The 142121-nt window shown below is 41.3% G+C and overlaps 1 protein-coding gene across 5 annotated transcripts; it reads right to left on the bottom strand.

The window, feature by feature from the left end:
- Positions 1-33445: 33445 nt before the first annotated feature.
- Positions 33446-100779, bottom strand: MFHAS1 (multifunctional ROCO family signaling regulator 1). 5 transcript variants are annotated; one of them, XR_004422861.1, is made up of 5 exons: positions 97617-100775; positions 46680-46806; positions 40558-40669; positions 36029-36133; positions 33446-35083 (listed from the first exon to the last, which is right to left on the bottom strand). XR_004422861.1 is itself a non-coding variant. In XM_033104539.1 (3 exons), exons 1-3 carry the CDS (start codon positions 100609-100611, stop codon positions 36100-36102), a joined length of 3156 nt encoding a protein of 1051 aa, XP_032960430.1. In that variant the 5' UTR covers positions 100612-100773; the 3' UTR covers positions 35827-36099. The 5 variants fall into 5 exon arrangements, 2 of the variants coding, with proteins under 2 accessions (XP_032960430.1, XP_032960429.1); XR_004422859.1 differs by lacking the exon at positions 40558-40669 and having other exon boundaries at positions 97617-100773; XR_004422860.1 differs by lacking the exon at positions 33446-35083 and having other exon boundaries at positions 35827-36133.
- Positions 100780-142121: the final 41342 nt, after the last annotated feature.

The following is a 142121-nucleotide window of genomic DNA, read 5'->3' as shown; positions in this document are numbered from 1 at the left end:
CACCATTTGCCTTTGAGTCTGAATCACTGCCAGGACTGGAGTGCTTTAATCAACAGTTGGACATGGAATGGATTGAATTTGATGGGTCCAAACCAGAGTCAAACATAATCCTGGCCAGGTGTGGATTTATAGGACTGGAAGAATTTAGAGGTCATTTTATCCAAATTTTGCTGTTTAGGGAGGAAATGATGAATAAAAATGAGAGTTTGTGCCACATTCCCACAAGCACAGACCACCCTCCCACCCCCTTACTTAGCTAAGCTGTGAGATTCCTTCCTTCCCATATTCAAGGAGAAATAAGTGTCAGATTCTTGGAGAGAACACGATGGAGTTATAATTTAGCATGTAAAACAACTGGCAAAGAACATTTATAGTGTTTGGGAATGAAAGGCAGCAATAAAACACCAGGAAAAAATAGAAACGGAGAAGTGAATTGCAAAGTGCCTTCTTAGATTTTATTTGCAACACAATATTCCATCAGCTTTCTTTAAATCATACCTCCTCTTCATGTTCACTGCTGGTCCCATCAAATCGCACTTGGAAGGCGGCAGAATGCCATATGCTCTGAAGTTTTCTTTAAATTTGTTGTATGCTCTGATTGCATAAGCCTTCTACTTTTAACAAAAAGCTCCTGAGATGTCGTATTGATTTCTGCTGAAATAATGCTGCTTTGGAACCACATCTCTTCAGATGCTTAATGGTATTCAGTGACACAAATAGAGCAGCTCAGGGTTATAAGAATATAGACAAGTTTTCCACACAGGAAGTCATTGAAGCTAGTGGTAAGTACCGTGTTTCCCCGAAAATAAGACCTAGCCGGACAATCAGCTCTAATGCATCTTTTGGAGCAAAAATTAATGTAAGACCTGGTCTTATTTTACTATAATATAAGGCTGGGTATAATATAATATAATATAATATAATATAATATAATATAATATAATATAATATAATACAGGGTCTTATATTCATTTTTGCTTCAAAAGACGCATTAGAGCTGATTGTCCGGCTAGGACTTATTTTCGGGGAAACACTGGATACTCAGTTTCGGGTAGCTGGAACTGAGTATGATAGACCGGGGTTTAAATCACAGCTAAATGAGATTATATATATACATAGAGATGGGAGCTGTATTATTGTTATAAACATTTAGCATCAGTTCTTAAAACCCATACTACCTGGGGAAGCCACAGACAGAAGTGATATAAATAATAACTAACTTAAATAACATTTGTATTTGACCTGGCCCATCTTGCCTCCTCCATGGAGACCTCCTCATCAGGGATTGCCTGCACTACACATCTCAGCACCTAATTAGACTTTGCCTCGAGAATCTTGGCTTAACAAAAATGAATCTGTTGATTTCTTACCTGAAATTTCTTGAATGTAGGAACGGTATCGTATATCCCTTTTGTATTTCTTATATTCTCTTAGTCAGATGTCTTAATGCAGGTCCTCTGGTGACAAACATAAATATTCGCACCTTCCTTGAATTCACTCAACAAATCATCAGACACCCGCTGTGTTCTAAGCACTGTTTCAGGCACTGAGGATACATCCGTGAACAAAACAGATAAAACTTCGTACCTTAACAGAGCTTACATTCTAGTAATGGTTGTTGAAGAGGGAGTGGGGGAACACGAGCAATACATGAAATAAACTAGTACATTTGATAGTTTGTAATAAAGTGATTAACTCTTATGAATAAGGAACTCTTACAGAGAAAAATAAAACAGAGAACGGGAATATGGAGTGCTGGTGAGGGTGTGGGGAGGGGTTTCGGTTTCTGATGGTTGGCATGCGACACCTCACTGAGGAGCTATCATTTGAGAAAAAGTTTAAAGAAGACAAGAGAAAACCTTTGACTCTGATCATGAGGGAGTAACTGGATTTGGAAATACCCACCCACGATAAACTACAAAAAAAAAATTGAACAAAATGTAAAAAACAATTATTTTCAGACATTGGAAACCAGGCCTGACACTGAGAAAAGGGAACCAAATGAGGCGAGCCCTAGCATTGCCCAGACTTTCTGCCTGGAGGCAACTTCCAGACTTGGGCTCACAGGGAGAAAGAAAAAATGGATCTGGGGTTCTGCCTTTATTGGGACCAAGGGTAGGGTTCCTAGGGTTCACTCTTTATCAGTGAATTTAAAACATAAGAACAGGAATTAGCACAGGAAGGAAAAAGCAAGCAGTCAGTTGTCTGGTCAGTTGTCTTGGTCAACCAGAGCTTTCTAAAATGGGGAATTTCATGGATGGGGCAGCCCAGCTATTTATCTAGCTGTGTAGCTAGCAATGTGGTTATTCAAAATGGATGTCTTTGAAGTGGATACCTCAGCAATCAAAAGCTTAATGTCAGGCACTTACAAGCAAAAAAGCTAATTGTCAGGAGTTTACAGCCAACCTTACATTCCTAGGATAAATCCATCCCACTTGGCCATAAACATAAATTTATACTAAAGAAAAATAGCATGGTTAATAGAATACACACAAAAATGGACTCATGAGAACATAAGCATATAGTTGGCACATTACATATGTGTCCATCTAAACAATAATCTAATGAACACTGGTCATTGTGAAATGACCAAAAATTCAGAAGTGCACAATTAAGAATAAATTAATAGCAAATGATAAGGTAACTTGCTATAAAGTTTTATACCAATGATAGCTACTAAAATTATTTATTTGCTGTTATATGTATTTTACTTTCTAACTCTGAAATTTTCTAATTTATGTGTGTTTAAGCATAGTTGAGTCTCCGTCAGTGAGTTGATTCACCAACACCTTATACTCTGTCAGGCTGGAGAGCTGAGAACTGTGTGGGTGTCCATGTGTATATGGAAGAGCTGAAGGAAATAAATGTTGAATGATGACATGCCAAGAGATATTAGTCTGGAAAGATTTCATGGAAGAGATGAAATTTAAGCAGCAATTTGAAAGAAAAAAGAAAAATACCACAGAGGATCATTTTACATAGCAAGTCAAATCTATGTTAATTTCCTAGCTGCTAATTTGGGAGTGCGGCAACCTGAATCACTGTGGAAGAACCCATCTGTTGGAGTATCAGTACCAGAGAATCACCTTTTCCAAGCCTCCCTTGCAAGTGTCCATCTGGGCCATCTGATAAACAGATTGCTCATATAATCTGGTGTGACAGAAGACATTTTGAAGACCGCTGCGCTTGTCCCATTGTAAGTGACACCCTGCTTATTCACCAATGATTGCAGCCATGTGTCTTGGGGAATCTCCATTGCATGGATCCATTTGATTTCACTCCTTGCCCAAATTTGTGTCATTTATGATTTCAATTTTAAAATGTTGCACTCTCCATTTTGAAAGAGCTATTCAAATGTTATTGTCACTGGTAAAAATGACTCATCTTAGCTCCTTTTGCTGTGTTTCTCCAGAGTGTATCCCGGTGACTCAACCTGAGAGTCAAAGATCTTGAAATTATAGCGCAGGAAAAAATAATGAGAACCTTATTGGTAGTTCATTTATAGCATTGTTGATCTTTATCTTAAAAAGAGTCGTGGCAAGTGTCAGCATGGACTCATCGCAGGCAGGGACCGTAAATAGTACAGATATAGAAAGACTTCAGAGCCGCAGCCAAGTGATTGGGGACAGCGTCTGTGTCAGTGTGTTCTGTTTACATATTAAGTTGCTTACAAGAAAAACAGCCTTTAGTGAATGTCTTGTGTACTGTACTAACCGTTGCATTGTTTGTTCTGTCACGTGTTCACCCGGCCCTGTAATCCCACCTTTTCTACCAGCTCTCTCTCTCCCTCCCATTGCTCCCTCCTCCGTAGGCCCACTGGCCCCACCCCAGCTCCTCCCCTCAGAGCTTCTCACATGCCCTTCTCAGCAGTTGGCACCAAAGTGTTGTGAGGCGTTTATTTCTCCTCAGCGGGCTGCTTTCTGCCTGATATGGCCACAAGTAGTCTTATATTCCCTGTCACCTAATTAAAGATAGATCTTGGTCTACTCAGCAATTTTCCTTCTCTGCTTCTTTTTAGCAAGTACTGCAAGATTGTGACTAAGAAAAGATAGAGGTATCTGGTATTACCAGATTTTTTAAAATAAGGCTGGATTTACCAGATTTCTTTCTGCCCCTCCTCACACCCCTTTCTTTTCATTTTCCTCTGTTCTATTTATTTTGGGGGGTGCTCGTTTTTGTTATTTTGATTTGGTTCTGATTTCGGTTTGTCCTGGTAATATTTGAAGATCAGTCCTTATTTGTTTATATAACAATAACAAAAATGACTTCCCACTGAGACCTGAGCAGTGAAGAGGAGAAAGAAAGCAGGGATCTAGAAATGAGGAGACCTGAGTTCTTTTTCTTGCCCTGCTGCTTATTAGTTCCATGACATTTATGAAGCTTTTTAGCCTCTCTGGACTTTATATATAAAATCAGATGGAGAAAATTGTTCTTCTTTCAGATCTTTTCAAACTTCAGCATTCTATGCGTATAAATCTGAAAACATAGAGTACAAACATCTAAAACCACTCTTGAAAGCCTATATTAAAGGGATTCTGAGAAAATATCAGGTTAAGCCTACATTTCTGGGCCTTCCACCTTCCCCATCTGTGTTAGGACCACACAACAATCAAGATATAACACGACATATTTGGAAACTAAACAGCACACTTCTAAATAACCCATGGGTTAAAGATGAAATTAAAAGGGAAATTTAAAAATATTTTGAACTGATTGAAAATGAAAAAAATGACATGTCAAAATGTATGTGATGCGTCAGAAACAGTACTCAGATGGAAAATAATAGCACTAAGAAAAAAAATAATAGTACTAACTGCCTATTTTAGAAAAGAAGAAAGGTGTCAAGTTAATGACCTCACCTTCTATATCAAACCAGAGAAAGGAAAGCAAACTAAACCCAAAACAAGCATAAGGAAGAAAATAATAAAGAGAAGATCATAAATCAATTAAAGAGGAAATAGGAAAAATAATAGAGAAAAATCAATGAAACTAAAAGCTGGTTCTTTGAAAAGCTCAGCAACATCAAAATAATAAAATTCTAGCCAGACTCGTCAAGAAAAAAAAAAGAGGACACAAATTATCAACATCAGGAATGAAGGAGGGAGTCCCTATAGACCTCACATACATTAAAAAGATGTTTTAGATGAAATGGACAAATTCCTTAAAAGACACAAACTATAGAACTCACTCAAAAAGAAACAGATTATTGGAATCATCCTATGTCTATTAAAGAGATGGGCTTCGTAGTTAAAAACTTCCCAACAAAAAAAGCTCCAGGCTCAGATGTATTCACTGGTGAAGTCTACCAAATATTTAAGAGTTTGTTATCGATTCTACATAATCTCTCCCAGAAGAATGGGGAGAAAGAAAACCAAGAACAACAATAACAACAACAAAACCCCACCAGAAACTGAAAGCTAACTGAAACTAAAACACCTAACTGTATTTCAAATTAAGGAGGGAGACAGGAAAGAAAGGAAGGGAAAGGAAGGGAGGAGAGAATGAGAGAGATGGATAAAAGGAAGGAGGGAGAAATTAATCCAAGTAATGTCTGAACACAGTATTTGCCTATGTAGCCTCATTTTGGGAGAAAAGTAAGGGTCATTGAGGTGGGGAAAGAATTGAAAACAAACCCTGAACTCTTTTTAGTGGTTTGCTTATAGTAGTAGCTGCATAGACAAAATAATTATGAAACTATTTTAGATGTATTAAAGGATTGAGCAGATGACTAAACATGTTGATATTGTTGGGAGCTAAATTTTTACTGTGGAAGAAGAGACATACAAATGTGACTTCCATTGTCAAATCTGGGACAATTTGAGCACCAAAATAGTTGAGTACTGAATTACAAACCTTTGAAAATCTAGGGATTAAGGAGCCATGCCTGTAAATTAGATAGATAGACAGATAACAAGGGAGGGCTCTTGTTTACAGTAGAATACCGACAGCTAATTGGCGAATATGCAGGGAGTGATAGAGCTGGTAAATCACTATTTAGCAAACATTTTAAGTAATGATTGGATCAGGCAAGAATCATCAACAGATGATAAATCTGGGGGGAGTTTTGAGGAGATAGTTGCAAGGCAGTAAGGTATATCATTACACATTGCTTATTAGTCTCAAGGGAGAAAAACAAAACCCTAATTATAGAGTGGAGAACAAGAGAACTGCCTGCATAGGATCAAAATGAGCATTACGATGGAGTGCTAGGAGATAGTGTGTGAGGGCAGATTGAGACATCCTGAGGAAAACACAGCCTCACTGACAAAAATGAGCTGAGGATGCATAAGCTGAATCTAATTATGGCGGACTAATCTGGAAAACACAAAATAAACATTTTATTTTTAGAATACCAGGGGATCTGTATTATTAAAAGACGTTAAATGTCATAAAATACTGAGAAAGGCTGACGAGAGTTCCGGACTAAAGGAGGCTAACACAACTAAATGTGATACCTAACCCTAGACTGGATCCTGCACCAGAGAGGGGTGAGAAACGCTGTAAAAGGTATTGTTAAGTCAACTGACAAAACATGAGTGTGGACTATACATTAGATTAAACTATCATAGCAATATAAACTTATTAAATTGATAACTATGCTATAGACATGTAAGAGAATATCATTCTTCTTAAAACATTAAACAAAGGATCAGAGTAACATTAAGGGTATATGTGTAACTTACTCACAAGTGGTTTAGAAAATGTGTGTGTGTGTGTGTGTGTGTGTGTGTGTGTGTGTGTGTACAGAGAGAGAAAGCAAATGATAGAGTGAATACTAATGACAGGTAAATCTGAGTTAAGGACACTACAAATGTTCCTGTATTATTTTTCTAATTATAAACTCGTTTTCAAAAAATTTTAAATCCATAACTACAAATTCTAATTTTTATAAACAAAATATGGGTATTAGAAAGGGGAGCACAAATAAGTGAGAAAGCCAAAGCATTCCTAAGTCTCAGTTTGGTGGAGGGAGTAGGATTGATGGTGTTAAATCGTTAGGGAGTCAAAGCGACTGTGATTTTAGTATATTGATAGAGACTTCTAACTTTAAACACGAGTTACAATACAACAGAGGTATAGTAGAATGTGTATTGCTTGAGAAGAAGGAAGGCAGGGGGAAGAATTTAAGAAAGTAATGTCCTGATTAATCTAGAAGAAATTGGAAAAGAGGAAAAACATGAACAATAACAGCTACAATAAATAGTAAATATTAAAGGAAGAAGGAAGGTAGGAAATCAAACCTATCAGAAGATATGTGAACAGGTTACACTCCAGTATCAGATAACAAGGACTCTCAGAATGGATTAAGGAACAATATCAAGCTATACGCTCTCTACAGAAAGCATATTCACAGACAGTTTGAAAATTAAGGAATAGGTAAAAGTAAATCAGGCCTATGCAAACCAAATCATATGCAATGAAATGAAATTCAAAAGCAGTAATTTTGAAATCATCTATAGGTGAACCATGTGGGTTCACAAGTGATGAAGAATCATTTTGTATTGCCCTATCTTCTGTTTAGGATCTGCACTGTTTCCTTAGCAACCCAGTCAAAAGGGATGAATTTATTCCAGCATAAATAACATTAATGATTACTGCTGTCTATCAGAGGCCATAATTTCAAAGATATCTCTCATTAAATTTGAATAATAATGCCCTAATTAGCTGAGAATGATATTCTAATTATATATATGTAAAATTATTTTCAAAATTTTTACATGTTCCTTTATGTAAACATCATGTATATGTATATACATATATACATATATATGATCCTTTATGTAAAAATGTTCCTTTATGTAAAAATCATACATATATATGCATATATATGAACCCGAATATATATCCTTTAGAGTTTATACTAGTGACCTCAGATATCTTCATTCACGCTGAAGAACAGATAGGATGGCTTCAAGTAGTGTGTTGAATCCACTAAAATTATAACTGTTAAAATTTCCCAGGTTTTTTTTGTAAGTCACTAAAACTAAGTAGACGACCCATGGCAATACAGTTTCTGCTTTGCTGACTGGCTCCATTTTCCATGCCTGAGTTTTTGCTGCCACCTACAGTCTCAATCTGGGCACAGCATCTTTCCCGTAAGGCTATTTTCACACTTGCCAAATGTCCCTTCAATATTGTACACGTTGCATCTTGCACAATGAATACAAATATGAAACCTCTACAAATACAGTGAGTATCCGATCCAGGACCTACAGACATATAGCTTGTACATGTCAGGGAGGAAAATGACGTGATTAATTCATACCAGGAACGGTTTCCTTTGCCAGGCCCTGCGATGACCACTGAGTGTGGAATCCCAGGGTCACACAATTTTCCCAGTCTAGAAATTCAACTTAGTCAATAGTCAACCGTGCTTCTTCCTCCTGAGTTGATGAGAGACTGAGATGAGCCCTCACCCAGACCACACTGTCCCTCCACACAGAAATAATAATGATAATCAGAGTAAACACCAGCACTTATTTCATGCTTCCTCTGTACCGGGCACCTTATCTCATTCATTCTTCACAACAATACTATGAGATACTCTCCCCCTTCGTATAGACAAGGAAACTAACCCAGGTTCAGAGAAACCAAGTAACTTGTCCAAAAATATAATACTAGTAAATGATAGGTCCTAGGTATAAATCCAAATCTTGTGGTTCAAAGGCAACAGCTCTTTACGGTATGACACACTTGAGTTACTCAAGTACACAGAAAGATCAACCTCATGGCTGAGCAACTGGGACAACCTCTCCCTAAAAAAGACACAATGTTACTTCACTATGATGCCTTTCTGTGTTTTATTGTCCTGATGGTATCCATGCAAAAATGTCATTCCCTTCAAATCTAGAGCAACTGAGGACATGAAGCTGCTAAGTTTTTGAGAATACAAACTAGTAAAATGGTCACATTACATGACTACACTAGCCTCAGTGAGCTTTTCATCTGGTAGAGGAGATAGCCTTTCCTACCTCCCTCCCTCCCTACTTCCATCCTTCCCTCTCTCCCTCCCTTCCCTCACTCATTCATGCCAACATGTCCCTGGAGCTATGCTAGCCACATAAACCAGACCACGATACAGTGTAGCGGTTGCATCAACAGTGGGGTAAGGGGCCGGTAAAGGCAGTGTGATACACTGTCATCTAACACCACTGACCTGAAGTCAGTTACTGCTTTTCCCTAGTCAGATTCCTTCTTCGTGAAAACTGATGTCTTCCTCAGACTGCAAAGAATACATCCAATGACAGTGCAAACCTTTTTTTTATTGCTATTTGTTTCAAAGTTTGTTTTCTTATTGTTTTTTTCCATTTAAATTATATAACTCTAAATGTGTTAATGTGATCATGTCACATATCACTAAGGGACTTTTCAATGCCGTTTTTCATCTTTTTCTTTGTTTGACTTCACCCTGTCTTCTCCCTCCGCACGTCCCTGACAAAAGTTCCCACTTATCAAGGTAACACACATTACAGATATTCCATTTTGTACTCAGTGTTTATATATTCACATAGACATATAAATACATACACATTTGGGGGGAAGAATGTCAAGAAAAAACTTCATGTGTGTACTATATAACATTTTCAAGGCTATTGTTTAATTATTGTGTCTCAGCTACTCAGCATCCAAAGACTCTTTAGGCTGAAAGGGTCCAGAACTCCCCACCTGCCTCAACGCCTGCCTCATGGCAAATGATTTATAAAGCCTCTATGCCAGATTACTTTCTTCTTCAAAATATTTTTTGTCAGAGTCAGTGATGACCCCAGGCAGGCTATAAAACATCTCTGTGTTACGTCTGCTAGAGCAGAGACGTAGATGTTTTCTTATATCTAAATATCTCTCTAGCTTCTATTTCAACCCATTTTACAGAGTGAATCTTTATTGGATCCTCTGTTCTTAAAATCCTTAAAATGTATTTGAGAAAAGAAAAACGTGCCCTGAAGGAATAAGCAATGTTGATTCCAGGGTGATTCAAGTCTCACTAAGAACTTTTAAATAAATCCCAGCTCCATACCTGCAGGCTGTGTGGCATTGGGCAAGCCACTTAACCTCTCTGAGCCTCTGTGTCTATGTTATGGACTTTTGTTGCAAGAATTGAGCTAATATACGCACAGTCCTTAGCAAAAGCCAAGACTCTGGCATAAATGATAGATTTTAGAAAAATACTGCTGACCCAGGTTTCTACACCAGAAGATACGATTCCATTGGCTTGACAGAGAGAAATAGAAAGGTAGCAAACACTACAATGCTACAGAGTGAGCCAGAGCATGGAGCTCTAAGTCCACATTCCACGTCCCCACGTTGAATGTGGGGCATGGGATAATGAAACCTCCAGATGAGCCTGAGGATCTGAAAAGTAGCCTGGGTCTCACTTCCTGGGTGGCTCCAGGGAAACCGCAGGACCCAGAGAACCCTCCCCCCAAACTGGTGAGACTTTGCAGCGGAGGAGCAGAAATGGCAGCATGGAGTCACCACGAGGGCACCTGAAACAGCCCCGCGGATTCTCCAGATCCAGAGTGGCAGGAGTGGGAATCAAGACAGACACAGACGTAGCAGAGGCCAGCTGGCCCAGAGAGGCCTCCAGGTGTAGGAAGGCAGAAGTAGGGTTACCTGCAGACCTGTCAGTGCGAAGCCAGATGAAGTTTGGACATTTTCCAGGTGTTGGTGGGCAGAGAAGTTCAGAGGCCAGTGGACATGGGGATTCAGCAGAAGATGCCACGTGGACACACAAACATGAGGGACCAGACACCCCCACCCTGTGTTTTAACTCTAACCCCCCTTGGAAGTCAGATGCAATGCTGAGGCGAAAGGAGGGAAGTGAGAACCCCTGAATTCACAGGAAAAACCCTAAGTTGGCTAAGATTAATTCCTACTATCAGAGGAACGTGGGCCCAAAATATAAATTCAGGTGTAAAAAAAAATTGATAAAGCAGCTAATGACATATGTTTGTGTTTGAGACCTGAGCAATTCGTTTCACAAATAAAGTACTCAGCACAGGACTTGGCTGTTATAAATCCTTCATAAACCTTAATGATGATCATTAATAATAATAGAGGCTTAAATACCAATTCAGTGAGGCAAGATGAGGAAGTAAATGACAAAAGGTTCAGAAGCCTGGCAGCCATGGAAATGCACAGCCCAGACGCCCTGCTGCAGGCAGCACGGTGAGCAGAAGCCCCTGTGTCTCCATTCTAGGTCTGCTCCTGGCCAACGAATAATGCCAGCGGGACCACGAGCCCTCTCACAGCCCTTGGCTCGGGAACCCCGCTCCATCCTGGCAAAGGGCCCTTGGAGCGGCGCTGTGTCTGAAGCCCCTCCTCCCCAGCCCTCCCTCCTTCCTGCTCGGCCCTCTGGAGTCAGGGCTGCATCTGGTCTGCAGGCGCCCTTGCCCACTCCTCGTCATCTTTCACAGCGTCTGGCCCCCCAATAACTCTTGTCCATCAAATCCTATCTACTTCTCAGAGGACCTCAGCTATTATAAGAGGCCCGATCCTACAGTCGCCGTGCGTCCGAAAGGACATAGATGGCTTCGGTGAAGAAGTCAGATTGGGTTCCAAAAGGTATTAGATGTGTCCGGGCTGAGTCAGAGAGTGATCTCCAGAGCAGGCGTGGGCCTGGGCTCTGCACCATTGGCTCAAGTGGGGGTCAAATTGCAGACCCTGTCAGAGGGGCTGGGCTTATCTGGAGCAGTTGGTGGGGTGCTGGTTGGAGGGCTTTTTTCAGGGGGAGGACAAGGGTGAAGGAATTGAAGGCAACTCAGCCATTTTGCTCTGCAAGCTTTATTGTTCACTGCAGAACGCAAAACCCTGCTTTCTGCCAAATGAATTCTAAGCTTCAGCAAGTATTTGAGGAAAGCTATCTCATTGCACCATATAATGTATGGCTGGTCCTAGACACACAAAAGTGTAAGTGCTGCAGAGAGGCCCAATTTAGAAAAAAAAGATCTATATTGTACAAAGTACGTAAGGTTTAATTGGGGAGAAGAGTCATATTATTTTACTACATTGAGCCTTAGGTTAAGGAAATGAAACTAAATAATGGAAAAGAGACCAGGTGGACTCTGAGATCCATTGTAGCTCTACTCACCTACGCTTTTCAGTTATTGAACTATGAGCGGTGGCATCATTTCAAACTTTCATTTCAATACTAGGAGACGCCAGGCTAACTTTATTGGCCACTTCTGGACATCACATCCCCGAAAAAGATTTATAAACATATTTGTGACATGAGACTCTCCATTTCATCAGTTATAAATAATAGCTGTTGACAGTTTATACTGACAAGTGTTTGAGCAGCTGTCAGTGAGATGACCGTTTTATTGATTTTTTGCCTTGTATATCATGACTGAAATTTAAGTAGCTCAGAGTATAAATATAATTGAACCATAACTCTTAGCTCCTTGATGAAAGGTCACAGAATCAGCAGTTTTCCCTCTGATGCTTCCACGAAGTAAGAGGATTAGGAGGGAATAAAGGGCAGTGACGCAGACAGGTTTAGATTGGTATCCCAATAAGTCATCAAAAAACCCTCAAAATAGCCACAAGCTTCTTTAGAGATGATTAGCAAGATCCCCCCAGTGGGTAGCATGAGACACCAAATCAAAAAATAAAAATGAACGTCTACATATTAAACCCTGAAACTCACCCTACCCAGCCCCTTCCTCGGCCCAGCTCCGTACGTCTGCAGCCCGACGTATACCGTCTGACAGGAAATGGGAGGTGTGCACCCTTCTCAGGAAGGTGTTCATGTTTAGAGGTTGCCCACTAAAGCAGTGGGGGCCCTTCCCAATCATGCTACAGTAACCCCCACCAGACACCAGCCTCGTAAGACACAGTACGCCCCATTCTAAACGGTCAGGCACAGCTTGCCAGATATTTGAGGAGAAGAGGTAAAATAAAAGGAAAAGCAAAAGAGACCAAAACAAACACATGGGAACCAAACATTTAAAAGAAACAGAGATTATGCAGGGAGCAGAAGAAAAAACGATGAATATGTTCAGAGAAAGAAGCAAATATGGCATCTATAAAACAAGAATAGTGTAAGTCTTTTAAAAGAACAAAGAGCAAGAAAAGCTTTGGAAATTAAAAATCTGCTAGCCAATATATTTTAAAAATCAGTAAGTAAAACTGGGTATCTACCCAAAAAATCTGAAAACATTTATCCATAAAGGCACATGTGGGGAGACAGCCCCAGAGAGCAGTTTCCAGGCTCTCAGCCTCACGTGGAAATGTGCTGTCTCGGGTAGGAGATGGCCGTCGCTATGGCTAGTTGACCGTCAGCTGTAGCCGGTTAGCCACTGGACACTGATATAACTGCTGTGGCTGTGGTGGAGAGAGAGAGTTGGTCGGTTGGCAGCAAAGCGGACAGCAGGTCACACATCGTGTGAATCCAGCCTCCAGTGAGACTATAGTGGTATGACTCCCCTACCTACGGCTCCGTGGGTGTTCCTTTTGGCCTCACCATATCCTGCGTTCTTATGTGGGGAGCGGGAGCAGAGACCCCGCATGACACCCCACGTGACAGCACGTGTGCTCTAATGTTCATTGCAGCTTTGTTTACGGTGGCCAAGACATGGAAACAACTAGTGCCCTTCGATAGATGAATGGATAAAGAAGTTGTGGTATATATACACAATGGAATACTATTCGGCGGTAAGAAAAGATGAAATAGGACCATTTGGGACAACATGGATGGACCTTGAGAGTATAATGCTAAGTGAAATAAGTCAGACAGAAAAAGCAGAGAACCATATGATTTCACTGATATGTGGTATATAAACCAAAAACAACAAAAGAACAAGACAAACAAATGAGAAACAAAAACTCATAGACACAGACAATAGTTTAGTGGTTACCAGAGGGTAAGGGGGGAGAGGGGGGTGGGAGATGAGGGTAAGGGAAATCAAATATATGGTGATGGAAGGAGAACTGACTGTGGGTGGTGAACACAATGTGATAGATAGATGATGCATTACAGAATTGTGCACCTAAAATCTATGTAACCCCAATAAACTTCAATTAAAAAAATCAGTAAGTAAAAGTGTTGAAAATAAAGTTGAAAACATCAATCATATAAGTATATTTTTAAGACAATAGGAGGCGAAAGATAAATAAACTAGAAGATCATTGCAGGAGTTGCAACAGCAAAATAATCATAATTCCAAAAGGAGAGAATGGAGAAGTTACTGCAAAGAAAGTGATGAATAACAGACAGAAGAAATTCCACCAAACTGAAGACATAGTTCTCCAGGTCCGGGACCCACTGAGAGCCTATGACAATAAAGACTCACAACACGACACATCCCCATAAACTTCAGAACTGGAGATAAAAAAAAAAAAATTAAACTTTTCCAGAACCAGGACACACAAAATAAAAACAGGAATCAAATGGCATCGAACTTCTTAACAGCAACCCTGGAAGCAACAAAACACTGGAACAATGCCTTTAAAATTCTTAATGAAAGTGATTTTTCAGCAGAAATCAAGACCCAGCCAAATTGTCAATCATGAAACTATTAGGTGGTGCAAAAGTAATTGCGGTTTTTGCAATTATTTTCACCCTTTTAAACCACAATTACTTTTGTACCAAACTAATAGACTAAAGACATATTCTGTGTGGCCTCAGGCAAGCGTCATAACCTCTCTGAACCTCGTGTTCCCGCTATAAAAGCAATAGAGAAGTAACACCCACCTTGACCATCTCACAGGGTCCTCCTGAAGGTGAAATGAAGCATAATTTCCATCCAGAGAATACTAAATCTAAAACTTGGGGGCAGTGTCTAATCATGATTCATTTTTGGACAATAACTAAGATTTATAGAAAGACTTTTGAGATGTGGGTCACTTTATATATAATGAAAATTTAGAAGCTTAATATACCTATTATTATATTAGAGAAACATTAAGGATGGCATAGCCAAGAAATAGACTATTGCGTATTCATTAGACTGAGTGGCTATTTATTAGGACATTGGATATTCTGATTCACATTTAGAAGCCAAACCTGGAGATCTCCCCACTACTCGAGTTGGGGTGGTGAGCTCAGAGGAGGACAATAATCCTGCTAATTTATTAGTCAAGGGCTCTTTGGCCCAATGCCTGGGACTTTATCTAAAGGCCTTAGTATAAGAGACTGTAAACTAACAAGAGTTAAATTATCCATTGGAAGTCCTATTAGTAGAGGAAAATGCCAGTTGGTACAGTAAAGAATGTGCCGCATCCGAGAAGAGCCCTGAAGCACGAGTGTAAGACAGCAGCAGGAAATGTAGCGATTGCTAATTGCAACCACCAGGTGGCGCAACAGAACGCAAAACTCTCAGCAGCAGAGGGCAAACCCATTCCTTGGCTGTTTTGAAAGAGTTTGGTAACCCCAGAAATTTGTTTGGAGGACGGTTCAGAATCAGACCCCGTAGAGAAAGTAGTTCAATACCTTAATTTCACCCTTTTCTCAGTTTTACACTAAAAAGTACTTCCAGGAAATGTATTCTCTGATAGAACTGGCTCTTGAGAGCCAATTGCTACATTTTCAAGAACTAAAAAAATATTTTCAGATTATATAAATTTACAATTAACTAGATTATATTTTAAACAAAAATAATACTCAAATGTCACTGTTATCTAATTATTTTTATTACGTTTTACTATTTTCTGTGCTCTTGAGGTCATTTATACATCTATTGTATCTATATGCTATAAATCCTATATAACGGGCTGCTACTAAATATCTCTTCCCAACTCCACGTTCAGTGGCACTAAATTGATCATCTGAAATTGGCCACTTGGCGATTGACCATGGAAATTGGCAAATGCTACAAATAAGCTCTTCAGGGGCTGCTGGTTAAATATTTACTAACTACCAGTAGGTGAGGAAAAGGGGAGACCGCCCACAAATTATGCTGGGAGGAAGAGGGAAAGCAGTTTTGCATAACAACTTGCCTCTGATAATGATTCAGACACAGCAAAATGCAGTGGCTAAAAACTTGTACTCTGTAGTCAGGATGGAGACTTTGAATCTGTGCTCTGCCATTTACTAATTGTGTACCTTGGGTAATTGACTCTTGGTGCTTGTCTATTTATCTGTAAAAAGGAAGTAAAAGTACCTACTTTATAAGGGTATTTTAAGGACTAAATGAATTGAATACATATAAGTCACCTTAAATAGCTGTGTTGGTTAATATTGCTAAAAGGCAATGGAATTATTAATACACATGACAGAAGTAATGATGATGCAAACAGAGCAGACACATTCGAATTCTAAGATCTTAAAGCCATGTACCAATCTTGTTATATTTTACATTTAATTTCACATCATGATTTAAATTTATTTTCTGGAAAGAGGCGAAACATAATACCAGATCTCAATACAGAATAATAAATGTTTACTATCAGACATTCCCTTTTTAATATTTGGGAAGTAACTTTAAAATTCCCAGGGTTTAGTTCTAAAATCTTTTATCTTGCGTTCTTAAATATTTTGTAAATATCAGAAAATAGGTTGGGTATTCCCAAAGAGCATGATGCCATTTAATGGATAAGTATATCTTGCGTTGTCTGAGTCAAACTGAGAGGTTTCTCAGAAACTGAGTTCATAGAAACTTCATGTCTCATTCCCCTAATGAGGTTAAGAATTTTTCTCCGTATTTGAATGATGGCAGCCTTTGAGAATAAATACAGAGCATGGTCTCTCATAGTGACAGAAGGGAATGAGAAAAATCTAGAATAAATAGATGTCATTCTCTTCAAAATCACAAATTAAATACCCAGCTTTGTGAAATGGAGAGCTTGATCAGTTAGGTCTGGGTTATGAGTGATACAAAATTTAGGATGTCTGCTGGCATAACATTGTGAAAGCCCTTTCTGGAAGTTTTGAAGAATGTTGGAGTACAGCCTACAATCTGAGATCCTCACTGCTAACACTTCCTGCCTGAAGCCAGAGAAAACTTCAGTGACCCACTGAAGTCATTTCCAACTGGCAGAAACTGAAAAATTGTGAAATAAATTGTCCAAACAGACTGTCAAACCCATTGCACAATCCAAACTTCCAAACCCGGACTGCAGAGTTTTCTACTCACTCCAGTCACTCACATATTTTTTATTAATTTTTCGATTAGCTAATCAGACGAGTATTTATTGGCTCTATTATGTATGCCCAACACTGTGAGCAGTGCTATTTCAAAATGTATTTTAAGAACTATACCTAAAAGGAAAAGAATACTTTTCCAAGGTACCCAAGATGTTATATAAATCTGTAATAAATAATAATTTGCTTTAAAAAAAAAATCAGTGACACTTCAACATGCAGACACACTCCAAGTTCATCACTCTGGAACTCTGACGCCACCAGACAATGACAGGGTGTTTCCTCAGCAGACTATGCACATTGCCATTTTTAGAATTCCTTCTGTTATGCGATATACTCATCGCCTCAGGGGAAAAGCATGTGAAACTGTAAGTCATTCGAGACTACAGCTGTCTTACTGTCATGATCCCATTCAGAACTATTTTGGTTCTGGTACAGCTGCTGGGAGAGCCCAGATGGGTGTAACCACGCATGAGGAGAGTAGTGATGTGGAGAAGACAACTGACGCTGACAAGGAGCCATCACGACAGATCAAGAGCCATGGACCTTGTTAGTGCCTTAAAAAATGTTAAATATATGTGTGTCATAAAAATAAATACATGCTTATTGTTGAAAATGTGTAAAATATAAAAGCAAAACAATTAACTTTATTTTTTATTTCCCCGCCAGCTTTAGTGAGATATAATTGACATTACATTGTGTAAGTTTAAGGTGTGCAACACGATTGGATTCAATATAGATGGTCACTGAATTAGGATAGTTAACACATCCTTCACCTCACGTAATTATTACCTTTTCTTGTTGGTGTTATAATGAAAACATTTAAGATCTACTCTCTTAGCAATTATCAAGTATACAATACAGTATTGTTAATTATAGTCTCCATGCTGTACATTAGATCCTAAGAACTTATTCACCTTATAACTGAAAGTTTGTACCCTTTGACAAACCTCTCCCCATTTCCCCCATCCCCCAGCCCCTGACAACCACTATTATACTCTCTGTTTCTATGAGTTCCTTTTTTTCAGGTTCCATATAGAAGTGAGAACATACAGTATTTGTCTTTCGCTGTCTGACTTACTTCACTTAGCATAATACCCTCAAGGTCCACCCATGTTGTCACAAATGGCAGGATTTCCTTCTTGTTTAAGGCTAAATATACTCCATTATAGATAGATACATACATATATATAGATATAGATATATAGATATAGGTATACATATAGATTTAGATATATAGATATAGATATATAGCTCTCTCTCTCTCTCTGACGTATATTATTTCTGAACCATCTGATAGTAAATTGCAAACTGATACCCCCTTGCCTCTAAACACTGCATGTACTCCCTAAAAACAAGACCAGTCTTACTAGACAACAACATCAGGAAATGAATTAATGATGCTATTGTATTATTTAACCTACAGAAATTTATTTAATTTCACTAATTGTCTCCTTATTGCTCTTTTAGCAAAAGAAAACCAATTCTGGTCCAGGATCCCATCCAGCGTCATTTATGGCATTTAGCCTCTTTGGTATCCTTTAATCTGGGTAGCTCTTCCGTCTTTCTTGTCTGGCCTGGACATTTTTGAACAGTATGGACCGATTATCTTGTAAGAGAATTTTCAGTTTGTTGATGTTTCTTCATGAGAGATTCATGTTGCATCTTTGGCAGGAAGTTCTCCTCAGGGCTTTGGATCAAGCGCGCATGCCATGGTTTTGACGCATGACTGGGGATAACTTTCATCAGTTAGTTAAAGTGGTGTCTGCCAACATGCTCTACTGTAAACAATACTAGTTTATCCTTTGTAATTAAAAAACTAGCTTGTGGGGAGATAACGTTAATACTGTGTACCTTCTAATTTTTACCTATTATTTTTACCATCCTTGATGATTTTTGCCTGAATCCATTATTATTATGATGGTTACTGAGTGGGGATTTTCTAATGCCATCACTCCTCATGTATGGGTTTGCATTCTACTCTAAGGAAGTCCTTTTCCTCCTCATGTTTTTATTCACTTATTTATAGCAGTGTTGATACCCATGGATTCTCCTGTTTAGTGTGAGTTAAATCTATTGCTCTCTTTCCCTATTTTGATGCTCAAACTGTCCCAGACTTGGTGAGCAGGAATCCCACCAATCTGGCTCCTATGTCTTTGGCTATGTCTGCATCACCCTTTGAGCGCACCCTTACTTATTTACACAGCAAGATGCTCCAGCCCCAGAATCAGCCAATCCTCCAAGGAACTCTAGTTCTTTTTAGTGGAGCATGGTATTTAAAAAACCATATCGTTCCTTTTCGGCACTCTCAATAAACAGAGTCAGGAATATGTTTGTGTCCTGAGATGTATATTGACTTCTCTATCTAAATATTTAAAAATCATGTGTTTATACTGATACTCCAATTCCAGTACAACACCACAGGGTGCATTTTCGCCTTCTCCCTTCGTGTATTTGTAAGTCTCTTCTATGATAATGAAAAACCTAGATCCCTCTTTTTGCTCAGTCTGAGAATATCCATAAAGCAGTTTCAGAATTGCTAACATATACTACTATGAAAAAGAAACTTACTAACTACAATAATTGCCTACAGTTTTTATCTTTAGCCTGAGGGTATAAAATCAAATGATTGTATTTAAAAAGTACTTGACTGGTTCCCTATACTCCCTTTGTTTATGGTTGTTATTTAAGTATTATTAGGATTCTTTGTTTCTGTTCATGTTCTATTTGCAGTTTTCATCCCACTTCCTCATTGATTCTATTTGTTAATTAATGTGCTTTTAAATTTATTCTTTGAGTATGTGAAACATAAAAATGGTTGTAAAAGTCAAAACTACACAAAAAGCTTATTGAAGGGAATGTCACTCCTCTCGACTGTCTTACCTTGTTCCCATCCACCTACCTGGAAGGTGACCGATCTCATTTATTTCTAGTCTATTTTTCCCATGATTCTTTTTGCAAAGGTAAGAAGATATTGAGTATTTTATTTCTCCACTTCTTTGTTACACAAAAGATGGTATAAAATAGATACTCCTTTGCATACTGCTTTTTCATTTAACAATATATCCTGAAAAATCATTCCATATTAGTTTATACTAAGACCTTCTTCATTCTTTTTCATAGCTGCATAGTATACCATTACGTGGCTATACCATAATTTATTCAACTTCTCTTATGTATAGGTACTTAGATTATTTTCCAATATTTTGAAATTACAAATGATGATGCAATGAAAAACCTTGTGTGTATATATTTTTGTTTTGCTAGAGTTATATTTTCAGAGTAAATTCTCTGAAGTGGAATTGCTGGGTCCAAAGGTAGCTTTAAATAGATATGTAGCTATTATTTATTGCCAAAATCACCTCCAAATTTTCTGTACCAATTTCCATTCCCAGCAATGTATGAAAATGCCTATTTCCCACAATTTCTGTAAGAGAATGTGCTGTCATACTTTTAAATTTTCACCAATCTGATAGGTGAGAAATGACATCTCAGTGAAGTTGTAATTTGCATTTCCCTAATTATGAGTGGGATTGAACATTTTTCACATGTTCAGGCTATTTTCAGATTTTTTAAAATGAATTGCTTCTTAGTATCTTTTACACCTAGTTTTTTTCTACCTAGTTTTTGGTCTTCCTTTAATTTTAAAAAGCATATATATATATATATATATATATATATATATATATATATATATAGAGAGAGAGAGAGAGAGAGAGAGAGAGAGAGAGAGAGAGAGAACGAGAGAGACATTATCCCTTTGTCGGATAAATGTTGCAAATATTTTCTCCCATTTTATCAGTTCTATTTTCATTTTGTTCATTTTTTTTTTTTTTTGGCAAATTTTTTTTTGCATCTGGATTTTGAGTTTTAGAAAACCTTTCTTCATAAACATGTTAATAGAATTCACCCTTGCTTTCTTCTAGTACTTCTATGATTTTTGTTTTTACAAAATTCATTATCTGAATTTTGTATCCCCCTTTTTTAAAGGTAACATATATGAAGGCTTTCCTGTGTTGATAAAAATTCTTTTAAAATATGGTTTTGAAATGTTGCATTTTCTTTGGTGGATTGAATATAATTGCTTGATTTATCTCTTATTGTTGGACATATAGATACCATCTAATTTTTTGATAATGTAAATAATGCTGTAATATACATCTTTATACACAAATATCTGATTATTTCCTTAGAATAAATGTCTAGAAAAAGATAGTGGGCAATTTTATGCCAATTGACAGATGAATGGATAAGTAGATGATGGTACACCCATACCATGGGCTACTACTCAGCAATAAACAGAAATTCATTAGATACATGTAACGACATGGATAAATCTCACAATAATTATGTTGAGTGAAGAAATAGAGACCAAAAATAAGGGGATATACTATATTATTTAATTTATATAAAATGCCAAAAATATAAATTAATCTATAGTGAAAGAAAGCGCAGCAGTGGTTACTTGGGGATGGAAGTAGAAAGACGATTTATAAAGGGACACAGACATATTTGGGGGTCATTTTTTATATTGTGATGGTAGTTTCATGGGTGTATATGTATGTTAAACTTATCAAATTGTGCACTTCAAATATGTGCTGTTTATTTTATGCCAATTGTCCCTCAATAAAATTGTAAAACCAAAAAGCTATATGGCCAAGTGGACCAGGAGGAAAAAGACTACAGGCACATTTAGTCCATTCGTACTGCCAATTGCCCAGCAGGTCAGCTGTACCATTGTATACTTTCCATAGTACAGGTGTACAACCACTTCTCCACAGTCATTAACAGGAATTTTTCACCTTTAAAAATCTTTGCTAGTTTGGTATACACAATCATAAGATTGTTCTAACATGCCTTTTATTAATAATGCAGTCCAACATTTTTATATGTGTACTTGCTACTTTCATTTCTTATGTGAATTGTCTGGGTTCATTGATCATTTTGCTAAATTTAACTTTTAAGGTTTCTTTTTACAGTATGCTATCTCTTTGTTTGTGTATGTTGCAAATATTTAAATTTGTCTTTTACTTTCTTATTTCGTCTATGGTATTTTTTGATAGAACTTTTAAAAGATACATAAAATGAAATGCAGTGATTTCCTTCATGGCTCTTGTTAGAAAATCCAACCTATTCCGAAATCAAGTAAATGTTCACTCTATTTTTCTTCGTGTTTGTTTCATTTCAGTGTTCACATTGAATCTCATAATTCCCCTCTGGAATTTAGGTGTATGCTAAGAAAAAATATCTAACCTTTCCACCCTACAAGTACTAAAACATGTTTCCCAGAACCATTTTGGTGATATTTCTAATGAATAGACGGCCATTAAAAGATAAGAATTTCTATATTGTCCTACTTTTCCTATCTGTAAAGTAGGTATAATGATTTCCACCTCATTATTCCATCACACATAGAAAACATTAGCCGATGTCCTACCATGCTAGTTAGTTCCCCCATGCAAGATAAGCTTTTTGAAAAGAGGATATGTAACCCTGATGCCCTGAATTAATGCACCTAGGAGGGCTTAAATTCATTATATCGGTAACCCATCTGTAGCCCAAAGAAGCACTTTGGGGGAATATTCGCACTGATGGCATTCTCAATGTTATTCCTGAGCATCTTGTTTTTCTCTTTGTACCCCGTCCTTAAATGGACCACTCATCAGATACAGAAGAAGATAACTCTGGTCAGCTGCAAGGCAAGGAGAGGGAAAGAAGGAAGGAAGTAGGTAGTAAAATTCACCAGGTTAAAAGAGAGATTTACAAATAATTTCATCCGCATGAATTTGACTCCAGATTTTTCCCTCTATATGCTATTCTCCTATTTATTCCTTAACCACATTTAAGACCCCCCCCAAAATGATGTAGTGATATACTGACTCTCACCTTTACAGACTTATGATAGTCAATATTGCAGATCTAACCTTTAACATCTAATATGCAAAATACCAAGTTTATGCAAAATATAAATTAGAAAGTAAGTATGTTGCTGCAAAATTATCTCTTCTATGGATGTTTTTAAAGAGTTAGATTCCTTGGTGCACGCAAACTCTGGCCCAGATGACGAAGTGCAGTGTGCATGGGTGCAGAAAATGAAGCTCATGCCACTCTGTTTGGCTTTTAGTCTCTACACAGCTGAATTTCCTCCCAGGGAGCACGGTGATCATTTTTTGGACCTTCATTCACAAAGCATTTGGTAAGTGGCCTTACTATTTTAATAACATAGGAACCTTTTATAACACTTTATGATCACAGGCTTGGGCAAGCCACTGCTTACATTATGCACATATAAAACAGTCATTAAACCGGGTCACTGCACCGTAGCAAAGGCTCTACTCGACATCATTAGCTTTATTAGCATTTCCCGCCTTGTGAATATTGATCCTTTTCTTCCTCCCATGCCCACACTTGGAAGAGTCTCTGCAGGGGCTAATTGTGCTGATGTTATTAGTGACATTTGTAATTACCACCAGCAGAAGTGAATTCTGTGGCTTTGATTTTCTCATTTGTAGTGTGTCTTCAGGGACAAGGGAATGGCAGTAAAGGCCAGGGAGACAAGGCCACCTTTCATGCGGGGCAACCTGCGGGGTCTCTGCTCCCGCTCCCCACATAAGAGTGCAGGATGTGGCTAGGCCAAAAAGGAACACCCACGGAGCCATAGGTAGGGGAGTCATACCACTATAGTCTTACTGGAGGCGGGATTCACACGACGTGCGACCTGCTGTCCGCTTTGCTGCCAACCGACCGACTCCTCTCGACTCACCAACCAGCACAGCCACGGCAGTTATATCAGTGGCCAATTGGCTAACCGGCTACAGCTGATGGCCATGCAATCACAGTTGATGGCCATTTACTACCTGAGCCAGCACCTTTCCACGTGAGGCCGAGAGCCTGGAACCTGCACTCCTGGCTCTGTCCCCACACCACCTCAAGGAAGGGAGGTGGTGATCGTCTAAGGGACATGCATCAGTTTTGGGTAAGGACATTTTATTTTCAAGGTAAAGCTTATTTTGGGCAATTTGGAAAGCAGAGTGAAGAATAACGAAGGAGGGGAAATAACAATCACTCGTTCTCCCAAATCTAAAGTAATCTCTGTCAGCATTTTGGCTTTCTTGTATTATTAAGAACCATACAGTGAAAACACTTCTAAACTGAGATGAAATATCTTCTTACCGCAAATCTTGAAAAGCTGCAGCCACGGGTCTTGGAGCAGATCTCGCATCTGGGTATTTCAGCAAACATGACTTACACAGCAAAGTACTCATGCAAGAAACTGTCATTTTTCCTTCCTAGTTAACCACATAGAATTTTTTTTCCCATGTTTAAGCTTTTCACAGGGAGGGTGGGAAGTTTGCATTTGAGAATGACCACCTGTCATCTCCTCTTGAGAAACCTGCTATCAGGCTGCATTGGAGAGAGCTGTGCGTGATAGCTCAGCCTCCATCCATGAAGCGTCGGCTTTCCTGCCTCTGGCCTCCTCTCTGCAGAGCGGTGTGTGTAGGGCGGGGGAGGGCGGTGGTGGTGGCTCAGGGACAGTCTCATTCTGTGCGTCTGTTTTCACATATGTTGAAAATATATATAAAACTTGCAACCTCCCTTTTCCACTTAAAATTGTAGCAAAAGCTTGTGTGTATTATCCAACATTCTGCAGAAGCATCACTAATGACATTTCCCATCATATACTTAACACTTGAAGTGAATCACGTTCTCTTTGCTGCTTTAAATTTTTGCCAGAAACATCCTTATACATATATCGTTGACCATATATATCTCTATGATGTTGAGATATGTTCCTGAGAGTGGGATTGCATTTGGACACATTGACAGCTATTCCTAACTGCTTCCTGGAGTGGTCCCCCCTCCACTGAAAGGCACATTGTTTGGGAACAGTCGGAGCACTAGATGGCACAAGACATCAAAAACAAGGTGGCTTCCTGACATCTCTCTCTTGGCAACTTTATTTTACAATCCTAATAATGAAATACAATTCCATTTTGGATTCCATCTGGGCAGTTTGGCTTTAGCAATGCCTTAATTATAGTTTGGTCAGTCCATGTTTTAAAAACATGGTTCCAATAAACAAACAAAAATAAAACTTATATAAATAAAGGAACACATGGTTTCAAGGACAGTGTTCCACAGGCGACCCAGGGTATAAAGATCTCTGGTGAAACCGGATTTACTCTTTTCCTTTAGCTCTGTTGAATGTCCTCCTCATTTTTACAAGGCTTCACCTTTGCACAGAAATTGTATCACTCATCCAACCTATCCACTTCAGAACTTGAACATTTAGTTCTTTTCACTTGAGTTTAAAAATAACACTGTGATAAAATTGTTGAAGGTTAGTGTGCACATAAGTCGGTCTGTTTGTCTCTGCACAAAAGACAAGCAGTCCTAGAGGCTGGTGCCCTAATACCATGTACGAGTAAAAGTGTCACAGCCCCAGCCAAATCCCATTACCTGAGGCCACTGTGTGACAGACGCAGAGTAAGTCACCAGGAGAACCAGGTCAGAACATGTCTGCAGATCAGCGCAATTAGAAAAATGAGCCTAATGTCGATGGGTCAGCTCCAGTAATTCTGTAGATGTGGGACAATAGCCTTATGAACCGGCACAGATTCGATTCAAACTGTGGCAGGGACCTTCAGCAATCACTGTGTATAAAGATGAGCAATCGGAGGCCTAAAGAAGTCAGTCCAGTCACATGCACAAGATCCCTTGGCCAGTTAGTGGCGATCTGGCTCGTTACCCAGGTCTTCTGATTGCAAGGTCAGTATGGAATTAACTGCATCGCTGGCCCATGTCCGTGGAGTCTCGGCAAGGCCAGGGGGGCTTGGCAGAACTGGCGGAGAGAGCAGCCTGGACATATATTCTTTATGTTGCGGCAACCTGCCCCTAAGTAGTGGAATTTTCTGGTGTAGCCCAGCCACTGACAGTCATCTACTTATCTTTGTCTGTATCTCTCAGGAGGAGGAAATAAAATTCATTTAAGAATTAATTTCCTCAGCCCCTTATTTATAGCAAACGCCTTATGCATGAAGGAATAGCTCCAAATCAAGATTCTTTTCCAATGAGAGGGAAACCAGTTTGCAGTGAGATGTGCAACCAGGGAACTGTAATTCCCTGACCCAGCATCGTTAAACCTCGGCAATGCCGTCAAGTTAGCTGGTTTGCACGTAACTGTATACACACAGTTTTGCCAGTTCAAAGCCCTTGGAAGCATTTCATTATGCCTTCTTCCTAGCTGGATAATACTGACCACGTGCCAAGGCTGAAAAAAATAACTCGCTTGTCCATCAGCTAGTGATGATCTGGATCTGTAAGAAGGCAGCTGGACTAAAGTTTTTAGATACATATCACCATTTCAATGTTACTCTGGAAGACAGGGTGAAAATGAAGGACTTGCAACCATGTGCTTGGATGTGGGAGTCAGGAATAAGGGAAAAGGGGGAATATCCTCATTTCTCCCTCCCTAGCTCCTCACAGGTTGAATTTAATTCAGCTGAACCAATATCATTAAAAGGAGGCCCTGTGGAAGGTTCCAGTAACAGGCCCTAGGCAGAGGAGGAGTCAGGCCCATTTTCTGTTCCCAAGCAATTCAAGCTCCTGAAGGTGAGCTGGGTGCATAAAGAACTTACATTCCGAGCCAAAATGGCAGACGTGCTAACTGGCACAAGAAAGAGGGAAATGAATTTTGTCTGAGAGGTTCTGAGAGGCTGCACGGAAGAAACAGTATTTGAACTGTGTCTGGAAGGAGGATAGTATTTACCCTGTTTCCCCGAAAATAAGACCTAGCCGACCATCAGCTCTAATGTGTCTTTTGGAGCAAAAATTAATATAACACCCAGTTTTAGATTTATATTATATTATATTAATTATATTATATATTATATTATACCTGGTCTTATATTATATAAAAATTATATTAAATTAAAATAAGACCAGGTCTTATATTAATTTTTGCTCCAAAAGACACATTAGAGCTGATGGTTGAGCTAGGTCTTATTTTCGGGGAAACACAGTAACAGGCAAAGAGAATTCTATGAAGAGGAACCATTCTGAACAGTGTGAGTCAAAGGCACATGGCTAGGGGTGTGCAAGTGCAGGGCATGGGGCTGGGGGTGAATAATCCAGTGAGGAAGGAACATTGTGGTCTGTGACCACAGGAAAAGCAGCTCTCAGCAGAGGTCTAGTCTGCCTTATCTAGTGCTGAATCTCCAGTGCCCAAACAGCACTCAGCATATAATGAGTTCCCAGTAATTGAATGCAGGACTTCCTAGGAAAGGGGTCTGCTTCAATGAATATTTTTGGTGCAAATACAGGGATCCATTCCATGGGTGGAGCTCAGGGGAGCTGGGTTATTTTAAGAATATATTTGGACTGGAACAATGGAGGCAGCGCTAGCTAGGGACCCTGATTGTCTCCAGACCCACTCCCAGGGGTGTGGTCTCTGGCTTGCTTTTCTGCATTGTGACATTCTACTCTGTTTCTGCCAGCTTCCTCGGCTTCATCCAGGTCTCTGATCCATTTTAACTTCGGTCCGGAAGTGGCCACGATGGCCACTCTGACCCCTCTCTCCCTATCACAGCGTCACCCTTGCTTCTGCTGTTGCTTGGCTCGGTCTTTCCTATTTCTAGTCCCAGGAGCAGGACACTTTTTGGCCTGGATGATTTTTGCATACCAGGCTACCCAGATGTGCTTGCCTACTTCAACCAGCAATGCTGGACTGGCGGAGGGGCAGTGGGAGCTGTGGGCAAGGGTGGTACCCTTAGAACCTTATGTGGCTGCACTGATAGTCTCAAGTACACCTGTTGAGGGGATAGAGTTAAGTTCGATTTAGCCCAAGCGACCAAGGAATTTGACCGGTATGCAGTAGGCACACGTTGTGGAAGGCTTTTACCAGGCACAGGCTGTGGCTCTATGTCCTGCCATGTCCTCAGACCCCACCATACCAGTGCTGGGCTGCAGCCTAACAACTCATTGTCCCCAAATATTTCCTATCAATTTTGTGTCTTCACTTGACTCATCACTCCATTCTCAATTTGGCTCCATCTCTCTCTCTCTGTCATTGTTCTCTGGGGCTTTCTCATAGACGCCTGTGCCCTCAGCTTTTGTAATGGCAGCTTGCCCTCCATAATATGGGTGGGCCTCATCCAATCAGTTACAAGCCTGAACAGAACAAAAGACTGACCCTTCCCCCCAGTAAAAGAAAATTCTCCTGCCCAATAGCCTGCAAACTGGGACATCAGCTTTGCAGATTTTGGACTTGTCAGCCAAAATCATTGAGCCAATTTCTTATAAGTCTCTTTCTGATGTATGCTGTTGGTTCTGTTTCTCTGGAGAACCGTAATACACTCCCTAAAAGCAGCCTTGTACCCCTCAGCAGTCATTCCCTCTCTCTTCTCCCGCCAGCCCTAAAAACACACTATATCTTTGCCTATACTGGATATTTCATATAAACGGAAGCACACAGTATGTGGTCTCCTGTGACTGGCTTCTTTTACCTAGCATGTTTTTTACGGTTTCTCCAGTGATAGGATACCTCAGTACGTCATTTCTTTTTATTGCCAGACAATATTCCATTGTATGAATATACCACATTTTAGTATCCATTCATCAGTAGATGCATATTTGAGTTGTTTCCACTTTTTGATTACTAGGAATTGTGCTGCCATAAACATTTGTTGACAAGTTTTTGGATGGACGTGTGTTTTTACTTTTCTTGGGTACAATCTTGAATTGGAGGAATGGAATTGCTCAGCCATGGGTAACATTTTCTTTAACATTTGGAAGAACTGCCAAACTGTCAAAGTGTCTTTACCATTTTATTGGCAGCATAGGAGAGTTCCAATTTCTCCTTGTCAATGCTTGTTATTCTCTATGATAGCCATTATAGGTGCAAAGTGGTACCTCACTGAGGTTTTGATTTGCATTTCCCTCCTATTTTCTAATTACTCTTGTGTTTTCTTCTTTGACTCATGGGTGATTCAGTCTCATGTCATTGAATCTCGTATTTTTGTGCAGTCCCAAATTTCCTTCCCTTCCTGATGGGTTGACCCTTTTTCATAATGAAGTGTCCTTCTTTATCTCCAGCCACATTTTTGGTTTTAATGTTTATTTTGTCTGACAGAAGTACAGCCACTGCAGATCTGTTATGGTTGTATTTTGCCTGGCATACCTTTGTCCATCCTATTACTTTCCACCTATTTGTATCTTTACATTAAAACGTGCTTCCTATAGAGAGCATAATTTTTAAATCCAATCACATAATCTCTCTTTTGATTGAGTTGTTTAACCCATTCACATTTAATGAGCTGGTTAGATTTACATTAGCCATATTGCTTGTTGTTCTCTATATGGCTCATACGTTTTGTTCCTCTGTTTCTCCCTTACTGCTTACTTTTACATTAAGTGGACAGGAGGAGCTTACTGTTCAGTGTTTGCTCACAGGTTGTGTTTGAGCCCCTGTGGCTGTGAGGCTTCTGCCCTGGGATGAGGGGTCTGTGTGTGTTGTGTGGGTGCTTTTAAGGATTCCCTGTGTTCTGCTCTGAATACTCGAGTGGGTGCAGACTAGAGCACCCCCAGAATTGACTGTGATCCCAGGAGGGTTCTTCTTGGCTCTTTCCCTGGTTCTGTTCACTGCTGGCTACTCTGCTGTTTGACTTGCCTCACAAGGCGACCAGCCTCCTCTATTGCTCTCCACCGAGATCTCCATTATTTTGACCACACCCTTAGGCATGCAGTTCTCCAGGCTGTTCCAAATCAAGTCTGTTCTCCTCAGGCAGAGCTGGGGAGCTCTTCATCCTTATGGTCTGCCTTTCTTCTGGACAAGCCACTGTGCCCCTGCACTGAAACTATGGGTGGGGACCCCTTTTTTCTGAGAATGACACCCTTGCTCTACAAGTGGGCACCGAGGGAGGAAGAAGTGGTGCCCCTGGTCTTTCTGACTTGCTTTTCCTGGGGTGGAATGTCCACCCTATTTGAGAGTTGGGGCATGGGTGATCGAGCCCCGTCTTCTTGGTCAACCCTGCCTGTGGTGGAGCTTTGGCCCTGGAAGTGGAAGGAGGCTCTAGTCCTCTAAGCCACTCTTGCCTGAAGAGAGCTTCTGCCATAAAGGGCTGGGGGGCATATCGGTACTAGCCGCCTGTCTCTCCCAACGTGAAACAGGGAGCTGAGGGGAGAGAAAATCTTCATCGTCTTGGCTGCCTCTGCCCAGAGGAGAGGGCCCATGGCAGCACTTCCGGAACATGAAGCTGTGGGGGAGGAGGGGGTGGAGATCAAGTGGAGGGCGTGGGGGAGAAGGACATGGATCCAATGTCAGACTGGGCTGATCTTATACTCACTAGATTTTGTCCATTTGCTATATCCTTAGAACAATTTCCAGAGATTTTAAATGAGTGTGTTTTTGTTTTTTTCAAAAATAATTTTCCCTATTTTGTTCCGTTGGGGTGACTTTCACTGAGCTCTTTACTCCATTACTCTGGAAGTCCTCTCATCTGCCATCTCGGCATACTTTTTGGATAGGAGAGAAAAGAGTAAGTGTATCGCTAGTTTGCTGGGCATGACATCAACCCCTTGGAACACCCCAGGCATGTGGCCTGTACCCAACTTCATTTCATGCCATGATTCCTCAAGTACTGAGTGACTGTAAAATAAATCCAAACCATTTGTTCTGTTCTATGTGTACCAAAGCAGTTAGTGAGATTTTGATTTTATTTCTGATGAATGAAACATGAGTTCACTTTTTAAGTCTGGCTTCACTAAAAGATTCAGAGAAAAAGTGTTATAAGGGTCTTCCAAAAAATTAAAATCTTCACAAATCAAATCAGCTTTCCCACTCCAATTTCAGAATTGCATTTATATGAAAAGTCTAAGATTGCACTAAGAAAACATTTAAGAATGCAAAACTTATTTTAAATTTTGAATGTAAGAGAAAAATCATTTCCTAATAATACAGTAATTCTTTTGTAATCTTCCAATAAATTTTTCTGGCAGAAATTGTAGAACCGGGGGAAGCAACTTTAAAAGCTTTGGGGTCTTTTAGGCTTATAGGGAAACCGCCTGGTCTCTCCATAGGTTGCCTTAGAGTATGTACGTCCATTATATTACCCGTTCACATACCATTTTCATAATTTTTGCCATACAGTCACCATTTTTTTCTCTGTGTACCACCTGCATTTATTCACTTAATATTTTTCTTTGGAATACATTTTAAGGATTTCATTCTAAATGCATTCATTTTTTAAAGCAAACATTTTATCGCCAGTGCAAATCACCAGTTAAGCCTACGTGACGAAAACAAAAATCGTTAAAAATTGTAGCTAGATATTGTTCAAGACTCAGAGCCTGAGGTTTGCTTTCTAGGTTAAAAAGAGAAGTACGCAAATAAAGAGAATAAGATTAGCTGCATTTGACCAGTGCTTCCCGGTGCTAGGCCGTCATGAGCACTTTACACAGAGTTTGCCATTTAATATTCAAACAACTGTATAAGATGGATTTTCTCCATTTTATACTGTGGAAACTGAGTCACAGGGCAACTAGGTGACAGAGCCAGGATTCAAACAAAGGCAGTCTGGAGTGAGTGTTCTTAACCACCCTGCCATCCTGCCTCCTGGTAACATAAAAGCCTTGCAGAGAGAAGTAAGTGATTCTCTATCATCTGATGCTATGCCTGCCTCTCGGGTTGCACTGCGGGGCATGTCCTGTACTTCCGGAACACTGGTCTCAGAGGACGTCCACGGACGACTCTTGGGAAGTTTCCTTCCACACTCTGATCCACATGAAAACGCTGCACATTCAATCCCCTTTTGGATACTCACAATTTATATCAACATCTAATAGGTTCCGAGTTCTGCAGCAAAAACTTTCCTAAGCTTTAATGCAGCATTTCTCAAACTTACTTGATCTCAGAAGCCTTTTACAGGGGAACAAGTATTAGTATCTTAGGAGCCATGAGTGTTTCATGGAGCAGTTGGGGAAACACTTAGTCTCAGCGTCTAGAATGAAATTCATTTCACTCAATAATTCTTGTATATAAAGATGAAGAAGATATTTCTTACTAGTGCTTATATATTCAAATAGGGTTTCTGTCACCAGGTGAATTTTCTCATGCTGTCAAACTCAGATTAACTTCAAAGGCGCATCTGCTTTATAAAAGCTCTTCCAGTAACTCCATGTCCCCTCCCTACGCGCTGCCAACAGTAGCACATTCTACCAGGTGATGTCCCTCCTGGTTCCAAGCACCAATGGGTGACATAAGTGGGCACGGGCAAAGGAAGCCCCGGGCTTTGGAATTCAGCACCTGAGTGAGCAACTGCCTGGGTATTCAAAGCAAACCTGGAATCTACTTCAAAAGCTCACAATTAAGGAGAAGAAATAGGGTTGGGAGAGAGTGATATACATGATAAATCAGGCATTTGCAGTTGTCACCATGGATACCTGCTCACCAAGATTAAAGAACTCTGAGGTTCGTGGTAAAGCAACAGCAGACCCCAGCGATGCCTTCTGCTCCTCTGCTCTGTTCACCAGGGCGGGCAGCAGGACTGGGCACGCGGCCTTACCTGGATTCAGCTGTACCAGCAAGTCCGTCCGATTTCTTCTTTCGAAAATTCTGACCATTACAGGGTTTCGGCTTTTCCGCTGGCAGGGTACGTTTGAATTCTGGGCAAACTACCTTCCCAGTGAGGCCCTCTGGCTAAGGGGGTCCTTTCTTTCTTCCCTGTGCCCCCCAGTGCCCCAGCATTGCAGGGCAGGGCTTTTCTGCTCTTGGTCCTTCCCTAGAGGCTATGGCTTCTGCATGAAGCAACTACATTCTTTTCCTTTCCTTTCCTTATCTTCTCAACTGTCCTTTAAACACACACACACACACACACACACACACACACACACACACACAGAAAAATAGGGAGAATAGAGCCTCTGACCCAGGTCCTTGAGGGTCAGTCTTTCAGCCTGAGGATACAGACACCCCCTGGACAATAGTTACAAAGCGGTGGCACGGACTTCTGCCAAGAGCCCTTAAAAGAGAGATCAGGGAAAGGAAACTTGCAGACCTATCATAAACTCGCAAGCTTTGATTTAGGAGGGTAGCAGATCATTGAAAAAATGATTTGATTTAAGAGACCAGAGCTGATAGTCAAGAGTTGAATCTCCAGCCTGAAAACAGGCAGAGTTTTAATAGACCGCTTCAGTTTTCTTCTTGGAGACTAAATCCCCAACAGAGCTGCCACCACCCACCTCCCATCGCTCAAAAGTGACTTAGCTAAAAAGATGCAATAGTTATTTATTAACTGATACACTTGAAACTGAAAAAAAAAAATTCAAACAGAAATAACTAAACTCTGGTAATATTAACTGTTTCACCATTTGCATTTTTATTGAACTTTTTTGAATTTTTTTTTTTTAATTTTCTGCCCAGTTATGACAATTAAATGGGAAACCGCAATTACAATTTACAAACAGTGGCATGATAGAGAACACACACTCCACCAGGAGTGACACCAAACCCTTTCCATTTTATTCATTCAAAAGAGTTCACAGCACAACTGTCAAATCTGAGCACTGTCATTTTTTTTCTTGGAAGGGGAAAAACATTTATTCTGGTAGCACTTTTACAATTCCAGGAAGTGGTTTTGATACCACAAGTTGCAGGAATAGAAACCATAACAAACTTGGAGGACGTTTTTTTGCGACGCCAGGGACTACTTGGCTGGAAGGCTCCCCTTGTGCTTAGTGAATTGCCTGTCAGCCTCGGCTGGCTGAGTCTTCCCAGATGGCGAAAGAAGAAATGGACTTTCCTGCACAGACAGCGAAAATTCCTGTAGAGCAGAGTGTTTTCTGTATCTCTAACCCTCCCCTCACCCTGAAGCAAGTTCTCAAGCTTTTCTGGAGCTGCTTTCGGTCACATGACCCTCTATCACCATGACCTTTTTACTTAAACATATGTGACACCAAGATTTCTTCTTACACTGCTTCTCTAGGGTTCAGATGACAGCACAAAACATCACTTGTCAAAAAATAGCAGATATTAAGAATGTGGGCATTTATGTTGATAATAACAGCACACACTTTTGCAGGGTATGTCACCCCAAGGAGTATTTTTTTTTTCCATTTAATATGGTCCCCTGGAGAGTAAGCTAGAGTTTTTTCAAAATCAAAATCAGTTAATCTGACAGTTTAGGAACTGTCTCATGGCAATTGAAAAACTCTTATGCCCAATGATTCAATGATCCGTAAAGCAATTCAATGTTAGCATTCAGCTTATACTTACACACACACGCCCCCACACACATGCGTACACACGAGAACTGTGACAAAAGGATTAACCAGATTAACTTTGTGACTGTATTCTAAAAGAAAATGAAATCTCAAATTTGAGGTATCATATTCGACTATTTAAAAATGCAGAAATGGTCTGATCCCACTTGATTTTATGATCATAAGAAATCATACTTGTTTAATTGGAGGTTCTGCAGTTAGTGAAGTTAACTTCTGGGGCACAAAATATTCTACAAAAATGGATTTTTTGCAATGCAGCCACTTGCTTGTTTGTTATTTCTTTTAAAACATGTGTCGAGACTTTCTATACTGTGGCATTCCAAGAGTCAGTACTTTATAAAAGAAGGAAAAGAATAATACCAGCTGACTCACTTTTCCTGTCTTACACTGGTGAGAAACAGTCTTACACATTTCCACTCAACAGGCAGAGGCAGCAGATGTAGACAGAGTCCTTTCCATTCTTCAAAGACTAGAATGTGTTACTATTGCAGCAGATGCTGTGTGGCCCCAATTAGGAGAAGAGAAAGCAATTTGTTTGGTTTGCTTTTCAAATTTTGCTTCTTGGAGACTTTAAAACAAGAGTTTTGCTAGTTCTTGGCAATCAGAGGCTCTGTATTAATAAATAATGTGGGATTATGCTCTCCAATTAGGCCATTTACTATCTTCAGGCCTGACAGCCAGATGTGGGAGGCTTTCAAAATGCTCTGCTAAATTTTACAGACTGTTCTAGAAAAAGAGAAAAAAAAAAAGGACTCATTACCAGAGTTCTTTGCATATTTCCAAACTGACTAGATTATCTCAAGCTATTGGAAGGTTCAGGTTGTCCGGGGACCGGTCGAACCCTCCGTCCTGCTCCGCTGAAGAATCCTAACACCAGATTTCCATCAGTGCTTCACCCACTGACAACCCCCAGTCGGCATGGAAGCCTGCAGCAAGGACACCGTGCCTTGCACTAGTGATATATGGACAAAGAAAGGGAATAGTCCCACCTGCCCCACACTTATAGGCAGGGACCTTTAATTAGAAGGAGAGGGGACATTGCCCAAAGGTTCTTACAGATTACTGGCAACCTTCACGAACCAACACTTAATTCATGGGCAGATAGATATCTTTTTTTTTTTTTTTTTAAATCTGAGAAGGATTAAAGAATACAGAATGAACAAAAAGGTCTTATGCTAAAATAAGAAATCAGCCCCATCTTGGCACAGTTCTCATGCAGAATATTGCACCCAGTGTTAACTAACGCCAGAAGCTTCAAACGGTATAAATTTAAATGTATTTGCATATTACAAAAATAAAGATAAACATATACATATTTTACACTAGTTACGGAACAGCAATGAATGGTCAGTCGATCCCTCTTTCACATTTAATAGAACTGAAATCTGAGTGCTCTAAATACTGCCACCTGTACTGGAACTATGGCTTATATGTGCACAGAAAACAAAATCCCTGAGAAGCCATTCGACTTTTTTTCTTTTCTTCAAGTAGCGCTCTCCTTGGAGGATCACAGTTCTGAGGTTCAGGTTGTAAAACATTTGCTCCATATTCTCTCCCATCCTCCCCACACCCTTCCCACCTCATCTGCAGGCCAGGCGTAGTACTGAAAAGCACCCCAAACACCTATGCACTCAAGTGCATGGACTACACTCGGGAGAATGGAGGGTTTACCAGGTACAAAAGATGGTTCAGGTGAGTTCTGATGCTCTCTTTTCTCCACGGAAATTCCACAGCCGTAAAAGTCACTGGTTTCTGTGCTTTTCGCCAACGTTCTTCCTATATGGACAGATGAGAAGAAAGCACAGAAATGACAAGAGGTAGTGATACTCTCAATTATAAGAACAGGAAGCGATACTATAAATCTATTTTTTGCACAGATTTTCATTTCTATTTCTAAAACGCCTTATAAAAATGTAAATGTCAGACAACTAACATTCCTACAAAGGAAAGAGTCCTTTTACTAGAAAACTAGCCCAACATTTCAGTTTGTGATATTAAGTTCAGACTTAAAGAGGAGACTACACCAATTACATATAACCACCTAGTATTCCACTATAATCTCACAGCTTAACTAGACTTCTATTTAAGAACCTCAAACTCTACAACCAGCACTGCTTCCTTTTATGAAACACACAGACACACACACACTAAACCCTCTTGAAGTAGGAATACATAGTAAAAAGTGAGAACAGCTGTCTATCTGGACTAAAAGGCATGCTTTTACTTAAAGTGTTGTAAGCAAGGCTGTCAAACTAAAATCTGGAGTTGGATGAATATAAAATGAAGAAACCGCTGCATCTTTAGCTAAACAAAGTGGTATTCAAGTCAGAAAAAATGGTAGGAGGAAAAAAATGTCAAATGTCCCCATCCCTTATTTCAGCTTTTCTGTAACATGCAATGTGATGTTTTAAAAAGTTTTAGCAACAATTTAATAAAATGCACAAAGACAGAAGGGCTTATGATCCACTTCCCTCATTCTCTGCCCCCTTATCTCTCCTAATGTTACTTGGTTTTATGGGAACTGCTGAGTATCTACCGAAGACATCTCTCCAGCTTATACAAGAAACAGCTGAGCATACTATTAATAACATCACCAAAAACATGCACCTTCCATTTACTAATGAGCTACTTACTACACACCGGGAATAGCACCGTTCACTGTAGGACATTATTTCACGAATGCTCAATTCATCACAGTCCTATCTCACCCTGCATTTTATTAAGAAGGAAATCAAGGTTCCAAGAAGTTAAGTAACTTCCCCCAGGGTACACACCAGAGAGCTGCAGAGCCAGGCCTTTGACTCCAAAAGGGTTATCTGACTCCAAAGCCTGCTTGACAGGAATATTTGGGGCCCTAAGAGTAGTTTCCTGTTTCTAGGTACTCAACCATGAAGACTCTTTGAAGGCCTATTAATACAGGAAACTTCCCAGTAAAGTTTGGGAGACTGCCTCAAATTCAAGTAGTAATTAATATAATACATCTAACTGTAAAGAGGATGGCAGTGTGAAAACACAGGTCTCAACCAAGCAGTTAACTTTGGTGGTGTGAGACGTGGGTTTGCGTGGGAGAAGTGCTGTGTAAATGTTTTTCTCACTGAATCTAACGAACCTTCGGAAATGCACACAGTTATGTCTGGCTGCCCCCTGGGCCACACCTAAGACTGAGCAACACAAGAATACCTAATCAAGGGTACCTACGGGGAATGTTCCAGTGTTGAAGGAAGTGAAAGGGAAACCGGTACGACCATTTCTCCACATTAATAGCACTCTTCATGTTTGGGCTCTTAGAGAAAAAAAAAATCTATCAGATCACCACCTTCCCTTACCTCTCCCTGCTTCCCCATCTCATAAACTTGTCCTTATCTATCAGTCAAAATCCATGTCAAGTTCCTAGAACTTTTCTCAATTCTGGCTTATAGCGTTCTTTCTTCTCTGTGCCTACCGAGCTTCGTTGACAGCAGGTATCATATTTTTAGTTGTAATTAGACATTCACAAGATTGTCTGGTTGTATCTTTGATTCCCATTCTCCCCAAGGAGGCTATTATAGTCTTAGTTATTTCTGCACCCTCAACACCTGGCACAATGCCTAGTAGAGGGCAAATACGCAACAAAGATTTGCTGAATGAATGATGAATAAGATGTGATGAAAAAGGCACAGGTGAAAAATATCCAAGCTATTATGATCTCATTACTATAATGGAGGTGTGCAAGAAGTATTAAGGAGATGTGAAACAAAGAGTGACTTCAATGTGATATATAGATGATGTATTACAGAATTGTACACTTGAAACCTATACAACTTAACTAACCATTGTCACCCAATAAAATTTAATTTAAAAAAAAAAGTGACTGATTACAGTTAGAAGGGCTGGGATGGCTTCTCAGGAAGGTACGTGACCTTGGCCTTACGGATGATGAGCCTTCATCCGGTAGGAGAGAAGGAGTGGCAGCCAACTAGGGGCTGAGAGCCAGCCAGGGGTACAGTGTGGCTGACCCCTCCCACAGTAAGGGAGTGTCATGTATGTTAGCGGGGTGGCTGGGGTCTGATTGTGAGTCATGCCCCGGATTTTGAACTTGAGACTATTATCACTAGGAAGCCACGCAAGGCTTTTAAGTGGAGAGAAGTGACAGGGTCTGACGTTGAAAGATAAAATTGGTTTGAAGGACAAAAAGACTAGAGAATAAATAGGAGGACAGTTGAGACCCAACCACAGGGGTCTTGGCACAGACTGGTGGGCACAGACGAAAACATGGGCCTAAGAGAAAGTCATTCGGCCAAATGCACTCATGTCAAGACCCACTAAGACAGGCTAACGGGTCTCAGTGCAAGACTGCATATGGAGAAGAGGGACAGTGTTGACACTGACAGATTCCTAGCTTCACAGATGGGTGCAAAGCACAGGCTGATGAAGAGCTTTGTGGGAGGAAAACAATAATTCACACCTACGAAGCCTACAGCTCATCCAAGGGGCCTGCCGTGGAGAGTGCTGGAAGCAAAATTATTCAAGGTATTTATAAGCCTAGGCTGAAACTGAAGTCACACCATGTTGTATTAACCAGATCTTTTATTTTCTATATTCTGATGTTTTGACATCTGGGTCCTTGCTGACCTGGAGGACTGCCCCTCCCAGTGTTAGCTAGCTCCTAGAGATAACTAATAACTCAAATGTGAGTACGTTTCTCAAAAATAAGCCAAATGATCTGAGCCCACACCCCAACCACCCCCTTTATCGGCTCTCACACTTTGGGCCACTAGTCACCTGCCCTAAACAAACACCCCCAGGGACCTGCTACCAGATAATTCGGGGCAGTCCCGATGCCCAAGAGCCCGCTGCAACTATTCAAACCAGCCAGTCCTAAGCCTGCTCACCCTGCCTTTCCCCTCCCCTTCCACAGAAACCACAATCCAGGCTCTGGCCCACAGCTTCTCTTTCTGCCTCAACGACCGGCGTTCCCCAGTGTAGCCCTCCATAGCATGGCATGCCCCCCTCCTCTAAGGAAATGTGATAAACAATCTTTTCAGCAGCAGTCACCTCCTGATCTGTTGGCCTTACTGTACTTCCGACATTGTATTAATACTCCATATTTTAAAACAAACGTGGAAGAACCTGCTATGAAAATAGCACTGAACCCGGGAGGCACGATGTGGATTTCAGGCCCAGCGGTGCATGCAGTCACTGACTGTGGGAACATGGTTGGTCGGGGACTCAGTGCTCCTGGCCCCATGGGACTTCCAGGGTTGTTGGAAGGAGCAAATGAGACAGGGGGCTTCTCTCTGAGGCGTTTATCCAGGCACAGTAGGCATTTGTGATTAATATAAAAGGAATTATGCCACTCATCTCTATCTGTGAAGACGGGGATGGGGAATGCTGTTGACCGAGTAACTGCAGGTGGCCTTATCAACAGATCTCCGCGTGTTGGTGGAAGGGAAGCTGAGCAACATTGTCACCTCCCTACCCAGCTCTCACTTGGGCAGGTCCCTCAATAAGCTGAACATCGCTAACATGTCAGGGGGTAGGTTTTATTCAAGTATCTATATTTGCACTTGGAAATTTTATTTTTTATTATTATCTTTATATGCCATCCCCAGTGTACACCACTAATAACTCCCAGTGAAATAACAGCAACTGAATTTGCTGAGCGCTATTTACTCAGTGAAAGGAATAATGCTACGTGTTTTCCCTGTAATTGTCTCAGGACTCACAACAGCCCCATGAGATGAGTGTTTCTGTAACCTGGATCTGACAGATGTCTACCTCACAGTGCTAACAAATCAGAACGATTCCAATTCAGGGAAGTAAACTCCAGAGCCCGTCAAACTGCCTTGAGAAAATAAACACAAACACTGCTTTTAAAAAGCTATTTGCTGTGCTAATCAACTTGAGCTTTCACTGAATGTTGCATGCTTGCATAGTATTCCTGTAAATATTTTTAGATGATGTCTCTTTTCCAACAAGGATCTGATTACTGATATATGCGATATTAGAGTAAATTAGGTGAAAGAATCACGCAGCTTCCTTATTCTTAATTCCCAAATGCATCTTGATTCTGGATAAGTAAAAGATTTGTAAACTTAAAATATCCTACTCTATAGAGTCCTTCATCCCAAACGCCACCCCACTTTTCCCCCCTAGACTCTCCAAGTCCTTAGGAAGCCCTTAACTATTTAAGAAACCCTCTCTGCTTCCCAGAGACTTACCCTTAAAAATTGGTGCTCCTAAAGTCACAGATTGGGTACAGTAAAAGTGATGGCATAAGGGAAAGAAGCACTATTCCTTTCCACTTAATTTTCCAAGAAAGTATGGAGATACCTAAGCAGAGAGGGAACAAATTCCAGTATCAATGTGGCTGATGGGAGACTACATCATCAAAGAAACACGATTCCTCCTCACCTGTAAACATTGCAAGGCAATGAGCTGCCTCACCCTTTGCAAAGAACAAACCAAATCAACGGTGCTATACACCCCACAGGCAAACTCCACGGGGAGACTTCCCAACCTTCCATGTTTTAAAAATCGGTGGTAAGTGAAAAATTTTCCATTGCGATAAAGCCAAATTCACCTCTCTCCATTGCTTTTTTTAAAAAAAATTTTGTCAAGTCTATATTAACTAATCTGAGTGCAGTTAAACATAATTTGCCTGTTTATTTGGTGAGATAAAGGCAAGAGTCTTCATCCTACTTTTTTTTTTTTAAACTTTTATTTATTTTAAGTGTGTTTTTCCAGGACCCGTCAGCTCCAAGTCAAGTAGGTGTTTCAATCTAGTTGTGGAAGGCGCAGCTCACAGTGGTCCATGTGGGGATCGAACTGGTAACTTTGTTAAGAGTACCGCGCTCTATCCAACTGAACTAACCAGCTGCCCACATCCTACTTTTTATAAAAGGGTATTTCAATTGGTCTTAAATATCCTTATGTTATAACAATGCAACTGCCAAAATCCCTACACAAAGTAACCACTATATTTTTGAGAATACTTGTAACAATACGTAACTGGAGTTTTCCTGGGATCTTGCTCAAATGGGAACACTACAGTATATACCCAATAACTCAAATTTAAAGGTAGTTTTGAAACACAGTGATTCAGCCTTGCCTTTTATTAGTAGTAGTACTTTCTGTTAAAGGAGAAAGCTTAGCCCAACAATTTTCAAGTCAGTTCATTTTTTCTAATGCTCTAACATATGACCTGTCAAAATCAGAATTAAGTTCCTTTTTCAGTCCCAGTGCCCCACATATGATGCAGTGCAGATAGACAGGGAACCCCCACAAGAGAAATGGCAACTGTCAGGAAATAAAAATGATATATTCCCATTTCCTGTGTGTTCAAGGATCAGTCCATTAAGAAACCACATGGAAGAATGTGGGTTGCATTCCAGGATGCCATAAGGTAAAACATTTTCATACACTAACTTGTTGAATTCTCTCTTTTAAATGACAATCAATAGATACATTGGGTTACCAGGAAGTTTATCAGAAGATATGCTTAATTTGTAGAGGTAGGCTTGGTTTAAACCTCTTTGGAAATAAGAAAGAGAAACATTCTATAGGGTAGCTAAAAATGACATGCAAGCCCAGAGAAGTTCTCGCTTCCCTTCTGAATTGGAGTTTTAAGTGTCTCAACCTGCAAAGCAACAGGATGAAGATAGGAATTTTCACAAATTAAAAATTTTAAACAAAAATTAAAAATGATCCTTCTACTTGCTCCCTACTTTTCCCACTGAATGTATATTTTTGCCCCTTATGACTCCTAATGTCCAAAGCTCAGCATCCCTGTAACGTTTAGGGGTCTGTCAGGCTGCCATTCAGTTCTGAAGGATAAATATATGAGGTGACGGCTGTGTTAATTAACTAGGTGGTGGGAACCCGTGCACAATGTGTATGGGTATTAAATCACTAGGATGTACACTTTAAACATCTTACAATTTTATTTGTCCATTATTACCTCAATAAAGCAAAAAAAAAAAAAAAAAAGGCCTGTGGTTGCCAGGCGTTAAGTGGGGAAAGAAGGATAAAGAGGGGAAGTACGGAGGATTTTTATGGCAATGAAAATACAGCGTATGATACTGCAATGTGTGTGACGTATGTCATTATACGTTTTTCCAAACCCACAGAATGTACACCACCAAGAGTGAATCCGAGCGTAACCATGGATTTGGTGATTATGATGTGTCAGCGTAGGTTCCTCAATTGTAAAACATGTACCATCTGGGTTGGGGAAGGGGCCCTGCTGATGACGAGGGATGTCGGTGACGGCAGAGGCTGTGCATGTGTAGAGGCGAAGGGGGTTGGGATCTCTCTACCTTCAGCTCAATTTTGTTGTGAACCTAAACGGCTCTAAGAAAATAAAGCCAATATTTTTAAAAATTGCTACCTATACTAAACGAAACAAAACTGAGCAGGTTGACCTCCCTCCAAGCAGTTCCACTTCCCCTCTATTGTGCAGTAAACGGGGCTAGCAATGGGGAGGGGGAGGCAAGTCAATTCACTGCCTTTCGGCTGAACTGGGCCAGGGATAACGTGCTTATAAGAATTTCTTTAAAACTGTCAAGTCTGTTTATCACACCAGGCAGGCAGCAAAACCATTCCTGAAAGTGACGCTAAAAATATTTATTGACTCTAGGGAACTAGGTGTCGTAGTAAACACAAGTGACTGCAAATGGGCAGGAAGTTTCTATTTGGAATGAGTGATGAAAATGTTCTATAATTAGATTGTGTTGCACAACTCTGTAAACGTATTAATAATTATTAAATGGGCAAGTTCTGTGGTATGAACGTATACTTCAATAAAGCTTTTCAAAATGCATCAGATGGAATCCGTAACCTTAAGGAGGTCAGAATTGTTCAGAGCAACCCAGCAAATTTGCTGCTGGGTGAGTTTTCATCTAATCTCCAATGTAAATATCCTTGAACATCAGCCCAAGATAGCCAAAGTGTGAAATGACTCACATTCTTGATAAAACAGCAATGGGGACCAGAAGCACTCAGCCCCTGGTTTCTCCCTGGAGGGGGGGGTAGGTGCAGGAGGAGAGCCATTTCGTCAGGACATGGAACCTCTTCCCAATGGAATGCTGGCAGAGACCTCAGCCACCAACCACTGAGATAAGTGGTGGCAGTAAATCAAGTTTTTTTAAAAAATCACTACCTACTCTTGATTCTGTCTCTCTCCAAAGGCGAATGAAACACCTAGGAAAAATGTTAAATGAGAACTAGAAAAGCTCAGAATTCATAAGGAATATCCAATCAATGGTTTTTCTTTATAAAGCACGATGAGCACCGTTCTTGTGTACATGGTCCAAGGCAGGCAGTTGATTGACAAGTCTCTAATTTGGCCTATAAAGGAGTAAACTGGGCAAAGAAGAGCTTGGAGAGTCCTTTTAATAACCACCATAAGATCTAGATCAGTGACCTACGAGGAGGGTGATTATTCTGTTATGCCTGAGACAGTTCTGGAGGATGGATGCCTACTGTCCTGGCTTAATAATTATGAATAGCCCTCCTGTCATTCTCAATCCTTTCCTGCCTTGAACAATAAATTATATGTTTAGCTATAAATGTGAATTGAGGGTGGATGGATTGTGCTGATCCATGCAGCATGCACCAGTTTTGCCTCAGTGCTGGCAGCTGGTTATGGACCAGAGAGGCTCCACAGGCAAAGAGAAGGTCCACGGGCCAGGGAGCCCACACTTGGAGCTATGGAAGAGATCTAAAAGGTCAGAAAGTCCAGCATACATACATTAGAATCATCTGGGTGATTTTTTTTTTTCTTATTGGGCAATATTGGGGAACAGCGTGTTTTTCCAGGACCCATCAGCTCCATGTCAAGTTGTCGTTTTCAATCTAGTGGTGGAGGGCGCAGCTCACTGGCCCACGGGGGACTCGAACAGGCAACCTTGGTGTTATGAGCACCGTGCTCTAACCACAGAGCAAACCTGCCACCCGATTTTTGTTTTGTAATGACTCATGCCTGGTCCCTCCACATGGAAATTCTGATACACATGCTTGATTAAGAAAGCCCAATCTTGACCATCCACCTACACTTTACGGGATGACAGAACAGGTAAGTGAAAGACCACTCTACAGTGGCCTGCTTAAGTTAATTTGGCTGGTGTTGCAAAGCTAGTGAAATAGCCCCAGTCTCCCAATTTCCAGTGCCTGCTGGGACACCCCCCCCCCCGCCCCCAGTCTTAGACTCAGACCTAAGCTGTGCTGATGTAACCACCTCCTCCTATGACAACTTTCCTCATCAGCCCCCTACATCTCCTGCTTCCAATACGCTAACATCCATTTGTAAATTAGACCTCCCACTAGGCCTGGCCTGGACATGTTTGTTTTCATGGATATTCATTCCTTCACTCAGACTTGAGACTGACACTCCAAACCTGCCATCCACTGGATGACACTTTTTTAAAACCCATTTCAAAACAAAATTACTCCCATAGCTCAGTCAAAAGTAGTTCAATCCCTAAAGGTATTCCATCTAGCATCTACACATCTGAGGCTATGTAGCTCTGATTACCTGAGACTTTACAGACTTATTCATTTTGGGACAATAAACTGTGTGAGAGAGAGGGGCCGATAACATTTTGTTCAGGTTGGAGTTAAATATCTTTCCGTGGCAGTACAACAAGAAGCCCATGGGAAAACACTGATAAAGCTGGCTCCACGCCACTGTGGTTTCTTGTGCAAATGGATATTATAACCCCATCTCTATCTTGCCTATTAATGCCACGTGGCTATGGCAAAACAACAGGTTAACATCTCTCCTGGCTCAGGAAAATCTACACCAATGCAAAGTGTACTGAACAACTGTTTTTCTCTGTTCCTTCGGTCCCATACCCTGCTGTTTCTATAGTATCCCCTTATACTTACCCTGTGAGTTATCTGAAACAAAGGGACCAATGTACACCAAAGAACAGTAAATTTCTGTTTGATATGTTCAGGTCAGGGGATGTTATGGTTAATATGAAGTTACTGTGTAATCCTACTTTAACATTTAAGAAGTACTTCAAGATTTTACAATGTCTTAGGGTTATATTAGTGAGGAATTCCACTACATTCATGTGAGCTAAAATAGCATTCTGAATATAATAGCATCAGATAAGAGTTTCCTTGGGTGTTTAGTGATATTTCCTAGCAAAGAGGGACGAGGGACGTTCTGTCTAATGAGTCACCCAGCTTGGAGAAGAGGGGCAGCAGTCTTTTCCTGCAGCTGCTAATGAATGAGACTGCCCCTGAGCCGCCAATACCCCCACCCCACCACCACCACCGCCGCCGCCGCCGCCGCCGCTCTGCAGAGAGCAGGCCAGAGGCAGGAAAGCCGATGCTTCATGGATGGAGGCTGAGCTATCACGCACAGCTCTCTCCAATGCAGCCTGATAGCAGGTTTCTCAAGATGAGATGACAGGTGGTCATTCTCAAATGCAAACTTCCCACCCTCCCTATGAAAAGCTTAAACATTAAAAAAAAAAAATTCTATGTGGTTAACTAGGAAGGAAAAATGACAGTTTCTTGCATGAGTACTTTGCTGTGTAAGTCATGTTTGCTGAAGTACCCAGATGCGAGATCTGCTCCAAGACCTGTGGCTGCAACTTTTCAAGATTTGCGGTAAGAAGGTATTTCATCTCAGTTTAGAAGTGTTTTCACTGTTTGGTTCTTAACACTACTACTACTACCAAAAAAAAAAAAAGAAAAGGAAAAATAAAACAAAGAAAAGCACCCAAACAGGGTGGGTTTTAGCTATACTACTAAGCTAACATCATACCCAAAAGTTAGCTCACATACGTACATTCTCTGTCTTTAAGTTCATTTTCGGGAAGATGGGAACAAAGGCATAGCCTCTGATTATCAAGGACTGATAGAGAAAAATGATCTACTACAGATTTTCAGCAGGCATTTCTTATTTAATGAGCCCTCACTGATCTTTGAGGTGAGGGCCTACTTAATTCTGCAATGGCAGAATTAACACCATCCATTAAAAAAAAAAAAAAAAAACATGTTCCTTTTCGTTGCATATATCTGCAAATATACTAAAAATAAATGAATTATACACTTTTAATGAAAGTGAACTGTATGGTATGTGAACGATAACTCAGTAAAGCTGTTAAAAATGTTCTCACTTTTTTCGACAACAGTGTAAAAATAATCACAAACAAGAAAAAAAAAATTCCTAGTTTGCTTCATAAGCCATGGTGTTGATGTCACCCAGATAACGAGGTTTGCCCTGGTGCTTTTCAAGGTCTGCTGAGATGTGCTTTTAGTTAGCTTCTGTGATCACAACGACAGGCGCGACCAGGACCGAGGGCAGGGCTACCCCATCAGCACTCACTTAGAACAGGGGCTGATCACAGTCGGTGTAGGTGGGTAAACCAAGGCAACATTCACTCGTTCGCTGCCGTTCTTGGGGCAAATGATCTCTGCCACTCCTTCTGGTCTGGGCTGACTCAGCAGCTCCCCTGCAGGAGGAGAGAGGAAAATGCATTAATATGATTTGCCTTCAAAGATGGGACCACTTGATGGAGAAATACAGCACTTGCTTGGGAATGCGGAGGCAGGGAGAAGGGCAGGTAAGAAGGATCCACAGAGAATGGATGCCAAAAACAAAAACGCCACCAGAACCATCAGCACTGGCTCTGCTCCCACTTGCACTGCTGAATTCTCATCTGCACCACCGTGGAGAACGTTCTAATGGTTGCGGCAGGAAGGCCACCCTTCCAGACAAAAATTGCATCTGCCACTATTCTCATCACCTTCCTTTTCATACTGACTCGGGAGATCTTTATCTACATGTGGCAGCAAATTGAGCCAGGATCCCCAGAGCCCAGAGGCGCTGGGGCTGCCAAGAAGGTAGGTGTTCATAATTAGAATGCAGGCAGATGCGATGCAGGCAGGCTTAGCAATTTTTCAACAAAGCCCTGCATAAAAGACCTGGAAACGCAGCAGACTAAAGGTGTTATCAAGGTAAAAAGCTCAGCTTCATACTGGCAAGAGGATTTCCTGGGTAGATTTGCATGCAGATTTGAAAAGGCCAACAAAATACAATCTTATGGGTAATGGGGTCCAGTAAAAACAGGTAATTAACTTAATGGATTATCACAATACCCCAAGGATATCTGCATACTCTGCATGCCCTAGATATAATCTATCTCCAACTAGATCATTAAATCCCTAAGTGCAGTGATGACTTCTGTTCCTTCGTTTCCTGCCCCTTGTCCAGTGGCACCCCGCCCTTTCTCTGCTCCCATGGCCAGCACGGTGCTCTCATTCAGAGAGAGTTCAACACATTGCTCCTGGCTGATGATGGTACACGTAGTCATTCTTGCCTAAATCCCCCTCTTTAATAAACCAAACCAAGGGCACGAAACGTATGCCAACTGAGGAAAGATGCTACTGAAATGAAAAAGTCAACTCTATGGTAGCCATCACTTGTATTACTGATTTGACTTTCTAAAGACCTCAAAGTACACGCTGACATGCGCTAAGACTAAAATCCTTTGCCTCCAAATCCCGTCTCTCACGGCCTCACCTTCAGCAGCACTCAGGCTGACAGAGCACGCCCATGTGCCCCCCGAGCTAACAGCATTAAGCGTGCATGGCACTGCAACTTTACAATGTTCCTCTGAGTTTATCTCATTTTACAAATGAGGAAGCTTATGCTCAGGGAGGGTCTGTGGCATATACCCCAAGACAAGAGCTGGCAAGTGGGAGACCTGGGATGTGACCTGGGGACCCCATCTCTGGGGCACCCCCCTTCACCACCACTTTCTAATACCTCCCAAAGCGGGGACTACTTCTTTATGCCAGAACACATCTCTCCTAGAAGAACAATCTAAAAACACTATTTTAAAATAATGATATAAGCACTGGCATATTTCTACTTTTATGAAAGACATTTATTTCCTGGTTTGAACATTTTTTGCCATGGCTTTGCACAATAGGAACGGGATGTACTCTGAGTTCCTTAGCTAAACTACTGGAAACACCAAATTACTGCAAAATTTAATGTAGCATGATTAGGTTATGCTATAGATACTTGGGTATCAGAACTATACTCCGACACCAGATAGGAAAGGAGCCCAAAATGTAAAAATCAAGTTAAAACTGTAAACATTAAATGTTATCAAAGTAATAAAAAGAACCACAGTAATAGCACGTTAAAGCTAGAATGACACTTGGAAGTCATCCAGTCCAAATACCACTTTACAAGTCAGAAGCTCTTTCAGTTCAACAGATTTGCTCCAAGCCCCATAGAGAGCTGTGCATCTTTCAACCAACCAATCCACCATGAACCACGGGGCTAGAACTGCAACAAGAGGGTGCTGTGAACACCCAGGCCTTTAACACCTCTGGCCCTGGACTGCCCTTCCCTGGTCCCTCACCTGGTATTTCAATTTGTACTTTCTCTCCCAAGATTAACCACAAGAGTTGAACACAGACTGACTGGGCCGCTCTGGTTTCCCCTGAGAACTCTCTCCTGGTTAGAATGTCATGTAGGCCTCAGCTTTCAGCTGCCTGTGTGCCCAGATAACAACTGCAGATGTCAAACCCCACCCCAAGCACCCTTCCCTGGCATCAGCCTGGCACAGCTGCCTTCCTTGCTGGGTATGTTGTAGGTTTTGTGAGCAGAAGTTCAGCTTGCCAGATAATTCAAAACAATTTACAGTAGACTACTAAGCATTGATTATCAATATCCATTAAACCAGCAGTTTTACTATCCCTGTCCCCCACACATCAGACTCCCAGTAACATGCAGGACCAGACACCTGGGTTTTGTATCTAGCAGCACTGCCAGCCACTGAAAGAGCACAACAGTTGACGGTACCAAGATGTTTCATGCATACGAAAAATTCACTTGATGCGACAGAAAAGTGAGCAACAAGTAGAAGGGTTCACAATCTCCAGTACATCTGTGCACGCCGACAAGTGCCAGTATGCTTAGGGTTTAAGAAATGGGCCCCAATGCTAGATTAAGAAAATAACAGAAACAGCTTTTTCCTCCCCCAAAACCTATCTTATCACACGTACGAAGAGTGGTTCATAACATGCGTTACCTACTAAAATAGAAGCTCATCGTCTTAAATTTCTTTAACACAAATTTGAGTTTAACGTACAGCCATTCGTTGAGTATTGAAATAGGGAGACCCTTCTATGTGTGAGGAGCTGCAGGGAACGCAGGGGATACAGGAACCTAAGGCAAGGCCTGTAACGGGGAAGATCTCAGCATCTGAGAAAGTCCAGTGTGCAAAAACAGAGCCACAGTCCTGCATAAGGGATGCCCCCAGGAAAGTCATGTGAGATGCTACAGGAGTAATGAGAAGGGCAGACTAATACTAATCTGCAGAATTGGAAAAGACCTTGAAGAGTGTGGAACATTGACTCAAAAGACCCAGTCACGTTCACGATCAGAATGGGAAGTAATACATGAGCTCTACCTTACCATCAGGTTGTCACATATGTCAAGCTAAAAAAGAAACACAAATTGACCTCAGAAGAAAAAATAATCATCGCAGAAGCAGCTAACATTTATTGAACATTTATTATGTGCTTAATAACTATTACCTCCCTTAGTCCTCACGACAATCCGATGAAGTAGGTACAACTATCATCCTCATAATAGAGAAGTGAGGCTCGGAGGTGTTAAGGATTTGTCAATAGTCACAAAGAGGAAGTGGCATTGCCAGAATTTGAACCCGTGACTACCTGACTCCACTTTTAACCTTTGTATAATACTGTCCTCTGGCCAGGATATTGTCAAGATTAAATTAGATAACATATGAAAAGTGCTCAACATCGTATCTGGCATCTAGTAAGTTCCTGACACTATTATTATAGTGATAAGATTTTGTAGAAGCTTACTTTTCCAAATATATAAAAAATTTACAGTACCCAGGTTCTCCACAGTAAAGCAATACACAAGGATTAGAGCATTAATTAACTATGTGCAAAACACCCCCCATCAGAAATTTGAAAACTATCAAATGAAAAAAATTTAGATTTATTACATGTTATCACTAGTAAAAGCAAATAAAAAAGATAAATCCCAAAGTTGGTGGGAGCTACAAAAAAACAGTTACATTTACAGAAAATATATTTTTATAAAATTTATTTATTTTTATTAGTTTCAGGTGTATGAAACAAGATAATGATTATACACTTACATATCTCACAAAATCATAACCCCTACAAGTCTACTACCCATCTGACTCCGTACATAACTATTACAATACCAGTGATTATATTCCCTATGTTGTACTTTACACCCTATGACTATACATACAGAGGGTGCCAAAAAGATGTATACACATTTTAAGAAAGGAAAAAACTGTATTAAAATTGTAATACTCAATATATATCAATAACAAAAGATGACTACAAGTCATGTTTGACTTCTGTAAGTACAAGAGGTGCTCAAAGTGGTTACCATCAGTGTAATTTTAACAGTTTTCTTTCTTTTTTTAAAATGTGTATACATTTTTTTGGCACCCTCTGTATATATTATTTTATAGTTGACATTCAATTTTATTTTATATTAAAGAAAATATCTTATTGGTAGAGTAAGGAGAAATAGACATGGAACCTGGTATATTTCCTTTTCAGGAACTTGCTTCGAGAAGTAGGTCTTGCTTTCTGACAAAAATTATACAATGATTACTCATACAACACTATTTATAAAATGTTGAAAACTTGGTAACTCTCTCAAATGTCCACCAAAGAGGAAATGATTAAAAACTATGACACATTAATAAGAGGAATTCTCTGTAGTCATTAAAAATTATGAGACTGACATTTCAATGTGGAAATGTAGACCTGGAAGTACATTCTACTTAGATACATAAATTGACAAAGAACACAAGTGACTTTAGAGTGAAACAGGTCATTCAAGATTAAAAGGTCCTGAGGTTATCAGTTTATTTATTTTTATGTTTGAGTTAATAAAAAAAAAAGAAAGAAAGAAAGAAAAAGAAAAGAAACAACTAAAGCATGCCTCACACTGAAGGGAGATGCCAGCTCTAAATGCTGACACTTTCTCCTCTGCTGGAGATTTTTCCATTCATTTGCAGTATACAATGTAATCAGTTTTTCTGAAGATGCAGAAAGTTGGTCCGACAAACAGAACACTACATTCACTGAAGCTGTATCAGGCCACAACACTGTCTCCTTGTGCCCATTAAAGTTGTGAAAAACTATCCTTAATTACTCTAGCTCAAGATTTCTGGCATTAAAATGGCAGCAAACTCTTATCAACTGTTTACCCCTCTGTGGAAGAACAGAATACCAAGTTTTATTATGATTTAAAAACAAACAAACAAACAAAAAAACCAACAGAAGTGAAATGAGATCAACTTTTTCTGTTAATCGTTGGAATTTTCAAATATTGGGCACATAATGAAAATACTAAAAATTTATCATACTTGGGGGGCCGGTTTGCTCAGTGGTTATAGATCAGTGCGCATAACACCAAGGTTACCAGTTCGATTCCCACATGGGCCAGTGAGCTGTGCCCCCCACAACTAGATTGAAAACAACGACTTGACATGGAGCTGATGGGTCCTGGAAAATCACACAGTTCCCCAATAAAAATAAAGAAAAAAAAATTATCATACTGACAACCCAAATCACAACATTAGAAGCCCAAAACATTTCCTTTCAGTGCAAATAAAACCCACTTCCTGATCTAGGATAAAGATCTAAATTATGAACATCCCTCAACATCCAGCAAATGTGGTCTAGAAATGAAAACAATTACATAGGTTCTATGAAGGAATTATCCAGATTTCTTCAAGGCCTCTTGCAGCTCTAATATTCTAAAGTTCACACCCCTCCAGCCCCATAGAACACGGCTGTCTTTTAGTTAAGTGTGACTCTGGATGTAGCTGCAATGAGATCCATGAATGCATGTTTCCCACATCTCCTTGGGGCAAAGGCAGCATCCTCTGAAACCAGTGAGCAGGAGGGTTCCCCACTTTGCAAGCCCTCCAACCTATCAGGGAAAGAAAAGATGGGTGAACTGCCTGGTCACTTTCATATGGAAGGGGAAAACTAGGTAGAGATAAAAGGACACCTTGTCTTCAGACAAAATAAAGCCCAGAAAGCATATACACGGGAGAAGTAAACACTGAACACTAAATGTTATATTTAAAAATGTGCTACTGTGCACACTTAAGAGTCTGAGAAAAGGCGGCAGAAATCTCAACACCTGTTGGTTCCAACATCACCAACTGTTTGTAGACTTGGTTGGCCGTCCTATCCAGTTTCAGGGGAGGGTCCCCCATGCCTGCACTCCATCACCACTGTGCCAACCTCAGGACAACGGCTAAATTAAATAAAATAAATAGACTGGGTTATACTTTTTGGTAGCCTTGATTTAAAAAAAAATATTCCATTGTGTGAAATGGCTTTGGTCTTGGCCCTTTGATTATGAATTATAACTTTTTTAGAAGAGAAAGTGACGTGCAGGAAGTAGTGGAACAACTTTGTGTAAAGAGCAGAAACAGGTCTGGGCTTTCTGTCTCCGAGCCCAGGGCTGTGCCCACCTCTGGCAGCCATCATTTTCATAGAACATAAGTAAAAACTATGCACAATTTGGAAATAATTGTAAAACTTTTAAAATAAATAGGTCATAAAATGTCTTTAAGCATATTTTGTGTCATATTTAAATTAAAGGTGAAGTTTAAAAGTAAATTAAAATGAAAACAAATAAAAGGTAATGCAGTTTTGGAGTTGTCTTTGGAAATTCTACCCTAACCTTTAAGTAAATAGGAGATATCAATAACTCGGAGCCAGCAAAAGTCATCCTGGTATAAAGTTGAGAGAAACTAAAGAGGAAAATCCTATGTTCCCAAGTCTGGCTCTGCCACTGAGTTCACGCATTCATTCAACAGATGCAAACCAACCACCAACTAGTGCTGGACAGGCACCCCACAGACTCTGGGCAAACCGCAAGTAGTAAGTACACAAAGATCCCTGATTTCATGGAGCTTATGGACTAGAAGGAAGAGTAAGAAACCAACCGCATAACTAATGAAAACTGTTACCCAGATCATTAAAATAGGCTAACAAGATGGAGAGTGACTGGGGGTCTTCTTACACTGGGATATCCCAAACAGGAGGTGACATTTAAGCTGAAATCTGAACGATAAGGAGTGAGCCATGGGGAAAACATTCCAGACAAAGGGAATCAATCACTAATGCCAAGTTCTGAAAGTAGGAAGATGCTGGGCTGCCCGGCGAAAAGCCTGGCACGGCTGGATCGTGGGTGAAGAGGGAAGGGGACAAGGAGAGGAAGCAAGGCAGCGAGGGCCAGATCGTCGGCACTTGGTAGGCCAGGGAAAACCATCTGGTTTTCATTCTAAGTGGTAGGGAGCCATGCGCTAGTTTTAAACGGAGTAATGACATTTGATCTGTTTTAAGATCACTCTGGCTGCTGGATAGGGAGGCAAGAAGGAGACTGGGAGACCATTAGGTCTCCATGTAGGAGCCCAGGCAAGAGATGGTGGAGACCTCGTCTGAAGAGGTGACGGGAGAGCTGGAGAGTCTGGACTGTTTACCCCCATATCCAGTTCGCAGTCCACAGGACTTGCCAATGAACTGGATATGGGGGTAAGAGGCAGAGAAGAGCTAAGGATAATTCCAAATCTTGGAGAAACTGGAGGATGGTGGTACTACTTGCAAGACTAAGAAGGTGGCTTGTAGGAAGAGGAGAAATCAAGAGTTCTGACCTAGCCAAGTTAGATTTTTGACTGTTAAGATAAACATGGTGATAGATATTAAGTGAATAATTACATATACACCATGTTTCCCCGAAAATAAGACCTAGCCGGACCATCAACTCTAATGCGTCTTTTGGAGCAAAAGTTAATATAAGACCCAACCCGGTTTTATTTTAATATAAGACCCAGGTCTTATATTAAGTTTTGCTCCAAAAGACGCATTAGAGCTGATGGTCCGGCTAGGTCTTATTTTTGGGGAAACACAGAAATTCTGGATTTGCAATAAAAAGTTAAGGCTAGAAATAGAGATTTGAAAGTAATGAGCAAATAGGTGATACTTAAAGGCAGAAAAGTGTGTGACATGACTAAGGAAAGTAAGTAGGTGGAGAAAGGAACCAAAGACAAAGTCCTGGGGTGCTCCAAATTTAGAGGCTGAAAGGAACAAGAGAGACCAGTTAGAAACTCCCAGAAGGCCGAAGGAGAACGAGAAGAACGTGTCCTCACAAAAGAAAACAAACTCCTTCAAGAAAAGGCAGTGATCAGCTATGCCAAATTCTGCCGAGTGGACAAGCAAGAAAACAACAGAGAAGGGACCTCTGGGCTTGGAGGTTCCTAGAGGCTTTGATAGAAGCACCCTCAGCAGAAACATGGGGATGGATGTCTGACTGAAGTGTTTGCCTGAGTAAAGAATGGAAGGTGAAGAAGTGGAGACCACAACCAGAGACAACTTTTCAAGAAGTTGTGAATTATGCTGTACCTGTCATTTGTACTTTCTGAGCTGGTTATACCACAGCTCAAGGAAACAGTTAGGGAACTAGACTTGTTCATCTGAGTTTTCTCCAGCTCCAGGGCTCCGTGTCTGAACTACCAAAATGAAGGGGTGGATAGACAAAGGAGTGAGTGAGTGAAAGGACGGAAGAATGAATGAAAGATCACAGGCTTAAAATGAGCCCTGGAGGGCCGTGCAATGAACTGCTGTTTTGGAAAGATAAACAGGAAATGTCCAAGTCTTTTCTGTGATGGGATCCACGATAAGAAAGTCATTTGTGTGGCAAATATCTCATTAAAAAAATAATAACAGTGAAATAACATCTGTTTGCTCTTTAAAATAGATTTTTATCAAAAATGTAAAAGCAGGTAAAAATGCTGTAACCACACTAATCAACTTAATGTATATGAAACTGCTAGTCCTAGAGAAACAATAAAAAGTAGTTTGCCTCTGGAGTCAGCCAACCGTAGTTCCAATCCTGGCTAAGATTTACTGGTTGCAATGATCACTCAGGGTCTAGTCAAGAAACAGAAACCCAGAGTGAGGTTTCACATAAACAACTGACTTTTTACAGGGAATTTACTATCAAGAGGAAAGAGAACTCTAAGGAACACCGGAAGGCTGAGGGAGATTATCTAAAGAAGAAAAACTTGGATGTGGGAGGAGCCCTCCCCAAGGCTGAGATTCAGACCTGGTTGGATAGCGTATAGCAGAGCCTCCTGGATGGTGGACAGGTCGGCAGGGTTGCTCCAGGCCAGACTAGTCCACAGTCAGCTGACTGAAGCTAGCAGGGAACTGTCCTCTCTGGGTGCCAACAACATTCCCCAGGATGCTGGATAGGGTACCCATAGATTCAGCAGGAATCTTCCTGCTGGGCCACTGGGAAGTCAGCTGGGGTGGCCACTGATATTGTCTAACACTTGGCCATATATACTCTTAGGAAATTCTAAGATTCAGAGAGAGGTCCCCCAAAACTGCAGGGCTGCTGCACTCTCCCTGACAGCAGAATTTGCTTTAGCTCAATTAGTTTCTCTTGGAAATGAGTCAAACTGATACGGCCAATTAATAACTAGATATATTCTAAGGTATGAATTCCAGAGGCAGCTGCAAAAACTGACACCATCAGAAATTGTGAGCCTCTTCTAGAATTGTGTTTTCATTTCCACCATATAGCCCTGCAATTCTTCAAAATGTCAGAATCCACTGAGGTCTAGGCAATTTAACAAGGTAAAGACATTTCCATCTTCAGCCATTTGTTGAATTCTCAAGTCTAGTTTTAATTCTGAATACCGGGACTTCTTTTTAAAAAAACATTCAGAAATGCCTTTCTGTGCCTTGAAGCTCTGGGGACAATTTGTAAAGTCTTACCAGTGAGAGTACAACCAGAAGCATGCCAATAGGGTTCTTAGAGACGCCCTTGAACGAGGGGTGCAACTCAGTACCCATCTTCAGCAAGTTTGCATAGCCAGTCATCAGACTGCACTAAACAAATTAAATTTCAGTACTTTTCAACTTCTTCCCAACATCCCCCAAAGCTGTGGGAGTGGTGACAGGTACAGATAGGAGGGGGGAAAAAATCACACTCTTGAGTAAGTACTTCTGTGGCTTACACCATGGTGCTAACCTGTGAAGTCCTCAGACTCACCTGATGAATAATGCAACTGAAGTCCCAGGCAGGCCCCATACTGGGCACAAGTGACTGAGACCTTTAATTTTTCCTTTTATGGTATCTGGAGCAAACAAACTGAGCTTTTCCTTGTTTAGTCCAATTCCTGACAGAAGATGATTGTCCTAATGGTAATGTTTGCTTATAATTACATAAAGTTTTTTTGTTTGTTTGTTTCAGGGACAGAAGGAGGTGACTGAGTATCTCAGGTATGCTATGCCAAGAGGAGCGGCATTTGGCCCATGGGGTCCCTCCCTGATAGATAACCACTCAGGTGTCTTCTGGATCAAAAGAGTTATGACCTCAGATCACAGCACCTCTTCCAAAGCATTTGGCCAAAGTTCAAGCAAGGAAAAAAAATCTAACAAAATTTCTTTTCAAACTTCTGCCTGAGTTTAGTCACGTCGCTCACATTACAAGTGGACACCTCCCTTTCTTCATGTCTCTTTTTCTTTCTTTTTTTTATTCATACACACAGCCAATCCTCTGCACTATCCTTTCCTACGACTTCCTCATTGAAATTGCCTCCCTTCAGCCCCCATTCCATCACCTGCAGTGGAACAAGAGCTCCAGCCACCTCCTCCAGGCTGCTCTTCTACCTAGACTTTCTCCACCTGCTGAAAAAGCCTCAGGGTCTCCAAATCTTCAGGTCCCTGAGAAGTTTCCTTTCACGAGTGTTCTTCACAGCATTGGGATAAGATGCCAAGTAGAAACTTCGGGAAGATTCCACTTTGAAGTGTGAGGCTCCAACAGACACAAAATGAATATTCCTGGGGGCCAGAATAAACATCCGGGACCACAGGTGAACCTGGCTCATGCGGCATTTATTACTATTAATATTAATATGTAGGAGAAATTATTCCAGGGAAGCCGCAGGAAGCTGAGGTTCCTATCAGGAAGGGCTTTGTTTTGGGTTCTGAGAAAAAGTCAACAGCAGCAAAATAAAAGAGTGTTTTATATCACAGTTCTTTATACTTGCTGTTCTCAGCATCTTCGTCAGTTCCATATTAGCCCAGATAATACACAAATTGCCATAATGCGAGACATCCTGTCTTCAGATTCTGTATGAGATTTCCCTAGAATGTCTAAAAATGAACCACCCTGTTGTATGCTAGAAACAAAGAACTACAAGGCACACCACTTGCAGCTTAAATGAGGTGGTTTCAGGACAAGAAAGCATTCGTACCAATGGCAAGCACACTTGCAAAACTCACTACCCATGCAAAACTCACTACACTTTAGACCAAGGGCTGGTCTAAAAAAGTGTTGACAAATGCAGGCAAGTAAATCCATAGTGGGACATACTGTGAGAAAGTCAAGCTTTGTGTCGGAGGCTGAGTCTGGGCGGGCAGGCGAGGCTTTCTACAACACTATTCTCTTAGTCATGACAAAGACATGAAGTGAATGAATCATTCATATACATACATATATTTCACCGGAGTCATGATCCGGAGTGAATTGATTGGCTGCTGGTTCAGCCCAATCTATTCCATAATGGCTTGATATACAAGGACATCCCAAGGAAAACGCACGTGAGAACTTCTACCATCCTCTCCTCACTGACTCTTAAAAGGTCCGATATAGTATGACCCCAGCCAAAGCTGCGTGGGCGCAGAGAGACAGCTTGCTCTGCCTCTTCCCGTCATTCATTCATCCCACCTCGCCTCGCCTCAGACGCGTGTGCCTGCCATTTGGCTCCATTTTCACTGCTAAGGGTTTATATAAACACAAATCCACCCAAGAAAGGAAAAATATTTCCCTTTTTCCTGCTCTGGATAAAGTTCCAGCAGACTTGGCTGAGGATTAGACATACTCCACAGATCAAAGTGTGTTTGGGGGAGAGAGAAGGAGGGAGGATCCGAGCCCAAACCCAACTGCCTTCCCTCTCTCAAAATGCAAGTCAGGATTATAAAAAGCCCTCACTGCTGGACTGGAGTGCTTTCCAAAGGCTACTCTTTATTTAGATAGTCTGTCACCTATTTCTTACTGGAAATGGTTCCCGGCTCAGAGAAGTTAATGCAGACAGCATAAAAGCATCCAGACTCCAAGTGTCTCCCTCCCACATTCGTTTTTCTTTCAATTGAATATGGGAGGAACTTTTATGACTTGAACTGAAATCTGAAATGCTGGCCCAGAAGCCTTATCAAAATCTACCTGACTCTGAAATACCCCAGGCGCCATGTGAAGTCCTTAGAAATGATCAGAAACCATAGACTCCTCATCTCCTAACAAGGAAGAGAAGAATTTCTGCAAATTCATTTTTCTCTGAGGAAGGGAAGGAGGAGGAGTAAGGTCGGGCTGGGCAGGGGGATCTGAGGTGCCCCTGCAGGGTCTGGGAGACAGAGAAATCCCACAGACTTAGAGTTGGACAGGACTGCAGCGCCTGCAGGCTAGACAGAATCTTGACTTGGTTCAACTTCTTTATTTTGCACATGAATAATATCTCCCACATGCATAAACAAGCTGTACCAACGAATGTGTTCCAGCTGGGTCTTCTCCCAACAGAGCTTTCCTTTATCTACTCCCCCTACCCAAGTTGCATTCCCAGAAGACCCAGCCTGGACTTGAGGACACTTGAAACACACAAAAAGCATCTATGATGACTTGAAAAGCACTAAACCGCACGAACAATCAAAACTCAGTACTCCTTAGCCTCTACAACCTCTTAAAAGTTGTAACTGCAGACAAGAAAGAATTCTTCATATTTCAGTTGCACTCCACCTGCAAGCTGATATAGCTGGCCTCCAAACTGAAGCCTACACACAGACAGACAAAGAGGAAAACATAATCATGACAGCACTAAAGCTAGTTAGAAAGTATGGGATCGCCAAATAGAACCAGCCTCATCACAGGCAAGGGCAGCACCATGGAGAAGCCACTTCTGGAAGCCTCTTCTGGAAGCCCCAGGGAAACAAACCACCCTTGAACTAGGCCACTTGCCTTGCCAAGGCCTCGGTTTACCTCCAGTCCTGAGCTCTGGCCTGACTATTGGACCAAGATTGAACTACCTATTAAACATCACCACTTGGATACCGATGTGTCCAAAATCAAACTCTTGATGCTCAACTGGCCCAGCCCCCAAAGTGACTCCTTTCCCAGGCTCCCCATACCCATTAATGTCCCCTGTTCTTCCAGTTACTTTGGACAAAACAACGTGGAGTCATGTTTCCCACCTTTTTTCTCTCACACGCACACTAAATGCATCAGCACATCTGTCGCTCTACCTTCAAGTCCATCTAGCATCTGACGACTTCCTCAGCTCCCAAGTCTACACCAGCACCAACTGCTTCTAGCTGATCCCTTGCCCCCGTCTCTTCCCCAATGAAGCCAGAGGGGTCCTAGTAGAACACAGATCCGCTCATGTTAGAACCCTCCAACACCCCCTTTGTCATTCAGAACGACAACCCCCAACAGTCCACAGGGCCCTGTGTGATCTCTTCCTGTCTATCTTCTGCCCTCACTTCTTCTTCGTTTTGCTGTAGCCTCACTGGCCTCCTTGCACAGCACACTCCTACCTCAGGACCCGCTCCTAACCTGAGCCCCCACCCCCACCCCCACTCCCCATACACATTTCATTCAGGTCTCTGCTCAAGTATCACCACCTCAAACAACACTTCCCCGATCACCTATAAAATAGCACCCCCATCTCCAGGTCACTCGCTTTAGTTTTCTTCACAGTGCTTCTGTCCGCCTGACAGATTGCTCAACAGTGTGTCTCTTCTCCTGGAATATAAGCTCGAATGTGGGGATTTCTCTTGTTCACTGTTGGATCCCAAGCATCCAGAACAATGCCTGGCACACAGCAGGCCCTAGTACATGGCAAATAACTGAATCCATCACTCGATGAATCCATACCTTGCGCAAGGCGGCCTCTCAGGTTCCCTCAGGTCTGTGGTTCCAAACCTGACACTGGTGTGGGACGCAGTCAGGCCATTAGGGACAAACTCTACAGCCTCTTCTTCTGAAGGGGACACAATGCCCAGCGAGAGTAGGTTCCCAAACACCCCTGCACAGCACTGCCTCCCCCACATACTAGACCAAGAACAAAAACCAGAAGCACTGCAGGAAGTCACCGCGCCATTCTGTCTGACTTGATGCTTCCATCTTTGACAAGCTAAAGAGAAAGTCACATGAAAGTCAAGATCCATTTGGGGAGATTCTCATGCAAACATCTTGAAATGTTTTTTAAGTTTTGAAGATTACATGGCTCAGAGACTCTTTAGGAAAACCTGTAGATGTAGCTAAAAATGCCCTCTTCTGAACTGCAGTTAAAAATGGGTTATTTGGAGAGTGCTGGTGGTGGCAGCGGTGGGGGTAGGGGAAGCAGAGGTACCACAGACTATTTAGTGCTCTGGGTGTGGGGTAGATTACAGCTGAAATATCTTAGCACCCCCTTACCCGCCCCCCGCCCCCCCACTCACACTTCTTTCCTCAGTCTCGGAGTTTTGCTCAGTCAAGCACTGATCAGCAGCCTGCTGGGTTCTCCAGGGGCCCCTGTGAAGATCTCTGGAGGTCTCTCTCCTCTCCAGTCCTGTGTCCTGCAAACTAGTCAGCTTGGTCTCCTTAACCAGGGCTTCTGCTGGGCTCTGCCTCATTTCCCCTTCTCTGCACCACAGCCTGGACACTCGCAAGGCACTAAGTGGGGGCAATGGTGGCGCTCAGATCATTTGCTTTCTGTAGCTCACGAGCATTGTCTTTTGTTGCCTGATGCTCAGTGTCTTGAAAGTCATTGTTTTATATATTTGGCTGTTTTGTTTGTTTTCAGGTGCAAGAGTAAATACAGTCTATCTTAGCTGAAAGTAGGAGAGTGAGTATAGGTTTTGAAGTACTTTTCATACTGTGAATAAAATAGTTTCTTTCTAAATGGTAAGCCCATCAACAAAGTTAAAAAGTTATACTCTTTTAAAGACAATTAATGAAAAGACAAGACACAGACTGGGAGGAACTATTTACAAAGCACATATCGGATAAAGGACGACAGCCAGAATATACAAAGAATTCTCAAAACTCAATGAGAAGGAAAAAAATAACCTAATTAAAAAAAACAGATGGGCAAAAGTTTGAAGAGACATTTCACCAAAGAAGGTATACCGATGGTAAATAAGCACATGAAAAAATGTTCCACATCATCAATCGTTAGGGAAATGCAGACAAAACCACAATGAGTTGCCACTTCACCCCTATTAGGATGTCTAAATGGAAAAGGCTGACCTAACCAAGTGTTCGTGAGGATGTGGAGAAACTAGAACTCTCATACACTGCTGGTAGCATTTCCTGAAAAGTTGAAACATACACCTACCATGTGGTTCAGTTATTTACTCCTAGATACTTACCCAAAAGAAAGCATGAACCCACACAAAGACTTCTACATGAATGTTCACAGCAGCTTCATTTGAAGTGGCCAAAAACTAGAAGCAACCCAAATGTCCATTAAAGGTGAGCAGATAAATTGTGGTATATCCACACAATGAAATACTACTCAGCAATACAAAGGATGAATCATACATATATGCACCATAGATGAATCTGAAAATTATTATGTTGAGTAAATGAAGACAGACCAAAAAAGGGCCCATATTGTATGATTTCATTGTATACAACCTGAGGAAATGCAAAGTAATCTATAGTGATAGAAAGCAGATCAGTGGTTGCCTGGGGTAAGGGTGGGGAGTACGAAGGGACAGGAGTGAACAAGAGGAAACTCCTGAGGGAGACAGATTTGTCCATTATCTTGATTGTGGTGATGGTTTCATGGGTATGTACATATGTCAAAACATCACATTATATAATTTTAAATTGTGCATTTTACTGTATTCCAATTATATCTCACCTACATCTCAATTATATGTCAATTAAAAATAATACCCTATAGTTAACCAAAAACCTAAACTATTACTGAGAAACACCAACTGGTGTTACAGCATGATCACTCTTCCCAAGAAATGAAAGGTTTGACAGATATTCAGGAAAGACAAATTTCATTTACCATATCCCGTGAGCTTCAAGCTAAAAAATCAGTGAATCTCACAGATCAATCCATACAGGGCAGAAATGCTATATAAGCATGTATCTTTTACTAAGATTCTTTTTTTCAGCTTATACTTATGATTATTTCATTTGTGCCCCACTGTGACATTTACAAAAACTATACTGTATTAGATGAAATTCAAGCTGAAGCTATATTTGACCATGTAGAAACTTCCAATATTAATAAACTTCCAATATTAATACTAGATACTGTCTAAAATTAATAATAATTGGTAGGTGACACTACCTACCAATAGCTGCTAAATTAATAGGTCAAAGTAGGTTAAGATAATTGATGGTTATGAACTTTCAAGGACGAGCAATAACATCTAAACACACCAATAACTGATGAAGGGCATGTTAAGGCCGACACATTGGGTAGGTCAAGGTAACACACGTGGTAGGGAAGGTCAAGGTAAACATACTCCCACCCACCTCTAATCAACTAGAGACGTGTAAGCTTGGCTTCTTCCGCCTCCTCTTCCACCTCAGGAAAGTACTCTCTGCCTATTGCAAGGTTCAGAGTATTACAGCTTAGATGTAAGTTTTAGTTCTTCCAACAGTATCCCAACAAACTTCCAGGAGAAGACAAGGCTAAGGATGAGAACAGATAAGGATACTGGTTCCTTGCAGTCTTGAAGCACAAAGTAATCTAGTGGCCCACTCACAAAATAAGCTCAAAATAGCACCATCTTCTCTCCATGTAGACCGGAAACTACCTGACTTTTGATATAAATGAACAAAAAAAAAGAAAAGGAAAACTATCATAATAATCCCTATCCTCTATGAGAAAATCTATCCTGGCTTTTATGGTGGGGAAGGGGGACGCTCCTTATTTCTTGAACTGAGAAATTATACCAAATTATACCCGAGCTCTTTAATTGAAGCCTATTCGTGTCAGAGGTTATTAGTTTCATAAAGCCATCTGAAACAAAAAGTAGAGGCAATTGCCAACCTACTAACATCTAACTTTCAAAAATAATAAAAGGCCCCATTCCTCTTAACAGTGATGTTTTGTGACACCTAAGCAAGCCCACTGTTGCCCTATATCTTTGGTCCTGACTGCAGCCATGCCCTGATGTCTAAATGCAACCAGCTGACCTCACCAAGTGTTGGTGAGGATGTGGAGGAACTGGAACTCTCATACATTGCTGGTGCATTTCTTGAAAACATATACTTACCATGTGATCCAGCTATTTACTTACTCCTAGATATTTACCTAAAGGAACGTGAGAGCTCTTAGGCCTCTCCAGTTTTCCTCCTCACTGTGGCTCCCTTTTCTAACCAGACTTCCTCACCTATGCATTCCACTATGGACTGAGAGTACCAAGGAATTACAGCCACCAGTACTCTTTCAGAATGCTGTAAGTTACAGGGGCTTTGGTGGTTTGGCCTGGAAGCAAACCAGCATTCAAAGCATCACTGATTCAGGGCTGTGTCTTCTCCTTTAGAGTCGACAGACAAAAAAGGAATTCTTGAAATACAGTCCTTTGTAGGTTAAGAATAATCCTTATAAACCCATTGCAAATTTTCTCTCACTACCCTGCAAAATGTATTAAAGGGGACTTTTGAGACACAAGCAATGTCCCACATTATAGGTCAACCATAGATGACATCAGTCTTTTATTCCTAGTTCGTTGCTCAATGCACCCCCAGATTTTCTGCAATGCAAGAGCTACAGAGATTTCTAAGGTTCTGGGGGGGGCAGGAATCACAAAGAACACGAGTACTCTGACAAAGTTTGAAATCTGGTTCTCCATCTATCCACTGCGTGACCTTGCAGAAGTTACCTAGTCAGTCTGAGCCTCATTTTTCTCATCTGTGAACTGCGGACAGTACTGTGTTTCCCCGAAAATAAGACCGGGTCTTATATTAATTTTTGCTCCAAAAGATGCATTAGGGTGTATTTTCAGGGGATGTCTTATTTTTTCATGTACAACAATCTACATTTATTGAAATATAGTCATGTCACCGTCTTCTGGAACATTGTCATAACGTACTACATGCATGCGTCTGGCTGATGATCTTAACTGGAGCTTATTTTTGGAGTAGGTCTTATTTTCAGAGAAACACGGTACATATTTATTTATTCATTCCATAGAAATGCCACAAGAATTAAATGATATTTGTAATTGGCCTACACCTACACTTGGCACATAGTATTAATAGCAGCTCACTAAATGTTTATTTCTTCTTCACATCCTTGTTAATCGGAAAGGTTAGGACAAAAATAACTTCTCGACAGAGAAGTGCCTCAATGAAAAGGCTCTGACATTCCTAATGCGCTCTCTAAAATCCCGCTACTACCATGATATTATATCCCACTGCCAAGGCGGCACCGTTCTCGAAAGAATAACTAACACTTTCATACATTTCTGAAGGAAGTGTAAATTTTACCTCCTCTCTGGAGAGAAATGTGGCAATTCCACTTCAAGATATTTATTCTATGGATATACCACCCATAGATGTCAAAGGATATAGTTGCAAGTATTGACTTCGGTATTGTTTCTAAAGCAAAAGACCACAAACAACTCAAATGCTCATCAATAAAAGGCTGGTTAAATAAAATCAATTTATGCAACAGAATATCATACAACTAAGAAAAAAAGAACCAGACAGCTCTCTATATATCAGGACCAGAATATATTTTCAATTTTAAAAAGATACAAAACAGTGTTTCTATCATGTTATCATTTTTTGGGAGGGGCGGGAGGAAACTCTCTTCTGTTTATACATAAAAATATATATTTATTAACACATAGAGCATCTCTGTGAGGACACCCAAGAATGTGGCAAAACTGACTGCCTCCAGGAAGGGAGACGAATGGCCGTGGACAGAGAGAAGTCTTTCTTTTACCCTTAGAGCCTTTTGTACCATTCATACAGACTACCTCTTAAATATAAAACTTAAAATAATCTACCTCAGTGTAAATTTCAATTTTTTTCCTTTTTTCTCCCTAGAACAGTCTTCTTGTTTTTTTAATTTTATCTTAAATTTATTTTTTTAATTATAAAAGTTAACGTGTGCTCATTTTAACAATTAATATAAAATGTGTAAAGAAGAGGGTATAATCACTTTCCCCCTTTACCTCCTCCCAAGGGTCCACGGTTGAGCTGGTGTGAACCCTTCTTTACCTTCCTCCTGCTCAGACATACTAAGAAAGCACATATGCATACCAGTTTTTTAATTTCTCTTCTACCAGGCAGATTCATACCGCAAGCGTTTAAGTGCAGCCGTCTTTTCTTTCACCTGACAGTATGTTATCTGATAGTCATGTTAGAGTGAGAACTATATTTGTTCCTAATTTCTTTATTCATCTAATCTCAATTACTTCCTCTTCCCTGTCCCAAACACACCCCCACACAATTTTATATAAATGGACTCGCGTCACACATTCATTTTTTAATGGAGGCCCTGCATTTGTTTACTTTTTTGCTACTAGGATCCCCATTTCCTAAACAACCTCACATCCTCTGAGAGGGTGAGTCTAATGCTCACTTCCTGGCCTGACCTGTTGGTCCTCCAGGGGCCCTCCGAGGGCATCTGAGAGCAAGGGATGCCCTGGGGCAAACTGTAGCCAGCTGGCCAGTCAGTGAAACTGGGCTCAGGCCAAGTGCGAATGTGATTCCAGACTCAACACCAGGTACCATTTGCATCATAGAATTAAATGATCTAAAAGGAGAAGCCCCTGGAAGCTTTTCACAAACCCAAATCACACATTTGATTAAGAAAAAAATAGCATAAGTGACAGAGAAAAAAAGCTCGCCAGCCAGTCAAGTCTTCTAGTTTTGACATCCTTCCCTACCCCCTTCCTTTAAAAGCCAGCAAAAAACGAGAGAGCACATCAGTCAGATCAGGACAGTATCTGGGTCTCAGATACACAGACCTTCACACAGGCTGCCCACTGGGGTCTGAGGCCACTCACTGCCTGGCCTTGGCAGTGACGGCGAACAGCTGTGGCTGCAGCCAGAATGAACTGCCGGGGGATTAGCGGCTTCTGTGCAAAGCTTACGGTATGCCTGCGAGGCCCCTGTGGCAGGAGGTCAAAAAATGAGGAGGAGGGAATGCAAAAGGAAGGTCACCGATTACTAAGCCCATTTCCACGCTGAATTTCTTGGTTCTTAGATTTCAGCGCGGCCAATTTCACGGAGTGCAAAAAAGTACTTACACTCTGTGTTCGCAAGGAGGGTCGTGCCGGAATGATCACTTCCCTCCCAAATATGGTTACACTTCTTATGTCCATAGAAAATCATTACTGATACCAAGGGGTTATGAAAATATACGTCAAGCACCACTGATTAATCAAAATTTGATTTCTGCCAGAGCATTACATTTTCTTTACAAGGGGTGGAGGGTTTTGGGTTTTTTTTTTAATCCCTAAAACTAGCTATGATGTTTAAACCTTCCTTTGCTGTTTCTACATGAACTTGACCTAGATCAAAGAAAGCCTCCTCAGAACCCAAGCATGTGAAGCTGTTAGGAGATACCATGCAGGGTTCCAAACAAGGTTTCCATAAAATCCTATTGATACCAAGTCTGTACTGATAGCCCAGGTGCCTTAATAGTAACTTCCACACACCTGTCAAAGACAGGTGGGTCCCCTCAGCAGCAGAGCATTTTGACTTATTAGGAATGACTAACTTCAGGAAAGCTCGACCTCAGGAGGAGGATGGTGTAGTGCTGACGTCCGACACGGGCTCCCAGCTTGAGCACCTCCTGGCAGTGGGACGCGGAGCAAATGGCTTTCCTGGGGCTCGGCCTGAGTCCCCACATCCCTGTGGGGGACGACGCTGCACACCTCAGAGGGTCGTCGTGAGGACTGAATGATATCATTACACCAGCATTCCTCACACGGCCAGCTGCCTTACCCAGCACTCCTGAGACCCCTGGTCCCCAACGAGACCACCAGGGCTAACTGCCTGGCCACCAGCAGCCAATTCTTAAGTGTGGCAGCCACAAAAGCCTGGTGAGAAAAGCTGAAGGAGGCAGATCGGAAGGCTCTGTGGAATTGCAAATGGGGTGAGAGACAGAATTAGTCTGTGGGAGTGACTGAAACAGAAAGAGGCTGGTCTGAGGGGAGAAGGAAAAACTGGGCCAGTGCTTAGGGAGAGACAGAGATGGAACTGAGAGGTGACCACTTCTGAGGAAGAGGGACAGAAGATGGGAGACAGGGGACTGAGGTGGGGACAGGGGACCAAGAGACAGAACGGGGATCAAGTTAGGCCGCTGGAGATGAGAATCAGGGTGACTAACAAATAGAATGACAGACGGGACAGGAGGTATCGAGATTTGGCGGGGGGAATACCCTCAGACCCCCGATCTGGGGCAGGGGTCACAGAGAGAGCCTGGGCCAGAGGGACAGGGAGACACACCAGTCCCGAGTCCCCATTCCTGTGAGGAAACCTGTACTTGGTTTGCTTTCCTTGGATTCTGGAGATTGCTCTCCACATGCTATAACCCTGCTTTTCCCCCCTTAAATTAGTTCTGACTAGAACATAATGATTAAAAATTGGCTTTTATTGAGCATATCCATTTTTTTCATTCACTGTAAATGATGATTTATGTAGTGCTAATACATCATTATAAAAACAACTTAAAACCTTGGCTTTAAAAGTGACAACCTATTTCTCTGTATGCAAAGGCCAGATGAGTATTCCTGCTGGAAGGGAGAGGGCAAAGACCAGGCACTGAGTCCCGGGTTCTAATCCCCAGGCTGCACTAACTCCTGGCAATGTCCTAACACACCCTGACTCCTCTGGGCCTCCATCCTTCAGCGGCAAAAGGAAGAAGCTGAACCGGTTTATCTCCAGGATCTGTTCAGCTCAACATAGTCTGTTCCGCCTTAACATACTGTGAAAATGTATTTTCTACTGAATTTTCTAGGCTTCTCAAGTGAAACGCCTTGCAAATTTCAGCATGATGTAGAATAAGCCCTTAAATAGGCCAAACAAACATGTCCCGGGCTCTCCCCAGCCCCCGTCTCACCACTTGCCTGACTGACCATCCTCAGGCTTCGATACCAGGTCCTGCACCTACATGGCACCAGGAAGTGTGACCTGATCCACTCCTGGTACAAATGTATTTTCCTACTGGATTGGTTTTAAGCAAAGCGTGAAAATGGTAAAATTATACGCAAACTTCAATAATAAAAAAGTGTAATTGTATATTAATAGTTTTTGTATGCAGTCTTTTAAATGTCTTAATTTAACCCTAAATAACGAAGAATAATAACAACAAAATAAAGGGCAATTACAAAGCAAAGCTCCCTAATAAAGATCATCAAACTAAATGTGTAACATCTCCTTAAGGATACTTGATAACAAGTACTGATGACGTCTGCACGCAGATACTTGTTTCGTGGGAATGAACCCACCACATACAAAACACTAACTCACTCCCCTAAAGCGCACACACCTAATGCAAGAGACAGCGTGAGCTAGCAATGACCTTGTCAGGTAGTCAAGTTGAGAACCCTTATTTTAGAAATGGTAATAACACTAAGGCCCAAAGGGTTTTAAGTAGCTCACTCTAGGCTGCAGACTGAACAGGGATAAGAAGTCACTGGTCCTGTTTTTCACTGCTCCCTGAAGTCTCCCTGACCCCAACTACACCAGGTCACCTTGTAGTCTGTATGTGACTACAGCAAGCACAAAAGCCTTGCTCTTACTCCTCTCCCTAGAATATATCATCATTCCTATTGCTCCATAATTTTGGGCAACATGCCATCTTATTTTGGCAACTCTATGTAAGATTTCCTGAATTTAAAGAAAGACGAGCATGTATTCTGTATCAGTACTAGAAATAAAACCCCTCCTCAGTCTCAGCAAGGCGTGCAGTTAAAAATAATCAGGGCTTGATTCTCCAATGAAAGAAGGAAATGAAGAGCAAGGCAATGTGAGAGGCAAGTGTAAACAGGCTTTTCTCTTTTGATAACCTGATCTGAGTAACAGGACTGCCTGACGTAGGTCATAAAGGCTGCCCTGGAAGCAGCACTGCCCACCCTCCACACTTTGGGAGAAACAGTAATCTCAGGTATCAGATTTGAATCCTAGCACTTCCTCAGTACACAATCATTTAACTTCAAAATGACTCGGGAGAGAAGTGCAAATCCTACTAGAAGACCATCTCCTCCAGCCTTGCTGACAAGTGTGGTCTGAACCAGCAGCTTGCGAGGAATGCAGAACCCTCAGCATTGCCCCAGGCCTCCTGCAGAAGCAGCAGCCACTGGAACAAGATACCCAGGTGATTTGTGTGCCCGCTGGAGTCTGAGAAGCACTGAATTATTCTGGTAACAAGGTGCTTTTCTCAAAGAAATTCCAGGATGCTGCCCCGTATTTGTTTATTCTCAACTGGCACTTCAGGACATAGAGATGCTGGTATCATTCTATATCATCCCTCAACTTTCTCTCTCATATTTTGGAAATTTTGATTTATAAATTAAGATGGTTTTAACCAATATGAAAACAAGAAAATAGGTGTCTGGTTTGCAGGTAAGAATGTAAGAGAGAAAGAGAGGGGGATCTGTGTGAGAGAGAGAAAAAGCAAAAGGTGGGTAGGTGCAGGATAGATGGAACAACGCAGGGAAGGGAAAGAGGAGAGAGAAAAAAAGGTAGAGATGTGGTTATTCCATACCCCCTGGATTTCACCCTCCCCATAAACGCTAGCAAATCCATCCATATTGAACAGACTGAAAATGAAAGACTAGCATTCCTCCTGAATTTAGCTTTTTACACGAAGGTCAGTGACAATGAACCAAAAATGGAAAGGTAGAAACTGAAGAATTATCTCTGTTTTATCATTATCTGGGGCAGAATTACCTGCCTAAAGAGGACAAAATATAAATAGCAGGAACCTAGTTTATAAATGATTGTAGGATCAATTTAATAAAAATCTGCTCTTCTCTGGGACTCTCCTGCCTGGATGTCATACTGAAAGACATGGAGGCACAGATTCTAATCATTTGGAAAAGTATGATAGATGCAGAGGAAAAGAACCCTGAAGTCAGAAAGCCTATGTCAGCCCTTCCACTCACTGGCAGGGAAACCCTGGGCCTCGATTGTCAGTCTCAGTTTCGTCATTTAAAGAAATGGGAGAAATCAGACTCAATAATTTCCAAAGGTCCCTCCATTTTAGCCCTAAAAACAGTAAGATTCTAAGTCATATAATCACTGTCCCAATATTACTATACTACCTCTCTTAAAAATGGAAAAAATAACCCACAGACGTTCTCACCAGATGCAAGTTTCCAATGTGTTCTTTGTTCACGTTAGGAAACAGTACAGCCTTCTTCAAAATATGACTATTCACACTTAACCAGGTCTCCTTATGAAAATACAAATAAAATACGCATAGGCACATACATGCTCCTGCCATTGTCTAAAATTAGCATGACTCTTGCACCAGATTTTTATCTGAAAAGATCTAAAACTACACAATTTAGATGCTATAGTTCTGCAGAGACCTCCACCTTCTCTGTCATCATCCAGGAGGCTGGTGCAAGGTCCGATCTCACCTTCAGATGCCTCCTTCTCAGAACGCCCCACGCACGGCCCATCACTCTCGATGCCCTGAGTCTCCACCCCACTAGATTTTCATCGCCTGGGCAGCAGGGGTATTGCCTGTCACTGCTGCATTCCAGCCCCTCAAATAGTGCCTGGCACATAGAAGCACTCCACAAACACTGCTGAATGAGCAAATTTAAGTTCTAATACTGGTCACTTAGGTTGTTGCTTCAGTTTACAAAGAAGGCCCAAATACTATTAATAGAACAAAGCAATGCTTGGGTAAAATCATGAACAACAACCACTGCAAAAGAGGAAGATGAAAAGAGAGAAAAAAAGAAACTCATTTTAGTTGGAATAAGAGGAAGACTATGAGGACATTCAAACTAGACTGATCTATAACCTCCCTCCGTATCTTGAAAACAGGCATGTTCTTTTTCCTTAAAACTAGGGACAGAGGTTTAAACTGATTGCTTTCATCCATAGGCAAAGAAAACAGAGTGGATTTTTTTTTTTTTAACATTATGTTTCAATTGTCATTCTCAGGCTCAATCAACTGAACAAAACATAAAGTTTTCTAGGTTAGTTTGTATGAAAGTCAGAAACATTTCCACACACAAAAAAAAAAAAAAAAAAAGAGAGAGAGAAGAAAAAAGTTTCTTTCACAGTGAATACCAATATTGGCAAGATTACAACTAATCTATCTAGGACGCACCAGAAAATCATATTCCTTTTTAATAGTATTCGTGCCATCACAAAACACATCAGGTAGCCAAGTCCAAACCTGGGTGCATACCCAGTTAGAGGCAGACGCAGGAACAAAAGGTCGCCAGAGACACCTACGAGGCTGTCTGGAAAAAGGTTCTCAGAAAACTACAGTTTAATTAAATTGTCTTGGAAAAGACCCTTCTGCTGGGGCCCAAATCATCCTCCTGGGGACACGTTCCCCTAACTAGCCTTTTCTGGTTTTTATCCTGAATTTTTCTTTCCATCACTTAATGTTTCCATATCTAGAGTTAGTGTTGCCCTGAGATTTATTAATAAAAGCACATTGATCCCTACGGAAAAGCCTTGGGGGGGGGGGGTTGGTGAAGATGAACAGAGACAGTAAAAGCTTTTAATAACTATCATAATAAAAAACTAAACAGGTCCCACACTCAGCATTTGAGTTTTTCCTCAAAATCTCCTCTCCCTGTCTTTCCCAGCTCAGTAAATGGCAACTCCATCATTCTGGTTGCATAGGCCAAATACCTTTATGTCTTCCTTTCCTCCTTTCTCCCATAAACCAGAGCCAATCCTTCAAAAAACCCTATCTTCCAAACAGATCTAGGATATGACTTTTCACCAACTCCACTGCAAGAATGCAGCCAACGGGCCATTGTTTCTTGCCTGGACTACTGCACAAGTCGGACACCTCTCCTCTCCACTTTCCCCTTGCCTGGTCACCACACACCACTCAGGGTCTTTTCAAAATATTTAGCTTAAAATTTTCTTAGCTCAAAAACTCACATTGGCTTTCCAACTCTCACCGAGTTGGTCAGATTACAAGGGATTCTTATTTTCTTCTTTCTACTTTTATGCACTGGCAATAACCATATTTTATCACCCCTGGAAGGGACAGCCACAGGGTTTTTGTTTTTTGTTTCCAATAAACTTGTTAGAAATGTCTTGACATAAAGATTCTCAGAAGTAGACAGAATTCACTTAAATTGTAGAAAGAAAACATGGGCTAGGATAGGAATTCATTATTAATAAGACAGCTAGTAGTTCTACACTAAGAAATAAAAGCAACCTATATTTACAATTGTCATGTATTAACTACCTGAAGGGAGACAACTGATTGCATATGCATAACCAGTTTTGCAGTCAATTCCCTGCACATTCTAGACCTTCAGAAAACATGCATTGACTACAATTCTATCTTCTCATAAACAGTGAAAGGCACATTTCCATTCCCAACCACGTCAAATAGCAGGCGTATAAAGTCAAATCATGCTTTGAGGGCACATCGTGCTTAGTGTACTGAGTATGCTAAGTAGAGCAAAACTCAGGGTAGCCCCCGCGATAGCTGAATAACCTCAATTTCCCACCACATTTGTGCTTAAGAAAAACATCTGCAGACATTAGGAGGGGGAGTATATTTGCTATGGCATATGCAGGTAAGATATAAAGCAGTATATACTTTGATCCCTTCTTATTTGGGACATTTCCCCCATCCCAAAACAAAGGATGAGAAAAGACAAAGCACAACCTAGACACGGATTTAACTGGACTGCTCAAAAATTCACCTGGGGACACGTACTATGGTACTATGTGACACACTGGCTAATCTCACTGCTTCTCAGTCTTCTTTAGCTGGACTCAGAGAGTGTCCCACCGGATACCAAAAGGCTTGAAACGGCCACTTGTGTCCTGCTGTCCTCTTATCTTTAATCATTTCCAGCACATTTATCATAACAGCACTCCTCCTATTCTTCAAAGAAAGGATTATGACCCCAATTTACACACGGCTGAGCACATGAGCCATTTTGAGGGAGTGACTCTACTCGTCATTTTATAAAGAGCCAGTCAGGCTTAAAATGAAAAAAAAAAAAGAGTCATCCAATTACATTTCCTTCTCCATCTCAAGCAAAGAATAAAGTGAAAGCCATTTATATAAACAGACACAAATATAACAGCAAATGGAACTCAGGGGAAACTCAAAATCCCCTCATTGTTAAATCTTAAAATATTTCATGAGATGAAAGAAGCCCTCTGACTAATAACAGAGCTGGATAATCATTTTGAAACAATAGTAAAATATTCAGCAGAGAACTAAGAAAGCTTTTTGTCTTTATATCAGAACTTATTTTTTAAAAAAGCCAACAAATGAAAAATGCAGACTACTGTAGCCAGCTACCAGCCCACAGGCAATGTTAAGTATTAACTTAAAATTAAATGTCCACAGAATTACTTTGATCAAACACAGTGCAATGTTGGCTTCCACACACAAAACTGGTTTGGAATAAACTAGTTAAATCCAACAACCTTTTTTTTTTTTTTTTTTTTTTTTAATTTCTGAAGGTGGGAGGGAGATTTACTTCTGATTTCAAACCACCATTATACTTACTTTCCTCTTAAATTGCTAACTGACTGAATTTACCATTTCCCCCCGAATATCATAGTAAAGGTATATAGCTCAAAGTACAGTACTCTGAAATAATTCTGAAAGTTAACAGTTCACTGACTTTTTTCTTCTCCACCCACATATGTATGTGTATATACATACATACAGATGTGTATATATATTCTGTCAGTAATATTTATTACTATAATGATATAGTAATATAGAAAAGTAATAGTAATATATTATACTTAGCAACACACATTGCTAAATAGTAATATTATACATATATATTCCTGTCAGTAAGAAGAATGTGTGGTTATTATAAAGATATTTATCCAGTCGCACATTTATACCTTCACAGTTCCCTGAGAATTCAGCTCAAATCTGGCACCAAAAGAGCCTCCCATGAGCTGAAAATGCATCTGTGTCTCCTGGACATGAGTGAGCAGCCTCAGTGGCTGCTTTACTGTGGGCAAGGGAACCATGCTTTTGTGTAAATAAACTACCCTTTCTTTAAACCGCAAACAGGTAGGGGTAGATAAGCTTTACTTTCTAGCAAGAGCAAAAGTTATCTCCTTTCCCTATCTCTCAAAGGGAACCAAACCCTGGGAAGTAGTTTATAGCTCAAAGCCTGATTGCCTGGCATGACCCAGGGAAAATTCCATTTTGAGAAAAATGTACTTTCCTTAAATACTCTAAGACAGAAAGCAGCCTGGTCTCTGGAGAAGCCACTGGACTTTCTCAGGATGGCAGAAACTTTTAGAAATGCAAAGGAAATTAAATTACTTAAACCAGCAGAAAATCTGTAATCCTTACCGTGAGCAATCCTGACAGCTATGCCTGTTGTAATGAACATAGTTTTACGTGAGTCATCTATTCTTGACTAGGTTTGAGGCAACAAAACCTAAACATCAGACTGTAAACTTTTAAATCCAGGGGCAACTACCAGCTATTAAACTAGTTAGCACTCACAAACTACTAACTCTCAGCTACACCCCTTGGTAAATGTTCACAAAGTTCTCTTTCATTAACTGAAATTCAAACAGCTTAACATAGATGTAACAATACACACTAATGATTTCCCACTTTTTATAAAATGTTAATAGCAATTGTAACTCTCAGGGATACATAACCTGAAAACACGTCCCATATCAGGGAGGTAGACTGTGGTGCTGATATCTTCCTAAAAGTGTATCTTCGAATTATAGCCGGATTTCTAAACTGAAGAGACTTTGGAGATCACTTAATTCAGCCCCTTACTTTAAAGATTAGAGACAGGACCAGGGAGTTGAAATGTCCAAAGTCACAGTGTCTATTAGTAGAAATACTATCAGAAGACCCTGAATTCCCAGGCCACCATTCTACCTAACCCATCCCCACTCATGTAATCGCCACAGAACCTTCTCTCTCCCTGTCTCCAGATTAGCCACCCCCTCTTCTAGCGGGTTCCATGTATATCCCAGCAGCTCCTTCAATGGTTGTACCACCCTTGGAACTCATCCCCTACAGCCAATCAGCTTTTCCTCAAGTGAACCTTTTCTTCTTCATAATCCAGAAGTCTTACCAAAGTTATATATGCATGTTTCCCTCAAGGGCTGAGGAGAAAATTCCAGGGCTAGATGAATTACAGAAAATTAAAAGTACAAAGTTTGCTCTCCTTTTTTTTAATAAGCTTCGGTTCTTTTCAGGATGCCTCACTCTGCCAAAAAGTGTCTACACTTTTCATTTGTGCTGTGATTTAGACTTGCGTGTCTGATTAATGGGAACTGTAATGCATGGTCTGATCCCTAATATGGATATTTAATACTCATCCAGTGCTTCATATTGGCAAAGTTTCTGTCCTTTACATGAGTAGCACACTGGCGAGTGGGGAGGACATGGAGTCTTACATGGACCCATGACATCAGCAGACAGCTGCCCCATGAACAGTGCAGGAGAAAGGTCTGCAATCCACAGAATGGCCACAGAATGGCCTCTGCAAACTCCACATCTGAAGTTACTATCACAACAAGACGACTACTTTGCTTGGCAGTTTAACCAGATTCGTACTATCATGTAATACCACAAAATGGAGTTTTAATGTCTTGTTAAATGACCAGGGAATGGAAAGTTTACAGTATTAATCACTGTTGCAAAACTGATGGAAACAAATCCTTTAATATTCTACCCCTCCTTCGTGCCTTACTTTTCTCTTTCTATTCACTAAGGAACACTTTAACCAAAGAATGCAGTTAGAGCAAAAACAAATACAGGAAATAGCAGTGATGCTGAACTAAGGTAAATGGGAAATAGGACATTTTGATGCCTCCCCTAAAACAAAGGTTTCCTGGCACGTGAGACTTCAGGACTCATCGTGCTCTTCATTCTCAGTAAGTCCTCGCGGATAGAGAGAAAATATTTTCTCTGGGCACAGTTGAAGCTTCCGTGTAAATTCTAGGTCGCCTAGTGCATCCCTGTGAAGGACTGAAATTTCATCAGATACGCCTCTGCAGAGCCCAGTTTTAGAGGCACAAGAAGTGGCGATGGGACACCAGCTTCTTCTCACGGAGAACCAGCTCCAGCTCCGGGCAAAACACCCCATCCCGGATATCCGCTCCTCCGGGCAGCTGAGGTTTCAGGAGTGCCCAGCACATTCCCCATGTCATGAACGTGCTGCTTAAAACATACCCCACGAGGTTGTATACCCACCTAGCGTCTGCTGGTTGCAATGGCTTCAAAACCAATGGAAACGTTTTCTTTCTTTTACATTCTCTGTTCCTGAGACACCATCTCCCTTCACTAAGGCCGAGATTCCAACTTTTGTAGCCATTTGCCACTGATGCTCTTAATAACCCATTCATCGATTTGGTTCTCAAGTCTAGAGAAAAAGCTTTCTATTTTTAGTTTTCCCTAACAGGGTACAGCCGACAGAGCGCACCCCATCATGCAAAGCTCTAATCTGGTTGACATCAGACCAAGTCTATTAAACGGTTTCTTGGATTAGGCCATAATTGCTGTTAGCCCTAATGAGTCAAATTTACGTTCTGGGAAAAGGGCATGTGTTCTCACTTCCAAATACTTTCTGGATGGGAAGATGACCGACCAGTGTACCCCAAAGGATGGGCGGTCCTGAGTCTATTCTCAGCAGCAGCAACGACGTGTACCTCAGCCTGTGTGTCTGCTCGCAAGCCCCCAATTTCACCCCTACCTGCTCCACTTCCTCCTACTATAAAAACAGGGAAAACCTTGGTTTGTCTTAGTTGTGGTCACATTACAGAATTATACCTATTTGGATTAAAAAAAACAAAACAGTTTCTAAGGAATGGACTTTATTAGCTTCAGCAAATAAAAATGCAGGACAACCACTTAAATCTGAATATTGCATGGGGCATATCTGTACTAAAAAACTATTTGTTGCTTACCTGAAATGTAAAAATATATGTATACAAACTCAGTTGTTGTTTATCTGAAATTCCAGTTTAACTGAGCATCCTGTATTCCATCTGGCAACGCTAACATTGCAATAGGACCTGGGGGAACAAAGACGAGTAAGATGTGGCCTCTGACCCCCAGGAACTCCTTCGGTGCAAACCAGACCTGAACAAGAACAGTACAGGTTACAATGGAGGATTAGAGGTGCGTGCCAGTGTTTTTGGAAACACAGGCAAAGGAGCCATCAAATCCTAATTTAGCACACTGACATCTCCATCCTTCACAATGAAAATCAACACTACGAAACTTCTTATTCTAGAATTCTCTATATTCCAGATTTTAGAATCCTGATTCCTGCACTTCCTAAGTGTTCTAAGTGCTCGTCCCTGACTGGACCTCATCCACCAATCCCCCTTTAGGAGTAAGTTCCACAGCAGAAGCACTTTTCTGAAACTTCCGGGCATTAGGGAGCTCTCTCCTTCACCTAGAGCTATGCTGGTCGCCTCACAAGAACCCACATAAACAGCAGAGAGCAATGTGGTTTGCATGCCGTGGGTGCTCAGTGAGGGTCATCTGGATAAGAAAACTGAACTTTACTAAGGCCACACCATGTTCACGTGTAGCCCCCAAAACTGAACCATCGTGAAGAACATTCATTATGCTTTCTGTCATTATTTGCATCTGAAGCAAGGGACTGTTAGGGTAACCCGAAAGGAGTCAGAGAATACTGGCCATAAAACGATTTGAAAAGACAGGTTAGAAAAGAAACTGAGTTGTGTACACTGCCAAATAAACATCATCACTTGCCTGCTTTGAGAACAAGTAGGTTTGCCTGTTGCCGATACAATTTAGAGGACAGTCCACCGTTTCTGCTGAGAGGAGAGATTCCCCATGTACTGCTCCTGTGCACAGCTCTGAAAGTAAGATTTTTGGGCCCATATTTGGACAACTAACTCTCCTTTTATATCTGGAGCCCTTTTTTGAGCCAGCAGCCAAGGGAGCTGGGCAAGGCATGGAGTAGACTGGTCAGGTGGGGTCACGCCAGGACAGTGCCCGAGAGACCTGCCCTAGGCTCACATTCTTCTCTCCTCATGGCGCTCAGCCAGGCGTGATGCGTACAGCCTGGCACAGAAACGCCTCTAGCCTAAACGTCACCTGCACCTTCTCATAAAGGGCTACTTCATTTCCCCATGATTTCGAGATCACAGGAGAGAAAGCAAAAGGAGGGCAGGGCGAAAAGGAAGCAAAGAGGCTAAGAAATCGGTGGTACATCTCTATTTCCCACTGGGATTGCCTTAGGCCACCGAAAAGAGGGCATGATGATTGCCAAGTTCATTAGGTACGGCTGTGGGACCCACTGGTGGGAAACCTAGAACATATTGCATATCAAAGACAATAATTCAAAGACTTAAAATTGGGTAATTAGCTTAATAGTTTATTTACAAGGTCTCATTTTCCAATATTAAAAATACTACCACTCTAAAAAATAAAATTGTCCCTTCATTCCTAGCCTCTTCACATTTGCAACCCCAGCACTGAGGACGTCATGGCACTTAGCAGACACCCCATGATAGCTGATTAATTGGGGAGATAATGGGTGGTGTCCATGAAGTTTCAATCCTATAAGCCAGATTCCCTACCGTGGGCCTCATTAGTTTATTACTGCACCCAGAAGACTTTGCAGTCACCTGGCTTTGTTTATACACTTGCAAAACAGCCAACATGATTCTCCAGGTGATAAAGTAAAATAAGTACACTCAAATTCTCATCTTTCAAGGCCCAACAATAAAACTTACTCAAAACAGGACACTTTTCACAAGTCAGAAGAGTAAAAGCACTTTCATAATATAGCGAAAAGAAAAAAAGAATAAAAGCCAACGTGTTTATGATTTTATTTTGGAGGCAGTGCAGAAGGAAACATTTTGAAAGCACTGCCAAATCCTAAAAAAAAATTTTTTAAATCGTAAAAAGCCAAAACCAAATTCAGCCCATTTAAACAAAACAGAAACAAACACACAAAAAAACACCCTTGTTTCAATTTAAGGCAATAAAGGTTTAACAGAAAGTTCATGAAAGATTAATGAATAAATTCCAGATATGGCCCCACTGTTTAACTATTAAGCAGTCAATCCAATACAGCACAGGTTTGCTTCTAGTTCAAGATCCTTATCAGATCTCTGACTCCACAGTGAGGTATCTTCAAAGCCAAAATATGCCAACTATTTCTGCTTTGACATAAATATGTGAACTTTCTGGGCTGAGGTACTTTCATCTTCCTTTTATCCAGCAAAAAATGGTCTAGTCATCCCAACCACATTGAATAGTACGTATAAGTAACGTATAAGTAAAAACAGACATGTTTACAGTAGCTCTCCCTGTCCCCCAACCTAGGTTTAGCTTTCCGTAATTTCAGTTACCTGCAGTCAGTCATGGTCCAAAAGTATTAAATGGAAAACTCCAGAAATGAACAACTCATACGTTTCAGTTGCACGCCATTCTGAGAAGTGTGATGAAATTTCAGGGCGGCGTCCTGTTCCACCCCGCGTGGGACATGAATCACCCCTTTGTGTGGAGCATCCATGCTTTACATGCTGCCGCCAACTAGTGACTTAGTAGCACCCTAGTCTCTGAGGTATCACTGTGCTGGCATCCAAGTCACCCTTGTTTTACTTAATAACGACCCCAAAGCACAAGAGTAGGGATGCTGGCTATGCAGTCATGCCAAAGAGGCGTCATAAAGTGCTTCCTTGCAGTGAAAAGGTGAGTACCATACAATAAGCTATTTTGAGAGAGAGAGATACCACATTCACATACCTTTTATTATATGGTTATAGTTGCCCTATTTTATTTAGTTATTGTTGTTAATCTCTTACTGTGCCTCACGGTCATTCAAAAATTATGAATTAGAGCACTTTTTTTTTTAAAGTTAACAAGGTAAAAAGCCCAGGGATTTGATAAAGGCTCTAGAAGAAACAAGACCATTTCTTTCCCACCACTAATAAATACAATTCTAGTTTCTCCAAGACCCACTCAGTGAGAAGGAATGTCTCTCTCTTTTCTGAACTCTCCTGGAATTTCGTCCAGATTCATTTTACAATGTCCTGCAGCTACACACAAGTCTCATCTCCCTTTCTGGACCCAGGCTCGCAGGCCAGGCTCGGAGGGAGAGTCCTGCTGGACCTCCCATGGTGCCATACCTTGCTGAGAGGCCTCAGTAAATTCCTGCTGAATGACGACAGGATTCAGTGAATAAATATCCTAACTAATGTCTTCCTGTGTTAACTCTAAATATCATCCCCTTTCTCCATATTGCATGAACCCTCTGTAGTATCTTTTAGTTAATAATATAGACAAACTAACTTAAACGATTTTTCTGGCAAAGACTCTTTTAATCTAGTATGAGCTAAAACCGTAGTAGACACTGAGAAGGACAGCCACACATTTTTCAACTGGCTGTAAGAACCCTGACTAATTCCTACATGGGAAGCAGTCCTCCACAGACATGCACTTCCAAACAGACGGGGCCATTGGCCTTGGATTCCCCTCGATCTAGAGGCACTCCCGACTGCTGGGATCTTTGCCTCCAATCATTCCCACAAATGATCCTCTTAGGGAACAGGAGATAATTCACCAACCCACAGTGCACTCCATGGTAGGCCCTTGCCAATTAACCCGGATGAGCCGGGCGTGACAACTGTCTGGGAGGCTCCTCTCTCAGAAAGTAGGTAGTCACTGTCATAATAGAAATGAGCAATGTTATGAGTGACTAAAACAAGCAATGTTACAAGTGGCTTCCACGTAAGAGTCACCATTACTTCATGCATGAAATTTAAACAGTACCTTTGGTATCATACTCACTGTGTTTCCCCGAAAATAAGAACGAGCCGGACCATCAGCTCTAATGCATCTTTTGGAGCAAACATTAACATGAGACCCGGTATTATATTATATTATATTATATTATATTATATTATATTATATTGTTATATTATTATATTATACTATACTATATTATACTGGTCTTATGTTATATTAAGACCAGGTCTTATATTAATGTTTGCTCCAAAAGATGCATTAGAGCTGATGGTCCGGCTAGGTCTTATTTTCGGGGAAACACGGAGATCCTAAAGGAATCTTTGCTGAGGAAGGGGGAAAGGGGACCAAAACTACAAACTAATTCTCCGCTGCATTTCATGTTTTTAATCCCAATTACAGCTGGAGTCTAGAGAAAATTAGTGGGAGGAAAGATCATGGACATGTTGTTAGTAATTTATTCCAAATTATTTTATTATATTATTAGATTATAAAATAGTTAAGGCTTACCCTGCGTTTACACAGAGCATAAAGATCTTCGTGGGAACCCACTGCCTTGAAGAATTGAAAGAGGTTGCAGGGTGGAAGAGGAAGGGGGCAAGAAGAGAACTGCTTTTAGACATGCAAGTGAGCCAAGAAGAGGTGTGCCGGCACTAGGCTCAGTCATTAGCCCAACCCACAGCTGGTAACACCACAGGGGCTTCTCCTCCCACTGTCCCCCAATCCCACCCTACTGTGGACCAATTTGATAATAAACAAAGCACAAACAAAAGTAACTAACAGAATAGGACAGCAAAAAACCATCATTCTGCACCAAACAGATTTCTTTCATGTATTTGCTCTGACCTCTTCTTTTACAAGCACCACCACTGAAAATAAGCTAGAACAAAAGATGATTCGATATGCACCGCCATAAAGAACTCCAGGGCACACTGCATACATAATTCATGATGCAAAGCCATCAGCATCGTTTATCCTTTCGATATTTTAAAGTGGTGAAAGGTAACTAACTAGGTATTTACAAAGTCTCTTATTTCTATGCAACCCTTCCAAATTTAAGAACAAATGGGGGACTTTATTCTCCTGCAAATGACATTACTTACAAACGTTAAGACTATAAATCTACCAGAATTCACTTGTCATCCATCAGAGGAGGGTGGCTAAGCAACCCTAATAAACCAATTAAGTCTGCAGGCAATACGTATCAGCCTTGTTGAAACCAGTCTTATCGAATCACTTCTGCTTTGTGTTTTAACAATAAACACCGCAGTTTTCTTCCCCCTGTGGTTAAAATTCATCCCATCCCATACACCCAAATCAAAGAGACATGCTTTCAGTCTCACAGACGAAGACACTGAAGCCCAGAGAGGTTGCCTGGCATGTCTAAGATCTCACAGCCAGGCAGAGAGGCCCAGGTCTCCACCTCATTAACATCCTGGACAGTTTCCTTCATCCCCCAGGACCTGCCTGGGGCCAGTATCATGTACCATCTGTATTACCTCCAAGTGGTCCCCCCCAGACTCCATTCAAGTCCATCTTCCATGCTATCTACCTGAGTGTTCTTACAAAATGTAAACTTGACATTTCCCTTCTCATGTTAGAAAAACAAATTATCAAATCAAATAAAAACATTTCAGCTTTATAGTGAGCTGCCAAATGTTCTATTCTGGTGGAGAAAAAGTTAGCTGATGAGGTAGATAAGCGAATATACTTACATAGAATGCGCACTTATAAGTAAAATAGCTGGCTCCCAGTAATCTGTACAACCCTCTTCCCCCTACACCTAGACTACAGAACTTCAGTGGCCCTGGTGGTTTGCAGAAAGTCCCCTAGTATCACCTCCACTTTGCTGGAGACCTGCTCCTGTCCATTCAACCCCAACCACCTGGCTCCAGAGGGCTTCCCTCCTCAAGCGTCTCCTGGCCCCTGAAGATCTTTTTATCTCAGCATTTATTACCCAGCCCTGCAATTGTATGTTTACCGCTTGTTCCACTTCCGTGGAATGCAGCTTCCTGGGACCAGGGCCTGTTCACCCGACTCTCCAACGCCTGCCTAGTACCTTGTCATTGCAGATTCCTAGTTCATGTTTACACAGACTTACACACACATGTCTTTCACATAGGCTATTCTGTTTTTCATTCAACTAACCACCCATTTTTGACAGGTGGAAAGCTATTATTTTCCTGACAGGCAGTACAAGGTAGTGGCAGAGTGTGTAGGTTCTGAAGGAGGATGGCTGGGCCCTGCCATGTACTGTGTGCCCCGGGCCAAGGTACTCAGCCCTCCCGTACCTCAGCGTTCTCACCTGTAAACAGGGAACACGGTATTCAGAGCTAACATTTGTTGAACACTTACTATATGGTATAAACTACTCTGGACACTTGGCATCCATTCATTCATTCTGTCCTCACAAATCTAAGGAGGCTGTGATAGCAGGAGCAAGTGCTTAGGAACTGTCAGAATTATTTCTTCTCGGTACAGATGAAGAAACTGAGGCTCAGAGTGGCTTCCCAGAGGCCCAAGCTTCTTTACTCCCTAATCCACTGGCTTTGAAAGATAAAAGAGGTAAGGCCTCTTTCTCTGAGGCTGGTTTAGCATAGGCAGAATGGCAGTATTTATCTCTAGCTGTATTTCAAAGGACACTTGTCCTCTGTCCCTTGAAACAATGTAGACTCCTTGGGATGAAGATCTGTCCCATTACAAAAATGAGCTAAGTCAGAGGAGGAGGAGGATGAAGCAGAAAGTAATCCATAGGTTCAAGAGCACACACCCGGATTCCAAGCACTGTACATTTATCTGTGTAATGCCTGTACCTGCATGCTTCCAAGGTGAGAGAGCACGAGTCTGTGCACAGCTGTGAACACAGCCACTGACACACCACCAGATTCTTCAAAAGCGACTGTTTGTCTACAACCGAGGCAGCAGCCTTCTCTTCTAACAAAGAACAACGTACACCGTTCTAATTCCCGATTCTTCCTCCTGGCTTCCAGTGGGCTCTGACTTCAGTGGAAATCCCCCCTGCTGAATCAACGTGTCTTGAATCACAAATGGCACGATAAATCAGGAGATTTATGGACTGTGAGAGGGATGGCGGTGTATTCCCACCTTCCTGTGAACACCTGGTGCCTGCTAGGCAGCACTTTATCGCTTCCTGGAAACAGTACCTGTTTGTTTTGGCTCAGGAAAAGAATTTTAACAGCCCTGGTAATCAGCAAGACGCAATCACCCCTGCTATTTGGGGAAGCTTTGCATGCTGCCCCATGTCACACAGGCAGCGGCAGCTCTCAAGAAGTGGCGAGAGGCTAAGCAGCCCTAAGAAGCTCTGTCTGGCTGCAGTAAAGCCTGGCCAAACAGCCTGGAAGGCAAATTCCTAAAATGACCTTCAGAAAACAAATGAAGTTTCCTTTTCTCTCACCAAGAAAAAAAAAAGGAAATACTGGAACCAGAAAGAACGCATGTTACATTAGAGTAACCAGAAGACTTGCACGTGTGTGTATTTCTTGGGGAGGGGAAAAGGCTTACATAGCTGCAGAGGCTTAACAAAAGAGAAAAAAAAATCAAAAGAACACCTGCCCCAATCTAGAGAGGGGCGCAACCAGGGCCGGGCCATCTGGAGGTGAGCAGTGCGAGCGAATGGGACAGATGCATCCTACAGGGGCTTTGAATCCCCTTTTTTGTGACTATACCCTAGGCACCAAACAGCCCAGCGCTCAGCAGACCAGTGAGCCGTTTTTGGCCTCGTAGTGTTCTGAAAAAGTCACATTTCTCTTTTTAGTTCTTCCCCATGCAATTCACGAGCAACAAGCCCCCTGAACGAAAAGCATTGCAGCTATGCCATTCCGACCTGCGGCTGAGGTGAAGCGAATGCGTATTTTTAATAACATATTCAAAAACGGTGGCTTGTTCTTTTCCTCCTCACTGCCTGCACCGATCTGGACATTCAGAATGAGATGGAAGATTTTAAAGACCAGACACTTCAATGAGCGCTGTGAAAAAAATCGCTTTCTCTAAGAACCTGATTGGTGATTTTGTTAGCTTTAAACAAAACGTACAATTAAGTATCTTTTCATGACAAAAGGCACTCTCACAGGATTTAATTGTTTACTGTTTTTACAGGTCACACACACTTCCGTGTGCTGGGTTAGAATTGTCCTTTATTCATTATACAAATAGAAGAGCAAACGGTGCGGATAATCTCTTAAATTTTGAACCCCTTACTGGTACCGGGATCCATCCAAGGCATACAATCGTGTGGAACTCTGGAGGCTGGTTCCAGGGCAGATTTCCCTTTACATGGCAGTTGGGGTAGAAAAGCAGAAGCAGTGTTTTCAGACAGTGAAGCATAGTTCATTATCAATTATTTTTCATTAATTTCTCATAGAGACACAGCATTATTCTATCTGCCACTGTCTTATTTTAATCAGTGGTCTATTTATTTGCAGACATGTAAGATTTGTAATTATTACTATGTCTAAACATTACATCACATTGTAATGGATGAATTAAGCTGTGAAATGCATAATTATGCTGAAAACAATGGTTCCCCAATATACATCACAAAAGCCAATTAAAAACATTACCCATATTTGAAATCACAAAGTTAAGCTTTTATCATTCCCAAACCCCCTTTTAAGGCCCACCCCCCATTCTGACTCAGAGACTTGTCTTTTTCTAGTTGCATCTCAACAGTGGTCTGAGCACAAAGAGGGAGTATCAACACTGAAGGAAACAAAATTGAGTATTTCTTAAGATGCTGGAACGTGGAGAATTTACTTAGCTTAGATCTGTAAAAGAATCTGCAGAGAATCAAAGGTCTGTCAATATAGAACTAATTAAGCAGTACATCCGCTGGTGGAATATAATGCTATATGTACACATTCACGTGTGTATACACATACACAGAATAGGTTCATAACTGGACATATGGAAGCATCTCCAAAACATGTTTGAAGAGATCAACAGCACCGTGCAGAACAATGACTATGCACGATCTCTTTCCGATTAAAATATATGCAACTATGTTTTCTTTTCCTTTAAAGAAATTCACAAGAAACATTTTACAGAGGAGAAAGAGACTTAGGGAGGGAGGGCGCTATGAGAGAGGAGCTTTGATTTTGACTATACCATCCACATACAGATATTACTTTTCTATTGTCAGTCAAGGTTATATGCGTAGAGTGATTATGGTACACGGTGATTCCTTCTGTTACATCTCTGTATTTGGAAAAATAATAACGGTATTTTGTTTAATCCCAAAGGAAGCTACCGATAAATTATATCGAATGAAATATAAAACGTCAAAACATTTAACGTCTTTTAAACGTCAAAAAGGCAGACAGGCTAGAAAATAAACACCTTAAATATGACAGACAAAAAGGTATCACCATTAACACGTAAAGTGTTCATGTAAACTGAACTCTGTGGTTATAAGAAATCACTGTGATAAAAAAAAAAAAAAACTACCACTAACAGGATCATGTCAAAAGACATGATCAGACAATTCACAAAAGAAGCAACACAATTAGGCAATATTCATAGAGGAAAGCATTCACCTGCCCTAATTAAAATTTGAACCATCAGTGAGATATTGTTTTCCATTCATCGTTAGTGCATTTTTAAGATGATACCCAGTACTGAGGAAGGGCAGTGAAATCCATCCTGCATCCTCGGAAGGTGGGTGTATGAACTGTGTCCTCGTCGTGGATAGCTACACACACGTGTTGGACCTTAGACAGGCTTTGCCTTTGACTCAGTGATTACATTTCAGGGATATTTGCCCAAATAAGAAAGAGCTTTTATAAAGAAATGCAGTCATCACAGAAGCACTCACACCAACAAAAACGTCAAGCAACTCAAGTGTCCAATGGTTAAAAAAACAAAGGTCAAAATCTCCCTGATGTACTCTTTTGTAAGCATTTATAATTACTGTGTAGAGACTAATAACATGAAATCATATTCATGACAGTTTAGATTAAAAAATGTTTATTTATACAATATGATTACAGCTATATATTTTAATAAATCTAAGCTTAAGGGGAAAATTTGAAAATAAATAGAGCAAAATGTGTAATTATGTTAGATACCAGCTATGAGTGGTTTTTTTCTTTATTTTTTCTCTTTCCAAATTCATGTGTTTTAATAAGAGGAAAGGCATTTTTAAAAGAGCATAAGGTGTTTATGAATAGGGATCACACTCTGTTACACTCCTATGAAAAATAAAGTTTTGTCCATAAACTTATCAGATTTCCAAATACAAGTTTAGACTTACGCTTTGTGGAATAAGTGTAGTAACTGCAGCAGCAGCAGCTAACATCTATTGAGCCCTTGCCATTGTTCTAAGCATTTCACATATATTAACACAATCTTCAGGACACCCTATGAGACAGAAACTATTATGATGCCAAAGTCACGTTGCTAACAAGGGATGGAACAGGGATTTAAACCCCAGCAGCCTCCCTCAAGAGCCCTTCCAACAACTATATAGTAATTCTTCCATTTAAAAATGCAACACAAAATTCCAAATGTTTCAAATGAAATACAAAGTAAAATAAAATATAAACTAAAATTTTACAATGTCTTGCACTTCCTAGAATTTCAATGACAATGTAACTAAGTATATTTTGATAAATTGAGAGGCAAGGGAAGACAAACTCAAGTGATAAGATGAAAGATGCAAGAAAACCCTCTGATATTGTAGTAAGTAGCGTCCAAACAAACGAAATGCATAAAACATGGTGCACTGTTAGTGTAAAATGAATTTTAAAAAACAGTATTTTCAGTCAGGCTGTGGTATCACAAAAAAGCACAGGGGAAAGTGAAACTTAGTCCACAATAACATGCTAATTGTGTTATAGCCAAATTCGCCTTTTCTCAGGTTCTGTTATGGGTCAGATTTAGAGGAAGGAAAAGTGATGTTCTCAATCCATTCCCGGGGATTACAGAGGCATGTGGCCACCTGGCTGGTAGAATAACCAACACTCCTTTCCTCTCCATCTCAGACGTGGGGTAAGTGACCAGCGGCACACTTAGACATGGAGCTACAGGACAGGTGTGCTGTCAGCCCAACAATAACTTCATTGGGAGTTTGAGCACATTATTTGAAATGACCCTTCTGTTTTTCCCAGCCGAAAAATCTCTCCCATGGTCTCCACAGAGCCCCTGGCCTGATGGAAAAGGAACGGGGTAGGACAGTGCTTCCAAAACTCTAGTCCATGGGCCAGCAGTGGTCGCTGGCAAACTTTTACCAGTCCACAAATGTAACTTAAATCCTTATTACAATTGCTAAATTCAACATGCTTTTATACACACACACGCCCACCCCCATGCAGCGCGTGTTGAACTACCTGTATCCCCCCTGCCCTTTTAAAAGCTTCTAATTTGAAATACACTTCCTCACTTCTCCATGCAGTTCACTGGAAACACCCCTGAACACTCGGCGACAGGGCGGCCCTTTCCGGAAGCCCTCTCTGAGCCCCCACCTCTCCCCGACACCTGACTGACCTCCACTGACCTCCGCATGTACAGGTCCCATGCTTTACCAGACCCTGGATGCCCCGCAGCGACCACAGTGCCCAGTACTTAGTGCTCTGCAATGGACATCTGGGAAAGACAGGAGAAAGCGGCGCGTTTATTATGTAGGAAAGCAGTGGGCAACCGAACACTGAGGGGCAGGGCAGGACTGTGGGGAGGAGCTAGGGTTTCCAGGCGGGAATTCCTGCCTGTTCTTGGGAATTTTTTTCGCTTTCCCGTTCCCAAATCCCAAGAAAAGTTGGTTGGGAAATCGGGAAAATCAGCTCCTTGAACCCAGGTGGTTGGTAGTATCGGCTGTCACTTTGTAGAAACGATTCATCGTGGAGAACAGAAAACAGTTTATATCTCAGGATTCGGGAAGAGGAAAGCAAAAAAAATTCCTGAGACCGGGCGGGAATTCCCACCTGGAAAGCCTAGTAGGAGCAGAGGGTCTGGGCTGCAGTCCCAGCGCGCTCTAACTCAGGGGGATTCACTTAAGTTTCTAAACCTCAATTTCTCCGCCTGGAAATGAGCACAACGGTCACTGAGGACCTCGCTCCTAGGGTGCTTGGAGGATTAAATGAGATTTCCCATAAGAAGCACTTAGCACTAGTCTCTAGGACATTGTAACTCAACAGTGTTACCGATTCGCGTATGTTTCCCCAACCCTACACTCTTAGAAAGACAGATCTGATGGTTAATACAATAATAACCTTTATGGCACGAAAAATAAGAATCTTATTGAAATAATAAAGTGGATAAGTCAAACAACAGTACCTAGCAGAAATATCATTTTTCTGATTTTCGCTCTTCCTTCTCCATTACTTTTTTTTAAACTTCCTCTTAAAAAAAAAAAAAAGAAAGAAAAGAAAGGAAGGAAGGGAGGCTTGTTCTACTACCACAAAATTCACTAGTATCATAACACTGTATTAATGCAATGTTAATTTATATGTTTCATTTTAGCAGTGGGGAGGATCTAAGAAAATTAACTCTTTAGTTCTCTCAACATCTTACATGCAAAGCATAGGAAACCACCTCAATAACACATCCTTCAACAAAGAACTCTGTAAGTAGCAGCCATATACTTTTTATGATGACAGTATCCAATTTAATTTATACTGTCTTTGGAGTCTGTGTTCACTTAGTCTTTGGTGTTTATAAATCACTGATGACTTCAATCCCTCTCAAAGTGGAAGCAAATCCATAAATGACTCAGAGAAATGTGAAGATTCCTGAAGAGGAGGCATTTTTTCCCCCTCAAAAAGCTGGTTAGTTTTGAAAGTTTTTATAAATCCTCAGATACAATGCATTTTCCTTTTTTTCAGCATCCTCTTTAAGATCTGCCTGGGATTTCTTACAAACAAATGATGCACACCGAAAATCAACTGAAAAGAATGACCTGCGCATTACTTTCCACCTACTTGTCTATGTCAAGCAAATTCAAAGCTGTAGCCAGTTTTGCTCAGTGTGATCCTAATTTTTTTCTGGAAAATCAAAAGCCAATTTTTTTCCAGTCATTACTCACACACGCAAGTGAATTTCTCTGTATGTGGTCAGATTCCATATATACAAGAATCAACAATTACATCAACCAGTCTCTAGTTAGCTCCCCGAGGCCAACGCCATGTATTTTATTTTATTCTCCTAAAACTCCCAGTTCAGTACAGGCTTTTGTACATAGCAGGTATTTAACAGTGAGTGACGCCAGAATCCAGCTAATAAACATCCCGTACACTTGTGGTCTCCTTCGGCAATGACCTAATTTTGTATCATTGTAACCCGATCACCTTAACCCTCACCTCTGCCCATGGCTTTGCCCATCATTAGAGATCTCTACTCAAAATTCATGGGAGGGTTGGGAAAAGCTCTGGACAGAAGGTAGTAATTACACAGCAGTGAAGTGTGCTTCTCTTCTATGTGTTCTTTATGTGTCAGTTCCCCCATTAAATCACATGCCACAGAATAGACCAGAAGGTCCCACGTCCTGCTTCCTGTCCTCTCATCAACCCTAAGAGGATCCCCACTGCAGCCAGGTTAAAAGATGTACATCAATGTGGCATCTCAAGGCCTAGCCTAAAAAGCCCTTCTCTCCTTACGTCATGCCTTAGAAGCAAAGGTGTCACAAAGACTTTGCCAAGGAATTCCCGGTTGCTTCACCCCAAGCAGGAAGCCACCAACCTAAGCTGCTCCGTGCCTCCAGAAGCACTTGACTTCGTGGTGTGGTTGCACAACATCGTGCCCACACTAAATGCCACGGAACTGTTCACTTAGAAATGGTTCGTTCATTTCATGTTGTGTGAATTTCCCTACGAGGAAGAGGAAGAGGAAGAAGCAGGAGACGCAGCAGCCTTGACTCCGTAAGCCACCCCACCCAGCAGCAGAAAGGTACACACACCCAAAGGGCGATCTTGACACGATTCCAGTTTTCCCTTCCTCTTTGCCCTTCTCCCAAGTGCCCTAGTGCACAGATTTGCAAAAGGAAACAGCTGGAACAGCCTGGGTGCCGAAGGCTGCCTGTTTAGAACAGGAAGTTCCTTCTTGAGGCCATTGAACCGGCCTCTGGGCTCACAATGCCCATGGGAACCCCCATCCCCCCCACCAGTACCCGTGTACCCCTATGCTGCTCCAATTCCCCACTGCAACTTTCCTTCTGCCTTTGTAGTCTCTGTCTTCTGTAAATCTGCAGCTAAAGAGAAAAAAATTGCTGATTTTTTTTTTTTTTTACTAATTTACTCTTTGAGAAACAAAGCATCAGTATTTTCAGCTAAGAGATTAAGAGGAAGGAAAACTGAGAAAATGTTTTCAAGCATTCAGTGCCAAAAATAATAACAACTAAAAATGTCCCCCCTCCCCTCTCCACAAGTCAGTCAGCCTGGCAATGGCGTCTGGGAGCGGTTATCCACAGTGTATAGCACACATGGAACCAGCTCTGCCTTCGTTACAGCCAGCCACTCGTGCAGGGTCTCCCATGAACTCAAACCAGCACCCTTCACTCTGTATGGTGCTTCTGGAAAGCAACAGCACATGGAAGAGAGGAAAACAGCTGGTACACACCATGAAAAACATCTTTCCTGCACCGCCACCGTCACACCTTCACTCTCCTCACCATTGATAGTTTCCGTCTCCGAGGGGCCAATGTCAAGGTTGGGTTGGGGTTAGTTAGAAAGAAAGAGCACTGGAACGTCGGGCTTTGGGGAGTGGAGTGTTCACCACCCCAAAGAGAGCGAAGGTGAGATCAGAAGGCTTTCTGTGGTCAGCTCCTTGCTCTTCATGCACTTTGGCCTCCCTATACACTGTCCTTTGCCCACTCTCCCCCCACCCCACCCCATTTCGGGAAGAGTCAGGAGATGGATATAGAGGGCAGGACTATATGTACCAGAAAAATCACGTGGGAAAATTATAAATGCTTACCTTAAAGTACACACTTCAAGACAAAGAACACCATAAACGACCCACAGAAGCACTCTGCCGAGGAATCAATTAAGAAACACTAGAATTTCTTGAGTTCTTTAAAAATAGCCAGTCCACTTTGAACCCTTCTACCTGCTCAGTCCTACACCAGGCACTGTCCAGCCAGCGTCCTGCTGTCCCATGAAGCATCGGAAATCAGAGAAGAGAGGTTATAACCACAGAGCAATACTGCCAGACCTTATATAGGAGAAGGTCTTAATGGCTTGACAAACACATGTCATCATATGTATTCTGTGGCTATCCGAGATGCCTGTCAATCACTCTAGTTTCTACAGGCTGCGCAGACACGAGGAGCCAAAAGGGGCTAGGAGGGTCAGCTTCCTTAATGCGAGAGCAGGGTTGGAGAATGCAGGCCAACATGGGGCCTCCTCATCCCTCCCCGCTGAAGTGAAGGAAACCAGCATCCAAAGGAAGGCAAACCTGACAACCCACTCAGCAGCTGGGTTTTGCAATCACAGCAGCTGAACCAGGGAGAACAGAGACTTGGCTGGGCCTGCCTCAAGCAGACCCCAATTCGTGTGCTTTCCTCAGAGCTTGGAAACACAAAGCAACTCTCCTCTCTATCCCAGGTTACAGGAGTGCCAAGGCTGCAGGAGATAGGAGAGGGAAAGGATGGCACCTGACTCCTGGTTGTTTTTTTTTTAAAAAAGGTACCTTAATGGCCAGGTCCTTAATTATAATAGGCTCCCATGGAGAGAAGCAAGTTAATGGATAGATGGATAGATGGATGGATGGATGGATGGACAGAGACAGCAAACAAAAATGTTCATTCCAATAGCTCCCAACTCCCACTCCCCCAACCCCATATAATGGAGCAAAAATCCCTCACTTCTTTACAGACAGGGGTACTGTTTTTCTCAATACATTCTCTCACCTAATCCCCAAAACAACCCTGTGAAGTACACACTATAAATGTTTTAGGTGTTAAAATGACATAAATGAGCAAGAACAGTCAGGTGAAGTTTACTGGGGAGTAAGACGAGCAGGCGGCAGAGGACGGCATAAAATATCTGTTAACAAATAAAAATATTTTCTCTAGGAAATTCTAAGCTACTTGCACAGGGATGGACTTGAGATTCCACTCTAAAGTTTAAAAAAGAGGCACCTAATATTTAATATAATTTATTTTCCAAAGGCCTTTCTAGGCTTTGAATTCTATCATGCATGGTAATTCTTTCTCCTACTGCATGATTAAGGTTTTGATTTTTATATGAAACAAAGCCAAGGAGAGTTCAAAGAGGACTGTTCAGAAAAATAAAAGCCAAGAGGCATCAACATTAATAAAGCTCAACTAAAAAGATATTCAATAACCTTTGTGAAATTAAAAACAATGACTAATTGAACCCAAACAACTAGGTCATGCTCAAATTCCAGTAACTCTAAAACTGCGCTATAATAGGGCAAGAATTTTGCTTTGCTTCAGTGGTCAAAATGAAGGACCCATTCAAAGGAAAGACCAGTAAATACAGTGACAATGGGAACACTATAGGGACATTTGGGGCACAGGGGAAGGAAGTTGGGACACAGGACAAAGCAAGATGATCACTAGATTACCACCTGGGAATTTGACCGAATATGTGAATGACAAAGAGAAAAAAAGTCATCCCTCACAAAAGACCAAACAATCATTCAGCAAACATCTACCCTATTTCCCCGAAAAAAAGACCTAGCCAGACCATCAAGCTCTAATGCGTCTTTTGGAGCAAAAGTTAATATAAGACCCGGTGTTATGTTATGTTATATTATATTATATTATATTATACCTGGTCATATAGTAAAATAAGACCGAGTCTTATATTAATTTTTGCTCCAAAAGACACATTAGAGCTGATGGTCTGGCTAGGTCTTATTTTCCGGGAAACACGATAGAAATTCAAAGAAGCCGGAAAGCCTCAGGCATGTGTCCTGCTCAGAGGAAGTGAACAACCTAATCAAAGAGATATTATGACATACACAAACACCAGCAGAACAAGGAAAAATGTGCTGAGTTTCTCAGAGAGGTACAAGGTGTGCAAGAAATTGAACACGTGCAAAAGGCACTCGACGGGCGATGTGGAAAGGCATCAAGTTACTTAGCGAATGAAACAAACCAAATAGAAAGACCACGTACCAATTCTCTGTCTACGGCTTTGGACTGCTTTCCAATTATCCTAAAAAATGACCTTTAAGAATTTGGAGTAGGATCTTTGGTGAAAAATTACATTGAACCCAAGTTCTATTACTCACTATGACATACTCTTCCAATTTAAAAACACACAGCATTTGTTCAACCGCTTAAATGGAACAGCAAGCACTAGAATCTTGCTGTAGACCTATGACCTAGCCACCACGTCTTATTCCATAGACCATACATCCAAACTAAGGAGTAGTGAGCTTTTCTGGTTTAGATGTCATAGTGGTAGAAAAGAACAAAAGCATAATAAATATCACACAAGAAGAAACTTACTCTAGAACATCCAAACAAGTAACATGGAGGAAAGCCTGGCTTCAGATATACCTGCAGAGAGGAGGTGAAGACTCACACACCTGCCGTTCAGGCTCCATCACAGGCTTCCTTCGAATGTCAAAAGTATCTGCTGTCACTCAACCCACCCATCTTAAACGAGACAAATCGGTAATCTCTCTGACAACATAATTGATCTTTTTTACAAGAACTTTAAAAACCAAGTGGTTGTTGGCTGAGGATTTTCCAGAACATGGCATTTCTTTCATACATCAAAATCAAAGAAGAGAAATCTAGCACTGTACTTCCCCAAGCCAACTACATTAGTGCAGCTTAGGCTAGAAAATTCCAGTAACTCTTTGGCCCACTGACGACGACAGGGCCAAAACAGACTTTTCACAAAATAAGGTTTAAAAATATTAATGCAACTTTACATTTCTTCTGTATAAAATCAAAGGAGACAGTAATTTGCTATTTACTTTTAATGTCCCAAAACTGAAAAAAATTTAAATTCCAGTTTTTTTCACATTGTACCAAAATCATTAGTTTACTGGGGAACTGGACACTGATAAAACGTAAAACTAAGTACAACGTTTTAAATGTTTGTAAAAAGCAAAATGACTTCCTAAAAACAGATTCAAAGGATTTCTGCCAAGTTAAAACATATTTTAATAATTTAGGGACTCAATGAACATATTTTTAAACGCATGTCCTAACTAATTAAACACCCTACATAATTCTGCTCCTACATCATCTTGATTTTTTTATTTATTTTAGCTCTTCTCTAATCTTTCAGAAATGTGGCAAATACTAACAGATGATGGCCGCCACAGAAAAATATGAGAGGAAAATGCATTTTTTTCTTGTCTTAATGTGATGAATACTATAATCATCTTTCGCCACTCCTTTTGTGCCCCTTGCTACTTTTTAAAAGAAATACAACCCTAAACAAAGCAAAAAAAGATAACTTCTTTCTCTGACCATAGACAGAACTATACACTCTATATTATCAAAACTCCTGATGATTTATTCCTATTCAATACATAAGATAATTTTACAATTTTTAGCCATTTATTTTTTACCAGGCAAGAAACCCTCTCTTCCTTAGAGCCTGGATTGCAAATCAGGTAGCTTCCTTTAACAGGTAAATAGGCCAAACAATAACAAGAGAATGGGCTTGTTTGTGCAATTTATGACTGTTTAAAAAAATAAAGAGCTGAGGTTAGGAAAAAAGAACCCCAGCCTCATTGTTTACTCCTCAAAGTTCTTGGAATTGCTCTACACAGATCTTCAATTGTTCAATAACCTGTGTCTTTCCCTTTGTTGTCAATAACATCAGTTTTATTAATGCTCCATCTGGATTAAGAATTAGCTTTAAGTAGCTCCTTCAATCGGTTACTCTGTAACTCGCAACCACTTTATTCAACTTAGTAACAATAAAAAAAGCATTTGCTTTCATGAAGAAAATACAATGACAAATATAAAATGAACTGAAGAGTCTACCAAGTCTCGGACTATGACAAGACACCAGATAATTATACAGAGTGGGTGGCTCAGTTGACTGGTAACTGAATAGGGTGGCTTTTTTCAAGCTGAAGAATTAAACTCAGCCTAGATCTAGGGCAACGGGAAGATGTTACCTTCGGAAACATTGGTGTCTGATTCCTTCCTGATACTCTGAGGAGCTGCATTCAGAGTATGACAAAGATCAGAGGGGCATGCAGTCTTTCATTTCATCACCCCTCAAGGTGCCCTGGGGGTGGGGGACAGCAGGGAGAAACTGGCAATGAAACTATCATTAGGTTTGTCCTTAGGATACTTGGAATGGCGTTAACCAAACCTGCTCCACCAATATCTGAGTAGTTTAAAGAACGGCTTCAAAGAGTTCATTCACATGTAGGAAACATACTCTACACTGAAGACTCAGGATACTAATTAAGCAGGGTCAAAAAGTCCCAGACAATTAGTCCGAGAATTATTCCACTCACCTACAATGGTTTAAAAAGGGGGGGAAAAAGGGGGAAAAAAAGTCTGTTGGAAAACAATCCCCAAAAGAGGGGGGGAAAAACCTTTTTTGCCAGTGTTTTGTCCCTTCCATCTCTCACAGAGTACTTCCAAAAAGCTCCACTCTCTAACATCACAAAAACAAACCCTGAGACATACATATCTCTAAAGCACAAAATTGCCAGGAAGTACCCGAGGAAAGCACCCGAGAAAACTCCCCTCAGAGATGTCAGTAATTTCTCCTTCATGCCCAAGAGTGTGAACAGTGATCTCAGGATTTAGTCATGCATTACAGACTGAAAGTTTTGTCTTTACTAATCCATCTTTAGTAACAGAACATTGTCTTGACTAATCCAATCCCAATTACACGACATTCTTCTCTGGAATTTCTTAACAAAAGTGAGCAATAAGTTTTACTTTCTGACTACACTTTGAGTTTAAACAGAATGTGACAACAGACATATCAAACTCAGAGCACCTCCAGCCCTTCAAGATGTGACTAATATGCACATCCCTGAAATGTCCTTCCCTGAAAGGTGGGCTAACTTGGGAAGAGGGAAAAGGAGATCCACATGTTTTGACTGGAACCCGTTTTGGAAGTCTGAGTCTTTCTCGTGGGAGAGTGTGACACTGGGGCCCGTATTTCCTATTGCTCATGTACTTGTTGCCTTTTGCTTGTCCTCAAATTCCCCCTGTATTTACCTTGAGACGCTTTCCCGGGGAGCCTGTGAGGTTAAGCCAATTATATTACAAATCAGAAACAAAAATCTTCAAAAAAAAAAAAAAAGAAAAGAAATACAGAAGAGTCACCCCCTCCACCCTTCTCACCACTCACCTGGGAAAGCATGGGGATTGGGCGACCCTCTTTTAAGGCACTTAGAACAGAGAATGTGCACGGTGTAGTGCAGTCCAGGCCATTCTTGAAGTAGGACATTCAGTTCCTCTACCAAGGGCGTTATGGCTTGCCATGCTGTCCATATATTTGGTAATGAAGCATGGCTGGCAATGGACAGAGTGTCTGGCTGCAGGACCCCCTTGGCAGGTCTGTAACTCACCACCACAGGAACTTTCCCTCTGTATGCAAAGATCTGAAGTTTCCCATCCGACCTATGCACCACGTGGCTGTTGATCTGGACACTGTAGCGTGCAAACAACCCCGGTGGAAAGGTAAAGGGAAAACTATATTCAATCTGCAACTGTTCAGCCACAAAAGACTGTCCAGCTAGGTTGGTCCCATTAATCCAGGCCTCTGCATGGGGCACCTCGTTCTGCACATAGCATGGGAACTTGTACCAGGCCGTGGACCCATTCAAAAGCTTGCCCTTGGGTTTATTGAGACAGTAGCAGAGTCCCATCTTCTCCAGCAGCTCCAGCAGCAGTTGCAAGTCTTGCTGGGCCTGGACATGAGGCTTAAGCAGCAACCGAATGACATGGGCCGGCAAGAGCCCATGAAGCAGAAAGCCCTCCACATAATGATGGAGCTGGGTGGCTCGGAGCAGGTCCTGGCTCGGTGTGGGCAGTGCCATCATGAGGGAGGTATCCCCCTCACCCTCGCCCTCTCCACTGGTCCCTAGGAGCAGCTTATGCAGCAACAAGGCAGGATCCCTCTGGAAAAAGACATTGAGGATGTCAATGAGGCGGGTGAGGTTGTGGAAGACATGCTCCTTGAGGGCCGGGCTATCCTCAAAGTAGAGCAGCTTGCCACTCTCATGCAGGTAGGACAGGGCACTCTGTAGCCGGTCCTCAGTCAGACCCGCCTGCAGGCCCAGGCGTGCCGAGTCCCACCAGCTTAGCCAAAGCCGTTGTGCCTGAGGTGGCTGGAAGTGCAGTTCCTCCAGCACCTGCCAGGACCGAGGCAGTACTCTATGTAAGTTGGGGAAGATTTCCCGGTGCTCAGCGACAGAGAGCAGTTTGTCCCGAAGACGCTGTAATTGGCGGGGATCCCTGCAGCTCACAGGCAACACAGGGGACAGGATCTGCAGCCGGTGGTTGAGCAGGTACTGAAAATGGGCCTTGCGTCGCCGCAGGTTCTTGTCCGAAACACCATAGTAGGCTGCATGGGGGCTGGCAGAGCGAAGTTCAAAGTCCTGGGCCAGCGCCTCGTCCACCACCTGAGCCAGGTGGCTCAGCCCCTCGGCGTCATGCTTCTCCTGCAGGGCGATCTGGCGGTGAATATCCAGACATTTCTCCTCCAGCTCCCGCTCCCCACACAGGTCTGCGTGAGTGCCCACAATGCACACCACAGCATGAGGCACCCGGGCCCCAACCCGGTGCAAGAAGGAGCCCACCGTGGAGGGAAAGTGCAGTGGCTCATAGGTGGCCAAGTTCACCACCAGCACATAAAGGGCCCCTGGGGAGAGGAAGAAGGGCTGGATCACCTCATAACTCTCATCCCCAGCTAAGTCATACACAATGAACCGCAGGCCCCGAGAAGCATCAGCTGTCCAGCTGGTCACCTCGATGCCCTTGCTCACGGGAGGAGATGAAGGTGGGTAGTTCTTTTCCTTGTCCCCTCCTTCGTTTCCCTCCACTCTGTCCTCAGTGAGACAGTGACGGAGCAAGGTCTTCCCTGCAGCCTTATGGCCCATCAGGAGCAGCTTGAGGCGGGGCTGCACCGCAGGCTGGGAATGGGCCAGCTCCTTCTGGTAGGCTGCGATGTAGGGGATCCCCTTCATACAGACTTCGTAAGGGGGCTGGATCAGTGGATTGTCCTTGATCTTCCACAGGCCCACCCGGGAGAGCTGACCAAAGTTGTCCGGCAGCACAGCGATCTGGTTCCCTTGCAGCACTAGCTCCTCCAGGCCTGTGAGCTCCACAATGGAATCTGGCAGGTAGCGGATCCGGTTATTATCCAGCCACAGGGTGAGGAGCCGGCCCAGGCCCGAGATCAGAGATGGCACTGAGGTGAGTTGGTTGCGACTAAGGTAGAGCTCCTCCAGACCAGCCAGGGGCAGCAGTGCAGCAGGGAACTCCTCAAAGAGGTTGGAGGAGAGGTTGAGCATTTTGAGCCGCTGCAGACGGCTGAACTGGGCGGGCAGAGCCTGAAGCCCGTTGTTATCTAGCATGAGGCTCTCCAGGCTGGCCAGCTCACAGAAGCCCTCGGGCAAGGTGCCAAGCTCGGCCCCACTCAGCCAGAGGATCTTAAGGGCACGCAGGGCACTGATATCCTCAGGCAGGCCCCGCAGCCGGTTGCTGGACACGTCCAGCTCCTCCAGGGCCGTCAGCTGCAGCAGCTGCTGGGGAAAAGCAGTGAGCTGGTTGTGGTCCACGTCGAGGGTGCGCAGTCGGTAGAGGCAGGAGAGGGAGTCTGGCAGGTGCGCCAGCCGATTGAAGCTAACATCCAGCTCCTCCAGGTGGGCGAGAGCGCCCAGCTGGGCGGGCAGGATGGGCAGCTGGTTGTGGCTGAGGTTTAGCTTGCGCAGCTCGTGCAGGGCGCTCACCACCTCCGTGCCCAGGGCAGTCAGTCGGTTGTGGCTCACGTCCAGCTCGGTGAGGTGGTGGCCCAGGTCAGCCACCGCCGGAGGCAGCCGGGCAAAGCGGTTCCTGCGCAGGACCAGGACGCGCAGGCTGCCCAGCGCCGACCCCAGCCCGTCGGGCACCTCCTCCAGGCTGTTGTTCCCCAGGTTCAGCACCTCAATGTCCCCGATGTTGGCCGGCAGCACGAGCTGGGGGGCGTCGGAGGAGTCGATCTGATCCGCCCCGGCCCCGGGGCAGCCCCCGGCCGCGCTGAGGGTGAGCTGGCGCAGGTTGCTCCGCAGCTTCCTGGCGCGCAAGGCGGCGTCCCGCCACAGCCTCACTGTCTTCAGGTTCCCACTGTCCTTCCCAGCCATGGCGGGGCCGCGGCCCGACACCTTCACGAGGGCGCGGGAGCCCACAGCTACATGCCGTGTGCCGCCCGGGCGAGCGCCAGTCTCCCGGTCCCTCTCGCTCCGCCTTCCCCACTACCCCTAGGCGACCAGCGGCGGTGCGTCCTAGCGCAGCCAGCGGCCAGGCGCCCGCAGCTGGGGGGCGGCGGCGACTCGAGCAGCTCCGGGGACCGCCGAGCCCGCGGCGCGGAGGTAGGCGGCTGCGGCCGGCGGGGAGCACGGCTCGCATTCTCCTTCCTCCGTGGCCATGGGCGCGCCCGAGCAGCAGGGCCGCCGCCCGCCGCTCCGCGGAGGATGCCTGCTGCTCCTCCTCCCGCTCCACCCGCCTCGCGGCACCTCTGGCCCCGCTACCCTCGCAGCGGCGGCTCCGTGGCGGACAGCGGCGTCGCCTCCGCGAGCTCCTGGAGGACGGCGGCGCTCGGCTCGGCGGCGGGCATGTTGCGGGCACAGGGCCCGGGCGCAGCCGGGAGGAGGGGGCGGCGGCGCGGCGGCGCCTCCTTGTCTCCGCTTCCCGGGGCCCGGGCGGGAGCGCGAGTGCCGCGTCCTCGGCACTGCGAGGGCGCGATTGGGAAGCTGCAGCGCCGCCCGGCGGAGCGGCCCCCACGTGACCCGCGGAGGCGCCGCGTGTTCCTGGCACCGCCCCGGGGGCGGGCGCTGGGTGCGGAGCTGGAGGCTCCTCGCCTGGTGCGGGCCGGAGCCCTGGACCCCGCTCGGCGGGAGGCGCGGGAGAAGTGGGTACTGACTTCCGATCTGAGGCTCCCCTGATTGGGTTGTCTGCGTCTGGCTCTTTGTTGGCCTGCGCCTCTAAGGATGTCTTTTTCTTCCCCGGTGTGTTGGATCCGCTGTCTTCTCTTGCTCATTCTTTATCCCCCGTCCTCTTTCGACTCACCCTACATCTATACCGTAACGGAACTGGAAAAATGCAGGGACCTAGGTTTCATTGTGGGAGCTTAGAACCAGAGTGTGATTACACAAAAGGATAAATGCAGACAACCATTCATTCATTTGATAAATATTTATTGAGGCCCTATTTTGTGCCAGACCAGCTGAGACGCGTTCTCAGCGCCTCTGGAGAAGGCTTTTTGAGCAGGCTCACAGCCGGCCTAATTGGGGGGAGGAGGGTGGAGAGTGGGCGGGGGTGGCGGGGGTGGCAGGGATGGGGGACAAGGTGAAGCATACTGTTTTATCTGGGATGTCCCATTTAGCCCCACAACAACACCGTGAAACAAATACCACATCCTAATTGTACAATACTTGTTATGCTGTAGGTTCAATAAAATGGCAGCTGTTTCCTCTGAGGAAGTTTTCCTTGAGATCACATCTATGCTAAGTAAATAATTTCTTCAGAATTTACCAGAACCTTAAAACCCATTAAGTCTCCCCCACCACCGCCTCCAGATTAGTTAACAATGAAGCAAATAGTTTGCAGAGACACAAAACGGAATTGGTTAAATGCATTACTTAACACATTGTGGCTCTCCCCTACGCATGACTATACTGTTATTTGGGGGCCCATATTCCGTGCAGTTATTTCAGTAGGAATAGTTTGTCTCTTCAAAAAGAACAAGTGAACATCTCAGCTGGAAATCTGCCCCAGTGATGGTTATCAAGCCTGGGAATATGTGGGGACAGAGCCCCAGAGAACAGTTTCCAGGCTCTCAGCCTCACATAGAAAAGTGCTGGCTCAGGTAGTAAATGGCCATCAACTGTGATTGGCTGGCCATCAGCTGTGGCTAGTTGGCCGTCAGCTGTAACCAGTGAGCCATTGGCCACTGATATAATTGCTGTGGCTACGCTAGCAGAAAAATGGGGGCTAGCAAGAAGATGGTGGCTGAGCTGGCAAGCGCGGATTGCAGTTAGGATGGTGGGTGGCGGACAGTGTGGATCCAGCCTCCAGTGAGAGTATAGTGCCACCAGTGAGAATATAGCGGTATGACTCCCCCATCTATGGCTCCGTGAGTGTTCCTGTTTGGCCTCACCATGTCCTGCGTTCTTATGTGGGGAGTGGGAGCAGAGACCCTGTAGGTTGCCCTGCGCGACAAATGTTGCGCAGCGAGCAGGGTCCCCCGCATGACAGAGTACATCCTGTCATTGGAGGAGGCTCCCTCCTCCGCAACCCCAGGTGGGTCCTGGGGTGAAATGTGAGTATAACAGGGAAAGCTGAGCTGTGTTCACCTTGAAAGACTTCCTGGGAAATCAAATTGTTGAAGGGTTGGTTCCCTGGCCTCCTATCCCAAGAAAAATTCTAAATCATGTAGGCTGACCCATTTTTTTCATAGAGGAGGAAACGGGCCCAAAATATTAAGCAACTTCCCAGCCAGCCAGGTAAAGGGTAGAGCCAGATGTGCCAACTCCCCATGTGGGGTTATTCCCCTACGGGCATCACCTTCATGGTCGGTCAGACCCCAAATCCTTCCTCCTTCATCTACTTGTAACCCAAATCTGAACCTCAGCCTGGGAAAGGAGACTGGAGAAGCCATCTGCTCCCTATCGTAAATGGCTAACCTGAAGTCCTAAAGTCCTAAAGTGGTTTAGATTAGATCTAAATAACCTGTGCTAAACTGTTCCCCTTTAGGAGCTCAGAAAATTATACTTCCGTTTTAAGTGTCTGAAAATTGTGCTCTTCCTTTGTCAGGAGATAATCTGTAATTTGCTGTATCTGATAGAGCTGGATAAGACCAGACAACACCCTATCTGAGGCCTCTTGGCCCTCAATGAAGCAGCAAAGCCTGGTGTGAATGAGTTTGCTCAGCAGGAACATTTTGAGCCCCTCAGCTTGCTATGTGCTGTTGCAGTCAATATTGAAGAAAGCCTTGGAAAAAGTTTTGTCCAAGAATTCTTTGAAAGGCAGGTCAGGAGAATGTAATGATAAAATAAAGCTCCAGGAAAAGAATTATGTCCAGAGGAGCTCTTAAACCCAGACAAGAAGGATTCTGCCCTGGACAGCCAACCTGGTCCTCCTCTTGCCACACCCCACGCCTCGTAGTAAAGTTTATGAGAGGCCAAGGGACAGAGTGGATGTGCCCCCTCAGTCTTCTAGACCGTGCGTGGTGTGAAGGACCCTGAAATCCCTGTGCCAACAGCCTCAAGCCTGGTTTGGAAAGGTGGGCATCATAGTCATTCAGGAGTTACTGACGTGCACGTTCCAGGCCTCCAGAGTGTGGATGGAGTTTGTCTCTCTGTGCCCACAGGCTCCCCACTGTGCTAGATGGAGCCCAGGTTAGGATAAGGGGGGGCGTGGGTGTACCACATGTGTTAGCCTGATGTAGCACATTTAAATATTTAGGCATATGGTAGCTGGGCCTTCATTCATACTCTTGCCTCAGGCCCTGCAAATTTTAGGGGTGGCCCAGCACATGTCAGGGTATTCCTAAAAGCAAAACACCGATCCTCTCAGTTTGGAGAAGAGGGATTCTGATTATTCCAAGTTTTCTTGCCTTGGATGTTGATCCAATGCCACGGACTTAATCTATAAACTTTCCCAAACCTTTTCATTGATCCTGTTTTTCTCCCCCTGAGACTGTTTTTGTTTTAGCTGCTGCCATACTATTGTAATAACCTTCCATGCACCTTAGACTTTTCCCCGAGTGCAGACCCTCTGCTAGGGCACATGTCACTTAGCAGAATGGGAGAGAACGTGGCTAAGAGGCTGAGTCTTGAGCTAGGCCTTAGAAGATGTGACGAGTAAGAAGGGAGGATCCGGGGCACTCTGGGAAAGAGTTTTCCTCTTAAATGTCTGTCAGTAACAGTGTGAAGGGCCCAGGCAGCAGGGGTACACTGCTCTTACCCCTTGCTAGACTAGCAAGAAACGAGCTCCAAGGAAGCTTTCATCCCTGATTTCTTTTGCTCTGTCTTCAACATACTTGACTTTCCTCATCTCAATAGATTTTTTTTTTTTTCTCCTTGACCTTGCTAACCCTCTAGCTACTATCTCGTGGTTTTAATTCCTTTCTCTGTCAAATATCTCATATAAATGGTGTGGGCCCGGTCTGGTTCCTTTCCACTGGTTCCCTTCTTGGACCCAGTCATCTGCCTTCCATCTCCACCATGCCAGCAGCCTTGCTGTCTAGAAGAAGGTCTACTCACCCTTTCTCCTTCCTTGACCTCCCATTATTGAAAATGTTAACAACTTCCTTTGGAAAACTTCTCCTTTTTTGGCCCATAGGATATTTGGTGTCACATGAAGGTTTGTGTTTTCCAAAAGAGCCCTCAAAGGCTAACTATTTCCTTGTAGGAATCAAGTTTGCAATCAGAATGAGTGCTACCAAATGAACCACACTATAACTACACAGACAAACTGGCCAGAAATTGCCTAGAAACGGACAGCTTCTCATAAAAGTATTTAGTCGTTATGTTTTTCTACTTAGATTTATATTATTGTATTTATGTTAAAGATGCATAATTTGGAATTTACATGAGTAGGCTTTTCCACTGAATTATAATTTTATCAACCACAACTTAATCAAGTCTCTATTTTAGAGTGACCAAATGTGCCAATGTGTATAAAACAGGGGTTTTCCAGGGTAGGAGACATTTTGAGCTTAAAACCAGGGCAATCATCTTAGGAAATGAGTACAGTTAGTTAACCTTGGTCTTTAAAAAGTGCCCTTTATTTTGCTTTCCATTTACCCTCAGGAGTTCAGCAAAGCACAGCTTCCCAGAAATGCAGCAGTCTTTCTTGTTTCAGCTGCTTTAGACTTTCAAAACAGTTTGAATTTTATTTACGTAGTAAGTGCTTACTAACTTACCGGAGACAACATGCATGGGCTTAAGGTTCTAACTTGGAGTATGGAAACCACCTGTCTGGTCTTGAAAGGAAATGTAGCTGTCCCCCACACCTTCAGTGCACATGAGACCAAGAGCTGGTTTACAGCATGTCATGGGAAAATTTACTTAGTTCTCTCCCTGAAGTCTGGAGAGGCCGAGCATGTGCTACCTTTATCATGGAAAGAGGGAAAGGGATTCCCACATTTCCCCTTTCTTGTAATTTTAGATCCAGCTAATATTTTGCTTTAAGTAAATAATAACAAAAATGTTCTCTCCTATCTGACTAAAGGTAAGTAGAGAAAAATGTTACCTCCATGATTTTAATCAGGCCACATCCTTCTCGGCCTGGTTTTGTTGGAGATAGAAATGGAGGGACTCAGGGGAAAGACAAAAAGAGGAAAAGGAAGGGACATCCCTCTAAAAGGTTTTAGGCTTGTTCCAAAGAAGAGGATTAGAAATTCAGCCTTAATATTTGATATAGGACAGTTTAACCACGGGGGATCTTCAAGGTCATGTCATCTAAACGCTTGATACTGGAGATGGCTGAGGTACCTAAGAACAATCACCAATAATAGTAGCTAACATGTATTAAAGGTTTCCTATGCAGGCAGGCACGGTGCTGTATGCTTTTCATTCGGTATTTCATTTACTCTTCCCAATAGCAGGTTCCATTAATATACTCATTTTACAGATGGAGAAGAATGAAGGCAGAACAATTGCGTGGCAGAATCCAGACTCAAAATCAGGCAGAGTCCAAAGCTCATGTTTTAATCACTGTGCAGTTTCTTGGAGGTGGGGCAAGGGGTGGTGGGTCTTAGCTCACCGTAAGCTGATGATGGATTTTAACCTGTAGAGAAGTGGTACCAACTGGAGAGCTGGGCTGACACCATGCCTTCAGTAGAAGGTGAACTTTGCTCTTACAGTACGTACTGAAGAATGTCATACTGGGCGACTAAAAGCTCTAAAGAAACAATATCCCCAAACTACAACAACTGGGTTTAATATCTGTTAGTAAAAGTTGCAGAAGGAAATGGAATTTTTCTGTCATTTGTAGATCAGTTGTGTTTGACTTGTTTCTCGGTTTACTTGTTTTACAGAGAAAGAAATAAATACAGTGTCCATAAAATCTATACTTCAGTTAGAGGCCATTTCAGAGTCTGTCTTATGAGAAGAGCATTAAAAATGAAAAAGGAAAAGATGGAAGACTAAATTATCAAGCTAAATGTCGTTATGCAGGGTCTCTAGTCCCGCTCCCCACATAAGAACACAGGACATGGTGAGGCCAAAAAGGAACACCCACGGAGCCATAGATAGGGGAGTCATACCACTATAGTCTCGCTGGTGGCTGGGTTGGAAACACAGGAAACAGGACCCACACGATCTGCAACCTGCCATCCGCTTATCTGCCAACCAACCAACTCTACTTGCTAGTTCCAATCCACCGTGCTAACTGCAATCTGCTCTGGCTAGCTCAGCCAACCATCTTCTTGCTAGCCCCCATTTTCTGCTAGTGTAGCCACAGCAGTTATATCAGTGGCCAATGGCTCACTGGTTATAGCTGATGGCCAACTAGCCACAGCTGATGGCCATACAATCACAGTTGATGGCCATTTACTACCTGAGCCAGCACCTTTCCATGTGAGGGCGAGAGCCTGGAAACTGCACTCCTGGCTCTGTCCCCACACTAAGATTAGGTACAAATAATATAATTTTGTTTGAGTAAAAAACAAAAAAATTAAGCTTTCCTTACTCTTTGACCCCCAAATTTAATAAATCTGCCTTGGACTCACTATCTGATTTGAATAAGAGCCAGTTCATATTAGCATTGGCTAAGAAGTCTGAGAGTGGTCACTAACTATCAGCAGGGAGCATAAAAAATGTGCTCAAGACACTGACTCCCCCTGAGAGCAAAGGCAAAAATCATACCAATATGTCTGTTTTTTTGTTTTTTGTTTTTGCTTTCCCTTGCTCTACAGAAAACAAATTTATCTTGGAATGGGCAGCATTAAATTTAACATTGGATCTCTTTGTGTTTCCAGGTCAAGTGGGAACACATATGCTCCCTACTGAGGAAAATAAACTGCAATGTATTTTTAGCAGCCATTGAAGTACTTTCAGCTGAAGCTATTCCGCAGGATCCCGGCTATTTCACTTCAGGCCAAAGGATTGGCCTCAATGTCACCTAGAATTCCAGAACTTGCCCAGGGGTATATAAGTAGCAGTGTCTCTCAGCCCCCCACCTCACTCTCGACCATTCTCAGTCCCAATCCTGATGCAAACATCCTTTTTCTGAAAAAAAAAAAGGATAATCATTCCAGTGAAACATAAATGGAAAACATCTGTGCAGTAGTTATAACACATGAAGCTAACTATAGCTCACTTGGCACTTCGAGATGAAGCACGTTCAGGAGGGAGTAGAGAGGGTGAGGAGCAGAGAGGATGCCTCCACCCCTTTGTGCCTAATGCTGGAGATAAGCCACAGCCCGGGATCCACCATATGGTGTGTCTTTGTGAAAGGTGCCCGTGAGTGCCTTTGTGAAAGGCAGAACAAGGCACCACTCCAGCAGACCTAGCTGCTCCACGGCGGGCTGAACGACGCTCAGGTGGTTTTACCCTCCAGGGGTGGTGTGTGCCGTGCCCAAACTGTGCAGCCCTGGCAGCGGAGTTTTAGTCACTAGTCTTGTCACTAGGGTGTCGTGCAGGGTCTCTGGTCCCGCTCCCCGCATAAGAACGCAGGACATGGTGAGGCCAAAAAGGAACACCCATGGAGCCACAGATAGGGGAGTCATACCACTATATTCTCAATGGCAGCTGGGTTGGACAAACAGGAAGTAGGAGCCCCACTTTTCGCAACCCTCACTGCGCCGCTTGCAGGGTCAGCCACCATCTTCTTGCTAGCCCCCATTTTCTGCTAGCGAAGGCATGGCAGTTATATTAGTAGCCAATGGCTCACTGGTTACAGCTGATGGCCATCCAATCACAGTTGATGGCCATTTACTACCTGAGCCAGCACCTTTCCATATGAGGCCGAGAGCCTGGAAACTGCACTCCTGGCTCTGTCCCCACACTCCACCCCTACAGGGTCTCGCCTCACAATCTATGTGACAAGCGTCTTCCACGAGGGGCCCTGTGTGAGGAGCCTGGAGGTGAACGCAATATCCTGGACACAGCCAAGCTCTCCGGGCACAGCCCGGGTTTCTCAGGGCACCACCAGTCCTTCTGGGCACAGCCAGACTTCTTGGACTTCTTAGGGTACCACCAGCCTCTCCGGGCACAGCCAGGGTTTCTCAGGGCACCACCAGTACTTCTGGGCACGGCCAGGCTTCCTGGGCTCAGCCAGGGCTCTCAGGGCACTGCCACTCTCTCTGGGCACAGCCAGACTTCCCGGACTCAGCCAGGGCCTCTCAGGGTACCGTGGTGGAACAACAGCGGCTCACAGTCAAGGTGCTTACATGTTCTCGATGGCAGCCAGTCAAGACACAAAAGCAAACATCCGCCAGTTCCACTACATGGTGGTATGTTCCCAAACAGTCAAGCTGTCCATTAAATTAGGGATGGAAGGCAATTGCCCATAGTCCATAGTCAATTGCCAGGGCTGTCCTGGGGGTGAGGGATGACCTTGACCTCACCCTCAGCTCCCACGGAGGACTCAGCAAGTGTTTCCTCCTGGGACTATAAGTCCTGCATCCGGGCTGCCTCAGCAAGCACTTCCCAGCCCACAGGGCCGCAACAACCTTCGCTTTCTCTGGCCTATGCTGGTTGGGGAACCGTCCACATCCTCCCACCCCTCCACGGGGGTCCAGCTCTCAGGCAGCTGCTCCTCCTGGTCTTCCTGGGACTGAGTGTTCACATGCACAAACTGCTCCACCACCTTTCGGAGAGTTTTGGCCGGCACCATACCCTGCTCGCTGAGCCATGTGCCATGCAGGGTGTCTTGCAGGAGACCCTGCTCGCTGCGCCATTTGTCGCGCGAAGCCATGGCAGTTATATTAGTGGCCAATGGCTCACTGGTTACAGTTGACGGCCAACTAATCACAGCTGATAGCCATTTACTACCTGAGCCAGCACCTTTCCATGTGAGGCCGAGAGCCTGGAAACTGCACTCCTGGCTCTGTCCCCACAAGTCTGAAATGTAATGTTTGTTCATGAGATTTGATGACAGTGAAACAACTGGTTTCAGACCTTCCTTCTATCTGTACCGTTTTGAAAAGTATTTCCCATTCTTAAAAACAAATGTAGGTAACTGTTAGCTTTTAACTAATGACACAGGGATATTGCATCCTCCTGTCTAAAATAAAAACAAAACCTTGAGTAAGTGATTTCTAAAACGAAAACAAAGTCTTCCGTGACATAGTACAACACACATCATAAAGCATGGCATCAAAAACGTGAAGTCCTCCTAAAGAACTATAATTTTGATGATGATTATTATTACAAAGCCATGTATTTATTAAAAGACAGGAAAGCCCAAGTGTGGGGACAGAGCCAGGAGTGCAATTTCCAGGCTCTCGGCCTCATATGGAAAGGTGCTGGCTCAGGTAGTAAATGGCCATCAACTGTGATTGGATGGCCATTAGCTGTGGCTAGTTGGCTGTCAGCTGTTACCAGTGAGCTATTGGCCACTAATATAACTGCTGTGGCTACGCTAGCAGAAAATGGGGGCTAGCAAGAAGATGGTGGCTGAGCTAGCAAGCGCAGATTACAGTTAGCAAGTGAGATTGGATGCCAGAGAGAAGTGAACAGCAGGTTGCAGATCGTGTGGCTCCTGCTTCCTGTGTCTCCAACCCAGCCGCCAGCGAGAGTATAGCTGTATGACTCCCCTATCTATGGCTCCGTGGGTGTTCCTTTTTGGCCTCACCATGTCCTGAGTTCTTATGTGGGGAGCGGAACTAGAGACCCTGCATGACACCCTGCATGACACCAAGTTAACCATTTATGTGCTTCCTGATACTTATTACTCTTGTAGCAAAAAGAGAAACAAAATAGCTTCTGTTTATTGTCCTGTAGAACAGAACAATGAAACTTGATTCCCTACCTACTATACTTCATCCTATGAGATGGTGAGATGTCTTGAAATAATAAGGGAGTATGGTGTGCAGTTATATAAGGATCACAGTTGGTCATAACTTCCTTATTAATCCAACACATATTTATATAAGGCCCTGTGCAGGGTGCTTGAATACAAGATTCCTTGAGAAAGTGTCTGTCTCTGTTCTCTTCTTCAAGGTATAAAAATAAAGCACTTGTCTGATATCAATGAAGACAGTCTTCGAAAGCTGTGGTCCTCTCATAAGTTAAAAAGATACCATTTCAAAATTCTCGGAGCAGATTTAATGGTGGTCCAGATGGTGGTCCAGCGCAGACTCCTCACCTCTGTCCCTTTGTTTCCTAACTAAATAGCTCTTCAGGTGTTAAACAACAATTTGAGGAATCCCTTCCCTTCCTCCGTAACGTAATAGGGTTCCATGGTTGTGGTTGCCCTTGAATACAATTATATTAATATTGAATTTACATTTTCAAAACTAAGAGTTAAGTTTATATATTGGGAGTTTGGGTATTGTTCTAGTACAGAATATTAAATTTATTATTCTTTTTACTTCCTTTGGCTTTTTAAAAATACATTAAAAAAACAACAACAACATTTAATACGATGTACCAATTACGTGAAAATATGCCCCAAAGTAAACTGCAAAGATTATAGAAGACTTATACTAGAAGTTTAGGTTCATAGAGAAGAAAAAATAATTTTCCCTCTACCCTTTTGAATTCTTGGCTGAGACCTCTGTAATAAAAGACAGATTAACAAGAGTAAAACAAAGCTTATTAACATGTACACCTCATATACACATGGGAGATACCCAGGGAAAAATGACTAACCCCCCGAGGTGACTTAGAATTTAGGTTAAATACCACATTAATATGGGGAGGGTAGAGAGGGCGTAGGCTTCAGAGGGGAGAGTAAATGATTTTTAGGGAAGACGAATGGGTCCTTAGAAGAGATGGGGGGTATGATAATTTGTGACAGAGTGTGTCTGGTGTGATGGCAACTTCTAGTCTTCTATAATAAGTCAATCCTCTCTGGTTAATGACACGCTTGGGGAGGGGATTTATCCTTTTGGAGGAACTTACTTTAGGTAAATAGGGGGAACTCAGAGAAAGCTTCTCCCTGCATTTGCTGTTTTTCAGGTGCCTACAACTCAAAGTAACCAATATGCCAAAGTGGCATATTTTGGGGTGGCCTGTTCTGCTACCCTTCAGGTTCCACGCTGCACTTGACTAATCGCATACCCCCTACTGATTTTCGTTATTGGATCAAAGGCTTTCTCTCTGCAAAACAGCTGAATGTAACGAGGACCAAACTCTCAGGTTTTTTCTTACGTTTCAGTATTTACTTTCTTGCAGATGATATTCTTAAAATTGATAGTTTTAGTTTATTTTTAAATTTCCCAGTATACGATATTAAATCTGATAGAAGTTATAGGGCATAATTTTAAAAAATATAATTAATATGAAACATGACATTTTTGCATCTGTGTTAATTCACAACAGTCCCTTTGACTGCCCCCATTCGCCCAAGCAGTGGGTTCCCAACAGCCATTTTTACAGTGTGACCCCCACCCTCCTGCCCTCAATTAATTAGACCCAAGTTAGGCACTTAATTGAAACTGAGACAAAGTCCCTATGTTAGAATTTTGGATTTGGGATTGTAGGGTAAGAAAATAATTTCCCCTCTAACCTTCTGAGTTCTTGTCTGAGACTCCTGTAATAAAAGACAGATTTATAAGAGAAAAACAGAAGTTTATTGACATGCATACCTCAAGTATACATGGGCGATAACCAAGGGAAAACATAAGAAAGGTGTTGGGGAGGCCGGGCTTGGAGGGGGTGAGGGGTTGTTACCCACATTTAGGTTGTTAAGGGTCTAAAGTTCTCTCCAGGGATTAAATTTTGTTCTTCCTGGTAAAGAGGAAGAAGGGACACCTTCACAAATTGGTGTCCTGCTTTTAGGCAAATAAGGGGAAAGCAAGTGCTTTTCTTCTATCTGCTTCTTCTCTATCGCCTTCAGCTCAAAATAATCCTTATGCTAAAGTGGCATATTCTGGGGTGGTGTATTCTGCTACCCTTCAGGAAAGTCTTTCTGTGGGCCCAGATGTTAAATTGGAAACCATAAGTAGCTATCTCTAGATTATCAGAGGGACTTGGCAGCAGAGGAAATCCAGTTCACCTAGAAAGATAAAGGTAGATATGAAATGATAGCAGCTTTGAGGGTGAGAGCGTATTTCCTGGATTTCCAACGTCATTTTGATTTTTTGCCTGGTGTTCTTGAGTCTTAGGTACACCCCCTAAAGACTTATAATAAATCCCCTGCTTTTGCTAGAGCACCCTTGAATTGCTTTGTCTTCTTTGAAACCAAAAAGAAGAGTAGGTTAAAGTGTGTTCAGTTTTCATAGCTTTTAAGGAAGTGAGAGCAAGAAGGAGAGCGGCTTTAGGTTGCCTAGACAGAGAAAAGCAGAGGAAGAATACAATTATGTACCAGAAGCCTTTTGACTGTAGCCAGCCACCTAAGACTGCTCAAAGTCAGTCTAGAAAGCATCGAAAAAGACACAAGTCAACACCACCAGATTCTGTATTGTAACCTTTTTTGAAACTGAAAGTGGTTTTTGTTTTGTTTTGTTGAGAAAATGCTTAATCTCAGCAATCAGATAGAACTATCTGGGAGAAACCCGAGGAGCTGAGGACGTCAACTCCAGAACTTCAGCTTTAACACCCCAAACCCTTCATATGTGTTCCCACCGGGTAAATGTGATGAGGCCTGCCCCAAAGCAGTTCAGTTCAAATCAACTTAGGGGCACAAGTGACATTTCATGATACATTAGAGGAAAAACTGTCATCAGAAGCTAAAGAAAATGACAGAGGAAATATTTTCAATAAATACCACATGGAGTTTATATTTGTTACATAAAGAATTCCTACAAATCAGTTTGCAAATGATAAGTACCACAATTAAAAAAAAAAAACAGGCAAGGAAAATAGTTTCTAGCAGAAGAAATAAACATATAATATTTATAGAAGAATAAGGAAAAGAGTACTCCCAGGTGTTACAACTAGGAGTGTATTGGTACAACTTTGTATGAGGCATATAACAATTAATACATAGCAAAGTCCTAAAGAAATGTTTTACTCCTAGGAATAGTTCTAAAGAAATAGAGATGCACTGAAAGATCCACTTACCAGGATATTTAATGGGGAAAATGGATTTCCACCAGTAGAGTAATGGTTAAGTAAATGTTGCCATGCATATGTGATAGAATCCGTGTAATTATTAGAAATTGTATTCCAAGAAAATTTAATAACTTTAAAAAATACCTATGTTGCAACATGTATTGAAAAATCTCAAGATACAGTTCTTCATATAAAGCATGACCCTCCTTTGATGTAAATAGATACAAACCTAGGTATGTGCATGTGTGTGTGTGTCGGGGGGGCGGGTCTGTGTCTGTGTTGCAAATGTACATTCATAGAAAAAAGCCTGAAAACATATGCTTTAAATTGTCAGTAGTTGTTATCTCTGCTTGCTGGAATTACCACAGTTTTCTTTCCTTTTTTTTTGTTTTCCAAGTTTTCTATACTAGGTATTATCTTTTTCATGAGAATAAATTGTATTTCAAAAGGAAGTTGTGCAAAAAAGTACATATATTTCATTCAAGCAATCACAAAAGGTACTTGCTATATTTAATTTTATATTTTTATATTTCAATTTGTGATTTGTTTGAGAGCAAATATATTCATAAGGAAATCCCCATCTTTCTTAGAGTATCAATCTAAGCTTCCTCCTTGGTCTTGACACAACACTTAGCCAACGCGTGCTCTTTCTCCAAGTTAATTGCATGAGACTCATAAAATTGGGGAGTTTTAAGTACTTTCCAACAATGTTGAGAGTATGGTTGCCTAATACTACAATTCCAAACATTTCCAGAACTCTCATCTCTAGCTGCAAAAAATATTTGAACCAGATGAAGTTCTGAAAATGCTGCCTTTGCTTAACTTTAATCTTGCTAAAGAGAATTTTCTTCCCCACTCCCCTTTTCTTAACACTGGCTTTTTCCATCCCCTCCTCCTTGTTCCACTGAGCTGGTCTTGGAGAAATAGGTCAATAGCAGGTAAGGAGACCGCGAGTTCCAAAGGAGAATTCAGCATGAGAGAAAGCACGGGGCTAATACCCGTATCATATCCTCTAGTTTGCCTTCAGCTGGCATTTAAATGGAGGATGGTGCTTAATATCTTGTTCATGTTAACGCAAATATACTCCGAGAATAGCCCCCATATGGGAATTTAAGGCATTGTGAGAGGTTGGGTGGGGAAATGCATTTAGGCCAATGGGGCTTCTCACCTAAGTTAGGTGAACTCTTACTTAGAAGTTTCATAACCAAATGACAATAAAAATCACTTTGCAACTAGAATGAACTCTCTACCCTGCCTCACTCTGTGGCTAGGGATATGTCACACAGCTACCATGAGTCTCAATTCCATTAACCATAAAAGGAAGAAGTTGAATGATATCTGATGCTTCATTTGGAGTCTGATAATAGGTATCAGAAAATCCATGAACATGTGAAATTATAAGCAAATTTATGTGTGTGTTTTTTTTCTCTAGGGAGAAGATGCACAGGTTTTATCAGGTCCTAATTCATGAATCCAAAGAAATTATGGCCCCTGAATTATATAGTCTTTAAACATCACTCAACTTTAATATTCTATGATTCTCCATTTCTGCATATTTTGGGTAGTGTTTTACATTATTAAAGAACTTTATTTTATACCATATTAGCTTTACTCAGACTTGAATTTGGTGAGGCCAGGCGCCAATGTGACGTAAATGTTATTTCCTCTTTCATCTATAAGGAGTTTTGCTACAGGAGGGGTTTGTATACGTATGCATACACAAGAGCTACAAAATGCAGAAAACTTAGTAAAATACTTAACCATCTAGTATATTTCATATCGATGATGAAAATTTTGCCATTCTGTGAGATTAGACAGGAATTAGAAATTTGCTAGTTTAGTAGATCTCATTAAAATATTTAAAGTTAATGTGTTAAGAAGGATTTTACACTGTGTTATCACTATACAATCATGATGCTGACTTTAATATGTTTTTAAAGAGTAAGTTCAAAAGAAGTTGGGAAAAGTTAGAACTGTAATTTTAAGACCCCATCAACATATAATTAACTGGCATAAATTCCGATTCTGCAGATTTTCATTTCCTACTTGCCATCAATAATCAAATTATCTATTCACATTGGTCTTTCGGACATTAACCTATTCTTTCAAGAGACTGCATTAGAAGTGACTTAATGATGATGCATTGTATCGTGTTCCTCTACACGCTGACTTCAGCTGTATTGGGAAATTCTGTCTGGGAATGAACCCTGGCAGTGTCTTTGCCAGGGGCACCGAATCAACATGCCAGAGCACAGTCCTCTTTCCCAACCTCATGGAGCCAACTTTGCTGGATCTGGGCTCTCTGCGATGATGTCTTACCATATGACAAATCCTATATCTACTAAATAGAAGAACAGGCTGGCCCTGGAACTGTGGAGAGCAGTTTGTTCTTTATTTTAAAAATGGTTAACTTTGGATCATTGGAGCTCCTATATACATCTTACAAAGTGTTTAACTTCTGTCATTGGAGTCTTAGATTCCTCATCTTTTGGGTTTTGGAAATTATCACTACCACATATTTTCTGTGCAGCTGTGCCCTCCAAAAATTTTGTGAATTTGGAAGTAAAGACTGTAATAAATCAGTTAAAAAGAATTATGAGACAACTAGCTAAACAATATGTGGTATATACATACAATGAAATAGTATTCGGTTTTAAAAAGGAATTAAGTTCTGACACATACTACAACATAGCTAAACCTTGAAGCCGTTATATTACATGAAATAAGCTGTCACAAACGGATAGACATTACATAACTCAATTTATATGAGGTACCTAGAGTAATCAAATTCATAGAGACAGAAAGTTGAATGATGGTTGTCATACTTCATTCAGGGAAGAAGGGGAGAAGAATTAGAAGTTAATGTTTACTGAGTATGCAGTTTCAGTTAGGGAAGATGGAAAATTCTGGAGATGAATGATGGTGCTGGTTGCACAACAGTGTGAGTATACTAATGCCACTGAACTGTACACTTGAAATGATTAAAATGGTAAATTTTATGTTATGTATATTTTTACCACAATTTTTGAAAGTCCACTGAATTTAAAAAAATAATGAGACAATAAGGGAAATTTGAACACATAAAGGAAGTATTGTTTTCAAGACTATCTTTTTTTCTGGTTTTTTTTTTTTTTTTTTTTAGTTTCTACATATAAGTGATATCATATGGTATTTGTTTTTTTCTGTCTGACTTGTTTCACTTGGCATAATATCCTCTAGGTCCATGCATGTTGTTGCAAAAGGTAAAATTTTATCCTTTTTTCATGGTCGAGTTATTAATGCTATGTTTATCTTTTTAGAGATACATATGAAATATTTACAGATAAAATGCTATGATATCTCTTATCTCGGTATAGATGAAGCAATTTTAGCCCTGTGTTGATTAAATTTAAAAAGAGAAAGAGAGAAAAAAAGAGCAAATCTATAAGTATGTGTTGCTGTTAACCTGTTAAATGAAACCAAACTGTAGATTGTAGATTTTTCTTTTATCAAAAATCCATTATATTATTGTCTATACTTTTTGGTTTGCCTGAATAGTCAATATGTTTTTTAAATTGTTCTTATTATTTTGATTAGAAGCATCTTAGTAAGTTTTCCTTGTTCAGGCCTATAGTCTATAAGACACAAACTTCTAGAAAGAATTCACTGTGTTCTTTTGAATGATCTTTCAGCTTAATCAATAAACCTAGTGACTTGTGTGAGATTACAGAAAAAATAGAAATTATTCCTTTGGAGTCTCATTCCAGTGTCATTATTTTTCAGGAGTCACTATTTTCTTCCTATGCAACTTCGCTAGATTTTTAAAAATATGGTGTAGCATTGCCGTAGACTCTGCCTAAACACTAACACAGACGTACCACTAATTTAATTTAGTTTCTTCATCCAACCTGAAGGTAAACTTCTGTATATATTCTCTAAACAGTATATTTCTTGAGAACCAAACTTGCTTTTTTTAAAAATCTAGAAAATAATGGATACTAATAAATATCTGACTAAGAAAAGAATATCCAGAACTCCATTTTTGGAATTCTTATGCTGACCTGTAAATCATTGTCACATACTTGGAAAAGAAGTGTAATTATATTACTGTGACTCTTATGATGCATGGATTGGTATTAATTTAAAATAAACATCTTCATCCTAGTTGCGATAGCCTTTGTATTTTTCTTGAAGGTCTGTAGCACATTCCACTTATGGTCCCCTCTGTTTGGAAATCTCTCTCCTAAGATGTTTGCATCTTCCCTAGAGACCTTCTCTAACCACCCCAACTAAATTAGAGTCCTACTTACACCTTGCTTAAGTCTCTACTCCTTTACCCATCTCCTACCCTTTCCCCAAGCGCTTTGCACTACCTGGTATACGAGTATGTCTATTGGTTTGTTTGTACTATGTTGTCTGTTTCCCTACAAGACTACAACTTCATGAGGACAGGAAATTTTTTTTTTCACCACTGAATAGCCTAGGCCTTGGCACATCGCAGGTCACAATTGAGTATTTGTTGAATCAATGAATAGACAAAGAGTTGGAAATGAACATATGGTCAAAGAGAGTCTAACTTCTAGCTAGAACAATGAACTTCAGTCATCTCTTCAGCAACCTCCATGGAAAATTTCATGGAATTTAAGTACATATATTTTTTATCTTCAACGTACATTATAAAGAATTCTTTTCCTAGCTCCATGAAACAGATGCTAATACTCCATTTCACAGATGGAAAAACTAAAGCACCAAAGAGACTACATTCCTAAAGAACAATGAGCGAGTCAATGTCAGAGATAGGTTTAGAGAAGAATTTTGAATATTTATTCTTGAGAAACTGACTCTCTGAAATCATTTACTTGTATGTCTTGTGCTGGCTACAACTTATTTAAAAGCATTTACTATTCTTCATTTTGAAAGCCTCTCAGGTAAGAAATCAGTTTGTTGTGACAAGTGACTCAGTTACTGTAAATGTTCTCTCAAAAGCCTTTTCATTAATCTGTATCCAGTAATTCACAAAGTAAGTTACTATCTCACCAGAAATATATGGTCTGTAAATAATATACCCATTAGTTTCATCAATACTCATCCTTCATTTAGTTTTAAAATGGATTGTACCACCCAGATCCATTGCAAACGTGGGGGAAACCCTTTGGGCAGGGTCTATAAACGATTCTCTCAAAGTCTAATTTTACTTTTGATTCTTCAAACATTACTAGAAATGATATGACCGCCCCCCCCCCCAATTTAGTATTCCAGAAAGATCACACAACCCCATTTCTCATGGAGAAATCTCTTTTTATATAAGGACAGTGGTTCTCAAATTTGGCTACATTTTGGAATCACCTGGAAATTTTACAAATACTGATCCCATCCCCAGAGATACTGATTTATTTGATCTGGGGGATGGCCTGGGCATTATGATTTTTTTAAAAAAACTTCGAAAGCGAGGTCAAGATAGAGACTTTCATAGAAGAGGTTCAGGTCATGGACCTCCAGACACAAACTGACAATGGAGTCCAGGAAGGAGACAAAGCCAGAGGACATGGATATAATGGTTTCTAGATTTCTCTATAATCCCAGATAGTTTAAACTGTTTCAATATTGTTAGTATTTTATTATGTTCTTCATTCTGGGATTATTTCTTAGAAGGATCTAGTTTTATGCATCTAAAATTTAAGTTAAATTTGGGCAAGATGAAAAGAATGTCAAGGTGACAACAGGGACAAAGTTAATGAAACACTCCTTACAATGTAACAAGTTATAAAAAATGTGAGATACACTTATTATTAATCAAAATGTTGACATGCTACATGAACCACAAAGGACCAAAGTGGTCAGTGTATGATATACACTACCTCCAAAATAATTATTAGTAAAACACAAAATTCATTCAAAATGTGTCACTTTTTTTGTGAAGACATTTTCCTTTCATCATGAACCACTTTCACTTACAGGAAAATGAATTTAGTTTTTCATGCCTGAAAGTTCTACCCATTCTAATACCTACGGCCAAAAGTAAAACAGAACCCTGTTGTAACACACTCGTTTTTACATTTAACAATTCAGATTCTCACCAGAGCCAAACAATTATGAGAGTTAGTATGGTTTTCATTTGTTTTCTATTAAGTTCTCATGCTCGGTACTTTTGCTTTGCTTGCTTGCTTAATAGCGAATGGTAACGGAGAAAACATAGAAAAATAAAATCAAATGAGAAAAGAATTACTGAAAAAGAAGTGCTTTTTTAAAAAAAACCAGCACCAAAAAAAGCAAAACAAAACACATGAACTCAGCTCTCTAAAAGCGAGGACTAGAAACCCTGCATATCTGTCTGTGATTCATCCTGGACGTCTTGTTGGTTGTTTCCAGAACCCAATTCTCCTGAGTCCCTCCCTCCCTTCACTGGCCCTGGGTCTTGGGTTTCTAATCACTTGATTACTTAAGCTCTTGGAAAGTTATTTTCCCTATTGCTCCAGGCTGTTGGGCTTGCTGTTGGTGTGGGTTCTCTGGAGTAACAGGCTAGTGTCATCATCATTCAGCACCCCTATTAACAACTCCCTTAATTCTTCCTGTTTAGTCTGGCTCATTGGGTGTTGCCCATAAAAACAGTTTGGCTTTTGTAATCACCATTACAGCAGGGTGGTGTGACTAATCAGTCAGTTCACTGCATCTCTGTTATCTTCTGTGAAATGAGTCAGTTTCAACATCAGCTTTGTGCGTATATGTCACTCCCTACTCTCTGATGTTCAAGTCTATAGTTGTTCCAGACTCTAGATGTTTTTTGGAAAAGGCTTTTTGTTTACTTTCTAAAAACAAGTTCTACACTCCTTCTCAGGAGGGAAACTTAACTCCACAGGAATTTGAAGAAAATTTCCACAATGAGAGCAACCTGTACGGAATCCCCAGGGCAAGAAAATTGTACCAATCATACAACAAGTTCAGGTCGATACACACGTACTGAATGTTTACAATGTGCCAAGTACTTTTCATATGGCATTGTTTTAAAAATAAGGTTTGTTTTAGAGCAGTTTTAGATTTACAGAAAAATTACAAAGATAATAGAGTTCCCATATGTTGCACCCCAGTCTCCCCTCCTGTTCCCTCTTACATTAGTATGATACATTCGTTACAATTAATGTAATGATACACTGATGTATTTGTATTGATGCGTTGTTATGAACTAGCATCCATGCTTCGTTCGTGTTTCCTTATTTTTTACCCAGTGTCCTTTTTCTGTTCCAAGATCCCATCCAGCATACATTTCATTTAATCATCATGTCTTCTTAGGCTCCTTTTGACTATGACAGATTTCTGAGACTTTCTTTTTGCTGAACTTGACAGTACCAGTCAGGTATTTTATAGAATGTACCTTAATTGGGATTTGTCTAAGGTTTTTCTCACTAGACTGGGGTTAGGTGTTCTTGAGAAGAAGACCACAGAGGTAGAATGCCATTTTCATCACATCATGTCAAGGGCATAGACTCTCAACACCACTTATCATTGCTGACATTAAACTTGATCACCTGACTGAGGTGATATTTGTCAGATTTCTCCACTGTAATTTTGTAGTGAATTTTCCCCCTTTTCCTTCTTTCCATTTTGTATTCTTCAGGAGGAAACCACTATGCACCACTCACACTTAAAGAGGAGGGAATTATGGTCCACTTTCTTGAGGGCAGAGTATCTACATAAACTATTTGAAGTTCCTATTTATTCAGTCATTTGTATCAGTATGAATTCAAGGATTTTAAAAAATACTTTGTCTTATAATCCAATAAATCCTTTTTTGTTTATTTTCTTGCTCAAAATTTTCCGGCTTTGGCCACTGGGAATTCTTTCCATTGGCCCCTTGTCCGTTTGACATACTCCTTTATTGCGGATTTTTTTTTTTTGATCACTTCCTTAATTTCTGTCTCTATAACATACTCAATGCTTATTTTGTATGTTTCCTACCCTAGGTCTAGAATCAGCCATATCTTTTAGGAGCCCTGGTTCCTTTTATTAGAGAATGGTATTAGAAATCAAAATCTGGGTGATAGATACTTTCATTGTTACTGGGGTGTCTTTGTTTCTCAGCTGAAAGAGGAAGGAACTATATGTGTATATACTAGACCATGTATTTAAATATATGCATAAACATGTCTGTATGTAATCATTTGTATCTATATTAAGCAAAACATGAATTTATACAGATGTCTCTAACTCTAACCCATTCCCACATGGATCACTCCAGTCACTTCCCTCGCTCCAATTGTGAGACACCAGCTCCCACTATCCACTATTCATTTATTTGATTGTTCAATTTCAGCATACATGTATAGCAGTATCTGAATTGTTGTGAACTGGTTCCCCTGTGAGACGCAACTTTACCAAGAGAGTAGTTTTCCAGAGAGAATGAAGACATTTTGCTGGATGGCCAGGAGCCTGTTATCATTCGAGTCTGTTACCAAGGAACCAGGGAAGAATCAATAAGGGAAAATAATTAATGGTCTCAACCACAGAATGCATTGGAGTGCCAGCCAAGGAAGAGAAAAATACAATGGTTTTATTTTTAATTTTAGCTGAGTTTTTATGAAAAGATCAGTTATTTTCTCCTTCAGACGGCAACCTTTTGATACAAAGCTCATTTCCTTCCTTTGCAGCCAAGTTCTATCTTCTTTCAGCCTCCACAGCCACCAGCTATCACTCACTGAAATCAGGGGAGAAACCTCAGTGAGTACATCATAAACTTCAAGGGGACTGGGCACAACAGCGAGGGATTTATGGATGGAAGTGTCAGCTAGTTGTTGGGCAGGGGAAAGTAGCAGAGATTGTAAATAGGTGCTGACTGAGCCGAGATATTAATACAATAGGGGAAAGCAATGTGGGTGATGGGATGGGCTTTTACAGTGGACCCCCACCCACAACTTTGACTGTCTGTGCCCCTTCAATGATTTAGTATCAAATCCGTTGTCAATGTGCTATTTTCCTCCAGTGACAGTTGGCAATTCTAAAAACACACCCTCCCACTCTAAGCCTGATCTGATATCTAGGAAGTATAATACAAAGAGCAAGTAAACTTACCCAGGGAAAGCTAAAGTTTTCTCTATTACTTGAGAAGATTCGGAGTTTAAGAGTATTGAAAAAAGAAAACGGCATGGTAGAAAGAAAGGGGGCTTTGGTTATCCACTCATCTGAGTTTGAATCCTAGGTCTGTCACTTAACAGTTGTACAACCCTAAGCAAAGTATTTGCTATTGTTTATATTAAATAGTTATTAAAATACTAAATAATTAAATATCATTTATTAAAATAATAACAAAACGAAATATTTCGTTAATGTTTTAAAATAATATGTGACAAAAATCCATAGAATTATGTGGCACAAAGAGTGAGCCTTAATGTATGCAAATTTATAAATCATTGAGGAGATCAAAGGATACCAGGATGGAATGCAGAATGTGATAAAACTATCTGTATTACAAATGTAGGAAACAACCTCGCTGGGGAAAGTGTTAACCTAAGTCACTTTGGAAATGAGTGGAGTCTGTCAAACTACAGGCAGAAGAAGGCGCACATAAACACTGTGCTCTAGTTGGAAGTGGAGTGTGAAATTCCCACTAAGTGTTCTTAAACGGAGGGGTGTGCTCTTCTCGCTTTCCTTCTTTCATGCTGGGTGACATAGGACATGATGCTTGGGTGGAATACATCGTGGAAGACAAGGGTTAAGGACAATGGGGACAAAAAGATAGAAGAAACCCGTCTTCTTCTCAGGATTGTGAAGGACCACACAGTTGAATTTACATGAAAAGGAAAAGAAACCACTGCCTTCTTGAGCTCTTATTTTGAGTTTCCTGTCACAGTGAATCTAATCCCAACCAGTGTCCGTTTTACTTGTACCTTTTTCCTTCCTGCCTGTTACCCTCCACCAATTCTTCAATCCCTCAAAAAATGAGGGTACATAACTTTTCATGATGTAACTCTCCCTAAATGAAAGATTCTGAGGTATGCTTAAGCACTGAGTTCTAGCCAATGAAAGGTGTGCAAAAAGTGGATTTTTGCTTGCAAAAAGATTATGCCTTTGCATGTAATAAAAATAATTGTTCAGTAGCATAGTTTGTATTAACTCATGATTCTCACGAAAGTTTTATTTAAATGAGCTAAACAGTATAAATTCGACTTTTGATTACTTATATCAAAAGTACACATTTACTGAATTTTGGGAGAAATGCCAAGAAGTATAACCTTTAAAAATGTAAAGTAACACAAAATAAAAACGCTAATATTAGTTTGGGAAGTGGTAAGTTTTGGGTCTAAAACAATGGAAATATTAAGAAAATAGTTACTCGTGAATGGCATGTTGTTTTCCTTTTAAGTATTTCCTTTTAAGTATTTCCATAAATAGGCACTAATAGTCTAAGGTCTCTCTCTCTCTCTCTCTCTCCCTCCTCTCTCCTCCTCACCCCTGGACATTTGATGTTACACTGGATTTAGAAATTACAAGTCTCTTCATGGAATGATAGAGCAGAAAAGGAGGATGGCAATATTTGCTAGGTGTCCATTTCAAAATGGTTACCTAGCAACAGTTCCAGCCCATAGCTACGAGGTATAATGCCAACAGCTTACAATTAAAAAGCTTGCTTGAGCTACGTACTTGTTCCACTGAACATCTCATCTTCATGGTTTTCAAAATAAGAAGCACCTTTTGCTGTCATGTGGACTGATGCGCAACTGACCATATGTTTTGTTTGTCTTATCTCATCTTCTGACAGTGAATATGCTAGCTGTCTTTATAGAAAACCACACCAGTTTTGAAGAAAAAATATGACAGTTTTTGAAGCCAAAACAAAATCTCTCTCAAAGCTCCTAGATGCCAGGAATAACACCTATATAAAATTATAAAAAGTTAATTAAAAAGTCCACTTTTAAGTAAGAAAAGTAACAGTTTACTTAAACTCACAGAATAAGTTTGAAGAGTTTAAATCAATATTAAATAAAATAATTTTCTTTTGACAAAGAAGCAAAAAACATACAATGGAGAAAAGACAGCCTCTTCAATAAATGGTGCTGGCAGAATTGGAAAGCCACATGCAAAAGAATGAAACTGGACTGCTATCTGTCACCATGTACCAAAATTAATTCAAAATGGATCAAAGTCTTAAGCATAAGACCTGAAACAATAAACTGCATAGAAGAAAACATAGGTACTAAACTTACAGACCTTGGGTTCAAAGAGCATTTCATGAATTTGACTCCAAAGGCCAGGGATATAAAAGCTAAAATAAACGAATGGGACTATATCAAACTTAAAAGCTTCTGCACAGCAAAAGAAACCATCGACAAAATAAAGAGGCAACCAACTGAATGGGAGAAGATTTTTGCAAACAGTGCCTCTGATAAAGGGCTAATATCCAAAATATACAAAGGAACTTATGCAACTCAACAACAAAAAAACAAACAACCCAACTGAAAAATAGGCAGAGGACCTGAAGAGACATTTCTCCAAAGAGGACATACAAACGGCAAATAGACACATGAAAAAATGCTCAACATCACTAATCATCAGAGAAATGCAAATAAAAACCACAATGAGATATCACCTCACCCCAGTTAGAATGGCTATTATCAACAAGACAAATAGTAACAAGTATTGGAGAGACTGTGGAGGCTGTGGAGAGGAACCCTCATACACTGTTGGTGGGAATGCAGACTGGTGCAGCCGTTATGGAAGGCAGTATGGAGGTTCCTCAAAATATTACGAATAGAATTACCATATGACCCAGCAATCCCTCTCCTGGGTATCTACCCAAAATATCTGAAAACATTTATACATAAAGACAAGTGTGCTCCAGTGTTCATTGCAGTTTTATTTACAGTGGCCAAGACATGGAAACAACCGAAATATCCTACAATAGATGAATGGATAAAGAAGTTGTGATATATATACACAATGGAATACTATTCGGTGGTAAGAAAAGATGAAATAGGACCATTTGTAACAACATGGATGGATCTTGAGATTATGATGCTAAGTGAAATAAGTCAGAGAGAAAAAGGAGAGAACCATATGATTTCACTGATATGTGGTATATGAACCAAAAACAACAAAAGAACAAGACAAACAAATGAGAAACAAAAACTCATGGACACAGACAATAGTTTAGTGGTTACCAGAGGGTAGGGGGTAGAGGGGTGGTAGATGAGGGTAAAGGGGATCAAATATGTGGTGATGAAGGAGAACTGACTCTGGGTGGTGAACACACAATGTGATTTATAGATGACGTAATACAGCCATCTGAAATCTATGTAACTTTACTGACAATTGTCACCCCAATAAACTTTAATTAAAAGAATAATAAAATAAAATAAAATAAAATAAAATATTTTTCACTAAAGTTAAGCATCATTTTAAAAGAACTCTAATCCAGCCTACCAAGTTTTCATCTGTTTATGTTCAGTTCCTAGAAACTAAGATAAAAATCTATAAAAGGAGAACTGCAGGATGTTACAGTGGTTGTGGTATTTGAGTTTATATCCTGTCATTAAGCTGCACCTTTATTTTCTTTGTGTTAAATCCCTCTCCGCATTTACATCTATTTTCTATCTATTAATATATTTCAAAATCATAAAAAATTCATCCATATAATTTCTTTGTAAAGTCTTCAGAGCTCTATCCTCTCAAGAGGAAAGCCTCTCAAGAAGGTTTAAATACACATCACACATGCTCTATGGGTTACAAATGAGATTTCTATTAAAAATCAAATCGGCAGTGACTTGAATATTTGTACACCAATGTTCATAGCAGCATTATTCATAACGTCCAAAAGTTGGAACAACCCAAGTGTCCATCAACAGATGAATTGATAAACAAAATGTCTCATACACATAAAATAGTATCCAACACTAAAGTGAAATTCTGACACATACTCCAATATGGATGAACCTTGAAGACATTATGCTAAGTGAAATAAGCCAGACACAAAAGGACAAATACTGTATACTTTTGCTTGTATAAAGTATGAAATATCTAGAATAGTCAAATGCATAGAGACAGAAAGTAGAATGGCAGTTACAAAGGTTGGGGGTAGGGTGGGGAATGGAGAGTTATTATTTAATGGGTAGAAGGTTTCAGATGGAGAAGATGAAAATTTTCTGGAAATGAGTAGTGGTAATTGCACAACGTTGTAGTTAACGCCAATCAACTGTATACCTAAAAAGGGTTAAATGGCAAATTTCAGTCATATATGTTTCACCACAATAAAAAAATCAAATGTATTTATTTAGTCCTGACTAAATATTAACAATGTTCTGATTTTTCATTGTGCTCCGACGTTCTAATGGGAGATAATTACATAGAGAGAAAAATTTGCTGTAGCTATTGTATAATGTGCACCCATGTACCGAAGAATGACCCGCATTATCCAAAGAGAAAAATCCTGCCTGATTCTTGCTGGGAATTCTGACATCTGTTAAACTTAAAGTTTGGGGGGAAAAAGTGAAAAAATTACTCTTTTGAGGTGAGAAAAGGCTGGCAATACATATTCTAACAAGTATTGTGTTGTTCTTTATTGGCCCTTTTCCTTCATGAACAGACATTTCTTAAATTTGTCTGTCCTAAAGAATTAAATAAAATATATTTAAAAGTGAGCTAGACTTGAAATTAGGTTTTACTATGCTTCCCTAAGCAGGACTTTCATAAATCATACATGGATTTAATAATCGATCCTGTTCAGCGGTGTTATTACAATGGCATAGTTGCTTGTTTTCTCATCTGGTCCCTGAACTGAGACACTGCAGTAACTGTTATATAGAGATACTGCCATTTAAATTAGGGTGCCGTGGGTTAATCATGATGGACCCCAAAAGCAGACCAAGTTAGACTTTTAGGGTCTCCTCAGTCACAGACTTACAATAGATCATTTTTAGAACAGATACTCATTTCACTTAAAAACATGAGTTTTGTCTTTTGATATACATTTTCTTTCATTTTTTTTCCTTGTTGCAAAAGTAAAGTGTATCTATCATAGAAAAATCAGGAAATATATATAGGCCTAATAAATCCTAGGGACGCACATAGTCCAACGACCACACAGAAGTCTATCAAAGAAGCATGGTAGGCTAGCATGTCTGCCTCTAACGCTGCTGTGCTGATTGTCTTCCATTTGCTGCACCCCACTTCCTCTAGTTGCATCTCCCCAACCTTCTCTGGGCTGATCTATCCTCTTAGAGGCCAACCCTCTACACTGTGTTACACTTTGATTTAAGGTTTCCTGCCTTTTCATTGGGTTCAACCAATAGGAAGACTAGCAGCCCCACATCTCCATTATCCCAAAGAAGTAGCTACTTCCCAGAAAAAATGCAGTGTCTTATTTGGGGTTCTTCCAAAAGCAGATCTTGAAACAAGGATTTGAATGCATATAGTTTATTTGGGAGGTGATCTCAAGAAACAGTGGTAAGGAAATAAGAAAGTGAAACAGGGAAGAGAAAAAAAAACAAAAAAAGGACGTGTTATTCAGCAAGTCACCATTATGGGCAACTGAAGTTTACTCTCTTGGGGGAAATCTTGGAAGCAGTGAAGAATAAGCAGCTGAGAGCTGTCCCATTTGAAATGGGGGGAATTGGGGTATTCATCACCAATTCCCATCTGCCACTGACAGAGGACTGGCTGGGGACAGTGTACATGAAAATATAAGGACAGAGGGGCATTAGGAGAGGGTACTGCATTTGGGGTCTTGAGGCAAGAGACGAGCAGGGAAAGAACAAAAGAGTCAAAAAGCTGCACGACGACGCTGAAGTGAGGACTGAACTGTGCTCACGGATTTCTCCAACATATGTGCCAGAAGGACAGCCTTAGTGGAGTGGCAGGGGTTGAAGTAGGAATGCAGAGAAAGAAGTGGAGGTAATGTTTGTGGACAACACTTTCAAGAAGCTTGATTCTGAAAGGAAGGAGAGTAAAGAGGGCGGCAGCCAAAAGGCTAGGGGGTCAGAACAATGGTTTTCAAACTGGAATATTTGAAAGTATTCTCAGTCCGTAAGACCTGAGAATTTTATTTTTTGTTGTTGTTTTTTTTTTTAATTAATTTTTTTTTTTAATTGGGAAACAGCCGTGGTCATTGGTTACGTATTGCTTTCATGTTACAGTGGCATAGTTGACTCTTTTAAGGAGAGCTTAGCTCACAGTGGCCCATGTGGGGATTGAACCGGGAACCTTGGTGTTAGCAGCACCACGCTCCAAACAACTGAGTCAATCAATCACCCCAAAGATCTGAGAATTTTAAAACACACACACACACACACACACACACACACACACACACACAGTATCCCCTGAATGCCCACCTAAAACTGAATACTGTTTCAGGATTTCAGTTTCACTGGCTATATTTGTGTTTACAATCAAGTTACAGCCCGGCAGTAATCCTTTAAAAATGACTTTCGAACAGAAATTGTTCATGCTGTACCAGAGGAGGGATGATCTCCATGAGAGTGAAGGCCTGTTTCTGTTTCGACAAAAAGAATTAAGATCCTGTCTTAATGTTCTGCTTGTTCCAGCTTTGGAGATGTTTGAACTAGGCGAAACATTCCCAATGCAGAATGCTTATGTCCTAGGAAAGACATAGAAACTCAAAGAGAACAAAGGGAAATAGAGGGAACAAACTATTGGGATGAGAGATTGGTTATATTAAAACAGGAGTACAAACTGAAAGCTTTATCACATACATCTGTTAAATCACTCTGGCTACTACAGGGCACCTCTCTTGAAAGCAGCTCTGAAAACTTCCAACCATGAAGGACTCAAGGACTTGATTTTCAGGGAGGAATACTTTAGTGGGTGCATAAGTGAATGCCTCAAGCAAAATGGGTTCCCCTGTGGCCATAGCAGTGCTGGAATTGGGGTCACAGTAGGCAGGCTATACGCGAATGTAAAAGCCACTGGTTTGGTCGCGGCAGGAATCTTCCTTCTGTATGGGAATGCAGGCCAGACACATGATTTGTGCATATCTGCGAAAAGCAAAGATAATCTATGTTATAGGTAATCTCAAGATTTTGGTGTCTAATAATGGAGCTGAAGAACATAGCTTTAATGAATGATTAGGATACATAATCCTAGAAGTATTCAGTGTTTAAAGGAATTTGACAAAAATTTGTGACACATATACCTATAAGAGAAAAACACTTTGTTTTAACAGAGGAACTATTTGCAACTTGTTATAGTCTTTCCCATCTGTGATCTATGTACCTCTGGTTTTTAAATTGTTGTGATCAATGTGTCGAATATTTCATGAGTGACCCCAGACAAACCACTTCAGCTCAGTAGCCTGTTTTCTTATCAACAAATGGAGAGAACTGCTCCTATTTCACAGGGTTGTTGTGAACAGCAAATGAGATAAAGTAATATAAAAACAATTTGTAAACTCTAAAGTGTATAATTACGAGGTATAATCACACTCACATGTGATTGCTTCTCATATGCTTTTCTATGTATCATTTTTAACGGTCACATATTATTCTAACTGCATTGCTATCATAGCTTATTTAATCACTGTCTAATTGTTGACCATTCTTGCTTTTTGCTATCATAAAGTTGATTATAAACATCTCTGAATAATTAGTGTTTTTTCCCTTCTAAAATATTTTCTTAACATGAATTCCTGGGACTGGGTCTAAATAGGAGTTGAGAGAGACATTCTTCTTTAGATGATGTACATCTTCTTATTACCGCCCACCCAAAAAAGAAGTAAAAGCTATTTAATTATGCTGCACCACAATTCAGATAAGTGAAAAAATTAAATATAACCCTGGTGGTGGTAGCAAATCCATAGCTATAAGACATACCATCAAAATTTTCAAAAGGTAAATAGTTAAATTTTCCCTTATCCTGGAACTTGTCTCCTAATGGCTAAAAATCCTCTGGAATGTGGATGGACAGAGTATGAAATGCAAAGACCCTGACCTGGTAGTCTTCTTTTCCAGAGTTGGTATCCTCTATTTACAAGAGACCTGGTTTTTAGAGGATAAATTTCTTCCCATCTGAGGCTCCAGGCACCTTTGTTCCAATTGGCTTAGACTCAGAGCAAAGTAATTTTGGTAAAGGATGGTGTGTTACAGATTTTAGGTTACATTCACAAAAGTGAATTTTGTGTTGCATGGGGGAAACTAAAAAAATATATTTCTCATAATGTGTTTCCAGTTTCCTGAAAATATTTTCTTACTATTTATAAAGTACATGCAGATTCTTAGACTCCTGAACTGTAAATGATCTTCACATCTATTATCTGATACCATGTTTGGAGGCTTAAACGCTCAGATTGGCAAGAGTTCTCGCTGCCGAAAAGATTCCTTTTTGGATTGAAAGTTTGCTTTCTTTTAGGCCATTTCTTAAGGGATGGCTGTAGGAATCAAAGAAGAAATATCTGACCAAACTAATATGGTTCAGTAGAAGCTTTCCCTAGAAGATGTTCCAGGGGAATATTACTCAGATTGTTAATCAAGGACCCAGTGACCCAGTGTGACTGATTGTTAAATGATTAGCTCCACTTCCCTCATTTTCTTTGCCTAGTACTTCTTTTTTAAACGGCTTTAGTGAGAGTTAAGAGAAGGTAAAATGGAAAAGCACCAGCTAAGAGTTAGATTTGATTTATTGTTTCATCTTTGCCACTAACTAGTTGTATTACCATATCCATATTATATAACCCATTTGAGCTTCAGTTTCTCCAACTACAAAGTTGAAGAAAAAAACCTTTTAAAAAAATTAGAGTTCACATACCATATTATATTAGTTTCAGGTGTATAACATGGTGATCCAACATTCATCTACCTTACAATATGATCACCATAATAAATCTATTAACCACTCGTCAAGTCATCGTACAGTTATTACAATATTATTGACTATATTCCTGTGACTTATTTTATAACTGGAAGTTCATACCTCTTATTCCCCTTCATCTTTCTCACCGATCCCCTCTGGCAGCCATCACTTTTTCCCTGTATCTATGAGTCTGTTTCTGGTTTGTTTGTTTGTTTGTTTCTAGATCCCACATATAAATGAAATCATAGGATATTTGTTATTCTCTGTCTGACTTACTTCACTTAGCATAATACCCTCTAGGTCCATCCATATGGTCACAAATGGCAAGATTTTATTCTTTTTTTATTGCTAAATAATATTCCATTATATATATATATAGATATATCATCTTGAATCTAAGATCAGACACACTCTGTGATTTTATATGAAGCAAAGGCCTTTCCCTGTGACATAGTAACCTTTTGAGGGCCACATAACTTAGAAAAGTCCTTTCCAAATGTTGTGTTGTTGCTGTTACGGTGTGCGTGTATGTGTATGAATGTGTGTATGTGTGTTGGTGGAGGGTACTAGCCGTTTAAAAACAGGTTGGCAAAAACACTTGGCTGTCCTCTGTTTGGGCAAACAGGAATCAGGCCACCCTGGCCTCATGGTCCCACAGAGACTCACTGCCAGGAAGCCTGCAAAGTCCGTCCAGGGCTGCCAAGACAGCGTGTTTGGCAGAACCCAGAGGAAGCTGGAAGGAGCAGCACCGAGAGTTAATGCCTGTAAAGTGGCGAACACGGTGCTTGGCGAGGGTGAGGCGTGTGCTAAGCGCTGAATTAATACCTGCCTCATTGTCATTAGAGCTTTCAGAAATAGCCAATAGTGTTATCTGAGGGGGAAAAAAACCTTTCACTCATTCAAATTCCACTTCAGGTGCATTAATACTTAAAAAAAAATAAACTGTAATACTTTTATTATTTGTTGTGAAGGCACTAATATTCCTTTTACATTCAAATTCTGATAGCTGTTTATCTCTTCCTTTGGCATGTTTCTGGCATCGCTTTTGACTCTAAGATCCCAGGTTGGAGGACCGGCAGCTACAAAGTGCTGTTATGAGAGCTGAGTGAGAGTGAGTCGAGTCCCCTGTGTCTCCAGAGGCTGCCTTCCCATCCAGCAGCTTCCTTCCTCTTCGGACTCCTGCAGACCCAGGCCTCGGGTTTATGGTCTGCACACCTCTGCTAATCCCGCTGACAGTCACACTTTCATTGATCCCTCAAACATCTCTGGCCCTGCCTGCTGGTCTAGCTCTACCAGCTTCTTCACATACTCCCTTAGCTCCACAGAAAATGATTTGCTGTGGGCTTTCAGGTGCCCTCCCCGGCTCTCTGCCTGGAAGGTTCTAGTAAACTCATTCTGCATGTTGGCCTAGTACACCTGCCATCCTTCAAAACTCAGCTCAAATGTCTCTTCCAGGTATTGTACTGCTTCCTGCCGTGAGCTACCTCAGCACCCAGGGCAATCACATACACACAGGACACGGTGAGTTTCTTGAGGCCATGCGTTTTATTTTCGTTTTTGTATTTTGAGCATGGAATCTGACTAATCGGTGCTCTATAAATGCTACATACATATTTAGATCTATGTTCAAATAATCGCATCTTCAATTCCTGTTAGAACAGGTGGAGGGGATTTAAATGAAAAAAAAATTTTGTAAACTGACATGGGGGAATTTATATTAAACCGTGTTTGTATTTCAATTTGCTTTATGGAAATTCATCTTTAAACAAAAAAAAAAGGGATCAGGTGACCTAGAGTCCCTTTTAATTTCAAAGGTCTCAACTAGTAAGACAATCAACATCCCCTCCAACACATCATGAATTTCTCTTATACTTTCTATCACCATGGACCCATTTAGGTTAATGAGTTACTCTTTTAAAATCTTTATTGCTCGCCAGGAAGGCCTTATTTACCCTTTACTGGGAATTGCTTTCGATAGAAATTGTCTTACAGAGGTTATGGGAGAAATTGTGGGAGTTTATAAGGCGGGAAAGGTATGTCTATATACTGGGGACACTGAGCACTGGCGAAGTATACTTTCCATGGAGAGTTCTTTCCTGCCATACAGGTCACAGCTCCATCTAATGAGTGCTCCTGAGCTGCAATCCATTCTTGGCCCAAATTCTTGGTCCATGTAAAGCCAGTCTCTGTAAAGAGTCCAGGCAGCCTTTCCAGACAAAGCTAGTTTCAAATCCTGGCTCTGTCACCTACTGGCTCTATGAGTTGGGGGTAAGTTACCTAACTTAGCAGAGCCTTTATTTTCTCACCTGTAAAATGGTGGTAATTACAGGAAATGCCTCACAGGTTGTTGAGAGGATTAAAGTCCTATCACACAGCAGGTGCACATATGTAGGAACTAGTATATCTTTGCATGTCTCTGGGGCTCCCTAGACTTCCCAGGAGTAGGTTTGGGTGGGTGGGATATTAAGGCTTGCTTGGAATTGGAGATGGGAGGTGGGGGTGGCTTTGGTCACAGGAAAGAAGGCCTGGGGGATACCCCGTCAGATATGGCACACTATGGAGCCCTTAGGTTTGATCTGCTGTGGGGTACGGTTTTCCAGGAGCTCCAGCACAATCATAAATCCACAGGGCACCCACAAGGTCACTGGCTGATTAGATCCTGGGATCCACACTCTCTGCCAGTTGAAGATCTTTTCCATTCCTCACACTCTGAAGCAGGGAAGGCCGCTGCACTTGGTAGAGTTGTAAGACACACACAGATGTTTGTTGCAGACGCAAAATAAAATGCCAGAGTCAGTTTTGCATCTATAAATAGTCTATCTTCCCGTTGGAAGTGGAGCCCATGCAGGATTGTTTTTCAAAGTGGGGAATTTAGAGCAGGTATATCAAAACCCCATCTCATCCATGTTGAATTAAGATCTCTGAGATGGGGATGGAGAATCAACATTAATCAAGTCCCCAGGTAATCCCGACGTACCCCAAACCCTTGCTTCTGGAAGTGCGGTCCCTGGGGTCAGCAGGATCCGCGTCAAGTCGAAGCGTATAAGAAATGCAGAATCTCAGGCCCTGCCCCAGACCTACAGAATCTGCAAGTTCCAAGAATTGTGCTAAAATACACATAACCCAAAATTTGCCATCTTACCTGTTTTTAAATGTACGGTGCAGTAATGTTAAGTGCATTCACATTGTTGTGCAACGAATCTCCAGAACTCTTTTCATCTTGCAAAACTCCCCATTTCCCTCTTCCCCCAGCCTCTGGCAATCGCCCAGAATCCGCATTTTAACAAGATCTCCAGGTGGTTCATATGCCCATTAAAGGTCGAGGAGCACTGCCCTAAGTATGAGAACCATAGATAATAAAATCAGGAACCACAGTGAGTTTACTGAGGCAACCAGGCCATGTGCTTGGGCAAAACAACAGAAGCCAGACAGCAGAGCAATGACAAATCCTCTAGACAGTTCTGATGCATGGTCCAGTTTGAGAACCACTGCTCTAGGACGGTGATTTGCAGCCCTGCCTACGTATTAGTTTCACCTGGGGACTTTAAAAATACGCTGAGACCCATCCTAAACGAACTCTAGTTTCTAGAGGCAGGGCCCAGGCCTCTGTATTTTTAAAAGCTCTCCTAGCTGTTCTGATAATTTAGCCAGGTTTCAGAACCACTGATCTGTAGGGACAAAGGAGGTTGGTTGGATGACATGGATTATGCAACCATGTGTGGGCATTAGAAGGAAATAGTGGTTCCAGGGAGGGCATCATATTTGTGGCTTTATTTTATATATGCCCAGAAACCCTGGCATGAGTGATTGCTCCAGGGAGCTTTTTTTTTAAAAAAAACAAACAAAAAAAATGTATTTTTTTAAAGAAAGAGCTACCTTATTAAAAGCTCTAGCACTTTAAGTGCAAAAATCCCTACCACCTCCTCTCCCATGCCTGTCATTATTTCCTATAAAGGTGCTCTGTTTATTTTTAATAGTGTTCACCACAATTAACAATTATGCTTATTGTCTGCCTCCTCTCACTAAACCAGCAGCTGCCTCTGCGTCAGAGCCAGGTTCCGAGCTCTCACTCACCTCTCCCTCTCACAGAGGCCCTTGAAAAATATTTGAGGGAATGAAAGACATGTACTAGGTAATCAACCCTACTATGCCCCCAAATCCCTTCCCCACTTTGTGGCCCCACACCAACCAAGCATAATATAGAAAAGGGGTGCAGTCTTCTGACAGTGAAAGGGACTGTTAAACTGTCAGGACTGAGAGAATCACGGTAATGGTGGGGGATGGGGGTCTGCATGGAGCAGTGAAAGTCACCCGTGGCACATTTTTCCAGGTGGAAGAGGCCAATGCATGTCGCAGTGCAGACTGAAGCATTGGCTGAAACTAGAATTCTTACACGAGTGATAGGGACTTTGACCTAGTGAAATCTGAATGTATAAATGTGATCTCACGCAGAGCCTCCCAGCTGGGGAGGCTTGGATAACAATGCACTTATGTAACCCACTATGTAGAATTCTGTAATGGAAAGAGCAAAGATTTTGGAACAGACCTGCCTTCAAATTCTTCTCCCTCTCCTGGCTGGCTGTTCAACCCTGGGAGGTTACTTATCTGAGCTTCAGCTTTCTCATCTGAAGATGAAATAACCATATTTATCCCATATGTGATGGAAAGCACCTGCTAAAGTGCCTGACACATAGCAGCACTCAATAAATGTTCATTCCCAACCTGCTCTGGATTTCCTTATCCATTCCTTTTCAAACCTTTTCTTCCTTTACTTACGCTCTAGTTACTGTCTTATTACTAGAACTACATGCAATCGCTATAGCACTTATGGTCTATGCTACTATGATTTGCCAAAAAAAAAAAAAAAATCACACACTGACTTGTGAATTGTCTTCTATCATTTTATCAAGAGCTCTTGTATAGTGAATAAATGACAAGCTAAAAGATTTATTTAACTTATTTCCCAGCCCAAATGACAATGTCTGTTGGGACAGGAACTTCACCTTCTGCTTCTTTCTGTCTTCCAGCACTGAATTCTCTGCAGCCAGACACACAGAGCGGATGTGCACTTTCCAGATCTCAATAAGCAGAATCATTCAGATGGGGAGCAGTGGTGCACCCTGTGTTCTGCATCCCTCTCCTCCTTTGAGGAGAGCAGCTGGTGCATCGTTGACACCATGAATCTATTTATATTCCGACCATATACTATACTGATTGAATCAGGTTTTACTTTTTTAAATCAGTTTTTATGTGCTTTACCTTTTCACAGAATTCAAAGTATTGTGAAAAGGACATTTTTAAATCGTCATGATGTTATTTATGTTAAGACAGTAGCAGGGAAGACACATTTCTTCCCCTGCTCTAATCTCCCCTGTTTCTTTAGTAACAGATCCCCAATTTTTGGTTGGTGCATTGCAGTTCAGTTAACAGATGATTAATATTCCCTGATATCGTTTGCAGTTCACTTGGTCAGATGCCTAGGTGCTTGCTATAGAGACATGAGAATATTGTGTAGTTCTTTGGCAGTAAGTCTTTTTATGAAGAAAATGTCATGTGTTTATTCTTTTTCTTCTGTTGCCAGCCTGGAACATGGTTGAGGTGGCTGGAGCATCAGCTACCTTCTTAGACGATGAGTACAAGGAACATACCTTAGAGATTGTAGAGTTGACAGAAGGAGATTGAGTCCGTAATGAATTTTGGGCAACTTGCCACACCAACCCCCAAATACCTACTTATAAAATCCCTTTATCAGAGAAAGCGGCCAACTGTTATTTGCAGTTTGAACTGATACAAGGTGTAGTTATGTTTCTTTCATATTCAATTCACATAAATAAGGTTTAATCACAGGTAATTCAGGCATTGATTCCATGATGATAAAATAGTTTATGGGTTACAAATTGCACTGAACTGCTGGCTGAATGTAGCATTTTGATTTATAATGCAAATTTTTAAAAAAAAAGTTAGGTTGCTTAAGAAAGTGTAGCTGATTGAAAAAGCCCATTTTAGATAGTAATAAATAGCCCTAAACGGTTCTGGGCACTAAAGAATACCCCTTGAGGAAAACATATGCAAAAAAAATACCCTAATCCAGTTAAAGGAAAAGCACTGTCATTGGTTCTATGGATTTAACTAGCTATTTTCATTTGTCTTAAGTTTTAAATAGATTTTAGAAAAATGTATTGTGCTAGAGAATTTTCATCACTTATAAGAAATAAAGTCTCTGTCCTAGAAACAAACATGTAAGTTTTTGTTGGAAAAAGGGCAGAGTGGGAGAGAAACAGCAACAGTGTGGAGACTAAGATAATATAGCTTAAAGGCAATGAAGAACAAGATCATGACACTGGTCAGTCAGAAAACTGGGAAAAGCAGAACTTGGCAGCAGACAACGACAAGGGGGTATTCGATAGGCTGCCTGGGACATAGGGTAGTGGTAATATCTACTACAGCCATTTGCAGCATAACAACGTTTCCAACAACAGACCGCATGTACGATGGTGGTCACATAAGACTATAATGGAGCTGAAAAATTCCTATCGCCTAGTGACATTGCAGCCATCATAATGTCCTAGCTCAGTGCATTACTCACGTGTTTGTGGGGATACTGGTGTAAACAAACCTCATTGCCAGTTGTATAAAAGTAGAGCACATATAACTATAGTAGTAGGCTATACCATCTAGGTTTGTGTAAACGCACTCCATGGTGTTCGCACAATGATGAAATTTCCTAATGATGCATTTCTCAGAATGGCACATGACTATACCTGAATAATGGAGTTCTGTTTACAAAGCCCATGAATTGTCTCATTCAGGGATAAGGTGTAGAAACACAGGGAGGGTTGCCAGGGCTTATGGGTGAGGGAAGACATGACTATAATGGAATAGCAGAAGGCAGTTCTTTTGGATGATAGAAAAGCATAAAGTCTTCATACTCCAAGTGTCCAAGGAAACCAAGTTTGGTCAAAATGCCGTCATGTATAAAAATAGCAGGGGAAGTTTCAGGTTTTATATCTCACACTTATGCTGCTTTAAAGAACCTTTTTAACAAAAATACACAACTAAGTCCAGGGTCTGGAAAGAGAAATATGCAAGTGAGAGCTCCTGAGCCTTAAACTTGGTTAGTGCCACCGTAAATCCAACTCTGGTCATTATTCATACTTTAAAAACAATCAAAACAGGCACCACAGTATACTTACACTTCAGTAAACTCTTCCCCTCAACTACATATCTTGGGTACCCTTTCCTGTCAAAACATATGATTCTAGCTTATCTTTTCAAATAATTCTGTGGCTGTGCCAATATTTATTATACACTTACTAAGTGATATTTATTTCAACACTTTTATCTTTTCACTGGTGGGGAGAGGGGTGCTTTACATAAGAACAGAGCTGGAATATGATAAGCCCTAAGTAAGCTGTTGTTAAATTGGTACACTGTTCTGAGCTGTGTAGTCTCCAGGTTTGACAGTGTTAAAAGATGTTGATCTCTGCTATGAAGCTGCCCCTGGCTGGCGTGGTGAGGGAGAAAACAAAGGCACCACTCTCCTAATACTTGAAGCCCACCCTCTGTATCTCCTTCTTCCCTCCCACTTCCCTGGGCTGTCAACACCTGCCAGACTCTTAGTGAAAGGTGGGAAACCTCACAGAACAGGTTTGGCCAGAACACAAGTAGGTGTTTCAGGAATATGCTCTAGATTTCAATGCACTTTTAACTTTAGAGGGAAAGTTTCACGAACACTCTTTCCCCAGATCGATTATAGCCAAGTCCCAAAAATAAAACTTGCAAGACAGTGGCAATCTGAGAGTCTTGGGTATATTTAGCTGTTGTGAATCTGAAAAACAAAGAATTGTAAAAAGAACAAAAATTTCACAAGATCAAGGAGTGTGGGACTCTTAGGAATAAAGTTCGCATTATATGAAAGGGACCATGAATTTATCGACTTTAGCTGGGCCAAAAGGCATAATCAACTCGGTTGTGATTAGAGACATTTTCTGGAAATAATAAACAGATTGAAAGTACTAACAGAAGAAACAATAGGTTCAAAATCTATCATCCCAGAATAATGAATAGAGTTGCAATGTATTTAACGAGAAGATTTGCACGCTCATTTCCTAGAATAAATCTCTACAGTTGAGAAAATAAAACTCAGCTTGCCTAAAGCTACCTAGTCTGGTAGTGGGTGCTATGTCCACTGGTCTTGCCTGTCCCCTGACAAGACACAGTCTCTGACTCTACTAAGAATGAACAGGTGGCTCCTCTCCCTTAAGCCTCATAAGGAAATATGGTCCCCAGCAGCATTTGGGGGTTCATGCTGCCCAGTCAGAAGAAAGCTGAGATAATCTTCTCCTCTGTGCTGACTGCGAGAGGGTGGATGGCAAGAACTATACTCTTTTGATTTTTGTTGGCATTCGTACTGCCTTTTATGAAAATACATCCTAGTCTGAGATAGAACCCATTCAGATTTACTTTTTCATTAGTTATGCAGACGTGGTAAGTATATTGCTGCTATTTGGTCCATCTGACGGATGGAATATTGACAGCATGTGATTTTTGTGCACAGAATGACACAGCTGGAGAGCTGTTTGACTAATTACTTAGGGTTTTATTATCCTCTCTGCAAATGGAAAGTGTAAAAACGTGAAAGCGTCAATTGTTCCCAATTACTTGAAATATTTTCTGTAACTATCTAACCCCTTCCAGCATTTTTATTAGCCAGATTGAAAGGAATTATCAGATTATTGTATAGAATTTTAAAGCGAACAAATAGTCCTTCAAACTTGCTTCATGAAAGAATTAAGTGGTTGAAAGAGGATCATTAGAAATGACATGTGAATTTAATTATAATGGCATGTGACACATCTCTGATGCTCAGTGGAATGTTAAATAACAAAATAGCCACATAGAAAATACAGCATAACTTCTCACGAATAACAGTTTATTGCCGTAACAAGATATGTAAAGTCTACTTGACAGACATAAAAAAATAGTGAAACAAAACCCCCCCAAAGAAAACTTTTTTAACCACTTTTATCTTTTGACAAAAAAAAGCATAAGTAGTAAAATAAAATAAAATTAGGAATTTTCTCTACCACTAGTCTGTTTCGTTCCAATGGACCAAAAAAAAAATCTAGCATGCATTTGGCTATAGCAGCCTGCTGACACATTTAACTAAGGTGAGGAGTTTGAATTTGTTTATATGACCTTGTGTGACTACAGGACTGCTAGAGTTCTTGAACCTGAAGATATTTCAAAATAAGAAGTAGCAACAAATCTTCAAGTTACTCATGTTTGTTGGAGTGAATTACTAGGGTACTCTGAGCTCACTGTCAGAGTAGTTGGCTAGCTGTTCCCTTGGCCAGCCTGTACCGAGTGGGTGGCCATCCTGACAAAACTCAAGAGTATCAATGATAGAGAATATCTTCTTTACCCATCAACAGCCTGTATGTACTTATACATTGGCTCTTCAGTGACCTAAGCATTTTTTAATTGCTATTTCAAAGCATAACCTAAATAGTGATATAGCATTGGCCAAGTAATTCGGGGTGGTTAGTAACTTAACTATAGCAGACTTGGCCCTGGGAAATGGTCTCCTCTAACCTGATATTAGAGATTTAGGAATCTAAGAAGACCATGTGATTATGTATTAGGTTGGCTTTACTCCTCTGTCACCCCACCACTTCCATATGCCCTAATCTTCGTAGCTCATGTGGGCTCAGGGGTTTTACAGATAGAAGATGAGCTGCCTTAGTATTTTTTCCTACTTTAGTTCCTTTATATCACACATTTACTGGTCAGAAATAAATAAATAAATATGACCATTTGCTAGTAACAGTGATAGATGACTGACAAAAATAAATTCACCCCTAAGCTCTCCTACCTATATATTTTATCGATACAATTTAGAGAAATGAAATATTCCATATGTATCAGATGAACCCATCATCCTCCCCTTATTGTTAAATCCCTGGTTTATATTTCCTAATGCCCATTGTTTGGCTTCTTTCTGCTCTTAATTTCCACTTTTCTATTTGGTTGATGCTCAATTGGTTGATGCTGGAAATTGACTAACAAGAACGGAACAAATTTCTCAGGAAGGAATTTCTTATATAAAGCAGTCTTTCATATGATTTTGCTCATAGACCAAACTTAGAGCAAAGCCCACTCTGTGAAAGGGGTCTGTCCATGCAACCAACCCAAAGGCCAACGAGTGTGCTCTTTCATTTACTTAGAGCACACATTGAGGGGAGATTCTTTTCCCAAAATAGTCTAATAAAACAGTGATGTTCAAACACTGTATTATCAAAACACTGTAAAATCAAGACAGATTTTAAAAGAAAAAAAAAATCCTCCTACATGTTCAAAGATCCAATGTAAAATACTAATATCTTACTCTATAAAAAAAGATTTTCAGTTATAAATGATCCCTGCAAAAGTAACAGGTTGTAACAGGGAGGGCTTTTTTTGCCCCTGGGTCTTCTAGATGGAAATGATGAACATTTAGTTACCTTTTGAACCCCTACTAAGGTTATTATTTCCCCTAATGGAGTTTAGGAACATGTATTATTTCTTATTCCCATTTTCCAAAGAATTGCAGATGTGCTTGGCAGGACAGAGATCTGAGGGAAGTGCCTGGGTTTAAAGACAAAAAACAAAAAAACCCAGCCTTTATGCTATTGGTACAGGGGGAAATTAAAGGGTTTATTCTGCTAAACTATACA

Source organism: Rhinolophus ferrumequinum, chromosome 4 (assembly GCF_004115265.2).
Source record: "Rhinolophus ferrumequinum isolate MPI-CBG mRhiFer1 chromosome 4, mRhiFer1_v1.p, whole genome shotgun sequence".
In the NCBI taxonomy this organism is placed as follows: Eukaryota; Metazoa; Chordata; class Mammalia; order Chiroptera; family Rhinolophidae; genus Rhinolophus; species Rhinolophus ferrumequinum.
The sequence above is the reverse complement of the archived record's forward strand: the minus strand, read 5'-3'. Positions and strand labels throughout refer to the sequence as shown.

Excerpts from the sequence above, each read along its gene's own strand:
- MFHAS1 (XM_033104538.1), bottom strand. The coding sequence starts at position 100,611 with ATGGCTGGGAAGGACAGTGGGAACCTGAAGACAGTGAGGCTGTGGCGG. Across the intron at positions 52,332-97,616 it reads CAATCCCCATGCTTTCCCAG|GTTGGAGGGCTTGCAAAGTG; the intron begins GTGAGTGGTGAG and ends TTTCCCTGATAG.